This window comes from Peromyscus californicus, unplaced genomic scaffold, assembly GCF_007827085.1.
Source record: "Peromyscus californicus insignis strain IS unplaced genomic scaffold, ASM782708v3 Scaffold_18__1_contigs__length_77618521, whole genome shotgun sequence".
Taxonomy (NCBI): Eukaryota; Metazoa; Chordata; class Mammalia; order Rodentia; family Cricetidae; genus Peromyscus; species Peromyscus californicus.
Genome location: NW_026294480.1, coordinates 29,678,730 through 29,801,977, shown reverse-complemented (window position 1 = coordinate 29,801,977; position 123,248 = coordinate 29,678,730). Strand labels below are relative to the sequence as shown.

Sequence of the window (123,248 nt, the reverse complement as noted above, 5' to 3'; positions counted from 1 at the left end):
AGAATTCAACATCTTGATCCACAGGCAGCAGGAGGAGACTGTGAGCTAAGCCTGGCTTGAGATTCTGAGACCTCAAAACCCCAAATGACACACCTCCTCCAAGAAAGTCCCACCTACTCCAACAAGGCCACACCTCCTAATAATGCCACTCCCTATGGGCCTATGGGTCCATTTTCATTCAAACTATCACAGCCCCCACAGGATCATGTATTTGAATACTTAGTCACCAGGGAGTGGAACTGTTTGAAAGGATTAGAAGGATCAGGAGGTGTGGCCTTGTTGGAGGAAGTGTGTATCTGGGGGTGGGTTCTGAGGTTATGAAAGCCTATGGCAGGTCTAGGTTCTCCCTCTGCTTGTGAATCAGGATGCAGCTCTCAGGTACTTCTCTCGCACCACAGCCAGAGTCTTCATCAAATAAATGCTGCTGGGAAAACAGGATCCTCACTGCAGATCAACCACCATCTTAAACAGTAACTCAAGGCCTGGGAAAGAGGACCTAGCAGGCAAAGGTACTTGCTGCCAAGCTTGGTGACCTGAGTTGAACCGGAACCAGCATGGTGGAAGGAGAGAACCTCCTGCTGGGCAGTTGCCTCTGACCTCCATATCTGCACCTCTACACAAATAAATACGTGTGAAAACAACAACAACAAAACTTAAAATGAGCCAAAGATGTTAATATAAGACCCCAAACTCTAACATGATTACAAGAAAACATACGGGCAATATTTAAAAGAGTATAATGCTATAGTTAATGTTTTTTTTTTTTTTCTGGGTAGGACTCCAAATGCACAGGAAGCAAAAATTTAAAAATGGCAAATTTTTGCATATCAAAACTAAGTTTTTGCATATCAGAGGAGACAGAAGTGAGATAATTCACAGGATGGGAGAGAATATTTGCCAGCTGTTTATAATAGAGGACTAATATCTAGAATCTATAAAGAGCTAAAAAGAAAAAAAAGGCAAGAAAAACAAACAAGTAATTTATTTGAAGATTGGGCAAATGAGCTAAATAGACGTGTCTCAAGAGAAGAAATAAAATCTGTACAAATGAAAAAAAAATGCTCCATAGTTTCCCATCAGGAAATATTTATTTCTTCAGTATTCTCGTTTATGCATGGCAGTCAATGCCTTTCTTTTAGGTCTATGGAGGGTTTCTCTAGGGGAGAATTAGGTTTGGTTTTGTTTTGAACTTGTTATTTTATTATTTGTATGTGCACCACCTGTGTGCCTGGTGCCCACGGAAGCCAGAAGAGGGTGTCAGTTCCCCTGGAACTGGATTCACCCAGGGTTATGAGTCTCCTGTAGGTGATGGGGAATTGAACTCGGGTCCTGTACAAAAGCATCAAGTGCTCTTGACAGCCCAATCCGGTAGGTGTAGCTAGTGTTGGTTCTTTTCTTGCAAAGCTCCACATGATGCCCGGGAACTCAAAAGACCAGCACGTGAGGAGGCGATGGATGGAGAAGGGACTACTGAGCTGATGAGAGGGCGGGAGCCTGGCGGGGAGAAGGACTCTTGAGAGGGAGGGCCCGACGAACTAGGCGGACCGAAAGAATGACCATCTCCCAGGACTGGGGCGCGGAGCGGGGTGGGCCACGGAGGCGGGGCCTGGGGAGCCTCGGGGTGCCCGCCCACTGGGCGGCACGGAGCATGCGCGCTGGGGCGCTCCCGCCACCCCCGCGTCTCTAGGACACGGTTCCGGTGCGGCGGGCGCGGCCTCCTCGCCTCCGCGCAGGCTCCGCGCAGGCTCCCCGCAGGCTCCCCGCAGGCTCCGCCGACCTCAGCGGGAGGTAACGGCCTCGGACTCCTCCCCAGGCGGTGCGTCCCCGCGGGTCCCGCCTGGCCGTCGGGACCCCCGCTTTCCTCGCGGCCCGCCAGCCCGCCCTCTGGCTCCCGGTCTTCCCCGGCCTCTCAGGCGCCGCCCTCCCCGCCAGGGTCCCCCGCACCTCCACCCGGGACCTTCGGGCGACCCTTGGGCCACAGTGTCACGAGGAAATTTATGGGTTGACCCTAGCCGACGGCCGAGCAGCGAGGGATGGACGCGGTGTCCTAGCATCCTCCGTGGCAGAAACCCCCAGAACTTCAAGGATTTTCTTGAAATGGCACTCTCGGATTTGTTTGAAATAAAGGTACCCTTTCCCGCGTCCCCGTAGGCTTGACAGGTTACGCCTGTTGTGTATTCTGCGTGATTGAGCGGATTTTTGCCCCCCCCCTCGGTTCTTCCTGTTGTGCGGGCGCCAGGTCTCTATCGGTAGCATCAGTGTTTTGAGAGGCTTTGCAATAAGCGTCAGAAATGATGTTTGCTGCGTCCCAGGAGGTGACTTTTAGAATTCTAAATGATGGAAGGTTATATGTAGGGCTCTCTCCCGAAATCTTGAAGTGGTTTGCTGCCTTTTTATCCTTTACGTTTTACTGCAAAACTATGTCTACATATTTCCAAACAAATCTTTGGCGTGAATACTTAAGTGTTTATCTTTCATATCTAGAAGTAAGGACTCATTAAACAAAACTATAATATAATTATCCCACAAAACCAAAACTATTTGTTGTCTCTAGTATAGTCTACTAGAATAGTCACCAATAGTTGCCTTTTAATGATTTTGCATTTATATAAAAGTTGCAAAAATAATTAAATATGTGCTTTTATTCAGATTATCCAATTTATGTTTTGCCGTACTTTATCTTTCTGTTTATACGTGTGCATACACATAGTATTTAGGAGCTACTATCTAGAAATAACTTTCTAAATGTTTTGAGGATGTTGCATGTATTGTACAGTTTTATTCACTTTTCATATTCAGTACAGTGCATATCTCTAGTAATGCTTTTTTATGTAAGCAAGTAGTCATCAAATTTGGGAAACAGCACTATGCTGTTTATAGCAATTTTTTGTTTTCTGATGCAGGATAAAATACTGCATTTGGTTGACATGTGCACTTAAATCGTCTTTAATTTGGAGCACCTGACGTTTTGTTTCCTCATGACACTGGTTAGCTAGTTTTATGTCAGTTTAACACAAACTAGAATCATTTGGGAAGAAAGAACCTTAATTTGGAAAAAATGCTGCCCCTTCCCATCACTGGAACTGTGGCCAAGCCTGTGGGTCATTTTCTTGATTGATGTGAGAGGGCTCAGCTCACTGTGGATAGATACCACCCTTGGGCTGGCGGTCTTGGGTGTGTAAGACAGCAGGCTGAGCAAGCCATGAGGAACAAGCCGGTAAGCAGCACTCTTGAGGGGTCTCTGCTTCAGCTCCTGCCTCCAGTTCCTGTCTCGAGCTTCTCCCCTGACTTCCCTGGATGAGGGACTACAAGCTATGAGATGAAATAAACCCTTCCTTCCCGAAGTTGTTTTAGTCAAGGTGTTTTACCGCGGCAATAGAAACCTTAACTCGGAAATTGCTACCAGGTCATGTTCCGCTGTGACAGACATGACCATGTGTCTTGGGGAAGGATTGTGGTGGCATTTGTATTTTGAGTGCTCAGAGCTCAGTGGACCATTTTGTCGGGAGAAGTGCAGGTGATGGAGGCCTGGCTTGTGAACACAGAGGGAAGCAGAAGTCTTACGGGGTCATTCAAGTGAGATTTTGAATTAAGAGCCGCTAAGGTGAAATTTTTGCTTTGCTGGGACAATTGATACTGGTCATCCGGAGCTGAAGGAGCAGCTGTGGTTAAGAAGAGACCAGCATCATTGACGGCAAATCTTCAAATCTTTCCTCAGGGTCAACACACTGAAGTTATTATATAAGACATTATCCCCCTCCTCCCAACCGTATTACAGGAGGGTTAAAAATTCAAGGTAATCTTGGTTTATAAGGAGTTTGAGGCTGACTTGGACAAGAGAGCTCACTTGTCGAGTGCTTGCCTAGCATACATAATGCCCAGGTCTCCATACCACAAAAACCAGGTACGGTCGTGCAGGCAGGCCTAAAATCCCAGATGTCTGGAGGTAGAGATGTCTGAGTTTGAACTCCAGGACACACTTAGAAAGCTGGGCATGGCTGAATGTGCCTGTACGCCCAGAGGCAGAAACAGCTAGATTCCAGGAGCTCTGTGGCTAGTCACCCTGGCCAAAATGGCCAGTAGCAAACTGTCACTTCACTGAGAAATCCTATCTTGAAGTATAAGACAAAAAGCAAGAGAGGAAGACATACAGTGCCCTTCTCTGGCCTCTGCATGAGTATACAAACGTGCTTGCAACATGCGAAGCAAGCACAACAGCAAACATTAAAACCAAGATCAGTAAATAAACATAACAAGAAAATTAATTTATTACAACCGTTTAATGCTTGTTTTCTGGATTTTCCAATTGTTTTTTTTTTAAATATAATATTATGATGAAGCCTATAATTACTTGGTGTATTTAGTTGCCTGGTCTGTTCATCCTTTAGCTGCTCACCTTTCATGACCTGGACTCTGCTGAAGGTTACAGATTAGTTCTTTGGTAAATGTCCCTCATTTTGGGTTTATCTGATGCTTCTTTATGATTATGTTATACATTGTTATCAGTTTATGCATCTTCAAAACAGATGTTACCATTGAGACACCGATGAGATCTTCTCATTTTGCCTATTAGGTAGCATGTGACTTCCATTTGTCACATTTCTGATAGTGTTCATTTTTGTCACTGGATTAAATAGATTCTGCCTGACACCATGTCAATCTCACCACTTTTTATCAAATGCTCTATTCATAGTAAGGATTCAGTATCCTGCTTTGATTCATAGATTTTAATCCATTAGTATAATTTATTTTAATGTGCATGGTGTTCTTAATTTGGTCAGTGAGATTCCCTTTCAGAGTGATTTCTGTGCCCTCTGCTTGGGTTCCAGTATACTCTCAGCTGGACTGTCCAGCAGAGTGATCATCCTCCCACAGTTTTTCCAGTAACAGGCTATTCTGCCAAGATTATGCTTTCCCTCCACGTTGACTGAGTTCTGACTCTGTACTCACAACTAGACTGTTCTTGGTCTCTGCCACAGGTGTCCCCACAACTAGTGTGGGGACTTGCCACGCACCTCTTGTTTTGTGCTGTCTTGTAGGCTGTTTATTCATTTGTGGTGCTGGACATTGAACTGGGAGCCCCTCACATGCCAAACAAGTGCTCTAGCTCTGAACTGTGTCCCAGCGCTCTTTTTCCTTCTCATTTTGAGACAGGGTCTCACTCCCTTGCTCAAGCTGGCCTTGAATTCACTCTGTGGCACAGCCTCAGCCTCTGGAGTACCTGGACTTCATATATATGCCAACAGGCCTGACTAGGCTTTCGTTTTAAATGAACTAGACAGTTTGCTTACCTGGTGGTAGGAATTTTGTAAATAATTACTCCAGAGATTATTTTCTCACCTTTTGTGATTTAGCCTTGAAAATCCATAACATCACTTCCCTTGTACTTTGTTGGCTAAAGTGACCCCACAATCTACCTTAATGTCACAGGAAGAGGCAGAGCAATAATAGCAAAGTCAGAATATGAGCACATTTGACCTTCTTTACTAAAATACAGTCAGCTACACTGAGAAATGCAAATCATACAGAAACGTGATCATCAGTATCCTACCTACTTTATGAGTCATTGTCTGAGAAGTAATGTGTTAAGAAAGCAAATGCGGGGTTGGAGGGATGGCTCAGAGGTTAAGAACACTGGCTGCTCTTCCAGAGGTCCTGAGTTCAATTCACAGCAACCACATGGTGGTTCACAACCATCTGTAATGAAATCTTGTGCCCTCTTCCAACCTGCAGGGATACATGCAGGCAGAACACTGTATGTATAATAAATAAATCTTTACAAAAAAAAAAGAAAGCAAATGCGTTTGCTTTTCTTCAAAATGTGGATGCAATATAGTATGAAATGTCTTATCTGAAAAAGAGAATTATTATGAGCTATTGAAAAAAATACAAAATTCTTGAAGTTCTAAATTAAATGTTCAGTGTTACCATTTGGATTTCAAATGTCTCCTACAGACTCCTTTCTTGACTACTTTGTCCCCAGCTTGTGATGCTATTTTGGAAAGTTCTGGAAACTTCAGGACTTTGGTCTAGTTAAAGGACATAGGTCTTTGGGGGTGTAGCTTTGGAGGTTGTATCTGTTCCACTGTCCCTACTCCCTCTGAGGCTTTCACCCCTATATTTGGCTCTGTATTTTTTATCTATTAAGACCATTTAGAAATTTGTCTGCATCCTCCTGTGTGGGGAAGACTCTCCTCTTCCCTGTGGTCCTGTAGCCGTGGTATTGTGCCTGATGAATGTGGCCAACCAGCTGGAGTTGGCTTTCTGAAACTGAGCCACAGCAGATCTTTCCTCCCTTCCTTAGGTGGTTTCCATCCAGTATTTTGTCACAGTGTCGAGAAAAGTAACTAACAGTCTCTGTACATATTATGGGCTATTTATTATTACTGTTATTATTCACAGGATCTTGTGACTGGCTGTGCTTAATTGGTCATTGGTATCTCAACAAGCATGGAGATAAGATTAGAAGTTTTGACATCAACAAGTATCAAGCAGAAAAAACCCTGGCCCAGAGTTTCCTGGTTGGGTCAAGTGAGTTTATTTATTTATTTATATAACTAATGGTTTTGCATATGTTAAATGTGTGTTTTTCCTGTAAGATGTAGGAATATTCTGTGGCCTTAACCCTCCTCCCCAGAAAATGCCCCCAAAATAACACATCATATTCAGAAGATCACCTATCCCCTGAAAAGGGGTGTGTGTGGGTGTGGGTGTGGGTGTGTGAAATTATAACGTACAAGTTAGCATTTACAGAAAATTGAGTCATCTGTCTAGGTAAAAGCTTTTGCTTTCAATTTTTTCCTTCATATCATATTTAAAGGGAGTATTGAATTTCCTACACTTGTTCTACCAAAACAGTGGAGTGTTTCCTCATACTGTGTCTTTAAAGTATCCTCAGAGCTGGAACAGGAGAGGTGGGCCATAAGGCATTACTAATCCAGGAATGTCATTCATAATATATGATATAGCATTCACACCTTAGAGTGGGCAAACCTACATAAGCCCCCTTTAATTTATAATGATTGTTGACATAAAGACTCAAATTTTCAGTGAGAAATTCTGCCATTAACTTCTCTGTAACAGGAGTTCTCTACTGTTTTTGTTTTGTTTTTTTTTCCAATATTTTATCTTCTGTGTATGAATGTTTTCCTTTCATGTATGTAAGTACACTATATGCATGGCCAGAAGAGGGTGTCATATCCCCTGGAACTGGAATTTCATAGATTTGTGAGCTGCCACATGGGTGCTGGAAATTGAACCCAGGTCTCCTGGAAGAGTAGCAAGTACTCTTAACCACTGAGCCATCCTCCAGCCCAGGAGTTTTCAACTTTTGCACTCGTCAGAATCATCTGGACAGGTGCAATTTATTCAACCGTAATGAAAAATTTTGAAGGATAATGTGTGGAACTAGAGGTCATTCTGTTAAACAAAAGAAGCCTGACACAGGAGGACAGACACTGCATGCTTTTTCTCAAACTAAAAAGTCTGCATTTAAAAATAAGTATGTATAGGATGTGAAAGTAGAAAGGGCCTGTGTGGGAGGGGGAAGGGGTCCAGTGGGAGGTGGACAGGACAGAACCAGGCAATGGGAAGAGGGGGAAGACAGATATGGTGTGTTTTCTCATGTTCCAGCTAGACTGTATATGTATGTGTATACATGAATAATACAGAAAGGGGAGTTCTTGGAGGTAGGAAAGCGACAAGGGAGGCTAAGGGCCAATATGAGCAGAATACATGTGATAAGTATGTTTGAAAATATCATAATGAAACCCATACATTGTACACTAACTAAAATAATAATAAACAAATTGCTGAGTCCCATAGCACTTCAGGCTCATTAAGTCTTGGCTGGGCAATTTACATTTTTTTTTTTTTTTTTTTTTTTAGGGTTTAGAATGTTTCAAAACATTGCTTATATATTTTATGTATATGAGTGTTTTGCTTGCATACATGTCTGCCTGTATAACAAAAGAGGGTATCAGATTCCATGAAAATTCCATGAGGCCACAGTTACAGACAGTTGTGAGCCACCGTGTGGGTGCTGCAGATTGAATCAGGACCTCAGGAAGAGCAGCCAGTGCTTTTAAGTACTGAGCCATCTCTCCAGCCTTGGTAGTTGGTATTTTTAGCAGGTTCTGAGGTGTCGTTGCCACTGCTGGCTCCACAAACTTCATCTAAAATATATTAATTTTTCTAGACCAAAAAAAGAAAAAGAAAAGTGATCTGTCTGGGTCATGAGCTTATGGATTTCCAAAGCCATATTCATTTTAATCTAATCAAACAGTGTAAAAACTTGTCAGCCAGGCCGGTAGTGGTGCACGACTTAATCTCAGAACTTGTGAGACAGAAGCAGGCAGATATCTGAGTTTGAGGTCAGCCTGGTCTACAGAGCGAGTTCCAGGACAGCCAGGGCAACACAGAGAAACCCTGTCTTGAAAAACCCAAACCAAACAAAAATCTTGTCCATACAGATGCTCACATGCATAGGATTAAATAATTTTGACTTGCTGAATTGGCAGATGACCCTAGAGTTGTTAGCCTTTAAAGAGCTTTAAATGCAGCCATTAGATCATCTTACTCTGTAACTTGAACAAGGGGCATTTTATTATTATTTCCTGTTTTCATAGTGCTAGATGTGGAATATATAGATACAGAATCAGGACCTCATTGCTAGACAAGCATTCTATTCCTGAGCCCGAGTGTTATTTAAAACAGATTAAAAGTGTTTAGGTTATGGGTTTAATGTTAACTTTAGATTTGTGGTATGAATTATTCTTTTTTTTCTTTATTTATTTTGCAATACAGTTCAGTTCTACATATCACGGATTCCCTTGTTCTGCCCGTGAATTATTCTTATTCTTAATGTTATTTTGTTTTCCTTTCTAGACAATTTGTGTAGACAAGATTAATTAACTTTTGGAACCACCTAAGTCCTTCACATGTGTTTTTCTCCTAGGAGAATGAAGCTGTTTTTCTTTTGGATGAGAAATGCATCAATGAGATTAATTTGCTGTCAGGAAGAACAAAGAAGAAAATTCCTAGTCTGCAGCCTTTATTGAAGGATGTCTATTTTCTGGCAACATCCAGTAATGGTTAAGTACTGCTGATACGTTCAAAAGGCTCGCTTGCTATGATTTCTCAAGAACAAAAAGTTGGTGAGAGTGTGTTAAAATTTGCATTTCACTTTTGGACAGATGTGTGGCTGTCTGGGGTCCTCACTACAGGAGAGCTTTTCCTGTGGAACAAAGATCAAGATTGTTTGAAAACGATACAAGTGACTGAAAAGCCTAAAGAAGTTATTAAAGCGACAGTGGGTAGGGATGTTTTAAATTTTGTTTGACTGGAAAAAGACTGAAATGTTTTCATGTTACTATTTTGATAATGTATCTCCGTGTGTGTATGCATATTGTTTCTGTCTATATAATATTTATTCTGGAAATTGGTTGGTGCTTTTTTGCACTTCATTTAACTTGAAGGAGAAAACCTGGCATGCCTGTCATTGCTGTGACAACAGGTTCCTAATGTTACAATAACAGTTTAGGTTTTGTGGTGCCAGTCTGTAATCCAAACAGTGCAGGAGACAGAGGCAGGAGGACCGGAAGTATTGTTTGGGCTGCAGATTGAGCTGAAGGTCAGCTTGAGCGGCTTAGTGAGACCCTGTCTCAAAGTAAAAAGTAAAAAGGATGCCAGGAGTGAGTCTCAGTGTTAGAGCACTTGCCTAGCCTGGACAGTGCACTTGGTTCAGTCCCTTTATTAATCATTATTAATGCTGGGCATGGTGGCCCACACCTTTAATCCCAGCACTCAGGCAAGCATTTGGGGTACTGAAGTAGGAGGATCCCAATGAGTTCAAAGCCAGCCTGAGCTACAGAATGAGACCTTATTTCATAAAAGCCAAAAAGGAAAAGAAAATTAGGTACTTTCATGAAAAATTCAGATTTTGGAAGTCTCATTTTTCTCTTTTGTTCTGTGTTAATTAGCAAGCTCTTCAAGACTGTACTTGTATGTAGCTGAAAATGGGAAAAGAATTCTCCTTATTACATCTTCTGACTGCATACTTCTGTGGGAATGTTTGGAACTGAAGAATATCCTATCTTCTAAAAGCCTCCCATTGGTGGGTCAGTGGTCCCAAATCATACCCGAAGAAGCAGTTTTATTGCCTTCCACTAAAGACAAAGAAGCTGTAGTGGATGCTGTTTTTGTCAAAAATGAGGTAAAATCCAAATGAGACACAGTGGAGTAGGACTCTTAGGCTTTAAGGCCTGTCCCTATCTGAAAGCTATTTAGTCAGGGGTATAATTGCAAACCTGGTTGTCACTAGTCGGGGCAGTTCTGAAACTGCTGTTTGGAAAAGATGATTTTAAAAATGCTTTCAAATTAAAACCAACTTTCCCTTAGTATAATGTGACTTGTAGTGAGCATGGTGGTGGACCGTGGTAGTACATACCTGCCTCCAAGCATTTGGGAGGCAGCTGTGCAAGGACTAACCAGAGTTCAAGGCCAGCCTGGGTTGCATAATGAGCTCCAGGCTGTCTTGGCTACATAGCAAGGCCTTGTCTTAAACTACCAAGTTAAAATAAAATGTGTGCATGTTCTATAAGTTAAGAACTGGTGGCTTTCCATAAGTCAGTCATTCTCAAAATTAATAGAGTCATTGTTTAAATAAAAATTTTAAATAGCTTCATATAGCTCTGTGTATGAATTTTCATCTGTTACCCAATCCACTTTTGTTAGAAATTGTATTTTGAATTTAGGCTTGATGGTATATGCCAATTTCAGCACTATGGAAATAGAGGCAAGATGATCAGTTCAGACAAACAAACAAACAAACAAAAGGCCCTTTAGTCCCAGCACTTGGGATGCAGAGTCAGGTGGATCTCTGTGAGTTCAAGGCAAGCCTAGTCTACAAAGCGAGTTCTAGGACAGCCAGAGCTGTTACACAGAGAAACCCTATCTCGAAACTGCCCCCCAAAATGGCATTTTGAAATTTTATTGGTCCCTCCCAGTAAGGTGATACTCTAATATAAATAATATAAAACTACAAAAGAAGAGAATAATTTTACAGGAACCTTCCCAGCAACAGTAAATGGCAGTATATTTTTTAAACTAATATTCGAACATATTTATGAGATGGCATATAGTACTTCTATATATTTATATATTATAGTCAAACTGGAGTAATAAGCATTTCTATATCCTCAGATATTAAATACATGTTGGGAATTTTATTCTTTTTGAATCACTTTGATAATACTTTTATTATCTTATATATTTTTTCAAAGATTTATTTATTTTATGTATACGAGTGTTCTATCTGCCTGTATGACTTTAAGCCAGAAGAGGACATCAGATCAAACTACAGAGGGATTTGAGCCACCATGTGGGTGCTGGGAATTGAACTCAGGACTTCTGGAAGAGCAGCCAGTGCTCTTAACTGCTGAGCCGTCTCTGCAGCCCCTTTTGTGCTAGATTATCAGTTATAGTATTGGTAGTATGGCCAGCAGTTACCCTGCGGCGCTGCAGGAACACCAGGGCAGACTCCCCTGCTTTGGTGCCCTTGCTGGACTCGAGTGTAAACAAGATGCTCAGGCCCTGGGTTTTCTCTCCAGCCCCAAAAGACCTCTTCTGTGTCCTTAGGCTGATTTTCCATTTGGGCCTTGTATCTGGCAAAGAAAAAAGTTGCTTGGCCTTTAACTTACTATTAAGAATGAAATAGAAGCCGGGTCCCAATATTTTTTGTTCATATGAGACATATTTTCATATATCAGTTTATTTTCAGATTAATTTTATACTAAACTATTAAATTTATCTGCAGTTATTTGGTGACTGCTGCCTGTGTTCTTTCACTTTTTATTCTGGAGAATGCTTGAAGTTAACATTTCTGGCCCTTCAGTGGTATGAGAATGTGTTTACATCTGTAAGGTGAGGTAAATATTTCCTTCTTTTATTTTCTCCTTTCAAACAAGCATTGCCATTTTGTCATTGACCAGCATGGATTTAAGATCTTTAGGTCTTCGTTTCAGTTTGTAAAGCTTTGTAGATCGTTCCTTCCACCTTTTAAATATTTAATCTAGAAAGTTTCTCTTGTTTTTATTTCTTTTCCTAGAAGGGAGAACATGTGAGAGATAGCATAGTTTGTGGTATATTTGTCTTGATGCTGTAACAGTAATTACTTTGAAATGAATTGAATTTTAAAGGGGGCAAAAATATTTGGATTTACTGTTGTACCTTCAAAATGCTCAACTGTTTTGTTTTGTGTTTTTGGACAAGGTCTCACTATGTAGCTCTGGCTATCCTGGAACTCTGTGATCATGCTAGTCTTGGACTCAAGAGATCCTCTTGTCTCTGCATCCCAATTGCAGGAGCCACCAGGCCTATCCTCAAATGTTTTTTCGTTTGTTGGTTTCTTTAATAGTAAAATAGTTTGTATTCTAAGCTCCATAAAATAGAGCAAAATATATTAAAAGATTATAATGCCTAAGTAAGATTTAGGAAAGTAATGTGACTTTATGAATTCTTTATGTTAACAATACTTTGTTATTTACATAAAGTAAAATGAGTAAAACGCAAGTTTATAAGAAGGTTGATAAATATATACGCCTATTTAATTGTCCCTCAGAACAAATGTAGGAAATTGGCATAACCTAAAGAGTTCTGTTTCCCCAACTTTTTTTCTCAGTTTTTTTATTAATATACATTAATTGCATAAAAATAAAATTTTATTTATGACATTTTATTTGATCATATTCATATCCCTATTGTCTTCACTCTTTCCCCTCCCCTGTGTTTATGATTCCAGTAATAAGTTTGCTGTCGTGTAAAAATGTTTAAATATTTAGTTGAAACACGCATATTTATGTTTGATTAGGGAACATAGCTCTTCTTAGAAAACTCCAATACTGATCTAGATTTACTGACAGTTACTGAACTGTCACTTATCGTATGTAATGTACATCTACTGAAGTTTAGGTAGACCCTTTTGTTTTTGGTTATTAACTACATATCAACTTCAAACTTACTATATGAACTTGGCATGCTCATGTGTGCCTGTAGTCTTCGTTACTTAGGAGGCTCAGAAAGAGGCTCACTTGAGTTCAGGAGTTCAAGGACAGTCTAAGTCATATATTGAGACCTCGTCTCAAAAACAGATACACATACATCAGAAATAAATAAGTAAATAAAATCATTAAACCTTGCTGGGCAGTCGTGGCTCACTCCTTTAATCGTAGCACTCAGGAGGCAGAGGCAGGCAGATCTCTTGAGTTTGAGGCCAGCCTGGTCTAGAGAGTGAGATCCAGGACAGCCAGGGCTCCACAGAGAAACCCTGTGGAATCTTGCTTTCCTTAATTTCATTGCTTTCCTAGGTCATTGCCGTTCCGTGTTCACTGGGCACAAGAGGAATGTTTCCTGAGTAGTCTGACTCCTAAGTGTGAGTCAGTGAAGTCCAGAGGAGCTCTGCTCTCTGCCTTCTCAAGAGATGGCCTCGCCCTGGCAGTAACTCTTAATCAGAAAGACCCAAAGGTCAGTAACTAGCATCTGTCCTTACTACTTTCTGTTCTTTAAAGTGATGTTTTCAGTCCATTGTGGTTTGGTAAAGTTATATAAATCAGCTGTCATAATTTTCAAAAGTTGTTCTGAAGAACTGTAAAATTAAAAGGCTTATCTTGGTGGCAAATGCCTGTAATCCCAGCACTCTGCAGACTGGGGCAGGAGGATTTGAGTTCAAGGCCAGCCTGGGCTACATAGCAAAAGCCTTACTCAAACACAAGAAAACGAAGTAAAAAGTGGAAGAATAGAAGAAAAGGAGGATATCGCAGCTGTTGGCAGGGCTGGGGCAGGAGGATTCCAAGTGTAAGGCTGCTCTGAGCAGCTCAAAGGAAGGGCTGCCAGGACTGCCTGGCGTAGAAAGACTACTTACTTTGCTAGTGTAATAACAGCTCTCTCAGCCTCCAGTAAGTAATACACATGGAAGATAATGCCATATTTTCCCCCTTCTAGGCAACTCAGGTATTGTTTATAAACACACTGAATTTCGTTACTCTCTGTGGTGGCCTTAAAGGATGTAGTAATAAGAATCCTGTGGTCCCAGCTACACTTACCAGGTAAGAACACATGTGCTTATTTCTTGGAGGGTTTTTGAAGTTGGAAGCTCTACTAATTCCATAAATATCATTTAGATAAAGAATGTAACTTATCTTTGTACTTTTTAAATTTTAAAAGTTGCTTTGTATAAAGAAAGCATCAAATACTTTTAAAGGAAGGGTAGAGTAGAGAATATACAACTGTATTTTCTTTTTCATTGTTTTTCCTATCTTCTTAGGAATGGAATTGTGAGCAGGTAGAGCAGTACGAGGCTTCGTTAGGGAGGGTAAGATGAAAAGTCGAGGGAAGATCATTATTCATTCAGGAAGGCTGGGGTATTCACAGATTTTTAAACATGACATTCATAGTGGGTTTTGGATAACACATCAACTGTAAGACGTATACAAGTTAGGTGTGGTGGCGCATACCTTTAATCCAAGCACTCCAGAGGCAGAGGCAGGGGAACCTCTGGCACTTTTGAACAAAGCAAGTTCCAGGACAGCCAGGGTTGTATTTAGAGAGATCCTGTCTCCAAAAAATAAAAAGAAAAGATCTGTACAAGATTGGAGTACAAAGTTTTTCTCTTGTGCTCCTAACCTTTGTTTCTGAACACTTTCTGTGCCTTTCTCTGAATTTCCAGAGTGGTCAGGTCATCTAGCTACTTCTCTTCATTCTTTCCTAGAGCAGCGCTGGTCTCAGCTCAGTGGTCCCTTTGACTTATGTGTCCCATTGGCAGATGGGAGGGGAGCTGCTTTTTGTTCTGGTGATAACATTGATGCTGCCAGGGAGCAGTAGTAGGAAGGAGTAAGGAACAGCTTTGGGAAGAGGCGGTGTGCTGATGAGTGGGACTTCTAATGAGCTGCTGAGTAGACAGGCACGTCGGAGAACCTGTCGTCAGCCTTGGTTATAGGCTCCAGAGATTACAGTTCATTCTGATCAAAAGATGAGTGAAGCTGGGTGTAATCCCAGCACTTGGAAGGCCATCAGGCTGATCTCTGAATTCAAGGCCAGCCTGGTCTACAAAGCAAGTTCCAGGACAGCCAGGGATACACAGAGAAACCCTGTCTCGGGGGGGGGGGGGGGGGGGGGGGGGGGGAAGAAAAGGTGACTGACTAATTGACTCAACTTTGAGGAATATTTTCATTTCTGAATTGCTTATAATTTCTAATTAGAATATTGTTGGAGTAGATATATGCCTTTTTTTCTACAAAGTAAAATTAATAAAATTTATGTGACAGCGTACTATTCAGTCCTTTCTAAAACTATCATTTGCTCTTTCTAGGTCATACTGGGTAGGTGACATCAGCTGGACACATGACAGTCTTTTTCTGGCTTGTGTATTAAAACGTGGCTCCCTGGTTTTATTGACCTGTCTAGGTGAATTGCTAACATTAATTACAGTTGGTTGCTCTATAGAATTTGGGCCAGCTGAATTTATTCCTCTTCATCCACTAATAACATATAGGTGAGACATTTGAATTGTTTTGTTTACATAACTTATTTTCTTTGTGATTAATTTTATTATGTATTTTTACAAAAACAATTTCATCCCCAAATTTGTTTTTTTTTTCTTTCTGTGAGTCTATCATGTCAATATCTGTTTCTTATCTGTTCCTAATTATTTATAGTTTTCTTCCTATTTCTTTTTGTGGCTTAATCCTGGTGAAAATTTGACATTGTGATTACGTAAGTATAAAGTTATTTAAATATTTAATAGTACTGAAAATTTAGCTTTACTATAAAAGATAATAAAACATGACACATTATTTTAAAAGTGTAGCACTGAGATAGCTTAGTAACTCAAAATTAACATATTAAAGAACAAAAACTGTTAGTAATAGACTGAAGAGTTTAGCCATATTTGGATTTTAGTTGTGAAAGAAGGTAGCAATTGGATCCTGTAGTCAGACAAATCAAGTTTCAAGTACTAGTTTTCCTATTTCCTAGTTGTGTACATGAATAAATTGTTCTTTAAGCCTCAGTTTCTTTCTTGTGAAATGAGCATGATAGTAATTGTTTTATAGGATTGAGGGAGTGAAGTAAAAAGCTGGTGGTTGTGACTGAGGACATGTTGCTGGGAACCAAACTCTAGTCTTCTGGTAGAGCAGTAAAAGTTCTTAACTGCTGAGTCGTCTCTCCAGCCCTAAGAGCTATTTTTTAATAGAAAAACTGGAGATGACTTTTGAAATTTATCAGTCTATAGAAAGTAAACTGACATGGATACATCCTTGATTATGTTTAGCCAAAAAAGGAATGCTTAATTTTTAGTGACAGATTAATGCTAGGAGAAAACTACCAATTCCTGCAGTGAAAGTTGTAGGTTTGGTTTTTTTAACCTTTACTTTTTATTTTATGTGCATGGGTATTTTGCCTGCATTATGTCTGAACTTTGTACATTCAGTGCCCAAGGAGGTCAGATGAGGGTGTTAGATCCTCTGGAACTGGAATTACACACAGAGTCGTGAACCTCCATGTGGGTGCTGAGGCTGCAACTTGGGTCCTTAATTTGTATTTACTGGAATTTCCTCACATTGTCCTTTAAAGTTACTGTTTAAAGGCTTTTCAAATTGATGGCTTTTTTCTAGTAGATATTCATTATTTGAAAAAATAAAATTTTAAAATCACGACACATTATTAAATAGTATAAACATGATTCTTACAATCCTTATACTCAGAGATAACAATTAACATCTTAGGGTATTGTCTTCTAAATATTAAAGATACTCATATTGCATTTATAATAATAGTAATATGTTATTTTCTTTCAACATATGATAAATTACATGAAATGTGTTGTTTATTTTTTTAGCTGTATTTTTTTAATTTTAATTTTATTTTAATATTTCGTGTATAGGTATGTGTGTGGTTATGATATGTATGTGGGCACAGGTATGCCACAGTGTACATGTGGAAGCAATTCTCTCCTTCCACCTTAACATGTCAGGCTTGTGTGGCAAGTGCTTTTACTCACTGAGTTCAGTGGACAGCCCTCATCTGGCCTCCATGGGCATCTCATACACTGACATTCATACAGGCAAAACTCCATACACATAAAATTAAAGAAATTAACCTTTAGGCCAAAAAGAGTAAAAGAAAATACTTTTACTGCAGGAAATGACAGTTTTCTAATAGCATTTGTCTGTCACTAAAAGTTAGGCATTGTTAGTTTGATAACATAATCAAGGCCATCCCAGCATCAGTTTCCTTTCAGTATCTTTTAGACATCACTGTTTTAATGCTTCCGTACATTTCTCTAATTAATCTATTAGAGTGGGATTTAGCTAATGAAAATAATCTGTATTTGAGATCTTAGGCATCCTAACTTGTTTTTGTACAGTACAAGAGCTCAAACTCAGGGCCTTGCACACAGTAGGCAAGGGCTTTATCACTAGGTCTCCCAACCTGCATTTTAATAGTTCTCTAGTCTAAAAAATTATCATATATTAATATCTCCTTTATATTTATAAAACATTAAATGTAATAAGCAGCTATATTGTATAATCAGAGTCCATTATAGAATTATAACAGATACATATATTTATGTGAGAGACTCATCTAATTTTAAACTCATAAAATGTCACACACCAGTATATTCTCCAAATGGCCTATTTCATTTTTTTTCCTCCTTAATAACAATTGTACTAATTGTAATTCTTGTAATTCTGTTCCTATATTTACATATTTTAGAAGGAAAGCCAGCTACTTAACCCTTTAATAATAATAGTAAGATGCCATAATTCTTAAATAGGTTGCATATAGTTAAAAAACAAGAGCTAATTGCCACAAAATTAAGGAAAACATTTGGAAACATGTAAAGACGTGTATTTTGGTCACTGTTATATTTCCTAGAAGTCAAATATACAAATTTAATATTTTCATGTGTTTCATCTGCTTGCTGTCTCATTGTTCTATGTGATTTTTTTTGCCTTTTATTTTGAATAATATGATTGCTTCCTTTAAGATCCTTCTCTTGCTGATTCTTGGCTCTTCGTGTTTGTTTGCTAGACCACAGCAGTTTACATGTCAAGATCCAAATAATTCTGTAGATTCATCAGCTTCTGACAGTGACCCTCTGAGACAGAGGTTTTCTATAAAAGCACACTCACGGCTACCTTACCTTATTATTTCTGATGGATATATGGTTACAACCCTTCGGTTTCTTGATAACCAGTCTCCAACAGCGCTCATGAGGTCGTTGCTACTTGATTCAACCCAGAGGCTTGAGAAAGCATATCAAAGTATGATGCTATGCAAGGTACAGTGCCTTTTGGTATCTGTGGTAAAAAGTGCCTTCCTGTTCCTTTCAAAGTTAAAACTATATCGACAGTAATAGTAGTCTTTTTGACACTGGAAGTTTTAATTGCCTTAGAATTACAGATAAACTTTTGCTCTTGGAAATCGTCTGTGTTTTTTTCTGTAGCCAAAGGACAAAGGGCTGAACTTGCGATCACTGGATTCCTTACGGTCCAGCCTGTTAAAGCGTCAAGGAAAGGAGGGGTCAGGACATGGCTCTGTCCCCAGATTTCTGCAGGTAGAAGAAACAGTGAAGTTAAATGAAACTACAGATTTCCAGGTACTTATTACACACTGACTTTAGTCTAAGAAATTCATGGATTTTTGTTGTTGTTTGTTGTTGAAGGAAATAGAACTTTGAGAACAACACAGTGATCCTATGCATAAGGCTTCAATGGTATTAAATATAATTTTCCCCCTTGTATTTAGGATTTCGAAGGAGAAGAAGCTAATGAACAATTTTCAAACAACTCACTTCCTTTTTGTAACCAAAGAAAAGATCTACTGTTTGGCACTGTCAGGGAAGGAAGATTAGAATTTGCATCGATGTTTGATACAGTTCATGCAGAGGATGATTCCAGGGAGACAGACAGAACCACTGCAGAACTGCACTGTATCCAGAAAAAACTTCTTGCAGCTTGGACTATAGGAATTTCAAAAAATGTAACAGAAAAAAACTTAATGTTAAATTACACAGTGCTTTGCATCATTCACTTTTTCTATATTCTTCAGTTTACGAAATGTCCTTTGCCTAAGTATGACCTGTGTTTAAATAAGAGTCTGAAGCATAATGCATGGGTACTTTGTATCTTTCAACTTTTCCATCAGTGTTTATCAGTCCACTATTGGGATATGAGATACGGACAAGATATGGGCCATTTGATAAAGCTGACCTCAAATACTGTGAAGCTTTTACTGACTCAGCAACAAAAAAGTGGATTCTTCTCAGAGATGCTGGTAGCCTGCCTTTCTTTACTCCGAATGGTCGCTGACTATTTAAATGGCATCTGCAGTCTTCAGCCTGAGACTGTTTCAGCATCAGCTGATGAAAACAGAACAGCTGAGCTGGACTCATTGATGGTACCTATTTTTCAAGCTGCTAAGGAAAGTTGGTCCTGGGACTCGTCTTTAAATATTTATCCTCAAGTTACAAATCTTGTTCAAAAGCCAAGTCACAGGTATGAATACTAATTTTATTATTAAAACACCACTGAATTTCTTATGCTGTAGTAAGAAGTGTATAATTTGGTAGTTTTTAGTATATTTATACAGTTTTAAACTGTTAGTACTAATCTCAGAATAGTTTTTCATTCCACAAGGAAACTTTGTAACCATTGGATCCCAGCATTAAAATATGTTACTTTAAAAATACTTAAGTACCTGTTTCAGAATATCAGATTATTCCTTGTGTATCTTTAGGATTTTTAAACATTTTTTTTTGTTTTAATTATGTGTATGTATGTGTGTATGTGTTTTTCTTTATTTCTTTTTTTTGGTTTTTCAAGACAGGGTTTCTCTGTGTAGCTTTGGAGCCTGTCCTGGAACTCACTCTGTAGACCAGGCTGGCCTTGAACTCACAGAGATCCACCTAGCTCTGCCTCCTGAGTGCTGGGATTAAAGGCATGAGCTACCACTGCCTGGCATATGTGTGTGTGTATGTGGGTGCCCATGGAAGCCAGAAGAGGGCATTGGATCCTCTGGAGCTGAAGTTGCATGCAGTTGTGAGCTGCCCAGTGTGGGTGCTGAGACGTAAACTCAGGTTCTCTGGAAGAGCAACAAGTGCTCTTAACCCCCGAGGCATCTCTCCAGCATCTCTATATAAATTTTGTCAATCAAAAAATTGTTTCAGTTTTTTTCCCCAAAGATTAAAAAGCACACACTTTTTTTTTTGTCTTGGGCAGCCATAATGATCTTGAAAGTATACAATATAAGTTAAGTATATAATGAAAAATGTATACAGGTTCATAAAACATTTGTAAAAATCTTGTGGTTCTTATTGTATGTATTTGCCACTGGACTATGATCATTACCTTGGTCAGTATGTTCTATTGCATCTGTGAAGAAATGAAGCAAAGCATTGCCTATGAAAGGAGCTAAACTTGTTCTCGTTACTCATGAAATTTGGTTTTGACAATTGTCTAATTTTGTGTACAGATTGATTGCTCTTTGGAGACTATTATACAGAAAAACTTTATGGTACCAAGCACAATTAAGCCGAAGAATTCCTGACAGTGACAGACAGTTACCTGAAAATACAACACATGAAATATCTTTTGTCAAGAATCTGTTATGTCATCTACAGACTAACCTGCAGATGGCTGGGGGTAGCTTGCATCAAGCCTTAGAACTTAAACCTACCAATGGTCAGTATCTCACAGACAGTTTCTAACTCCTTAGATATGTGAAATGATTAACTTTGTTTTTTCAAAATGAGTTGCACTTACTTGATTTTCAGAATAATCTCAGGCTGGAGATGTATCTGCTGATTTTTAAAATAAAGTAAACATCTAAAAGTTATGTAATCAACTGTAACTAATTGTTGGATAAAATCATCCTTAGGTGAAGAGTGTTTTCTGTTAGGCTCATATGAAAAATCAGTCCGTCTGTGGAAGAAGGCTCTGCAGGAAACCCAAGAGAAAGGTAAGGGACGTTTAAAAAAAAGTAATACTGTATTGGTAAGAACATAAATTAGGTCAGGCAGTGGTGGCTCACGCCTTTAATCCCAGCACTTGGGAGGCAGAGGCAGGCAGATCTCCATGAATTCGAGGCCAGCCTGGGCTACAGAGTGAGAGCCAGGAAAGGCACAAAGCTACACAGGGAAACCCTGTCTCGAAAAACAAACAAACAAAAAAAGTTCAGAGTAGTCACACTATCTTACTATTCAAGTAAGATACAGATTGTAGGGAACTTGACTTCCAGAAATACTGTACTGTCTTTTAAATTGTTCTTGATTTTTAAAATCTTTTCAGTGCTCTCTAGTTAAGTTTCCTGCCTACCCCACCCCCACCGTGTGTAATGATAAAACCTGCAGTTGAATGTTAATGGATAAGAAATGAAATTTGCCGGGCGGTGGTGGCGCACGCCTTTAATCCCAGCACTCGGGAGGCAGAGCCAGGCGGATCTCTGTGAGTTCGAGGCCAGCCTGGTCTCCAAAGCGAGTTCCAGGAAAGGCGCAAAGCTACACAGAGAAACCCTGTCTCGAAAAACCAAAAAAAAAAAAAAAAAAAAAAAAAAAGAAATGAAATTTATGTCCTAAACATGTTTTTCCCTTTTAAAGGACCACAGATATCTAAATGGGAAATTGTACATCAAATGTTCTGCCACTTTACTACAGACATTGAGTGAACCATGGACATTAAGAGAACCAGGTTATGCTTCCTGGCCTTTAAGAGATTAGAGAGTTTCAGGTTGAACAGATAATTGGAGTTAAGTTGGCATGGGTTTGTAATGACACAGGACTGATAATGTCTTTGACGATATAAGGACTGAAGGTGTGGCGGAGATGATAAAGTTCCCACCTGGCAGCTCCAGGCCTGCCTGAGTGTAGTTACTGCCCGGTCAGAGCGCCAGGCTTGATGTTTCTTTTCTGACTTGTTAGCTTTGCACACTTCCCTCTTTCATCTCCTTAGTGTTCTCTCAGTGCTTGCTATCCCCCAACTCTGCACCAGGCACTAGAGATACCAAAAGGTTACCTTTTGTTACAGTCACTTGTTTGGGCTGGGGAACACAAGAAGAGCACTCCCATAGTCTAAGCCTGAAGGATCGGACCAGCTCCAGGGAACCCTGGAGAGGCTGATGTGTAAAGTTGACTTGAAATTCGACAGTGAAACCAGCAGTACAGAGCTGGGTGGTAGTGGTGCACGCCTTTGATCCCAGCACTTGGGAGGCAGAGGCAGGCGGATCTCTGTGAGTTCAAGGCCAGCCTGTTCTACACAGCCAGAGCTACACAGAGAAACACTCTGTATTGAAAAACAAGCAAACAAAGCTGGTAGGACAGTTTAACAGAGGATGGACATTCTTCATGAATTTAGATCCTAAGTACGTTCTGTCAGCTGAGTCACACCTTTATCCCTGCATCAAAAGGTGTCACAAGTTTCTGGGGTCTAGAGAAACCAAAAGCCTGAGAAAGTGTAAGAATTTGGCAAAGTGCAAATTTGTGATTTACATATGCAGTATTATTGGTAGGCCAGTAATGGTGACAGGGAACAGTAGTGAAGGAAGGTCTTGTATGGAGTGACGAGAAGAAGAAGAATCAGGTAAGATTCTTTTAAAAAACCTGGTCTCACTTTTAGCTCTGGCTGGCCTGGAACTTACTATGTAGACCAGGCTGGCCTTGAACTCAGAGATGTGCCCACCTCTGCCTCCTGAGTGCTGGGATTATAGCCAGTTTTTAAAATTACATTTGTTTATTTGTGTGGAGGGGTACACATTTGCTACAGCATACCTGTGGAGGTCAGAGAATGACCTGTAGGAGTCAGTCCTCTCCCTCCACCATGTGGGAGGGAACTGGGGCTCAAACTCAGGTGGTCAGGCTTGGTGGCAAGCAGCTTTGCCCATAGAGCTGTCTTACTGTCCCAAGACACATTTTGTAAGGAAAAGACTGTTCAAATAAATACAGAAGGTCCTTGATTTACGATAGTTTAGCTTGAACTTTTAAACTTTGTGATAGAATGAAAGCCATGTGTATTCAATTTTTTTCCTGAGCTAGAAGTTATGCTATGTGAAGTATGTGTCTTAGTTGGGGTTTTATTGCTGTGAAGGGAAACCATGACCATGGCAACTCTTATAAAGGAAGACATTTAATTGGGGCTGGCTTACAGTTCAGAGGTTTAGTCCATGATCATTGTGGTGGGACATGATGGCTTGCAGGCGAACATGGTACTGGAGAAGGAGCTGAGAGTTCTTGATCCTCAGGTAGCAGGAGACTGTGTACCACACTGGCCATAACCTGAGCATATGAGACCTCTAAGCCTGCCCTCACAGTGACACACTTCCTCCAACAAGGCCACACTTACTCCAGTAAGGCCACACCTCTTAATAATGCCACTCTCTATGGGCCAAGCATTCAAACACATGAGTCTGGGGGCCATACCTATTCAAACCACCACAGTATGCAATCCTGAAGAGCAGCAGTGAGTATCAGCTTCTAGTCTTCTGTATGAGCACAAGGGTAACAACTGATACTCCACTCCATGGTATCCTGTGGTGTTTGGTAGGTTAGGTTTATAATTGCCTTTTTAAAAGATTTATTTAGTTTTATTTTATGTGTATGAGTCTTTTGCATGTATGCTGTGTACCATGTATGTGCCTGATACTTATGGAGGTCAGAAGAAGGTGTTAGATCCCCTGGAACTGGAGTTACAGAGGGTTGTGAGCCTCCATGTGGGTGATAGGAACCCATCCAAGGTCCTTTGCGAGAGCAGCAACTGCTCTTTATTGCTGATCTATCTTTCTAGCTTACATAAATGCTTTTTTGATTTATGATTGTTTCTATTTATGATGGGTGTACTGGGAAATAACCCTGTTATACACCAGGAGTACCTTTATAGTTCATTTAGGAAGGTCACTTTGATACACGTGTGGTTGGAGGGGTGTGAGTTGTACACAGGAGCAAGATCATTACTCAGATGGAGAGACTGAACCAGTTCCACATCAGTGGCACTGGAATGTAGTTCATCTTTAACAGATACATAGCAAGTTTGCGCAATGGAAATTGTGATTCTGTAGGTTTGGGAGAAAAGTTTAATGTAATTCTCTATTTTGAGACCTGGTTAACTGGATAAAGGCAAGGAATTCAGTGAATTAGGAAGTTTTAGATGAAAACTGTTTCCTTAATGAGCCCACTGTGGGCTTGGATGTGGCTTCTAGTAATGGACACTCATAGTAGCAGTAGCTTCAAAGCAAGTGCCGTAGGAGTGGACTAGAGGTCGGCAGACTCAGCTGAGGGGTGTTTCTGTGCACACCTATGAGGACTCAGGCTCCTTTAGCTTTTCTGCTCTATTAATATTCAGGCTATTTTGTGGGCCTGTGTTCTAGCCATCACATTTATGTGACTGGCCCATGATGGGGGAAAGGGGAGAAGAATAGGGAAAGGTGCACTGCCTAGCTGAGGTAACTCCTGCAAGCAGGCATTCTGTAATATTTGCACAATATTATGTCTTGGTTCACATGAGGACATATTGTAGTAATCCCAAATGAAATGGAATTCTTTCACTTAGAAACATGAGATAGAAATGAGCAGAAAACCTCTGTGCTCTGATGGTGAGAATTCGATTTCTTTAGGAAACAGCTATCATCTTAGGGCCTCTCGAAAGAAAACAAGAGAACTTAGAATGGAAGAACCTAGTATTGTTGACTTGTTTTCATTTATTATTATTATTATTATTATTATTATTATTATTATTATTATTATTGAGATCTGATCTCACTTTGTTGCCCTGTCTAGCCTAGAACTCTCTCTGTAGACAAGGTGGCCTCAAACTGAGAAATCCTTCTGAATCTGCCTCTCAGTACTAGAATTAAAGGCATGCACCACCATGCCCAATTGCTGCCCTGTTTTTTAAGTAAATCTTTTACTGAAGTATAAAACAGATGCAAAAAGTTACATGTCGTGATTTCCTAACAGTGAATTTTCACAGTTTCCGTGCTTCTGTTCCCGTGGTACTAGCCACAGAGCGGTCCCTTGGTGCCCTGCTTGTCAGTTTAACTGTTTCTGTTTAGGAGGAAGAAGGACATGCTTTCTTCAGTCACGGTACTATCTCTCTCTCCTGTACTGCCACCTCTACCACTACAATTTGAACGATGCCCAAGGATTATGTGATCACCTAGTAAGAGAGATACTCAGCTGGTCCCAGTTACCTGTGAAAGAACGTAAAGATCGCTCAGGTAGACTTTTTAAAATTCAGTATACTCTCTCACTCTTTGTCTGTCTGTCTGTCTATCTAATCATTCTATCTATCCATCCATCCATCCTTCCATCCATCCTTCTATTGTGGTTTTCCAAGGCAGGATTTGTTAGTGTAACAGCCCTGACTGTCCTGGACTGGCCTCAAACTCACAAAGATCCTCCTGCCTCTGGCTCCCAAGTGCTGGGATTAAAGATGTGTGCCACCACCACCTGGCTTCTTTCTTTGTTTTGAAACAGGGTCTTGCCGTGTTTCTCTCTGATTTCCTTGGTACACCATGAGCCTCATGAGTGCTGGGATTATAGGCATGTGCCATCCCACTGGCTTAATAGTGTTAATTTTTACTTATGGGTATAGAAAAAATAGTTTATACATAAAAATTGCCCTGCCTTTGCAGTGACTGTTATTCTATGTGGATTTTGGACCGTCAGCTTCTCAATGGAGTAGAGCACAGCTGTTCTTTGAGATTTATCCAAGAACTCATTCAGGTGACTTCCCGAGAGGAGTCAGTGTATGTCCACTGGCTCCCTAACTCCTTGCAGAGGTTGTCCCCCGCTTTGTGGGCCTCTTCCTCACTCCCTTGATGGTTTCCTTTGCTGTGCAGAAGCTTCTCGGTTTTATGGGATCCTACTTACCAGTTGTTTGCTTTAATTCCAGAGAGAGTGGAACTGTCTTCAGAGAGTCCTTCCCTGCACCTGTATCCTGTCGAGTACTGCCTGTGTTTTCTTCTAGCAGTTTCAGGTTTTACATTGAGGTCTTTTAGCCAGTTGAGCTGGTTGTTGAGCAGGGTGATAGACAGGGGTTTAATTTCACTTTTCTCCATGTGAACATCCAGTTTCCCAGCATCATTGTCTTAGTTTGCTTCCATAACTATGATAAAACACTCACCAAAACCCCAGCACTCTGGAGCCAGAGGCAGGCGGATCTCTGAGTTCAAGGCCAGCCTGGTCTACAGCGTGAGTTCCCGGACAGCCAAGAGACCCTGTCTCAAACTAATTAAAAAGTAATAACCCCACAAACACACCAACTTCCAAAACACTGGCCAAAAGAAACTTGTGGAGGAAAGGGTTTATTTCACTTTACATACAGCTTGCACTCCACCATGAAGGGAAAAGAGGGCAGAAACTAAAGGCAGAAACTGAAGCAGAGACCCTAGAGGAGTGCTTCTTACTGGCTTGCTCAGTGTCCTTTCTTTTACCACCCAGGACTTCCTTCCTTCTATAGTTGGCCTGGGTCCTCCTCCATCAAACATCAGCCTTGAAAATGTCCCTACAGAGATGCCCACAGGCAGTCTGATGGATGCATTTTCTTAACTGAGGTTCCTCTTCCTAGATAACTCTAACTTGTGTTAAGACAGCCAAAAACGAGCAGGACACACCACTTACTGCAGCTGATGTCCTTCTTCAAGTTGTGTGTTTGCCATCTCTGTCAAATATTGGATGGTTCTAATAGTATGAACTTAGGTTTGGGTCTTCGATCCTGCTCTGTTGATCTACTTATCTTCTTTGTGTTGTTTTTATTACTATAATTCTGTAATACAGCTTGAAATCTGACATGGTAATCCCTCCAGCATTGTTTTTGCTCAGGATTTCTTGGCTATCTGAGGTCTTTTGTGTGTTTATATGAATTTTAGTGCTTTTTTTTCTTATTTCTGTAAAGAACATTATGAATATTTTGATTGGGATTGTCTTGAGTCTGTAAATTGATTTTGACAGGGTTGTCATTTTTACAGTAGTCTACTCATCCATGAACATGGGAGATCTTTCCATCTTCTAGTGCCTGTCTCGGTTCCTTTACCTCCTTGGTTAGGTTTATTCCTATATATTTGTTGATTTTTTTTTTGAGGTTATTGTGAGCGCGAGTGTATCCATGACTGCTATATTGTAATCAGTGTATAAAAGGCCACTGCTTTTTATAAGTTGATTTTGTGTGTGTGTTTTCTGCCACTTGGCTGTACATATTGTTTGTTTCTAGAAGTTTCCTGGTGAATTTTTTGGTATTTTTTATATATATTATCATATTACCTTCTACAAATAGGGATAATTTGGCTCCTTTTCTTATCAGTGCCCCTTTAATTTCCTTCTCTTGTCTTAATGCTCTAGCTACGGCTTCAAGCACTGTATTGAAAGGCGGCTGTGCTCTATGCCAGTCTACCTCCAGCACTGTATTGAAAGGCGGCTGTGCTCTGTGCCAGTCTACCTCCAGCACTGTATTGAAAAGGAGTGGGATGGTGCACAGCAGCTCCGGCTGGGGAACGCACTAGGATGTGACAGTGGACGGGCCTAGCATGTGGGACAGTGCTGAGGGGGGCGGGGAAAACTGGTTGGTTTGCGCTCCATGTGGCACTGGATGGGCCTGAGAGTGGGGGTTGTCTCAAGTAATTTTACTTTTTTATGGTTTGTTGAGACTCTCCTGGTCGTCTGCTCCGTTCCTTAGATTCTGAGAAGTCTCATTTTGAGTTTGCAGTGACTGGAAATGTGCATCCTGAGGCAGCGGTCAGAGTTGTCCAGTGCATGGCCCGTTTCATGGCTGCCTATTTCACCAATGAACCGCTCTGCATCCTCCCACCTCACAGTGTGAATGTTCTTCCGCCACTTCATATTAAAACAGGTAATATGGTAAACAAATACTTTTCCACCGTGCCTTTACACATGCTATCGAAAGTCAGTATCTTATGGAAACTGCACTGTTTTAAGCTTTACTCAAGCTTGCCTCTGTTGCCGAATATTGTTACTTGTTTTAACCTCTCGACTAGCTGAGATTATAGGTGTGAGCTGCTACTCACAGCTCACATTAACTTACCTATCTTCCTTTCATCTTTCGTTCCTAGTTTCTTTAATTCTGACAGTAGGAGGTGTTGAAGCCAGCGCCTCATGCATGCTTGGCAAATGCTCTATCAACCCCTTTTCTCTTCTTGCTTTTTGAGACAAGCATTCATGTGCCGTGTAGGCCTTAAGCTCACTGTGTAGCCAAGCATGGCCTTGGATACCTTTAGATCCTCCTGCCTCTGCTTCCCAAGTACTGTGAGTGACATGTGCGTACCTGGCTGTCAGCCCTCTAGTGTGTGTATGTGTGTGCGCGCAGGCGTGAGCACATTCATGTATGTGCAGAGGCCAGAGAAGGCCTCGGGTGTCATTCCTCAGGCACTAGCTGCCCATTTTTTTTCTTTTCTTTTTTTTTTTGGTTTTTTGAGACAGGGTTTCTCTGTGTAGCTTTGGAGCTTGTCCTGGAACTCACTTGGTAGTCCAGGCTGGCCTCAAACTCACAGAGATCCGCCTGCCTCTGCCTCCCGAGTGCTGGGATTAAAGGCATGTGCCACCACCGCCTGGCTTTACCCATTGTTTTCTTTTGTTTGTTTTTGAGTTGGGACAGGGTCTCTCACCAAATAGACTGGATTGGTGGCCCCACAACTCGGGTTCATTGTATCTGTGCTGTCTCAGTCCAGAGATTACAAGCACACACAAGCATGCCTGCCTTTTTAAAAATTTATTTATTTATTTTTTTGGGTTTTTGAGACAGAGTTTCTCTGTGTAGCCCTGGCTGTCCTGGAACTCACTTTGTAGACCAGGCTGGCCTCAAACTCACAGAGACCCACCTGCCCCTGCCTCACGAGTGCGGGATTAAAGGCGTGCGCCACCACTTCCGGCACCCTGCCTTCTTTTAATGTGGGTTCTGGAGATCAAACTGAGGTCTTCATGTCTGTAAGGCAAGCACTTTATTGACTGAACACTCTCCCCAGACCCCAGTCCTTTTTTCTTTCTTTCTTTTTTTAGATGAAAACTAATATGTTTTGAATATTTTCTGAAATTAAAAAATTTTTTGGCTCTATGGATAATGTAAAATGAGATAAATCTGTCTTTCAGATTTCATAATCTGCTATGAAAAATAGGAACATATATTTCTGAATAGTTCTGAATACATTTTTTAAAGAAGTATTTTATTTTTAATTATGTACATGTGTATATTTGTGTGTGGTATGTGGGTGTGAGCACAGTGTCCAGGGAGGTCAGACGAGGACGTTAGGTCCCTTGGAACTGGAGTTACAGATGATTGTGGGCTGCTGGCCATGGTGCTGGTCATGAACCCTGATCTGGTAGAGTAGCCTGTGCGCTTAAGCACTGAGCCATCTCTGAAGCCCCTGATCTGGTACATACGTATGTACATTTTATCTAACTCACAGTATTCCCCTTTATTTTGTGTAATGCACTTATTCTATTTCTGTTGTGTTTCTTCATTTTTTAAGAATGTTTGTATTTTATCCATAACACATTTAAGGAAGCACATATTTTAGTCTTAACAAAACTGTTCTAGAGGGTATTTTATTTCATTCTGTATGTTTCTTTATTGTTGTGTTGGAAGATATTAACTAAAGAAATTTAATTAGGTAAGGAGGCATGAGTTGGAGTATATGTATGTAATTGTGATATCATTTTCTCTAATTCACTCACAGAGCATTCCCTACGACTTATTCCTCTACAACACTCTAAGGTGGCCAGTTTTGTTAGAGATCAGAATCTCTCAAATGTATGGACAGTTGAATATGCTCTTGAATTGTTATTTATTGGTGGCCTGATTCCAGAGGCTGTGTGGTTGGCACATAAACTTGGAGACTGGAAGACATCTGTTTCCATTGGTGTGGCCTTCCAAGTTTTCAGTAAACATAATCGCAATTTTGTGAGGTATGAATTCTTAAAGTTTACTTACTTACTAATTTATGTGCGTGCTTTTGGGTGCATACATATCATAGTGCCTATGTGGCGGTCAGAGGACAAGTTGTGGGAGTCATTTCTCTCCTTCTACCATATGTGTTCCAGGGATTGAAGTCAGGTCATCAGACTTGGCAGCAGGTGCTTTTACCTGCTAAGCTATCCCACCAGCCCAAGGTATGGATTTCTGGACAAGCTTCAAGTATTGCACAATCATAGCATCTTAGTATTTTACATTTTCTTCTTGTTGATATTTACATATGTGGAATCCTTCCTTCTGCATTGTCTGATAGGACTTCTTTCTAATGTTTTTGTCCCTGCTGCATAGTGTGGTAGTCCCTAGCTACAGTAACTGTTGAAGTTTGAAAATGTGGCTGGTGACACCAGGGAGTTGAATTCTCACTCTAAAGTAAAAGCAAACACTCTTTCTGATTACTGTGCTGGCCAATGCTCAGCGGCTTCCTGATTTTAGCTGACGCACTTACCTAGCATATTTAGGCTAGTAATAGCCTGAAAAGGTAATTAGAAATTCGGGGAGTCTATCCCACGTGGGATTTGGACGTTGTGTTTCCTTCCCCTTCCTGCCCGTTCTTTTACTTTCTTGTCTCCCCTTACACTTCCCTGTCTCTCCACTCCTGCATTGCAATTTCCCACCCCTCCTTTCTGGACAGGATCCTGCTGCGTCGTGTAGGCTGGTCCCAGACTCACTGTCTTCTGCTTCCGCCTCTGAGCACTGGGATTGTGGGCCTGCAGGACCTCGGTGGGTGGGGGTTTGAGTTTAGGCTAAGTAAACTAATCTCTCATTTTTTGTTATTTGTTTCTTGGTTTTCGAGACAGGGTTTCTTTTGTTATGTCACTGTGGACAGTCTTTTATGTAGTTTCAATCAGTGATCCAACATGTATTTATTAAGTAACTGATCAGCACAATGCTTTGTGACAGGCATTTTAATGGATGTAAACTTTTTAAGGTGCTTAGACTTTATCATAAATAGGAAAAAATGTTATAAATTTTGCAGTGTGTGAGACCGCTTCCAGTATCATAATGGAGAGACTGGTGACAGCAGACAGGGAAGGCCAGAAACCTTCCCTGTGGGAGGTGTGCTTTCGGACGCACGCTGAAGGATAGGTAGCACTTTGAGTGAGAACGTCCTAAGTGTGAGCAGAAGCATCTGGCAAAGAACTTGTGGGTTATTTTGGGTAGAGTACTTATGAAGGGTGGCAGTGAGAATGGAGAGATACTGTATCCTCTGAAAACCCTTAACATGGGGTTTACTTTCTGTAAGTAGGGTGTCCAAAGCAAGTGACTCCATCTTTTCTTAAATACATTTACTTCTTGATGTAAAGTCTTTTCTTTTCCCCAAAATTTTATTTCTCTTAATTTGATGTCATTTCAGGTCCAAGAAAAAGGGTATGGACCTACCCTTAAATATGATACCAGCACAGATTTTTCAGGAAAAACTGCAGTGTTTTTTAGGTCAGCCAGTCCCTTTGGAAGCAAAAAATGAAAAGAGCTCAAAATATAAGCAATTTACAGGTGTGTTACCTACATGTGTTCTAAGTGTATCAGGCTCATATAAACCTGTGCTATTACAGAAACTTACGAATATTTAGAAATATGAACACCTTGACAAAATTATCAAATATTTGAGAGTATTTATATGTACTCATGGGAGTACCTAAAACTGATGCCAGATGAGCTGGAGTGGTAGCTCAGTGGCAGAGCACTTGCCTGGTGTGTGCTTTGTTTGGGGTCTGATCCTGAGCACCACACGAAGGAGGAAAACTGATATTGGGTGAAAACAGATTGTGGGAAAGGGATACCACTCAGTAGTAGAACACTTGCTATCACGTAAGAGGCCCTAGAGTCAATCTTCAGCATTACCAAAACCGAAGCAAAGCAGCCACACTGGAGTTGCATTCTGTGTGTTTTGTGCACACATTTATAGTTACTGTTATCTTGGAGATGGGGTCATGTTGTTACCCCAGTGTGACCTTGAACACTGATCCCTTCCTCCTGCCTTGGGCTCCTTCTGAGTGCTAGGACCACAGTCATGAGCTCACACCTGGCTAACGTTACCTTGATCATGTTTGATAGATCCCATTGAAGAAGAAGATGCTAATGTGCTGTTTGGGTCTGTGCAAGAAGTGCTGAAAGCGTCAGTCATGGCTGACGCAGACATTGTTTCGGAGACGCTGCAGCTATTGGTGGACTCTGCCAAGGACTTCAGTCGGAAGCTGTGGGGCTTAGTGCCCGTCGACTTGTATCTTCCAGCACCTCCCTTGTATTGCCCCCAGCCAGCTGTTCTTAGTGAAGTAAGCACAGTGCGGCCTTCTCTTAGTTAACGTTGAATTTGTCTACTTTTTTTTTTTTTTTTTTTGGTTTTTCGAGACAGGGTTTCTCTGTGTAGCTTTGCGCCTTTCCTGGAACTCACTTGGTAGACCAGGCTGGCCTCGAACTCACAGAGATCCGCCTGGCTCTGCCTCCCGAGTGCTGGGATTAAAGGCGTGCGCCACCACCGCCCGGCGAATTTGTCTACTTTAAAATAACCTGATAATAGTGATCTCGTAACAAATGCCAGTTAGCTTCTGGTTTCCAGCAAAGTATGGTCTTAGGTAATAGGCCAAACAGCTGTGTAAGTAATAGATAACTGTTCTGTTGTCCTCAGGAACACGGTGACAATCTTCTTTTAAAGGCTGAAAAAGATAATCGCCAAAAGCTGTCTGGAATCCTGCAGCGAGTTCTCCTGCTCTTCCGGGCAGCTCGATGCTCCTTTTCTGTAGCGCAGTGGTACATCTTGCAGCTGAGGTGGGCAAGAAAAGTCATGCAGAAGGTATGGACTGACTTGGTCCCTCAAGTGCTGTGTAAGGCCTCTGCACTGTGCTCACATTCACTCCAAGTGCTTTCCTAAGGAGTCCTGCTCTGTGAGACTACAAATCTTGGGCTTATTTACAATAAACAACTCAGGCCAGGTTTTTCTGGCTGAGAGATGCCACTGTGAAGTAAGTCTCTGGGTTAGCTTGCTCTTATGAAAATAGAAGGTGTCACTATCTAGTAAATTCTTCCAGACTCTTCCTACTCTTTCCACCCCTGAATCATGGAAGATTTTTTCTGTTTAGGACTCCTACTCCCCCACTTGTTCCAGAGGTAAAATCTGTGTTTTGTGGCAACCTCAGGGGTTCCAAGCATGGAAAACTAAGAGTGAATCCTGGGCTGTTTACTACCAGGAGTCTTTTTCACTGGTTAGGACTGCCTTTGCTGTCTTCTGAGATGTGCAGTTTGATTCTGGGCCTTCCATGCCCTTTCAGCCTGACGTTTGCTGACTCACCTGTGCTCAGGCTGAGTAGGTATTGGATCTGTTTCATTATCCAGTTGCAAGTCCTTAGTTTTGAAAATTGGTGGGTTTTGTTTGTTTTTGTTTTTGTTTTTGTTTTCACAGATGGGCAAAAATCTCATTGTATAGCCCAGGCTAGCCTTAAATCAGGCATCTGAGTACTAGCTAGTATTCAACTCAGCAGGCATGTGCCACCATGCTTTTAAAAAACTTAAAACAGACAAAAAGCGGTGCTGGCACACGCCTTTAACCCCAGCACTCGGGAGGCAGAGGTGGGTGGATCTCTGTGAGTTCCAGGCCAGCCTGGTCTACAGAGCAAGTTCCAGGACAGGCTCCAAAAGCTACACAGAGAAACCCTGTCTCAAAAAACCAAAACCAAAACCACAAAACCAAAACCCAACTTTATGTATGTATTACATATATGTCTGCATGTGTTTTATATGTGTGAAAGCTGGTGTGTGCATGCCACCACGTGCATAAGAGGGTCCAAGGACACCTCAGGTGTCAGTCCTCATCTGCCTCCTTATTTGTGACAATTTGCTACTGCATATGCCAGGCTAACTGGCTCTCAAGAGTCCAGCAATGCTCCTGTCTCCACCTGCCATCTTGGCCTAAGAGCACTGGGATTACAAGCTCATGCTGTGACCTGCCTAGTGTGGATCCTGGAGCTCTGAACTCAGGTCCTGACTCTTCCATGGCAAACACTCTATCAACTGAGCCGTTTCCTTAGCCTCCAATTAGCTTTTGTTGGTTTTGAGATGTTTCACATGCAGTCCTGGCTGACCTGTACTTCCTGTGTAGACCAGACTAGCCTCCAACTCCTAGAGATCCACATGCTTCTGCTTCCTGAGCATTGAGATTTAAAGGTGTTCACCATGATGCCTGGCCTGTATAGGCTTTTTAAAGAGAAAAATGAGGATTAAAAAATAGGTTAAACTGTGTTCATTGTCATTACAATGAAGACAAAAAGTCAACAGTGGTTTCCAAGGTCTGGAAAAGGGGAAATAGAAAGTGAGGACTCAAGAGGGAGAGGGAGGGAGAGGTGCTGATGAAAAAGTGGTTGAATTAGTTATTATTTATGGTTGACTAATTGAATATCACAAAACAAGCTAGGTAGCCATCACTTATAAAGATAAGCTGTATAAAGATCTTTAAATTTTAATTCCAATTTAAAAAATGTTACCAAATTAAATGTCTGTACCATATTAGTTTTCTATTTCATTCTAACAAATTGCCAACATTTTGGGACTTAAAACAACGCCCACTCACTTCACTGTTTCTGTGCATCAGAAGTCCTGTGAGCTAAGCTGGTTCTACGCAACGCCACTTAAGGGTAACAGCAGAGCTGTGCTCCTGTCTAGTGTCCTGATGGGAGAACCCATTTCCAGATTCGTTCAGGTTGTTGCCAGTTCATTTCATGGGGCCATAGGACTGAAGTTCCCATTTCCTTGCTCGGTCAACCTCTTAGTACCATCCTTCTAGTAAAGAGTTTGATGGAGGGGCTGCCATTAGCACGCTTAAAGAGCATTTGGTTAGATCACATCTTTCTTGAAGTGACAGGTGGAAGGAGACTGTAAACTTACTGCTCATCTTTTCTCTTGATGTCTATAACAGCATCCCTCCCTAAAAAGAAAAAGCCCTTGATATGTTAGAGGAGCAGAGTGATTGTTCTGTACCGTACTCTGCATTTGTGATCCTTTCTTCACATTTCTTCATTTAATGCCATTAAACTTGTTCATTCCATTGATTTCCTGGAAACTCGTTGATATCTACCCACCGAACTACACAAGTTTTGAGTATATTCGGGCTCAGATCTTCTTGGAAAGAATCCTTTGTAACTATTATGTACTTCGCTGTGGCCCCACAGTTTTAAAAGTGAAATAGCTTCAGGAATTTGGGTTGTGTCAGACCTTGCATCAAGTTCTCCGTCAACCCATCAGCTTCGTTTCTAGTTTGACATTTTGTCGATAGTCCTTTCCTAGAGTCATTGCTTTTTAGGACTTGCCAATTGATGACTTTCCATTTCTCTCATTTATAGATTCACTTTTTAAAAGTTATATATGTAAGTAAGATTTTTTGTGTTTGTTTTTTGAGACAGAGTTTCTCTTTGTAGCCCTGACTGTCCTGGAACTCACTTTTTGTAGACCAGAATGATCTCGAACTCACAGAGATCCACCTGCCTCTGCTTCCCAAGTGCTGGGATCAAAGGTGTGCGCCACCACCACCCAGTTAGGAAGGTTTTTTGTTTGTTTGTTTGTTTTAGGTACTGCACAGTTAATTTCAGATGAGATTTAAATATTTTCTTGCTCATGACTGTAGGGAAAGACAGATGAATATAGGAGAGCTGAGTGACAAGACCATGCAAATGGTTTAGCGCCTTTTTCTTTTCAGATAGAATGTAGTGAATGAATGCGGAGTTAGATCTGTGAACTGAGTCTCTGAGTACAGTTCACTGCAGTCTGCTGTTGCTGTAGCCCAGGACCAGTGCTGTTTATATTCTGTGTGGGTTTTCTTGTCTACCCTGCCTGGTAGTTTCCTGTAAAGCTTGTTTACTGCTGATGATTAACATATTCTCTCGTTCTTTTCAGATTCGATCGAAAGGATCTCTGCCTTCACTTAGTTCTTTCCCCGAGTCCTTACTTAATTACTGTAAAGGAGGGATAGCATTCTTCAGACCTGGAGCAGCTGGAGACCACAGGCTTGATGAAGTTTCCATCAAAGCACTAGGTTTGTCAGAAATGAGCTATTCGCTTAGAGCTCAGCTGCATAGGAGCTGTAATGTGCTTTTCACTTGGACTGGGAACGTTTCCAAGCTCTTGACTCTAGTTTGCTCTTTGGTACTCTACTTAGGGTTTATACTTAGACACTCCGACATGTATGTCTGTAGATGCTGTATATGTATGGTAGTAAATTAAAATTTTATTATATAAAACAAATTGTGACGATTGTTGCTTCCTTGTTTAAATTTGGAATTTGAGCACTCAAGAATGCCTTTCTTACAGTCATTCTTTTCCAGTGAAGATACACTTACTACCACACTGTTAAGTGGGCAGGCTTTGAACCTGTCTGTATGGATGAACCAACTTTGTTCCTGACTTAACCTATTCTGTGTAGGCTTTTCCCATGCTGTATACGTTAGTATGAATTATCTTTTATGGCTTTTATTAGCAGACATTAAGTTGCCCCTGGCATATCAATTCTGTTTGTATTTTAAAATGTTTCCTTAGAGTCTCAAGTGTACTTTCTGAGTTAATGAATTTAGTCATCTCTTATCTCTTGAAATAATATGCTAAATTATTATTATATGGTAAACAGCCAAAAAACCTGTCAGCTGTATGTTAATAAACCCTTGTTTTTGAAGTAACATCTCCCTCAGATAGTCTTGTTTTGATATGTCTTTATTTGATTTTGTGTTTTGAGATAGACTCTCATCCCTGTATCCCAGGATAGCCTTGAGCTCATGATCCTCTTATCATAGTCTTCTGAAAGCTGGTGTTACACAGGTGTACCACCAGCCCAGGCAAATCAAGATGTTTTTCTTACGACTAAGTATGCTATCCATTTAGTTCTTTATTTGCATTTTCTTTTGTAAATTAATTTCTAGTTCACAATTTGTGTTCAGTTATATGTTTGACAGGCCTAAAGGGTTAGTAAAACTTTGGAAGATGGAAAGAGAGAGAGAGGGGAAGAGAGAAAGTGTGTGTGTGTGTGTGTGTGTGTGTGTGTGTGTGTGTGTGTGTGTTGTAGCATTAGGAGTAAAACTCAGGGCGAAGGCTGAGCACTGCCATGCCCACAGGCCTATGACCTTTTTAATAAATTAGTATTCTGGGCCTGTGTAATGGCTCCTCAGGTTAAGGTGCTTGCAGCCTCATCTGACAACCTAAGTTCAATCCCTGGAACCCACATGGTAGAAAGAGAACTGACTCTTGCATGATATCCACATGAAAGCCTGTGGGACATGCACAACCATACAAAATAAGAAATTTGCCTGCCAGGTATGAGGCCCTGGGTTCAATTCTTAGTGCTATAAAAATAAGTGATACTCTGACTAATATACAATATAGAGTTTGTGTTAGAATTGAAAAATATCTACAATATACTATGAATTTATAAGGCAAGTAAATCAGAAATAAATAGATTAAATCATTTACTCTGTAAATTTGTTTTCATATCATTATGCAACTGATATTTATAAAATATTCTAGAATAATATATATTAAAATTCTAGAAGGCTCTCCATGACTTTTATATAAAGATGTTTCCAATGGACACACTTTTGTTTTTGTTGTTTTGGCATGTGAATGTGTATATTCATTTACGTGTTTGTATGTGCATGCATGCAAGCATGTGTATGTGTGTGGAAGCCAGAGGTTGACATCAGGTATCTTTCTGGATCACTCTCCACCTGACACATTGAGGTGCCTCAATTGATTCCAAAGCTCCTTGATTTGCTTAGTCTAGCTAGCCACCTTCCATCCCACCTCTTTTTGTTGTTGTTTTTTGAGACAGGGTTTCTCTATGTAGTCCTTACTGTCCTGGAACTCTCTCTGTAGACCAGGCTGGCCTTGAACTCTCAGAGCTCTGCCTGCCTCTGCCTCCCAAGTGCTGGGATTAAAGGTGTGTGCCTCGACTGCCCATCCCATCCCCACCTCTTAAGTGCTAGGGTTACAGTGTGCTGCCACACCTGCCCAGCATTGGCATGGGTGCCCTGGGCCTGAACTCCGATCCCCACACTTGCAGAGCAGTAAGCACTGTACTCATTGAGCTATCTACCCAGCCCCTGTAGTTTTCTTGGATAATCATCAGAATAAAGGCATTTATTTTGAAAACAAATAACCTGTAGCTGTAACACATACTTTTCTTTTCCGTTTGTGTTTTTAGGGTGCTTCAGAGAGCTTTGTGCTTTGTGCTGGATGTTGCATATCCGGGATAAATTATCATACAGTTGCAGGCAGTATCAGAAGGCAAGAGAAAATGTGAAGGTAGAAAAGGTACTTATCAGCTCAAGGATAGAAATAAACATTACTTGGAAAATGATTGCTTAACAGAAGAGATTACCCTTTGTAGTACAGTATTCTTTTGAACTCATTCTGATCTGTCCTTGTAAACTGAAAAAACAATCTTCTCCATATCCACATAGGACCTCGAAGTGGAATTTGATTCTTGTGTGGTTGAGCACTGTTTTCATGCACTGGAATGGGCCTATAGAATGCTGCCATTCTCTCGGTTTTTTAATGTGGAAGAACTTATTCAGGATATAATTTTGAGCCTTATTGGAGAACTGCCACCAATCAGGAAGGTAATGTGTTGGTAAAAATAAACTAAATCTGAATCATAGACCTAAGGGATTTCTGTTTTAGTTAGGGATAGTGTTGCCTTTTCCTGTCTGACTGATGGCCCTTTGCATAATATCCTCCAGGTTCAGAAAGACAAGTATGATCTCACAGGTGGACTAAAGCTCATGGAAGCAGAGAGCAGAAGAGTAGACCCAGGGCTAGGGGTGTGTGGAAGTAGGGGTGTTGGAAGTACGGTAAAGAGGGGTCATGTCATCCCTCTCTAAGTCATCGTCCTTCTCTTCTCCAGTCCCCAATACCTTCTCTTTTCTTGGAACAGCGTTTCCATAGCTAATGGACTGATCCCTCTCAGGTCCATTTCAATGTATTTTTTTCCACAGTAGATATTTTTTTATGTTGGTTCTAAGTGCATAGAGAAAAATAAACTATTTCTTGTTTTGTTTTGGTTTTTTTTTTTTTTTTTTTGGTTTTTCGAGACAGGGTTTCTCTGTGTAGCTTTGCGCCTTTCCTGGAACTCACTTGGTAGCCCAGGCCGGCCTCGAACTCACAGAGATCCGCCTGGCTCTGCCTCCCGAGTGCTGGGATTAAAGGCGTGTGCCACCACCGCCCGGCTTGTTTTGTTTTTTTTTAAAGTGGAGGTGATGAGGAGATGTTGACTTAAGGATCCAAATTTGCATTTCTAAGATAAATTAGTTCTAGGAGCTAGTGTACAGCGTGGAAACTTTAGTTAATGATATGCTATGATTTGCCTGAAATTTGATAAAGGAAATCTTAAGTGTTCTTAGAGTGTATGTGCACACATACGATGATTACTATGTTTGGTGATTGACATGCTAATTTGGCTAAGATACTCAACGTGAATTATATATTAGATCATCACATCCTATACCTTGAATATACATAATTTTGTCAAATGCTTTAAAATATAATAAAAGAGGCAGAAAGAAAACCCATGCTGATTTCTGGTGGTTTTGTTGAGCATCAAAAGATTATTAAGTAGACATTTATGTTTTAATTTAAACTGTTTGAAGGATTAAAAAGAAAAAGACTGATGTTGCTCAGAAAACATTATTTTTTTTTTCTGAAGGTAGCTGAAATTTTTGTGAAAGCATTTCCCAATCCTGAGGCCATAAGGGTTCCTTTAAGAGAAAAATACCACTCTCTTCAACAGAGACTCAGACATGGTGTTGTAAAAGGTATTTGCTATTTCTCATGTTTAATGGATACATTGTTGCAGATGCTCCTTTTTTTTAAGGATTTATTTTTATTTATGTGTGTATGCCATGTGTGTGCAAGTGCCTTTGGAGACCTCAGTTCCCCTAGAGTTGGAGTTACAGGAAACTGTGAATTGCCTGAATTTCATGCAGGGAACTGAACCTAGTCCTCTGGAAGAGCAGCAGATGCTCTTTACTACTGAGCTGTCTCTTCAGCTCCACGATGCTCTTGTTTTGAAGTATCTGTCGCCTGCCCCCTAGGTACCTGAATTTTTGCCTCTCCCTAATGGCGGAGAATGAGAACGTGGATGCATTACCCCACTGCAGAGCTAATGTTGGTCTGTTGCTAGATGGAGCTGACTTCATGTTATAGCTCTGTTGGTAATTATGTCTTAGGCACATTGTTCAGTCTCTCTAGGCCTCATTTCCTTATTTAGAAGCAAAAAGGTTATTCTGTTACCTACTTGATCAATATGTATTGAGAGAGGATTAAACAAGGAAAGAGACAGATATAAAATGAGCAGATAGTCTAGGATGCCCTTTGGGGAGTCCATGCTTTCAAAACCACCCTGATCGACACAGCAGAATTTTACCTGAAAAATGAAATGAAATAGAGCATATGGTCTTTGCATACTCCATGTGTTTATTGAAAACTCATGTTTCTTCTCTTTGCTTCAAGTTATTTATGTTTCTCATTTTATCCTGTACATTCAAGATGTCCTCGTAGTTTTTTTTTTTTTTTTATTGTGGCAAAATGTATAGAACATAAAAACCTACCATTTCACCTTTCTCCTCCTCCTTTCCTTCTGTTTGCCATGATGGAGAACAGACCCAGAGCCTCTTGGCTTCTTGCTCGTGCTCCGCCACCAAAGTACAGCAGTCATGAAATCTTAAATGTCTTCTTCCTTCTCCTTTCCAGGAGTACAGCCTGCTGTGTACTTTGAGTTGTGCCCTGTACAATTGTACTTACGGATTTCTTGATACTTCTGTCTTCTAAAATATGCTCTGTGTATTAATAATGCTTAACTTTTTAATAGACAATCTTGGAAACCTTAACCTTGCTATTATTTCTCATTACATGTAATAAGAAAGCCTTAATTCCTGCTAAAGAAATACTCTTTCTTTCTTTTTTTCCCTTTCATTAGGAATAGAAAATATTCTTTGTCATTATTTATTCATAATTTTATCTCTTTTTTAAGAAAATGAGGCTGCTTTTTATTATATTTTATTTTTTTTTAAGATTTATTTATTATGGCCGGGCGGTGGTGGCGCACGCCTTTAATCCCAGCACTCGGGAGGCAGAGCCAGGCGGATCTCTGTGAGTTCGAGGCCAGCCTGGTCTCCAAAGCAAGTTCCAGGAAAGGCGCAAAGCTACACAGAGAAACCCTGTCTCCAAAAACCAAAAAAAAAAAAAAAAAAAAGATTTATTTATTATGTATACAAGTGTTGTACCTGCATGTATGCAGGCAGGCCAGAAGAGGTCACCAGATCTAACTACAGATGGTTATGAGCCACCATATGGTTACTGGGAATTGAACTCAGGACCTCTGGAAGAGCAGCCACTGCTCTTAACCTCTGAGCCATCTCTCCAGTCCCTATTTGCTCATTTCTTGCATTGAGGTACTTTACAATGATATCATATCTGAGGTTTTTTGCGGTAGTCCTTATCTGCTACACAACTGCAACCAGTCGTTTTACTGGGCTCTTCCTCTAAACCAGTTTTGCAGAGACTTGCCTATCCCTTAATTTCTCTTTGTCATCGACCTTACGTAGGCTGATTGGGTGTTCTGTACCAAGAGCCTCGGCTGTCTTCATATAGTAGCTTCTCACGGAGGGATGCAAGCACACAAAGATGGGATTGGTGCCTGTCTGTGCCTTGGACAGCTTGTGAGTCAGGCCGTCAGGGTGAAGGAGTTCTTCAGAAGCTTTCAGAGAGTCATACTAACATCCATTACACCTGCTTTGGAAGTACCTTCTTCAGCTGTGCTGGGGTTTGGTTGGTTGGTTGGTTGGATGGTTGGTTTCTAGTCTGACTTGTAATCCTCCTGCCTAGCCTCCTGAGTTGGTATGAGATGCACAGGTGCACATTTCCACACTTGACTTACCCAAAAGTTCTTTTCCCTGAGGATCCACTTTTTAAAAAGGGGAGAGGGGAAATCTCAGTTCTTTCCCTTTTCTTATTCCTTAATGGACCTTATTCAGCTTCTGCAGTCCTGTTTTTTGTTTGTGTTTTTTAATGGTCCATAGCTTTCCAACAAATACTAAAAAACATAATCTGTAAGAATGTGGAAATAAGCCTTAGTAGTTTATTTCTATGTCCCCTGACAGAATTAGATCCTTCTCTTCCTCCCTCTCTTCCCCCTCCCTTCCATCACCCTTCTTCCATCCCTCCCTCCCTCCCTCCCTCCCTCCCTCCCTCACTCCCTCCCTCTCTCCCTCTCTCCATTCCTTTGATACAGCTTTGCTATGTAGCTGTGGATGGTCTGGAACTTATTGTGTAGACAAGGCTGGCCAGAACCTGTTCTGATCCTCCTGACTCCGCCCCCTGGGTGCTGGGATTACAGGCATGTACTGCTACTGTGCCTGGCCTTAAATCGTGAGTTGAAACATTTTGATGACCCCTAAGGAAATTTGGTTCTTTTTTCCCTAGGTCCTCAGACTGAGGAACTGATGTCTGTGGTCATGCGTTCTGTCCATAAAGTGAGGGTGAAAGCCCTGAAACGTGTGCAGAGGAACATAGGTGCTGCTGAGATGAACATCTGGGAACCAGAGGAAGAGGAGAAGCCAGATGCTGCTCCAGCTTCTGACAGGTTCTCCCTGGGGACTAGTTGGAGCAGAAGTACACTCACAGAACTGGGCAGCTCCCTGGTGCACAGTGATGCAGATACATTCTCTGAAACCATGTCTTTTGAAGAAAAAACTTGGATACACTTTTATCAAAGGTATACCTGGGAGCCCCAATACAATTGCCCACTTCTCCTGGAAAAGAGTACAAGTGAGGAGCTGATTTCCAATCCAGAAACCTCAGCAATATAAAAAGTAGATAAGTGCCAACCTCTGTCCTCACAGGGGCATTACAGGTTTATAAACTTAAGAATTCATTGTAAATATTACTGAGATTATAGAATGATTTTGTCATCTAAGATATTAATCAAATGGATAGACAGTTCAATTGAGAACTTTGAGTTCTTTATTTTTTTTTAATAATCTTTAGATTTATTTAGTTTTGTGTGTGTGTGTGTGTGTGTGTGTGTGTGTGTGTGTGTGTATTTTGAGACAGGATCTTATTATGTAGCCCTAGCAGGCCTCGAACTCAGAGATCTGCCTGCCTCTGCATCATTTGTGCTGGGATTAAAGGCCTGACCACCATGCCCAGCTTAATCTTTAGATTTAAATACAAGTTGAACATACTTAATTTAAAAGCCTAAAATATGAAATTCAGCTTAAAAATCCAGTATAATAGTGAAAGTTGAAAATTCATGCTCATGACAGGTCAAGGTAAAAATGGAGGCACACTAAGAATACTATATAGACTTTCCTTTAGGCCACTAGGTGTAAGAATTATGGGGTTATTTGAAATTTAAATGAAGATTGCATTTGTTTTGTTTTTAGTGCTGGAGCTAGAATCCAGGCCCTTGAACATTACAGATAATTGTTACATCACTACCATTCTTGTGACTTAGCCCCCAGACATCTCATTATGTATTTGTCAACATCATTCCCCGCCCCCCAAAAAAAACCCACTCATACTCAAAATACTTTTGGTCTCAAGATTTTCAGATGAGGGATACTCACCTGTAGTTGGATGTAATTGGGTTAGCCATGTTATGTTTGAGGACTCACAGGAGGGAACTTGCACACTTACCTTTAGAACTTGTTCATAAATTCTTGCTTGTTGTACAAGCCTGTGAGTTAAGGCATTGGGTTTTGTTTTGATTAAAACAAAAATTTTAGCTGGTAACTACAGTGCAATATGTCCTCTTGTGACTTAAAAACTATATCATCAATAATAATGTTCATCTGGAGTTAAATTATCATATCTACTCCAAACATACTTGAACCTAATGACATTTTAATAGTGTGCTTACACACACACAGGTGTACTTTGCAGGCTGCTTGGTGTATTATAGGTAAGCAGACATGCATTCACCTGGGCCCAGGTACCTCACAGCTTTTCTCTTACTGAGATCTGAGAATCTAGCAACTGCACTGAAGAGTCACTTGACAGTTGTGAACAGGTTTCATAGCAGCCCTGTGTTTTCACTGTTGTTTGAAAAGACTCTAAGCACTTATGTAGTGGAACTTAAGAAATTATACTACTTGTTTACACTGTAGGTGGGTGGGCTGGAAAGAGGCAGTGGAAAGAGAAGCATGGAACTCTAGATGCATATTGGTGCCTTGTGATTTTTGTTGACTTTGATTTTCTGAATTTTTTGTTAGAGGACCATTTTCACCTTCTGAATGAACATTCATGATTTTTATATTTATATTTATTTGTGTGTGCATGTGTGTGAGTGTGTGTGTATTTCTGGTGTATGGGGGATAAGCACATGTCATGACATTCCTGTGGAGGTCGAGGACAAGTTGAGAGAATCAGCTCTCTCCTTCCCTGTGTGGATTTCAGGGATCAAACTCAGGACATGAGGTTTGGCAGCAAGTGCCTTTACCCACTGAGCCATCTTCCCAGCCCTCCTGTTCTTTCTCTCTAGTGAACTTTTTATGTGAATACACTTTAATTTCTTTTAATGCCTAGTTTCCCTTTGCATAATGTACTTTTAAAAATAGTTATTTTTACTTCATGTGTGTGTATGTGTACAAGGCGTGTGCCTGGTTCCTATGGAGATAAGAAGAAAGCATTTGATCTCCTGAAACTGAAGTTACAAAGAGTTTTGAGTTGCCCGACATGGGTGGCAGGAGCCACACCCGGGTCCTCTGGAAGAGCAGCCAGTGCTCTTAACTGCGGGGCCATCTCTCCAGCCCCGGTCCTTTTGACCTTATAGAATTGTCTGCTCCTTAGAGAGCATGTTAGTTTATCATGCTTCATTTGCAAGATAGGGAATTGAAACACAAAAAAAGATACATGACTTGGTCAATACAATTAAATACAAAATGTTTTTAAAACCTTTTAAGATCAATTTTAATAAACAATGGTTAAGTTTATCTTTTTTTGTTAACCATAGACATGCCCCAAGTCATATGGAATTGACATTGGCTGGTAAGCCCAGTGATAAAAAGAAAACATGTAATCAGAAAGAAGGCTCCCAAAGGAAAGAAGATCATGAAATGTTAGGGAAAAAAGCACTTCCTACAGTCGGTGTTTGGGAATTTGAGCGTGATGATGATGAATATATTAACTTCCTTGAGCTCTTCCTGAGTTATGTTCTTGAAAGAGACCTTTGTTCCAGTGGTCCTGGCATTCCATTTTTGACAAGTTTTTCTGGGCACCTAAGAGAACACGAACTTAACTCTTTACTTTTTGATGTGCACACAACATTAAAACGACGCCAGAGCAAAACCAGAAGTGAGAATGTGTTTAGAGCTGGGTCTTGCTTCGCTGTCGTTCCTGAGTCACAGGAATGTGAAAAACTGTTCTCTCTAAACAGCGTGCGTGCCCCAAATTTAGAAAGCCAGGCACTTTCAGCTCCAGGACCAGGTGACCAGTCAGCGAGCACTTCAGAGAACCCTCCACCTGAAGTCCCGAAAAGTGAAAGAAAGGCGGGATTGTTTGGCTTAAAACAGAAGCCACTTTATAGAATTCAGGATGACAAAGGAGAGAAGCCTGTAAGGCTGAGACCATCAAGACACTCCTTTTGGATTCCCAAGTCCGTTGAAACTGGGGGATACGGTTTCCAAGCAGTTGAGTGCAGTGTGGCCAACCCCCAGGACGGCCTCCCTCCGGCACTTGAGAACATGTTCGGCCCTGTCGGGAGACTGGTGGAGTGGATGGTGCGGTGGTCTGACCGAAGACTCCTCTGTGACTCTGGAGTCACTCGGTCGTCCTGCAGACACAGTCCAGTAATCCGTGTCAAAACCTCTGCAGCTGCCATTCTGACCTCATTCTGGCTTCTGGAGCAGCCCTACCGTGCCGCACATAGGACAGAAAACAGCGTCACTAAGGTAATTACATCAGCCACTTGCTACCAATGGAGCAAGTACCCTTCTAGTTGAAAACTGTTGTTTGTACTTTAAAAAAATCTATTAAAGAAAATTAATGACAATGTTGATTATACTCTGTATACTCTTTTCTTAAAGAGATTCCTTTCGTTCTTTAATAAAATGACAGTGGCCTGGTCAGTGGTGGCACACACCTTTAATCCTAGCACCAGGGAGGCAGAGGCAGGTGGATCTGAGTCCCAGGCCAGCCTGGTCTACAGCAAGAGTTCCAGGACAGCCAGGGATATGCAGAGAAACCCTGTCTCGAAAAAACAAACAAGAAACATCAAAACAACAAAGGAAAATTACAATGAAAGTTCCTTTAGGGAGGCCGTGAAGGTTCTAGGGAAGAACATGATTTGGTGACAATATAAATGCTATTGCTGAGCCGGGCAGTGGTGGCACACGCCTTTAATCCCACACTCGGGAGGCAGAGGCAGGCAAATCTCTGTGAGTTCGAGGCCAGCCTGGTCTACAGAGTGAGATCCAGGACAGGCACCAAAACTACACAGAGAAACCCTGTCTCAGAACAACTGCCCCCACCCCATCAGATAAATGCTATTGCTGAAGGAGACACCCAAAGAGTGTGAGCTCCCTCCCAGACCCTGGATTAGGCACAAACCACACCCAAACTTCACCTGTTTTCACAGAGAGCTCCTTTATTAATCGAGAAAGAATAGTTTAAGTGTCTGCTTTCTGACTCAGGCAGAAAACAGCAGCAAATGACCTTGTAGGTGTGATTTTTAAGAGAAGAAGGGGAGGTCTGGGTTAGAATGGGCTAGAGTGTGGTGGTACAGAAGATAGGGGAAGAGGGAGAAGAGGAAGGGGGCAGGGGTGTTTGTCCTGGAGGGGACGAAGGACTGACTCTGGATAGAGAGGAGACAGACATGGCCCATAGGCAAATGGAAGTTTATAAAGGTAAAGGGGGAACCCCGGGTTAGGATGAAGTGTTTAATCTTAATTGGGCATGTTAATTAGGTGAACCAAAGGGGGCTCTGATTGCTGGACTTTGGTAGTCAGCCTCAGGAGGAAGTGGCCAAAGAAGGAAACACACCTTGGTGGCTAGCTTTAGGAATGTGGTCTTTAGCAGGCAGAGGGAATGGGGGAGAAGGGCAAGGCCTGCTGGAGTCATGCTGGCCACACTCAAGCTGGCCAGTGTCCCTTCAATTACATTTGTTTTTATTCTCTTTGAAGTTTCATGTGTTAGTTGATATAAGGGGCCAGGTTACCAGGCATTTGTTACTGAAGTTTTCATCAAATGTACTAGGGGATGTTTTTACTTACATTCTTGAGACAGAAAAGGTTGTGTGGCCAAAGGCATCCCACCTAGTCCTGCAGCTGCTTATAAAATAATCGCTCACTTTTTGAGCTTACTATTGATTATAATTGTGCTTTTAACACATCTCTCTAGCCCCAGCACTTGTATTTTTAGGTGCATGTGTTTTGGTTTTTTTTTGGTTTTTCAAGACAGGGTTTCTCTGTGTAGCTTTGCAAGGTGCATGTGTTTTTAACACTGTGTAATTATGAAATACCTTTTAGTCTGTGTTTATGCGTGCAGACACGCACAGAGGCCTGAGGTCAACCTCAGATGTCATTTCTCAAGTGCTGTCCACCTAGTTTTTTCAGACAGTGTCTCTCACTTGCCTGGAACTTGCTGGGAAGATTGGCTGGCTGACCAGGGAACTCGGGGATTCCCTCCGCCTGCCCACAGCAGGGATTACATCACACCTGGCTTTGTTACTTGAGTTCTGGGGATCATCACACTTGGGTCCTTTGTTACTTGAGTTCTGGGGATCATCACACTTGGGTCCTTTGCTTACACGGCAAGGGCCTGAGGACAGAGCTGCCGCCCCAGCTCCCACATGTCATTAATGGCAGGCAGGGAAATGAGTTTTCACTACTGTTGTTTTATGGCCCCGAAACAGAGTTGTTAAAACTTACATATGTGGAAGAATAGGGTTTTTTTGTTTGTTTTTTGAGACAGGGTTTTTCTGTGGAGCCCTGGCTGTCCTGTAACTCATTGTAGGCCAGGCTGGCCTCGAACTCAGAGATCCACTTGCTTATGCCTCCCGAGTGCTATGATTTCTGTGCTTTATTTAGGAAGTCAGATTTACTTATTCCAGGTAGACTAAAGAATTGACCATTGCTTCTAGAAACAAATAATTGGCTGTACAAATGTAGTAAATACTTAATGAACGTATGAAAGAATCAATCAGTTCTATAAACATAGGAATGATTTAAAAGTCTGCTTTTAAAAAGTGGTTCAGTACTCCATACAGAATTCTGTAAGTGGTTTTCTTCAGGTGCTGGAGAATCATTCCATTGACTGTCAAGTGGCGCCCGAGGAGAGCGACGCTAACGACGACTCCCCAGCTGCAGTAGCAGCTCAGGCTGGAACTGAGGGGAGAAACGACCGGAATGGACGCTGTCAGAGCGTCTGGAGGTAAGTTGCTGTGTGTACCCTCCTTTTCAATAAAGTCTGCTGGCTTAAGAGGAGGACTTGAGCTCTTCCAAATGAAAGGGATGAGCTTTTCTTTGAACTAGAGGAACAGAAAGTAAGCCTCCTGAAGTTCTTTGACAGTTCCTTGTTAACTAGGTCTCTTCTACATTGATCTAGAATGTATCTCCCGAGGGAGGTGTCCTCCTAAAGACCCCTTCACTGTGAGGCAACAGTAAGAGCAGTAGTAGTATTTTTGGACAGTTAGTTTTCTGTCACTATAGTGATATACTTGAGGTAGCCAGCCTACAGAGCAAGGGTTTGTTCTGGCCCACTGTGTTAGGGGTTCCACCCATGGTTGGTGGCCTTACTGCTTTAGGTCTGTGGCACATCATGATGGAAGGGCATGGTAGGGAGAATCCACCCACTTCCTGGTCAGGACACAAAACAGAAAGAGGAAGGGACCAGGTCTCAAAACCCTCTTCAAAGGCACATATTCAGTGATCTGTGACCTTTCCCAGGAGTCCAGCGTCTCAGGGCTTTTCTACCTCCCAGCAGTGCCGCTCTGCTAGCCTAGCCTTGGACAGTAGCCTGGGAGGGACAGTGACCTGCATATGATGACGATGAGTACCATAGCAAAACCTAACCTGAAGACTCCTTTGTGAGGACACTAATGTTAGCTAAGCTGAACTTACTCTAGAGTTTGGAGTAAATGAAAACTAGGACCTTCCATGTCAGAAATGTAAGACACGTTTTAAAAAAAAGACTTAGAAAAAATGAAAATGAAGTTTGTTCATTGCTGAAAAGAACAAATTAAATGAAAAGAAGCTGTTTGTCTTCCAGAACGGTTCTAATTTTCATTGCTACATTTTTGTTAGCAGAATGCCAGCTGAAGCAGAAAATCCTGAAGTGAACGAAATTGATGAGATTACTCCCGTCACTCGTAAGACTGAGGGAGAATTTGTAGATGTTGACAAGAATCATTCAGAAATAGAAACATTTACACAGGATGAAATGGATATGCACATCTCTGATTGTGAAGGTCAGTTCATGTAAACCATAATTGGCGTTACTAATTTATAAAATTGATAATATCAAAAATAACTCTTTTGTTCTTAAATATGTTTACCATTGTCTAGAACTAAAAAAAAAAAGTTGTTTTTTTTTTTTTTTTTTTTTGAGACAAGGTTTCTCTGTGTAGCCCTGGCTGTCCTGGAACTGGCTCTATAGACCAGGCTGGCCTTGAACTCACAGTTTGCCTGCTTCTGCCTCCCTAATGCTGAGATTAAAGGCATGTACCACCTTGCCTGGCTAGAACTAAAATTTCAGTGGTATTTTTTGAAATACTGAGCATATTAACTTGTACCTTGGTTTTCAGAATGTGCAAGACACTTTTATGTTAGTAGCTTTCTGAGCTGAGTCTCTTGCCGTGTCCAGTAATGACTTACCTCTTGATTCCTGTGAACCAACTGAGCCTCTCCCCAGCTGTGAGCCTCTGCACAGCTGAGAGCCTCTCCCCAGCTGTGAGCCTCTCCCCAGCTGAGAGCCTCTCCCCAGCTGAGAGCCTCTCCCCAGCTGTGAGCCTCTGCACAGCTGAGAGCCTCTCCCCAGCTGTGAGCCTCTCCCCAGCTGTGAGCCTCTCCCCAGCTGAGAGCCTCTCCCCAGCTGTGAGCCTCTGCACAGCTGTGAGCCTCTCTCCAGCTGTGAGCCTCTCTTGGAAAGAACCCTGGGGGCGGGCATAGCTTGGACTTACACAAACTGATACAAGGTCTCTCGGGGCTCTCCTGGGATTTATTGATGAAGAGGAAGTAGTCGTTAGATGTTTTTTGAAATGTCTTTGTATGGGGGTTAGAAAATATTTCTGAAAAAGTGAAAAGGTTATCTTTAAAGGCCGGCACTCCCTTCGTTTCTGATCCTTCTAGAAGGACCTGTTGGGAGTCTCCGAGACCCCAGCGTTGTCATCTGCATGCCGGTGCCACAGCTCTCACTGCAGGTAAGCCAGTGAACAGCACACACGACCCTGCGGGTCGTGCTGAAATTGCACCTGAGTGTGCTTACCCCACTCCACAGTGTGTCAAGGCAAAGCTGCCGTCTGCCATGTGCTGACTTGTAGACTGTATCTGAATTTTTTTCTCTGAGATCATATTACATGTTCAGTGCTTTCAGACACGGAAATTTCCATGTCCTGAAGTACTTCAAGTTAGTCAAGAGTGGTGAACGTGACCTTGGTTATGAAGTATGATTTGGTGTAATTTGCAGTTTCTATGTATTGTTTATTTTCTCAAAACCAAATTTCCATGTGGAACATAGGTCTTTCCTGTTACTTTAACATTTGTTTCAAAAAGCATTAGTTTTCCCTCATTTTGTAGTGGTCTACCCAGGTTAATTGACATGTAATTTATAAAACCTTAGTCTCTAGGCAACACCTCATCTTCTACTTGAACAGACTCAGTTGCTCATATTGATGGGCTGAAGGCAATTCCCATGTATAAGGACCTGGTCAGAACAGGACTGAACCTTTGAAGGTTTATTTTGTCACTTGAGTTTTAGACAGATAATTAATGTGAGATTCAAAATACTCAACAGTCATGCCTATGTGTCTCACCTCTTTTCGTTGTGGGTATGGACATTATTGATTTTATAGCATTCTACAGAAGAGGCTGAATGTCCCAGGAAAGAACCATTGGAGACGAATGTGGATACACAATTGACAGAACAGAAAGGGTAAGGAAAAGAAAGTGTGATATGTGTCCTAGTCATTGTCCTATTGCTGTGAAGAGATGTCAAGACCAAGGCAACTCTTATTAAAAACAAAAACATTTATTTATTTGTTTGTTTATTTATTTATTTTTTGGTTTTTTTGAGACAGGGTTTCTCTGTGTAGTTTTGGTGCCTGTCCTGGATCTTGCTCTGTAGACCAGGCTGGCCTCTAACTCACACAGATCCGCCTGGCTCTGCCTCCCGAGTGCTGGGATTAAAGGTGTGCGCCACAATCGCCCGGCTATAAACAAAAACATTTAATTGGATGTTTGCTTATAGTTTCAGAGTCCATGATTGTCATGGCACCGGAGCAGTAGCTTTAGAGTTTTATGTTCTGATCTATAGGCAGCAGGCAGAGAGAGAGAGGCACTGGGCCTGGTGTGGGCTTCTGAACCCTCAAAGCATGCACCCAGTGACATACCACCTCCAACAAGACCACACCTCCTTACAATCCACTAACTGGAGACAAAGCATTTAAACATAGGAGCCTGTGGGGACCATTCTCATTCAAACCACAACATGATTATTGCCTTTTTTTAAAAATCTTAGTGAAGGTTTCAGATGTTTTTCATAATTTATAATAAATATTTTATGTTGGTATTATAATTTATAATAGCAGTGAGTTGTTTTTGGTAAATGTTACATTTCTCATAGAAGTAATCATTTCTTTTTTTGCCTTTATCCTCTTATCAATGTCAGCCTTACCAAAATAAATTGTACCTATAAATAGGTCAGAGTTTGTTCATCTACTAATTAGGGAACTGTCTGTCCACATTGATTACATTTTTATTGAATTAAATACAAAAGCATTGTGCATCATAATACATACGACCTTCACTGTTGTGTTTTAGTCACTGTATTCTGTCCATTAGGGCTCTGATGTGCATAGTTTACTGTTTGAAGCATTATTCCAATTAATCTTATAGATAAAAAAAATCAGGAGTCAAATATTGGGGTAAGAACCTGAAAAATCAGCAAGCCAGTTGTTTCCTACCTTTTCCAAAATTCCATCCAAAAGGACTGAGGTCCTCTTTCAGCCCTGCCTTACCACTTCCTGTTTCCTCTCTCTACAGTCCTCCAAACCTCTATGGTCGGCTAGTGGCTGGCTCCGCCCTCTGACTCCAAGCAAGCTTTATTTGTCAGAGCACAATCAAAGTGCCACACAACAGCTGCTGGCGTGTTACTGCTTCAGAGGGAGATGAGAGCAATAGCAATTTCACAGGGTGCAGCTTGAACATGACTTACAAATGTAGGGGCTTGAGGGATAGTTCAGCCAGTAAACTGCTGGTCATATAAGCACAGGGCCTGAATTTCATCTCTAGTGCCCATGTGCAAAAGCAGGGTGTGGTGGTGCTCACTTACAATCCTGGTGCTAGATAAATAGGCAGATTCCTAGGACTACTGGCCAACTGGCCTAACCTAACTGCTGAGATCTTGTCCCTAAAAACAGAAGGGACACCTCCTGAGGAATGACACCCAGGTTGACTTTTGGCCTCCATTCATACCCATGCTCACACATGCCATGCTGTACAAACTACACACTCACAAAGAAATTTAGGATTGCCTTAATGTCTCTGTCTCTGTGTGTCTCTCTGTCTCTGTCAACTTTACACAAGCCATAGTTATCTGGGAAGAGCAACCTCAGTTGAGAAAACTCCTATCAGATTGCTTGTGGAGAGGTGTGTAGGGCATTTTATTGATAATGTTTGATGTGGAAGGCCTAGAGTACTGGGCGGGGCACACCACCCCTAAGCATTGGCCCTGAGTTATACAAGAAAGCCAACTGGGCAAGCCAGGCTGAGCAAGCCAGTGAGCAGTTTGACTCCGTAACTCTGCTTCAGTTCCTGCCTCGAGGTTCCTGCCCTGGCTGTCTTCTCTGATGAACTGAAACCCTGTGAGGTGAAACAAACCTTTTCCTTGCCAAGTTGGTTTGGTCAGTTTTTATTACAGCAGTAGAAACCTCACTAACTAAGACACTTGGTGAGAGGGGAAACATTAGGCTCTTTTTTTCCCCTCAGATCACAGATTTTATTTCTATTTTGAATAGTTAATACAAATTTTTCTGCTCTTGAGATAGGGCCTCACTATGTAGACCTGGCTGTCCTAGAACTTGGTTGTATAGTCCATGCTAGTCTCAAATTCTGCCTCTCAAGTGCCGGGAGTAAAGGCGTGTGCCACACACTCAGCTGAAACATTTTCCTCTTGGGGTGCTGTAGGTTGTTTCTAGGGCCTCTCACATGCTGGACACTTTACAAATGAGCTGTATCTCCTGTCTACTAAAGAATAAATTTAATGCCCTGTTATGCCATTGTAAGTATTAGAGATATTTGTTTTCTTAAACATTTCTCTTTATAGTTTGATGTATATCAATAGATTCTTTGTACCACTTATTCTGTCGGACTGTGGGTCATAGCTAACCTCATGTTCCCTAGGTTTAGATTGTATTTTCATTGCTGAGCAATCAATGCTACTCAAGTTGTGTATTAACTCATGCAGTCTTTGCTGTTGTTTGAATTTGTGACTAATTGCTATGGAGACCAATGTAAACAGACTGTGATTATGAGCTAAGCATAGCAGCGCTATTAGAGGATTGGATTCTTAGGTGGTGGAGCAGTAGTTCACATGCACCTTAGAAACGTGAAGAGTATCTTGCTCCTAATCACTTGTTTTTATTTGTAGTATGATTGAAGCCTTGTCAAATTCTGAACATACCATTCCTCATTCACTTCATATAGATGCAAATTCAGAAACTTCTAGGTAAGAAGTTTTATTTACTATACCATTTTGAAATCATGTTTTAAAAATTAGAGAATGAGTTGGTACCTCCTGTGCCAGTCTGAAATAATTGCTAAGTGTTTGTACTATAAACCAAGGAAATAAGCAAAGAGCGGCATAGGCACCCAGTTTTGACATCTCAGTTATTTACAGATTTTCCTACCATCTGTGTTTTAAAGACATTCGGAACTATGTTGAGACAATCATTTCAGGGACCAAAGAATCAGCAGTAGATATGTTATTGAAACGCTGTTGTTCCTGTTCATCTTCTGACCCGTATAGCATAAGGAATGCGTTTAGCTCATTTTAGTATTCTTCCCTTTCCTTTGCACCAGTGGGTGGGTGTTTCACCCGGAGCCTCCAGCAGGCTAGATCAGCCGTCTACCAGGGAGCTTTGTCCGGAGCCCAGTACTGTCCTGGCCCAACCCAGATGAGCTCCTGAGATCAGATCAGAGACCAGGCTGTGGTTGGTGGCTGAAGATTTAATTCTCTTTAGGTTTATCCAGTTTGTCTTTTTAATTCTTCTGCAAAGATTAAACTGAATGCTTAGAAATTTGACTGAATTAGAACGAAAATTCAGTATAATTTTGTTATGGAAAAAAATTCACATAATTAGAATTGATCTCCTTGCTAGTTGTTGAAAGTAAATTCCAGTGAAGTTGTATTAAAATCGTCACATCAGTTGTGATATCTGTTTTCATAGATTTACCGTATAAATGCAGTTTTGTTTTTAAGCATGCTCATTGCACAACAAAGGGAAAATACTAGGGCTGAAAGGGAACGAATATAAGTTCAAATCTACATGCAATTTTGTATGTTTCTTTCTGTTTGGAAACAATGACTAATTTATTTGAATATTATACTTACATATTCCCTTATTTAGCTTAGAAAATTTATTTGCTTAGAAGATACTGTTGGAAGGCCGGGTGTGGTGGCGCAAGCTTTTAATCCTAGCACTTGGGATGCAGAGGCGGGCAAAGCTCTGGGAGTTTGAGACCAGGATAGTCTTCCTTAGTGAGTTCCAGGTCAGCCAGGCCTACATAGAGAGGCCTTATAGAAAGAAAGGAGAAAGATGAGGGGGAGAAAAGGAGAGAGAGAGGGAGAGAAGGAGGGAAACAGAGCGAAAGAGAATAAAATAAAATACTAGAGACTTATGGTTAAGGAATCATTTCTCAATAATTGTTTTGTCCAAAAAAGACCAAAGAAGTTGCTTTGGTCTTTAATTTTTAGTTTTAATTAAGTATTTTGTTATAGTTTATTATAAATGAAAACTCTGGTTTGTTTGGAAATGAAATGTTGACAGTTCTGTGGTTTCATACTTAATAATGATCATTAGTCATTTGTGCTGATAATCTTAGAATTAGATGTTTTATCTTTTTTTGTTTTCTTAACTCTATTTTCAATCATTAATTTTAGTCAGTATTTTATTCCTAAGTCTGTATGGTTAATAAGGATAATTGTGCAGGCCAGTGGCTCAGATGCCTTCAGGGGCCAGAGTGGGCTGTTCTGGGATGTAACATCACTGCTGGAAAGGACACATGCAGGTATTCAGATGATGGGCGGAGAGCCAGAATAACCTGAATAACCTTCACATCCAAAGAAAAATCGTGTCTAAATATTTAGATCATAGGTATCTAATTGTTTGGGGATTTTTGTTGTTGATTAATTAATTAATTATGTGTTTTTGATTTGAATGGTTTCCCACAGTACACAGATTTCTGAACTGAAAGAGCAATCTTCCTCAGTTCCACCTCTCATGTCAAGTGGAGACCCTGTCACTTCACAAACACCTGTTGCAGCACCTCAGAAGACTCAGAGAAATGAGCACAGGGTTCAGCTACCAGATTCTTCTGATTCTGTTAGGCAGATGCTCCAAGAAGAGATGTTTAAATTAGTTCAGGTGAGCACATGGCTACGTAAGTAAATCTACACAGGATGCATAGTTTAAAAGTAGACAACTAGTAGGAATGGACTAGTCAGCATGGAATTCCACTCATTTCTGTGCTCTTATGAATCATCATACGTCCTTCGAAAGTTCCTGCCCTGGACCTGTAGTCTAGATACATCTACGTACAGTTCAGTGACTTATTTTTCTGGGCATTTTGGGTGAGGTGTTGGGTAGATCCAATCAGATCTGTAAAAAATCCCAAATGTATTTTCTTTTGTTGTTGTTGTTTTGTTTGTTTGTTTATTTGGTTTTGGTTTTGGTTTTTCCAGACAAGGTTTCTCTGTGCAACAGCCCTAGCTATCTTGCAACTAGCTCTGTAGCCCAGGCTGGCCTCAAACTCACAGAGATCCACCTGCCTCTGCCTCGAGTGCTGGGATTAAAGGCGTGCGCCACCACCGCCCGCCCCTGTATTTTCTATATGAGCGTTCAGACCAAATTCTGTCTTGGGCTGAACGTGTCTGTGGCATGTCACATGACTGTGCATCTTGACTTCCGCTGTCTCTTCCCACCTGCGCACATTGTGTTCTTTCAACCAGCAGTTTAAATTATTTGTCTTTATTGGGTTTTTTTTTGGTTTTTTGGTTTTAAATTTTGCTTTTTCGAGACAGGGTTTCTCTGTGTAGCTTTGCATTGTTTTTTTAATTTTGGTTATCTTTATTGGTTTTTAAAGGCATGTTATTTTATTTTTAATTACGTGTAAGTGTGTGCATGTGAGTGTAGTTGCCTGTGGAGGCCAGAGGTGATTGCCAGATCCCTTAGAGCTGGGGTCATAGGTCAGCTGTGAGTTGCCAGACATGAGTGCTGGGAGCCAACTCGGCTCCTCTGCAAGAGCAGCATATGCTCTTAACCACTGAGCCACCTCTCCAGCCCCTCTTTCTTCCTCTTGAAACATTAATTTCCCTCATACCTAATCCTCTACACTTGTGTATGTTCGCTTAGGTATCTTTACATCTTGTATGCCGTTTTATGTTAGTGATTCTTGGCCCTAATTTCTCAGTGAACCTAGGAGTCCTGGTGGAATACTCTTTCAAAGCATGTCCACAGTCCCATGAAACCGACTTTGTCCTTATTCTCCCCAGCTCCTTCCTACCCCTCTGTTTAGAAATGCTACCTGCTCTAGCACCTTGAGTATGAAAGGTACTCTCAAACTGTTCTGTGAGTGACTGGGGTTCTGCCTGCTCAGGCTCTCTATTTAGCAAGTTCTCCATGTTTTAATTGCTGGATTCCTCACTCGGTCTCATCATGTCCTTTTGCTGCCATCTCCCTGCCCTAGTTTTTCTGTTGTTTTTGTTCTTGTTTAGACAAGATCTTCACTGTGTTCACTGTGTCCTCCTGATTATTTGTCCCCACGTATTGTACGTGACTGTTATAGGCGGAGTTTTTTGTCGAGACCACTGGCTCCCCAATAACCACACAGACTTAATAATTATAAATGCTGAGTTGATAGCTTAGTCTTTTTACTGACTAGCTCTTACAGTTAAGTTAACTCATATTTCTTATCTATGCTCCACCACTTGGCGGTACATTTTTCAGCACTGCATGTTCATATTGCTTCTCTCCGCATCTCCTGGTGACTTCACCCTCTTCTGCCTCCTCTTCCACCTCATGCTCTCTTTTTGTCTACAAATCTTGCCTAACCTTTTCCTGCCTAGCTATTGGCCAGTCAGCTCTTTATTAACCAGTGAGAGTAATACATATTCACAGTGTACAAAGATGGTTCCACAACAGACTGTAGTCTCATGATTTCTGTGTCTCTGGCCAACCTTAGAGTCTTAGGATTTCATACTTCCATTGTCTTATATGTGTGTGTATGTGTTTTGTAGGACATTTTTCTGATATAATTCTGGTTTCACTTTAAAATCTTCACTAAATTTCACTTACAAATTTTACAGATATTGTATGCTGTTAGTCTTGAAAGAAAGTGGCCTGCAGAGATGGTTCAGTGGGTAAAGTTCTTCTGCATGAGCATGAGGACCCAAGTTTAGATCTCTAGCACACATGTGAAAGTCAGGCCAGGTGTGGCAGCACACATCTGTAACCCCAGTGCTCAGGGAGGCATAGACTGTCAGACCCCAGGGGCTCACTGACCAGTTGGTCTACCTGAAACTGCAAGCTCCAGGTTCAGTGAAAGAACCTGTCTCAAAACAGATGGAGAGAGCCGGGCGGTGGTGGCGCATGCCTTTGATCCCAGCACTTGGGAGGCAGAGCCAGGCAGACCTCTGTGAGTTCGAGGCCAGCTTGGTCTACAGAGTGAGATCCAGGACAGCCAGGGCTACACAGAGAAACCCTATCTTGAAAGACCAAAAAAAAAAAAAAAAAAAGGTGGAGAGAGATCAAGGGAGATACGGGTGTTAACCTTTGGCCTTCACGCATGCACACAGGGCCAGGTCTACCTGCATTTGCACACACATGCATACACCACATACAACACATTCATGGACATGGATGGATGGATAAATAGATAGCTCACTTAATATGGAGACAGATTGAAAAGACATACACAATAAGGTTAATGCTGTTATCTTTGGAGGCCAGAGTATAAATGCTATTTTCTATTAGTTTTTAAGTGACCATCCCAAGTAATGTATTTCATCAGATATTTTCTTTTTAGACTTACTTATTTTTCTTGTAATTTGTTCTTCTTTGTTTCTCTTTTAAACTTTATATTTGTGTGTGTTCATGTGTGTGTGCATGTGTGTGCATATCACTGCATGCATGTGGAGTTCAGAGGACAACTTGCAGGGGTTGGTTACCCCCTCCACCATGTGGGTCCCTTTGGTGGTTTGAAGGAAGATGGCCCCCATAGGGGAGTGGCACTATTAGGAGGTGTGGCTTTGCTGGAGTAGGTGTGGCCTTGTTGGAGGAAGTGTGTCACTGTGGCGGCGGGCTTTGAGGTTTCTTTTGCTCAAGCCATGTCCAGTGTCTCAGACCACTTCCTGTTGCCTGAAAGTCAAGATGTAGGACTCTGAGCTACTTTTCCAGCACCATGTCTGCCTGCACGCTCCCCACCATGTGCACCGTGATGATCATGGACTAAACCTCGGAACTGTAAGCCGGCCCCAATTAAATGTTTTTCCTTTATAAGAGTTGGTCATGGTGTCTCTTCACAGCAAAAGAAACCCTAACTAAGACAGTCCCAAAGTTGTCAGACTTGGCAACAAGCACCTCCACCTGCCTGCCTGCTTGCTCTTTCTTCCTCCTCCTTCCTCTTTTCCCTCTTCCTCCTCTTCTTCTTCCTCCTCCTCCCCCCTCTTCATTGGGGATCAAACTCAGGGCTTTGTGGATGCCAGGTGAGTGTTCTGCCCCTGAATTTCATCCACCGCTGTGTATTTCTTTATAATTGGATGAAAAGTATAATTTTGAAAACGTGCCATGCTGTCCTGTTGCTTTGTTTCATCAAGTAGGCATTCTTCTGCTGGTCTAGAAAACCCCACCACCAACCATTATCTTCAATACTTTTCCACTATACTCTTGCAAGTCCAGTGTTTTTCAGAGTTGATTCCTGGACTCATAACACAAACACCACTTAGATCTTAGGAATAAAAATTCTAGGGGTGGAAGAAATGATTCAGTAGTTAAGACCACTTGCTGCTCTTTTAAAAGACCCAGGTTTGATTCCCAAAACCATGTGGTAGCTCAGAAACATCCCTGACTCCAGTTCCAGGGGATATGATGCCCTCTTCTGCCCTCTGAGGGTACCAAACACACATGGTGCTCAGACATACATACAGGCAAAACACCCATACACATACAAATAAAAATGAAAGAAATCCTAAAAGAAAGAAAGAGGCTTCCACCCAGAAACCGTGGAGGATGAGCTGAGCAAAGGGTGGTTTGATTGGCAGCTCCTCAAGGGCATACGTGCTTCAGGTTGACAGTTGTAGCCTGCCTCTCAGCAAACCTGGTGTCTGCCTTTTGTCCCGCTGAGCTGATATCAGTGCTAGTTCCTGTCAAGCTTTTCTGCACGTAGACAACTTAACACATTTCAATGCATACTGATCCTAGCTCTGATCTTCAGACTTCTGGTACTGGTATGAGATGTGATGTGGTCTTTGGGAATTCTTACTGCCACTGAGTGATTGTTGTATTCAGCAAATTTGGAACCCCTGGGGCCTGCCTTTACCTTTCATCTAGTCCGTCAGTCTTCTCTTGTGTTGCTCTGCTCTTTCCTTTTTTGAAAACTTGTTCAGAACATACTTATTCTGAAGCATCATCTCATTCCAGTAGGTTACCCCTGAATATCTTATGTAAGTTAATTGTGCAAATAGTCCCCTCTCTTTCTTTCCCAAGTCAGAATTCATGTCTCAAGATGACAGGAAGTTATACTTGTATCTCTCCTCTCTAAAAAAGCCTTCCTGCTTTGGTTTTCCACTCAACGGTGGAGAATGTGGCTCTTGCTGATACCTTAACTTCTTTCCATTGTTTTGTTGTTGTTGTTGTTGTTGTTCTTGGTTTGGTTTTGGGTTTTGGTTTCTCAAGACAGGGCTTCTCTGTGTAGCCCTGACTGTCCTGGAACTCACTGTGTTCTGGAACTCACTACTCACTGTGTAGACCAGGCTGGCCTGGAACTCAGAATTCAGCCTGCCTCTGCCTCCCACGTGCTGGGATTAAAGGCTTGTGCCACCATCACCTGGCCTTTTCATTGTTTTTAAAGTATTGTTTTGTTTTATTCCAGCTGCAACAGATCAATTTCCTGAGCCTAATGCAAATAGTAGGACCGTCTGTCGCTAATCTCCCAGACATGCATCAGCTTCTTCCGCAGGTTCAGCCTGTGTGTGTTGGGGAAAGTCAAGCATCAAAGCCCACGAGGAGTGGTTGTACTGAAGCCAAGGGCAGACAGAGATTTTGTGCTAAAGCAGAGTCCGTGAGAGAGTGCACCAGGGAGCCTGGCATGAACAGCCCACCAGACCACGAAGGAATCAGCCAGCCTGATCAAGAGAGTAATGGAAACACACAGGTAATTCATACAAAGATATCATTAGAACTGAGAAAACAGCTAAGTTGGCAAAATGCTTGAAGGCTTGAGTTCATTCCCCAGAACCAGTGTTAAAAAAAAGTCAGGCATGGTAGTGCACACTTACAATCCCAGGAGGTAGTGGCAGATCCCTGGGCTCACCGGCAGGCTAGCCTAACCTGCTTGGTGAGTTCTTGGCCGAAGAAAGACCCTGTTTTAGAACAATAAAAAACAAAACAGCCGGGAGGTGGTGGCGCACGCCTTTAATCCCAGCACTTGGGAGGCAGAGCCAGGCGGATCTCTGTGAGTTCGAGGCCAGCCTGGTCTACAGAGCGAGATCCAGGAAAGGCGCAAAGCTACACAGAGAAACCCTGTCTCGAAAAACCAAAAAAAAAAAAAACAAAAAAAACAAAAAAAACGAAACAGTGGATGGCACCTGAAGAGTGACGACCAAGGTGGTCCCGTGTCTCTACCTGCACGTGGGCTCTCAAGCATTCTGTTCTGGTTTTCTTCTGTTCCTGTCATAAAATAACCTGACAGAAAGCAACTTGGAGGGGAAAGGGTTTATTTCACCTTGCAATTCCAGGCTGTGGTTTATTATTCAGGTTCAAGTAGAAGGAACTTGAGGTATCTAGTCATATCACATCCACAGGCAAGAGCAGAAAGAAATGAATACATGCTTGACTTGGTTGCTTATGCAAAGCACCATTTCTCCCTTTACACAGCCGGGGACCCCTGTGACTAGGGAATGGTGCCACACACTGTGGGCGGGGCCTTCCCATGTGTGTTAACGTAGACAATGTCACTGAAACTGTTTTCCCCCATGATTCTAGTTTCTGTCAAGTTAACAATTAAAGCTAGCCGGGTGGGGTGGCACACGCCTTTAATCCCATCACTCAAGAGGCAGAGGATCTCTGTGAGTTCAAGGCCACCCTGGTGTTCCAGGACAGCTAGGGTTACACAGAGAAACCCTGTCTCAAAAAACAAAAACAAAAAACAGTTAGAGCTAATCACACACACACACACACACACACACACACACACACACACACACACACGGTAGCACACACACGGTAGCATTTTTGTCCTTGGTCAATCATTGGCCTTTTGTTATTTGAATAAGTTTTTTTTTTTTTTTACAATATTTCTAACATGCTGTCTGTTCACATATTGAATATCATTTACAAAAAAATTAGTAATATATTCTAAATTTATATATTATTTTTCTTTCAGGATATTCCACATGGGAGTATTCCTTTGTGTCAGTTAGATGGCCAGCCTAAGCTGAGAGGACAAAGTGGAGCACCTCAGAGCTTTGAACCCACTTCCTTTTCTCCCGCTGCTGCCGGAGATCCTGGCCTCCAGCTTCTGTTCACACCTGCTGCTGTGCAGAAGGCCCCTCAGCTGGTCCCACCTGCCCCGACAGTCACTCCTGGGAGTGCTTTTCCTTTGCTTCACTTTCAGCCCAAGCATGAATTCAAGCCCCTTTCCTTACCTCTAGGAAGAATTCCAGAAGTTCCTTTCAGACCTCAGGCCCAACCAAAAAAGGCCTGGGAATTATCTGATTCTTACCAGCCTCCTCTGTCTCAGAGAATAGTGCACAGCACTTCCCCATGCCATTCAAATTCAAGCCACTATAACGCTGTACTCAGAGACATCCCTAAGCATGTGAACTTGGATCAATATGTTGGACAACAATACTTGACACCTCAGCAGGATTCTTCAGTATTTATAAAGCCAGAAAGTGTGTTTGATGTTAAACCAGGGCCCCCTGAGACAGTTCCTCAGAATTCTTTTGGACTTCCTTTATTACACCTGCAATTTAAGCCTCCTTATATATTCCCATCACCATCAAGAGCTTCAAGTAGATTGCCCTCAGTCCCTACCAGATCTGACACAGAAGGAAAACAGTATCCACAGCTATCATTACTTCATTCATGTTTGCCCCTGGAGAACACGGTAATGACTTGTTGTATGATGAATGAAAAGCTGTTGCATTTTCCCATGCTGTAAACACTGTGTGTTCTATGAGAGCTCAAGAACATGTTTTAACTTGGATTTATTTTGGATATGGGTATATGTCTTAGTTAGGGCTACTGTTGCTGGGATGAAACACCATGACCAAAAGCAACTCAGGGAGAAAAGGGTTTATTTGGCTTACACTTTCACATCACTAAAAATTCACCATTGAAGTAAGTTAGGACAGGAACTCAAACAGGGCAGGAGCCTGGAGGCAGGAGCTGATGCAGAGGCCAGGGAAGGGTGCTGCTCACTGGCTTGCTCCTCATGGCTTTCTCAACCAGCTTTCTTATAGAACCGAGGACCACCAACCAAAGAATGGCACACCCACAATTGCTGGACCCTCTCCCCATCAATCACTAATTAGGAAAATGCCCTAAAGGCTTGCCTACAGCCCAATCTTATGGAGGCATTTTCTCAATTGAGGTTCTCTCCTCTCGGGGGATTTTATATTGGGTCAAGGTGACATAAGACTCTCCAGCACAGTGTGCATACATGCGCACGCCATGAGCACAGGGTTGAATGTTAGGGGACAGCTGGTGGAGGCTAGTTCACTCTTACCCTGTGGGTTCTGGGGATCATAGTCAAATCACCGGCTTGGCAGCAAGTACTTGACCTGCTGAACCGTTTGTCAGCCTGTGTCTTAAGGTAAATCTTCTGTTACAAACAATAGCATAAAATGATTTTACATTTTAAGTATTCAAGATATTTTGTATAAATACTAGAATTTACACTCTTTCATACTTATTTTTTTCATACATAAGATATAAGTAAAATAAATTTACCAGGGTGGGTGTGTGTGTGTGTGTGTGTGTGTGTGTGTGTGTGTGTGTGTGTGTGTGTGGCAAGTGCATATAGTGTTTGAAGTTTCTAGCAATTGTGATATGGTCATCTTCAGATCTGTTTCAGATAAAATTTTAAGCACATGCCAGTTTGTCAGTAGCTTCCCGTGTAGTGAGATGGTAGCCTTATAAATACACCAAATCCTCTTCCAAGATGCTACCTTAGATTTATGAAATTCAGACTGTTTAGCCTCTGACTTGTAAGTTTGTAGTAATCGAGTGACCTGTTCTCTGGTGTGCTTTACTACTCACGGGTGCTACTTTGGAGAGAAATGGTTGTTCATTAGAAGTATTAACCATGCCTCCTTTTTGGAACATACTATAGACAGAAGAGGGGATTAAGGATGTGGAAATTTTAGCGTTTTGAGAATAGTTTTTAAAGTTTTTTTTATTGGAATAATATTCTGAGCCCCAGGTTCTCCTGACTCTGGGATTATCAGCATATGCTGACATGCTCACTTCATCTGTAGTCTTTAAACCACTATATCCTGCCTCTTGTATTTATATTTAGTTAAATGCCAGGCATGTATTTCCCTCACAGGGAGGAGGATTTTTTATGGACTGCAGTTTAGAAGATGGGGACTTTATTTCGGAAACAAGACAACTCAGCTGCGGACAAAGGGTGCGGCTGAGTGGTCAAGTACTGACTTAGCATGCTCAGGGCCTGAGTCAGTCTCCGGGGGAGAAAGTAAAAACACCTATATGAAACGTTAATGGCCCTCTCTGATTGTCTAAAATATGGATAGTCCTTCTTCCTGTCCTGTCCAAGTCAATTTGTTGAGTTTGATATGTTCTGTCTCTTATATGTCTTAGTTTAATTTAAACAAATACTTCTTTGTTTTTTCAACATAATTATGCGTTTGACTTGTTATGCGTTCTCTCTGTAGTACAAGAAGCCCCAACTTATCCCACTTGAAAACCTCATGGCATTTAAAAGAAGCCAGCAAAAACTAGCACATAATGTATTTGCACAAGGTGATTCTGGTCATGTTCAGCTTCTAAAGGTCAACATGGAACCATCTAACATAACACCAAGGAAGAAGAGGCAAGTTCTGAAAGAAATGTTGTCTGATAATGTTGTATACCAAGGTCGTAAAGATGTTTCGCTTCAGTTCCTTCACAGCAACATAGTTAGTAGTTTCCTTGTCTGCTACCATGTATTTAAGCTGATCTCATAGTGACAAAAGATGTCTCCTGTTGTGAGAAATGTTATCTTTTTTCTCCCTCTCCATTTCTCTTAAGGTTTTCTCTCTTACCTTTCATGGGCTGGAGCATTTTTCTCCATGTTCCTGTGACAGAATAAACAGTTATGTTCTGTAGCACTAATCTTTGGGATCAGGTAAAATTCCATGAACAGTTCGACACTTTAAACCAGTATTTATTTTTACCTGCTTTACCATATATCCTTCAGACTGTTACAAGGCAGCAGAGAGTAGGTGATGGTATGAAGTGTTTCAGGCACTAAGAAATGTGCATGTAGAAGTGAGGCTGCCCAAGACTAACTGGAGAGCCTTTGACTGTTGGTTAGTATGCTGTGTGCATAGAACACGTGTTTGAATTTACCGTCGCTGCCCTTTCCGATGATGAGCTCTCCTTGCTGAGGTTTTAGTTAGCCTCCTCAAGGAGCTTAGTGGAGGTTCCATAGGATTTCTAGTACAAGCTTCTAATATGCAACACAGAGTTTGAAAACTGCTTAAAAGGTATACATCTATTCCCACATTCTAGTGACCAAATCAGAATTCAGTGTCACCTGTAATTGTATTCTAGCAGAATATCTTGTTTGTTTAATTAAATCTAGTGAGATGGATTTTCAGCACTTGTTTTTAAGTACCAAGTCTCAAATGAGAACCTAAAGGTACTATAAGGGAAACCCTGTTCTATACTGTTGTCTTCTGCAGGCAAAGCAGACGAGCTGAAAGAGAGCTACAAGAAGAAAGAGCTCAGAAGCCAAGAAGAAAGCCAAGTGTTAGTTTCCGACCAGAGGATTCCCTCATTAGTAATGGGTCAGAGGTCATCATGGAACCCAAGGTACAGAACAGCTTCAGTAGATTCTTCCCTAACTTGCGTGGAACCCTTCGGTATTTCTTGGTGGCTGTGTAGCCTGGCTCCTGGAAGTTGTATGCTGTGGTTTGAGGGTCTGGCCATCATAATACACAGAGCTCTGCTGATTCCCTCCATAAACAGACACACTCAGTGTGGATGGGAAAAACAGCTGGATGGCAAACTGAAAAGTGCAGCTCAGAGCATCTGGCTGGTGACTGTTGTGTATGAAGTCACTCTGGGCTTTTCTTTGCCTTACTGCACGTGGTGTATGATGATGTCATTTCCTGTCGGAGGCTGAGATGTCTCCAGGGTTATCCAGGTAGATTTGCTATATAACCTATATTGTAAATCAAATCTCTTTAAGTATTCATTCTGAATTTGGAAAAAATTAAAGAGATAATTAATTTCATTCATGTATGTTTTAAAGCCTTGCTTTTTCATTTAGTCCTCATGGGCCTGTCTAGAGGTACTAAATGTTTTTGAGTCCATTAAAGACTTTAGGAGGATAGGGTACAGTTTGAGTGTCAAGTTTGCTCTGCTACAGAGACTTGTACGTAGTAATTAGTACTTGGTATTAAATTGGTAATACTATTTTTTATTGCTTGACTTGTGGATTTCATGAACTCTTGTACAGTTGCTTTGACAGAGTAAACAGGCCTAAAATGATGGAATTGAACCTGTCACTAAGAATTCAATCTTCATAGCTATTAGTTGAATTTTTTTCAAAAATAATAAATGCCTTTGAGTTATTAATAGGTTGATTGTTTGGCTCCATTTAGGAACAACTAGGACATTGTGATTCTCAGCCTTTGGAAAAATTTGAAATTCCTTTTGGTATGTATACACATGATTAATATAATGTCTAAGTTTAATGTTAAGTCAGCTTTTTAGAAATAAATATAAGGCTGGGCGGTGATGATACACACCTTTAATCCCAGCACTCAGGAGACAGAGGCAAGTGAATCTCTGAGTTCAAGGCCAGACTAGACTATAAATCAAGATCTAAGACAACCAGGGCTACACAGAGGGACTCTGTCTTGGGGTGGACGAGAGAAGAAATAGTAAAAAATAAATGTAAAACTGAGACTAAATTAGTGTCTTAGTCAGTGTTCTCTTGTTGTGAAGAGACTCCTTGACCACAGGACTTTTTTTGGTTTTTTGAGGCGGGGCTATCCTGGAACTGGCTCTGTAGACAAGTCTGGCCTCGAAATGAGAAATTTGCCTGCCTCTGCCTTCTGAGTGCTGGGATTATAGGCATGCACCCCTAATGCCCTGGCAAAGCAACCCTTATAAGAGAAAGCATTTAATTGGGGGGCTTGCTTACAGTTTCATCATGGCAGGGAGCATGGTGGCACACATGGCTCTGAAACAGTAGCTGAGAGCTTCATCCTGATCCAAGGAGAGAGAGAGAGACACCGACCGAGACCAGGCATGGCATGGGCTCTTGAAACCTCAAAACCTACCCCAACTGACACACTTCCTCCTACAAGGCCACACCTCCCAGTCCTGCTAATGCTTTCAAACCATTCCACTCCCTGATGACTAACCATTCAAATATATGAGCCTGTGGGGGCCATTCTTATCCAAACCTCCACAGCTACTTTCCTATTCTGTTTGACAAGGTGGAGGAGGGTCTTTGTACTTTGTTTCTCATCTAGTGGAGTAGTGGTTGACATAGGCCTGATTGAGACCATGCCTGCTCTTATGAACAGTTTTATTGTAACATAACCTCTCAAGGCTTTCAGACCACAACAAAGTAAAGGAGTTGTTACAAAGACTTACATACGCCTACATGGCACTGTACAGAGAAAGTTTGCCAAGCTCTGCAGTAGAGTGATGTAGTTAATCAGAATGTCAAAGGCCTAAATAAGGGAGTTATGGGTGACTATGCCTAGCATTGAATTTGTCATAGAAAATATATGTGTGTTAGAAATGCGAGTGTCAGTTCCGAACAGTGTCATTCGTATGATTCCATTTTTAATGAATGTGTAGTATACCAGTGGATGTGTATTGTGTCATAACAAACAACACTTCTGTGATTCCCTGTATACTTAATTAAATCATTTATTGAAATCAGTCTTCAGTGTCTTCACCTCCCCACAGGTGGGGGTACAGTAGGTACTAACCCTTTAACAATGTAGTTGGCTCCTCCCATGACCAGCCTTGACTCTGAAGCTGTTTAGGGATCTTCCAGGAGTTACCTCATTAGCATCAACTCTGGTCACTGTGAATAAAAAGCTCACTCTTATTTAAGAGCTTCTAAAGGTGTAGAAAACTGCCTGAAACTAAGAACAAAGACCAAATATGTGTTTATTACGCCCGATTGTTTTATGTCTGTCATTATACCTAATTTATTATGTGTAATTGTTAATCTCTTATTTCATCTGGTCTTCCTAGGCCATCTTCCTATAAAATCTCACTCTAACTCAGACTGCCATAATCTATTTAGGACTTTGACTCTGCTCCCGCAGAGCTTCTCTGCTTGGGGAAAGACCACTTGTAACTCATGAAGTCGGAATTCATTGTCTTTCCTCTCCCAACTGTTTTTCCCTTTTGTGTTCTCTATCTCCATTTATATTAATATCAACCCAAAAACAACCCCCAAATGCTGCCTTTTAGTTTGCCTTCTTGCCCAGTTTCTCGCCCCAGCCTTTCTTACCTCCTTTGTTAAACTGCTACAGAACCTTATCTGATGGTCTTCAGTTTGATTCATTCAGTGCTGCTTTCCACAGGTGGGTTAGTTTTCTACAGGAGCGGTCTGGTCACATTGCTTCCATTGGACCTTCAGTAGCTAGAGGAGAAGGCTCTAGGTTTCTGGGCCTGACAAACGGTGTCCTCTACGAGTGTTCGTTTGATTCACTGTGTCTTTAAGATGTAGTTTATACAGCACCTCATGTAGAAAATGCATTCTGATAACATCCCAACACACACCTTTAGTTACTGGACTTCCAATAACATGTTGGCTTCTCAGTGATTGCTGTCCATATTTTGTTGTATTTAAGAAATGTTAGAAGATGATATTAATACTTCAGCTGGACTGCATTTCCTGGCCTCTGTACGAAAGAAAGCTGTGGGAAGTCAGGATGCAAGTACAAACACAGACCCAGGTAAATACTTGAAAAGTGAAAAAGTTCGTATTACAGCTGGAGACATAGCTCAGTGGTTAGAGCACTTGCTGTCTTCCAGAGGACCGAGTTCAGTTTCTAGCATCCATGTTGAGTAGTTCACAAGTGACTGTAATTCCAGCAGCAGGGGATCTGATGCAGTCTTCTGGCCTTTGTGGGTATCTGTACTTAGGCAGCATATATACTAACACATACACATAATTAAAAAGTAACATCTTTTAAAGCTTTGATAAGGTATTTATTCTCTCTCTCTCTCTCTCTCTCTCTCTCTCTCTCTCTCTTTGATTTTTCGAGACAGGGTTTCTCTGTGTAGCTTTGGAGCCTGTCCTGGAACTCGTTGTATAGACCAGGCTGGCCTCGAACTCAGAGATCCACCTGCCTTTGCCTCCTGAGTTCTGGGATTAAAGGTGTGCACCACCAACGCCCAGCCATACTTTTTCTTTCAGATAGTGATTTAAAGGGAATTTTAAATTATGTGATATTAATTACTTATCCCAAGTTATTCTCCTTAATTTCCTAGGAAAAATTACAAATAGCATTTATGATAACCTGAAATAGCATTTATGATAAACTGAATGTATAATTTAAGTAAAACATCAAATAGAGATTTTCACTGCTAGCGTGTTAAAGATCTCAAGTGAGTCTAAAGAATGTTGTGAATTAGACTCCCTAGCCATGAGCTTCCTTCACTGGAAATGCAGCCCTAGAGTGAGAGGCTTGGGGTTCTGGCTAGTGAAGTTGGCGTGGGAAGAAGACTAGATTGTGGTTAGTCTGAGAGGGCAAGTGACTGTCTATGAGCAGAAGTGTACGAACTTTCCCAGAATTCTCCTCTGATTTTGTCTTCTTATAAATGCTTAAGTACTCACTGATATAATATAGCAAGCAAGCAGTGATAAGTATGAAATTATACATTCACAAAGCCAGGTACAGAGCATAGGAAAAGTGTCCTTTCAGACTATCTGAACTGCTGGTCCCTGGTTATTCCCATATTTCTCATTTTACCGTGAGAATTTAACTGTCATGTCCCAATGTTGGTTGTTTCCTGTTACCTTTAGACACTCTCGTAATGTATCTTAACATGCAATTTCTTTATACTATATTGACATCACAGTATGTTTGCAGCAGTGTTGAAGGTGATACATATGTGTATTCAATATTATTGCATAGTTCATGCATACTAATAAATGCTAATTAAGTGGTGTTTAAAATACTTGATATTATGTAATAATCCTTAATACGTTGTTAATTAGTTGTTTAAGTCTGAGAAAATTGGATGGCATGGAACACCTTTTTTTGTCATGTAAAATAATGTTGTAGTCGCCTCACATCTGAAAATTACCAATTAGCCTATTTTCAGGGAGGCTTTGGGCTTGTGTCCTTTTCATTTCCTTTGATTTCTACTTACATTAAACATCCCCTTCTGTTGCCAAGAGTATTCTGTAAGCATGTTCCTTTGGTGGTTGCGCCATCAAATATTTAACCAGTTTCTGATTGTTGAGCGCATTGATGTGTAGACAATTTTTAGAGTTGTTTTCTTTCTTCTCTCTTCTTCTCTTTGGGTTGAGGGGAATTGAGCCAGGATCTCATTATGTGGCCCTGGCTGGCCCATAACTGGCTATGTAGATCCAGATGACCTCGAACTCACAGAGATCCTCCTGCCTCTGCCTCCTGAGTGCTGGGATTAAAGGCGTGCACCACCACTCCTGACCTTTCTTTGCTTTTTTTAAGGATTAGGATCTTAGCTGGCATGGTAGTTCATGCTTTTAAACCCAGAGCTCAGGAGGCAGAGGCAAGGGATCTCTGAATTTGAGGCCAGCCTGATCACCATAATGAGTTCCAGGTCAGCTCGGGCTATGTAGTAAGACCGTGTCTCAAAGTTAAATAAAGTAAAGTAAAATCTACACTCAGATTTAAAAATTAAAAATTAAGCTGGCAATCTATTTTCCCACCACCTTTTACATACACTAATTATCTGTATTTATATATTTAATTTCCTTGTGTTTGTGAAATTATTTTTCTATTTTTTCTTTTTCCCTCATATATTTGAATTTACTTCAAGATAAGGAAGTTACTTCCCAAGAAGTTGATTCTGAAAGTGGTAAAAATCAACAAGTCATTTCAGCCACCTCAGGTGTGAATTCTTTGTTTTCTGAGATTAAGTTTGACTTATTAAAGTTATGTCAGCTACAAAACAGTTTAACCAAGCAAGTGGCTTCATAGAGATAGGATGACATTTTAAATGTTTTTATTTTTTCTCAGATTTTAAAGCTAACCTGTGATTTAAGTTCAAAGCTTCATTAGCAATTTTTCAGTAAAGTCAATATGACATGAATTGTATTTTACATATGAACTTTAAAGTAGTATTTTATTAAAAACAAAATGCTAGAAAAGTAGATTTGAGTCCTAGAACAAAAGCAGAGTTTCACTGTCTGCTTACCTCTATACAGGAAAGCCTTTTTATTTACTATTGAATAAGAGGCAAGTAACTGGTGAAATTCAGATGTCAAAACATCTTATTTATTTATTTTTATCTTTAAGAAATGATTTATTTATTCCTATTTTATGTGCATTGGTGTTTTTGTCTGCATGTATGTCTGTATGAGGGTGTCAGATCCCTTGGAAATGAAGTTACAGATGGTTGTGAACTGCCATGTGGGTGCTGGGAATTGAATCCTCTGGAAGAACAGCCAGGGCTAACTGCTGAGCCATCTCTCCAGCCCCTAACATTTTAAGCTGTAAAAGTTTGCAGTGAGCCCTGTGATTATCCTAAATCCATTATTAAGAGTATGAATTATATCTCAGTGAAACTTAACTATTGAAAAGTTTTTAAAGTGTAGCTAATATGTGTGTTTTTCTTAAGTAAAATAATTTAATATATTTAAAATAGAAATAGGAAATTGTAATTTTTTTTTACAAAATTTAGATACCTTATTTATCCATGTATGTTATTCATAAGGGTAGTCCTTTGTCTTTGATTATGAATTTCTTTATAGAAAAATCGCCCTTAGACTAGAATTGGTTTAATTTTATTTAATATATTTATACCTAGGAAGCTTCTATTTAGATCTTTAAGAAATACACATTTTATATTGTTTTGTTACAGATTTGTTGTTAGAAAATTAATGACTACAGACATGTTTAACATTTCTGATTTTCTTAATTTCCAGGTCATGAACCTTTGAATGTTCCTCAGCTCTTGATTCCAGATATATATCTAAATGTCAAACTTCCCACTGGAATATCAGAGAAACCTTTGTCTCCTTCCCCACCTCATTTGGTAATAGCCTTGGTTTGTCCATTGAATTTTAATAATAATCTTGTGTCAAACTTATTATGGTCATACATATAGTACCCCATTTTATGGGTGAAATTAGTATAAAAATGTGCATGGCTTTGTAAGAAAGGACAAAAGTTACTTAAGTGTTATGCCCTATAGTGCTGTAAACTAGAAAGCTCTGACATATCGCTGCTTTCTTCAAGTTAGGCATGCAGATGCTTGCTTGTTGGTAATAAGGATGACAAATTAACACCACCACCCCTTTTGTAGTCATCTAAAATTTAAAAAATGATTACTATGTGTTTAACTCAGGCTAGACACACTTACATAGATGTGATTGACATTGAAGCTGATGATCTGTTGGAGTTACCTGCTAATGAAGAACCTTCAGATGATAATGTTATCAAGCCACAGAGCCATCCCCCAGAAGTCCCGTCGTCTGCAGAGTTGCACTGTATGGCAGCTTCAGTTGTTAATGCTGTTCCCCCTCATACTTTTGAGGGTCAAGGTAATATTTTTTCCCACGTTAAAATAAATTAAACACACTAAGATGTATTTAGCACTGTTATCCTTACCCAAAATCTCCTAGATCTCTAGATACATGCTCATGTTGACATTTAGAAGTGTTCTATTAACCTCTCAGTTGCCTGGCTTAGACATTTACAATCAGTGTTTGTATATCTTTTATGTTCTTGATAGAATCTGCAAGTTCTACTCTGGGTTTAATTTCTGAGCCTGCAAAAATGACTCTATCCTGTCTGGATGAGAAAAGCTGTAGAGCAAGTGTTATGGAAGTCAAGGAGCCTGGGATCTTCTCAGTGATGCCATCAGACAGGCAACAGGACAGAGGTAAATAGCCAGGATGTGCTGCATGGCCCACCCTCCCTAGATTCCTGTTATGTAAGAAAGAAGTATTGCTACTTGATCATTCCAAAAGCACTTGAAAGAGAAATGGGTAAAGTATATAAATGAAGTTCAGCCATGGCTCCAAGCCTGGAACCCACAGTAGTCTGCAAGAAGACTTCAGGTCTACTTATACACATCTTTCCCCAGCTAATAAGGCTGAAAATAAACATCTTGTCAGAGTCCTTTAGTATTTTGATGTTTAAAAGGAATTCTCATCTTTGAAAAGGAGGAAAATTCAGGGCCAGTAAAAGCACTCTTGCTCTTAAACCTGATAGCCCAAGTTCAATCCCAGCTCCCTAACATTGTCCTCTGACCTCCACACATATATGGTGGCACACACACTGTCTGCCCTACCATCACATACACACACATACAAATGATAAAATGTATGTGTAGGAAGTTCTGTAATAGCACATAATAAATACATGGACATGGTAGCCAACTGGTAACTCAGGGTTTTTGTTTGTTTTATTTTTGAGATTATAATATGATTATATAATTTTTCTTCCTATCTCTTTTCTCCTTCCAAATACTCCCATAACCCTCTTTGCTTTCTTTCAAATTTATGACCTCTTTTTAAATTAATTGTTCATGTCTGTGTGTATATGTTTAAGCGTATATATTCCTAAACACAACCTGATCCTTCCCTTATGTGCCAAGGCCATTCTGGGTTTCTACTGTAAATCTCCTTTAAATCTATCTGCATCAGATCTTTCCTGAGGGCGATTAAAGGCATTCCAGGCTGTAGAGAGCCCATTGGCTGAATCACTTTATTTATGGCTCTCAGATCTGTAGGCATTTTCCATTTTCCAGATTTCTTTTTAATAACAAATATGGGAGAGTTCCATAGGCTGGTTGATTCTTCAATATGTTGAGCATTTAGCTGCTCCTGAACCAGCTGTTCTAAGGCCTGTAGTTTCTCTGATGTCATAGGCCACTATCTAACCCAGACAGGTTTGTCAGTTAACCATTTTAACTGGTACCTCTGATAGTTCAACAGCTGTTGTGCTCTGTTTTTGTACAGCCTGAATGGTCAGTGACTGTTTTTTTATAGTGTCTTATAATATTATTCCTGGAAACATGAATTGTTTATGGTTTGTTTCTGAGATTGGAGGAATGTTAATCTGGGTACTCCATTGCTGTAACAGATCACAACCCCATAGATTCACAGCTACATTAGCCACATATGGCCTCAACCTTCCCCTCTGTCCTTCTGGCCCTATGCATTCAACCCATCTTGTGCTTTGTCTTATCTGAGATTGGGTTCTAGTCCCTAGGAACTGAACATCTACCTTCTGAAGAAGCCAATTCAAATGCCATGATTCTGGTGTAATTATAGTCACATCTGCTCCTGTGTCCAATAAACCTTCAATTGTAATGTTATTTATTAGTGCCCTTGTCTTTGGTCACTTATGGAAGTCTGCCAAAGTATTCATTTTATGGTTTTTCTTGGAATTTTTGATTCATCTTTCAAAGCTATTCTATCATCCAGAGCAGTATGGTTTTATACATTAGGCATTGGATCCTCTAACTGTTCTGTGGAGGCATTTACTCCACAGTGACTGGGAATGACTGGACCATGTTTGACTTGGAGGCCTGCAAGAGGCCCCCCAAGGCATTTCCCAATGGTAAAGGGTCACCTTACTTGTCTCTTGGTTGACCTGCATTCATTGGTCCAATGTTGGCTTTTGCCACATCTTCTGCATAATCCAGAAGGTTAGGGACTTCTGTTTGGGTTATTCCTAGAAGAAACATTGTTTCTATGAGTGCCCTATATACAGTTTCTTCTTATATGGCCTGGTTTACCACAATTAAATGTTGGCACTTTGATGTCTCTTCAGACCTTTGGGAGTCACCTTTCCTATCCAAGCCTCATCATTATAGTTATGAGACTCAATATTGACTGTGTGTTGGATTCATTCTTCTATGGGTACTGATCTGACCTTCAAAGGCACAATTATCATTTTGCATTCTAAATTAGCATTTTTCAAAAGCCTAAGATTGAACTAGTACTTGTCTAGCTTTTTCATCTGATATCGCTCTATTTACAGCTTTAGTCAATCTTTGCAAAAAGTCAGTAAAGGGTTCTTTTGAGCTTTGTATGACTTTAGTAAATGGCTCAATTCTTGTCCCTGATTGATGAATCTTATACCAAGCATTTAAGGCTGCCATATGGCATATGGACAAAGTGTGTTCATCAAAGGTAGTCTGCTTATTTACATCACTTCAGGCTGCTGATAAATGGGACCAATAGTCAGATAATAAAGAAATATGAGCTAAGCTGAAATGGGAGTAAGACAATATCAACACTGACAATATCTTCTCCTGGGAAGGCTGACCAGGACCAGAAACTATCAAACAACTCATGTTTCAGAGCACTTCCTTACATAACTTGGCCTTCATAAAACTTCTGTGAGCTAAGTACAGAGGGCAAAATAATCTGTTTTTGATGGATTTCTCTTTCTGTAACCATTTAGGGACCCATACTAGGAGTGAAAAAGTAATAGCAGGTTGTCAGCCTGTGGGCAGTGACTGGGGAAAGGAAGACAGATGAGTAAAGGGATTATTAGGATACATCGTGTAAGTGCTGCGAGGGCTGATGATGACTGAGCAACACAGCATCTAATCTACTCCAGAGGACAGGCCATTTTAAGGAGCAATACCAACAGTGATTGTTAAAGGGGATGTAAACGGGAGTTTCCTGTCCCAACCACCCGGTCCCAAATAACCAACTCAGAAGCTGAATGTGAATTATAAATACTTGACCAATAGTTCAGGCTTATTACTAAGTAGCTCTTACAACTTAAATTAACCCATTCCTGTTCATCTACGTATTGCCACGTGACATGTGACTTTACTTGTCCTCTAGCATGTCCTGCTTCCTTGGCTCTGCCCTCCTTCCCATCATCCTCAGGTTGGCTTTCCCGCCTAGCTTCCTGTCCAGCTGCCGGCCTGTTGTCAGCTTTTTGTTAACCAGTGAGAGTGATATATATTCATAGTGTAGAAAAGGATTGTTCCTCAGCAAGGGGACTTGGATGAAGGGAGAAAGTGCACTCAGACTGAGAGGAATGACCACAACAGTGCAGTTTTGTGGCACCTGCTGGGTTTGGGAAGTTCAGATTTGTTGAAGGCAGTAGCAAGAGCTGAAGTTTTGGAGGTGGAGGGAAGACTGCCATTGTTAGACATACTGAGACATTTAGACCTTTAAGGTGAAGGCATTAGAGGCACATGGAAAGGTTTTGGGGAAAAAGTAACAATCAAATTTGTGTTTCTAATTGGTCCTGTTAGGCATTGTGGGTGACAGATTACACAGGAGGAAAGTGGGGTTTTATTTGAGGTCTGCATTCTGAATCACCACGAAGCAGTATAGGATGGAGACATGGAGGAGGCTGAATCACCAGTACTTGATGTTACTTGGAATAGGAAGGATAGCAACCCTCGCTTACTCTCAGGCCTCTGGCGTGGGAAACATGGTGAAGAGTAGAGCTGTTCCCCAGCTGGGGACCAGGAAAGAGGCAGCCAGCTAGAAGAGAAGCAAGGCGTTGTCTTCCGATGTTTTCTGCTTGGAGTCCATAGTAGCCAACGCTGAGTCTAGCTTTTACTGTGTAATGTTGGTTTTCAGAAGCTGCTTTTTGATGCAGTAGCAGTTTGTAAGAAGGGATAAAGGTGACATTCAAATTGCTGTGTGTGTAGAGCTTTGTGGTACTACATTGTTCAGATGTTTAATTTACTACAGAGATAAACTTCAGCAGTCTAGAAACTGAAATGAATTTGTAAGTTTCTTAACTAGTAATGAAATTTGGAAACTAATGGCATATTGGCTTAAAATGAGATTGTCCTTATCTTAAGTATAATTAATGCTGATTTTTCTCTGATTAATGTTTAGATCTGCTAGAACCAAACTTCCAGTTCAAGGAACAGAGCACAAAATTGGACTCTGGGGAACAATCTCTGCTTTGGACCCTGCTTCAGGATGTCCCTGCTGTTTGTCCCACACCAAGCCCTGCTGCTTGCCCCACTCCAAGGCCTGTTCGCCCTACTCCCAGCCCTGCTGTTCACCCCACTCTGAGGCCTGCTGCTCGCCCCACTCTGAGGCCTGCTGCTGGAAAGTTAGAACGTCTTACTGCCAAACTCCAGGAGATGGATGAACAGCTGTTAACAGTGCAGACCATTGCGGAGAACATAGAGCAGGACTTCCCTGCACCAGAAGTGCTGAATCTACACTGGGAAAAGGTATCTGTTTATTTTCTAGTGCTTTGGGGGTGTGTGTGTGCGTGTGCAGCCTGTGGTGATGGCTGCAAGTCTTTAAATATATAGTATGATTAATATGATATAATTTTAGATATCTGACTTTATTAAATAATGGGGGGAAATTTAAGCTAGAATTTTTTTAAACATAGCATTTTTGACAGGATACATTAGCAGTTCTCAACCTGTGGGTCATGAACTTTTGGGATCAAATGACCCTTTCACAGGGTTCTCCTAAGACCATTGGAAAACAGATATTTACATTATGATTCATAACAGTAGCAAAATTAGTTACAAAGTAGCAACGAAAATTTTATGGTTGGGGACAGCACAACACAAAGAACTGTATTAAAGGTGGCAGCATTAGGAAGGTTGAGAACACGGAGCTAGATAATTACTTGTTTTTCTTTCTTCTGTGGTTCTGGGGTCATTCACATCTAGGCAGGTGCTCTCCCAGTGAGCCGCACTCCCTCCTGGCTCCAGGTAAATCTCTATCTTCCCATCTCACTAGGTGCCCATAGCAAACCCAAGTAATAACAATCAGCCATTGTTTCCCTAACCTTGTCAAATGGCACTCAGATTGCCCCCAGCTGAGAACAGCTGCCATAGCTGCAGGAAAAAAATGTGTGAGCTACTAACCAGAATGTGATTTGAAAACACTGTGTTCAATGTCATTCTCCTCTCAAAGATTTTTCTTTTCTTTTTTCTTTGTTTTGTTTTGTTTTTCAAGACAGGGTTTCTTGCATATAGTCCTGGTTGTCATGGAACTTGTTCTGTAGACAGGACTGGCCTTGAACTCAGAGATCTGCATGCTTCTGCCTCCTGAGTGCTGGGATTAAATGCGTGCATCACCAACCTTCCAGTTTATGTGGTAGTCATTTTATGGTTTTTTTTTTTTTTTTTTAAACCACAAACTTGGATATGGCCAAATGAATCCTGAGCATCAGAAGTCCTTGATGACCTTTTCTTCAAAGACCCTCTTTTGAAATGGTCTTCTGAACTAGTAGTAAAAGCATATTTAAATCCAGACACATATATATGTATATGCACACACATGTATATTATATATATTCTTAAGTAAGCTTATAAAATGTTTCCCTAGGACTTTTTCAAATATCCATAATGTCATCTCCCCTTCCTCATTCCCCACATGTATTACCCTTCCTCCTTCATCTCCAGTTTCCAGCACTTTGATTTGCCAAGTTTAACAGACCAGTTTGCAGACCTGGAGAGACGGGGCACTCCCAGGACACCGTGAACAAGTACTAACTTGGAAGCTTAAGAGCTTGAGTTGAAATCCATGACCTGTCACTGTGGAAATCGCTCACCCCTGGGCCTTGTTTCCTCGTCAGGATGTAGAAGGCTGTCATGATGGTAGCTAACCTTCTCCCCCACGCGGGACCATGCGAAGTCATTCCTAACCCTTGTACAGATAGTACACACGTCCTCTTCACGATCCCGACAGTTCGTCACACTAGATTTTATCCTGTTTCTCTCATTTTGTTGTAGTGTTTTAAATGCTTGAGATATACATAAAATTATGATATTTGGACGTTATCAAAAGGTGTAACATTTACAGCAGCTGTTTTCCTGTGTTTGTTTTCTTCCACAGGCTGGACTGGCAGATCACGCTGAATTGTCTTCTGGCCCTAAAGTTGAAAAACCGTTAGCTTCAAAAGCCGCTAGCATTTCTGAAGAAGGTTTGTGTTGCGTACCTGGGCTGGTACTGAGGCCTGGCTTCAAAAAAGCACTAGAAATACTTTTTTCATGTGCGCTGAAGCCAGTCCTCCCTGCCCTATTCCCAATCTTTTATTTTTTTATTTTTATGTTATGTTATATGGGTATTCTCCTACATGTATATGTATATACCACCTGCGTGCATCCTGTATCTGTTTTTTCAAAGATTCCACCCCCCCTTTCCATTATTAGTTCTTTCCAAGTCTGTGAGTGATACATTATCCTTGTCTTTGAAAACAGCTTAGCTTTACTGCGATTTTTAGGTCATAGAATAGAGCTGACTGCAGACTTCTCAGGTGTTCTCTAATTCTAGAGTTTCCCTTGTCATTTGAGAGACGTTATCCCAGTGTGTGTTGAGCATACACTGCCTATATGCTTTTAGTCTACTTGCTGTCTTAATATCTCTGGTTGCTTTAAAATTTACTTTTTACTCATTTTTCTTTTTTGACACAATGTCTAGGTGTGAATTTCTATCTTACACCTAAGTAGATTGATTCTCCAGTTCAAAGGGTTAATGTTCGGAAGTTTGAGTGGTGTCCATCACCCTTTTTTCTCCCTCTGTTCTAAAAATGCCTGTTAAGTGTGTTTGGACCTTGTCAATTTAATGTTTTAAACTTACACGTTTGTTTATTTGCTTTGGGGTGGGGGTGCATGCCTGTAAGGCACCGGACATCTTGAGAGAGTTGGTTCTCTCCTACTTCGTGGAGTCCTGTAGGTCAAACTGAGGTGGTCAGCCTTGGCAGCAAAAATATTACCTGCTGCACCATCTCTCCAGTCCCGGTTGTGTCTTTCGTGTGTGCATGTGTGTTTAATGTTTCATGATTTCTTCATCTTTAGGGCTCAGTGGTGTATTCACTAGTATTCCTTTAAATCTGTCTTCTAAAATCTGCTTCCTGTCATTTCTTGTTCCACCTACTCACTGTTACTCTAGTTTTGATGACTATTTTCAATATCTAAAACTGTTTTCAAATCTGACTGTTCTGCTGTGGTTTCCTATCTTTTCTTTCACTGTACTGTAGAAAGCTTTCAGAATGTACTGTAGGCATCTCATACATGAGTGTGTCATGTGGAATGTACCGTAGGCGTCTCATACATGAGTGTGTCATGTGGAATGTACTGCAGGCATCTCATACATGAGTGTGTCATGTGGAATGTACCGTAGGCGTCTCATACATGAGTGTGTCATGTGGAATGTACTGTAGGCATCTCATGTGATTGTGTCATGTGGAATGTACTGTAGGCATCTCATGTGAGTGTGTCATGTGGAATGTACTGTAGGCATCTCATGTGAGTGTGTCATGTGGAATGTACTGTAGGCGTCTCATACATGAGTGTGTCATGTGGAAGCAGTTGCTACACTTTCCCTTCGTGTTTTCTTTTAATTGTATGTATGCCTTGGATTAGTGTCTTTCCAGACTCATGGGGACGTGGAAGATCAAAATGATACAGAGAAAACTTCAGAGACAGAATTTTCAGTAACAGAAAATCACCCTAGCCAGAAAACCTACGTATGCCCTTCTGCGGGGTCGGCCGTCTGCTCTTCCGTGGACTGGAGTGTCACTTCTCCTGGTACCGTTCTTCTCTCCTTAGGTTTACATGCCCTTGTGTGGATTAGTGTTACTGATACCTGGGAGGGGTACAGCTATGAAGGTGTGGGAAGTAAATACACTTCAACCACATATTACACCTCAACCACATATTACACCTCTATAACATTTTAGCATTAAATCTATAGTAATTAGAATTATATTTGATTTTTATAGAAATTGAGAAATTCAAAATGCTAATTATTAGAATTTTACATTTAATCTGTAACAGTACTACTATTGGTTATTTGTTGAGCCCCTGCTGCGTCCATTGCTGTATTTCATGCATGGGCCCTTTTTAAGGTTGACTGAGGTAGAACTTCATTATTCTAGAGTCGAGACTGAGGTTTAGAAAGGGTTAGTGCCACTGTTTGTTTGATTTCATTTGGAGACACGTTGTCATTACAAGTGCTGTTCTTGGGTCCTGAAGGGACATTTAGTCATATGAACAACAGGCACAACATTTCTTGTGTTAACCCATGTAAATGGATAAAATGAAATGTTTTCCTCTAGTATTTAATGTATGATTTGTATGCTTGAAAAGAAATTCTGTTGTTTTTTTTTTTTAAATAAGAATTTTGATGCCGTAAGTAGGAATCTCCTTCCAGGCTGGCTTCTTGGAAAGGCACAGTGCCATTACCTCACTTTTGCAGTCAGATTAACTTGGAGTTTTCTCCTCTACAACTTCCACTTCTTTTAAAAAATGTTACTGGCAAATAATTGATTGACTGAGGTTAGATTTTAATTTTGGAAACAGCCATAGGCTTCCCAGAGACCCTGCTTGTGTGGGAAGATGCCAAGCTGAGTGTGACTGTTTCACATTGTGAATGGAGAATTATACCGACTAACTCTGCTGACTGCCTCTGCAGGCATTCCAATGGACGAGTTCCAAAAATAGGGTTAGAGTAACAACTTTAAAGTCTTCTTTATGGGGCTGGAGAGATGGCTGAGCAGTTACGAACACTGGCTGTTCTTCCAGAGGACCTGGGTTCAATTCCCAGCACCCACGTGGCAGCTCACAACTGTAGCTCCAGTTCCAGGGGATTTGGAACCCTCACACAGACAGATATATATGCAGGCATTTCTAAATCTCTGATTAATAATGGAAGTTTGAAAACAATTGACCAGCTGGGCGGTGGTGGTGCACACCTTTATTCCCAGCACTTACGAAGCAGAGGCAGGTAGATCTCTGTGAGTTTGACGCCAGCCTGGTCTATAGAGTGAGATCTAGGACAGCTACGGCTGTTACAAAGAAACCCTGTTTCAAAAACCCAAAAGAAAAAATAAAAAAGAATCGACCATGGGGCTGGGGAAATGGCTCAGTTGGTGGAGGGCTTGCTGTGCAGGTATGCTAGTTTGGGTCTGTGGTAGCCACATAAAAAGCTGGGCTCAGCTGTGCTGGAGAGAGAGATGAGAGGGTCCCTGGGGCTTCCTCGTTCTCTGAAGTCCAATCAGCCAGCTTCAGTGTGAGACCTTGTTTCAAAAAGGAAGGTGGGGAGTAATAGAAGGCACTTGCTGTCAACCTCTACACATGCACACACATAGGAACACACACAAAAATACCTAAAAGTTTTAAAATTGAACAATTTTTCATGCAGTATATTCTGATCATTGAACTAAATCTTTTCATTAACAATGTTTGTTTTTTTAAGGTGTGAATATCAGCAATGAATTACTTGAAAGGTAAATCTTTTAAGAGTTCATGATTTTAAATTTGTGTGTTAAAATGTATATGTTAATATGTGTTATGGAAATTTTACTGCTCCTATGAATGTGAACTTTTATATTACACTTTTTTTTTCAAGAAAGAATTTTTCTGTGTAGCCTTGGCTGTTCTGGAACTCACTCTGTAGACCAGGCTGGTCTTGAATTTACAGAGTTCCACATACCTCTGCCTTCTTAGTGCTGGGATTAAAGGCATGTGCCAGCACCGCCTGGCTGTATTACACTTTTTGTAGTTTAAAGAAATCTTACAAATTTCCATTGCCAATAAGTATTTTAAGAAACTGGGGAGTGTTACGTTACATATATATGTGTTGTTTTAGAATTATGTAATTAGAATGTAATAGACTGTATTGCTGCATTCTCTTACAATATGAGTTAAGCTATAGCATTTAAGACCTATAAGACTCCTTGTAATGAAAGATAGCCATACCATGTGCCTCTATATGAGCATAGCATTTCTATTGTGACATTCTTGCCAAAACATGGCATGATTTTGACCATGAGCAGAATGGAGGCATGTCAAAGAATATTTTATAAAATGACCAGCTAAGATTTCTCAAAAGCATCAAGGTCATGAAAAATACCAAGATGGAAACTGTTTTTTTTTTTTTTTTTTTGGTTTTTGGAGACAGGGTTTCTCTGTGTAGCTTTGCGCCTTTCCTGGAACTCACTTGGCAGTCCAGGCTGGCCTCGAACTCACAGAGATCCACCTGCCTCTGCCTCCCGAGTGCTGGGATTAAAGGCGTGAGCCACCACCGCCCGGCGATAGAAACTGTTTTAGGTCAGAGAAGACATGTCATGACAACTAAGTATACAAGTGGATTCTGGGCAGAAAACGGACACTAGTGAACAATTAGGGAAATGTGATACAGTCTATAAATTAGTTAGCAATAGGTCAGTCCCCCAATTTTGATATATGACGAAGATTATGTCAGAAGATCACATTTGAGAAAGCCGAGTAAGGGTATGTTGGAGTTTTACTACTTAAAAAATTTTAATTATAAGTGTTTTGCTTGCATGTGTATCTATGTACCCGTTGTGTGCCAGGTGCCCAAAGAAGGCATCAGATCTGTGAAACTGGAGTTACAGATAGTTGTGAGCCACCATGTGGATGCTGGGACTTGAACCCAGGTCCTCTAGAAGAGCAGCTAGTGCTCTTAATTGCTGAGGCATCTTTCCAACCCAAGTTTTGTTTTGATATGTGTCTGTGGGTGTGTGCAGATGCCCACTGAGGCAGAGGCATTGGATCCCTGGGCACTGCCGTTGTTACTGTGAGCCACTTGATATTTGGAGCAGTGAGTGCCCTTAACCACTGACCCATCTCTCCAGCCCATTTTGCTGCTTTCTTAAAGTCTGGAACTATTTCAGATGAACTGTTAAAAATTTTTTGCCTGGGCTTAGAGCTCGTTTTCTGAGAGCATCTATGACGTCATTGATAACTAGGCTTTTCTGCTGAGTGATCCCAGAATTTAGAAATAGAAGACTAGGTGTCTCTCATTTATGTTCTAAAAGTATTACTCATTTCTGCTTAATGTGATTAAGTCATAGATACAAACTTATATTCCTGAAATTTTATTTGCAAGTGTTTCAGAAGATGAGCTCCAGGTGACTGGATTGACTGACATTGCTGACATCATTGATGATCTTATAACTAAGAGTGGAGTTTCCAGTAAAGAGCTTGGCTTAACAGAAAAACAAGCTAGAAGTATATCCAGGTAATCACTGAAAGTATGTGCGTGCTAGGCATGGGACCTTGTGTGTGTTTGAGACAAGATCTCAGGGCCTTGCTGGTACTAAGTACACACTCTACCATTGGATTATATCCAGACTCGGAAGAATCTAATCCATTTAAAATAATGCAGGTTCAAGAATATTTAAAATTTGCCAGATTTTAATTTAGTTTTATTAAACAGATTTGAAGCTCAGAATAGATGTTTTCCTCATAAATGCTCATGTGTATGTGTCACTCTTCTCTGTTACAGTTAACTCAGTGCATCTGTGCTCTGGGAGCTTCCCTGGACTCACTGTGCTAAACATGTATGAGTTCTGTGTCCTAACAGAAGGCATTAATGATTAAGTCATGGTGCTTTATCCTAACTGCTAACCCTTAGAAGTATAGTAGCACTTCTGTGGAACATTGAAGTGTATTTTCCTCTCAGTCTTTCGTACATGGAATCAAGGCTGACTACCCCATTCATGTTTCCCTTAACTATATATACATCTAGGCTTGTTATATAAACTAGGCAAGCCTGTCAGGCATGGTGGCATATAATACCAGGGAGGTGGAGACAGGAGGATGTCAGGTCTGAGGCCAATCTGGGCTACAGAGAGAGACTGTCACAAAGTAGAGTTTAACTGAATTTTCTAGTTCAATCAAATTCCATTATTAACTTACTAAAAATGTAATGCATTAAAATCAAACTCAAAAAGGTAGTTCCAGAAAATAGAGCACAAAAGAGACTTTAAATTTTTACAATGATGTGTATGGATGTGTGTCAGGGATAGGGTATGTACACATGTGCATGAAGGTGCCCAAGGAGGCCAGAGCCTTTGGGTCCCCCTGGAACTAGAGTTACAGGTGGTTGTGAGCCACCCAGCCCAGGTGCTCCAAGCGAAACTCGGGTCCTCTGCATGCACAGTATGTGCTCTTAAACTCGGAGTCATTTCTCCAGCCCCTGTGGGGTGGTTTGAAAGAAAATGACCCCCAAAGGGATGGCACTATTAGGAGGTGTGGCCTTGTTGGAGTAAGTGTGTCACTCTGGGGGTGGGCTACGAGGTCTCCTATGCTTAAGCTACCCTCAGTGTCACAGTTCACTTCCTGTTGCCTTCTGATCAAGATGTAGCCAGCATTGTGTCTGCCTGCTCGCTGCCATGCTCCCCACCATGATGATAATGGACTGAACCTCTGAACTGCAAGCCAGCCATCCCAGTCAAGTGTTTTCCTTGGAAGAGTTGCTGTGGTCATGTATCTCTTCACAGCAATAGAAACCTGAACTAAGACACCCTACAAAGACTTACTCAGTAGAATTTATATATATATGTGTATGTGTGTGTGTATGTATGTATTTATATGTATATATACACATGTATGTATATGTATATATGTGTGTTATATATTATATACAATGTGTGTTATACATATTAAACTATATTTTATATATATGTATGTGTATGTATGTATATATATATTTATGTATATATAACCCTCTTAAAAGAGAATAAACCCCAACTTAATTGCCTTCAGTTGTTCTTTTATCCTCTGAACTTAATGAGTATGTTATGAACATCTCATCAGTGGTCTGTTAAATGTTCAGAACTAAATTTAAATTTGATTTCTAGTCTTGAATGGTGAAATTATACTACCGAGTTGTGTCATTGTGCTGGGGGAGCTCAAGGGAGGAAAGACAGTTTATTAAGGCGGCTTGAGCAGGTCCAGACCTGATCTGTACTTCAGAGGGCTAATGGGGTGTCTCCACAGAACAGTGACTTAAGACAGAAATTACAGGTACGTTAACTTTCAGTCCTCTGAAAAGCACATGCCAAGATGGGATTTAGATGGAAAAGAGTTTGATTGGGAGAAATGCCTGGGACGGAGGAGTAAAAGGTGGGGACCAGTTGTCAGACCATAGTGCTGATGTGGGGCACACGGATCAGACTCCTGGAGTTCCTAGTGTGGCTCCCGGGTGCATATTTGCTAAGAGCACTCTCATAATTTTATTTTTTCTTTCGAGACAAGGTCTGACTACATAGCTTTGGCTGTCCTGGAATTCATTATGTAAACCAGGCTGGCCTTCAACTTACAGAAATCCACCTGCCTCTGCTTCCCAAATGCTGATACTAAAGGCAGATGTCACTATACTCCACTGTTGTTGACCTTTCTGAGAGCAGATCAGAGAAGGCTGACTGAGGGCATGAGTAGTTAGTGCCCTTCAAAATGGTACAGTGTTCTCCTTTCTGAACAACAGTGTTTGATATTTGTCTTCTGCAAAGCATATGGAAAAGCCAGAGATCCTTGCTTATTTTCCAGGATTCAGCATCCTTCTGGCAGATGCCCCCAAAGAACTGAAAAGGAGAGAAGAGAGATTAAAATCTGGATGAAAAGAAAGCGAAAAGAGAGAATGGCAGAGTACTTAAATCAGCTGGCAGAGAAGAGGGGACAGGAACGTGATCCTTTCTGCCCCAGAAACAGTCCAGTAAGTCTGTAACCTGGGAATGGAGTTCTCACTGGATACGTACAGGCTTTTCCTGACAGGTAGTCAAGAAAAAGATTAATGTAATTTGGATGCCTTTTTTATTGAGCAAATGTTAATCAGTTATCTGAACAGAATGTGTTAGGATATTGTATAAACTATTTAATGAATTCTATTTAATGAATTTAAATATCTTTTTCTCTATTAGGCTAATTAAGGCTCTGTCATTTTAAACAAACAAGGAGGTTGAAGGGGTGGCTAGTTGGAATTGTTTCTTCATTTTCAGTGAGACTCATTGATAGCTGAACCAGCCATGTGCATATTAAAGACATTTTTAAAACTTAGTTTTGAGGGCTGGAGAAATGGCTTGGTGATTAATGTAGGCACTGCTCTTGCAGAGAACTCAAGTCTGATTGTCAACACACATATCAGGCAGATCACAGTTCCCTGTAATACAGCACCAGGAGAGCCAACACCCTCTTCTGGACTCCTTGGGCACCTGCACTCCTATGTGCCCACTCAAACAAATATACATAATAAATATTTTTTAAACTTGATTATATACATATTATCTACAAAGAATTTTTTTTTGAGCCATGGTCCCTAACTGGCCTAGAACTCTGTATTTAGACCAGGCTGGCCTCAAACTCACAGAGATCCACCTGCCTCTGTCTCCCAAGTGTTGAGACTAAGTGTGTGTACTTTTAGTATACCCACTACATCCAGCTCTACAAAGAATTTTCTAAAATTAGAACAGTGGGGTGTGTGGGGGCGGTTCTGCTGCCCTTTTGATGGTGTTAGTTTACAGAACCTAGAGTACTTGATAGTTCTCGTGGCTAGATTCAGGAGAATTTTTTATTTCAAGGATGAATGGGCTCAACCCCTAATACTTCACCAAAACAAATTAGAGCTTCAAAGGTGAAACAAAATCATCATATCACCATAAAAGCGACATGTGGATTTAGAGTATAGAGTATAGTCCATTTTGAGTATTAGATTTAGAGTATTAGAGTGTGTAGTCTATTCCTTTGTAATTTCACATAAAATATATTTTAAAAGGGTCATTATAAAAGCATCATCAGAGTAAATTGTGTAAGTCAATTTTTAAGATAAGGTTGTCTTCTTTAATCTGCATGGTGCAAAAGTGAGACTCTCATCTAAAATTTGTAATTTGGATCAGCAACATGAAAAAAGTATTTGCTGACACCTTGAATTTGCTCCCAAAAACCTACATGGTGGACAGAGAGAACTGATTCCCACAGGGTGTCTTCTGACCTCCATACATATACCGTGATGTGCACATATCCACACACAGATCCTTACAAATGAATAAACAGTGTGTGCTTTACGTACCTTACTCTGCGTCAAAACCTGCTGCTGTTAATGTAATACTTTCTTTTTTATATTATTGTTTACCTGTGTGACCACTTTGCCTGCATGTATGTCTGTGCATCATGTGCATGCCCGGTGCCCACTGAGGAGGCCAGAAGAGGGCTTCGGGTCCTCTAGACCTGGAATTATTGGTAGAAAGCTGCCATGTGGGTGCTGGGAATAACCATTCCTGGATTTTCTGGAAGACCAGCCAACGCTTTTAATCACGGAGACATCTCCAACCTACTAACACTTTCTTAATGAACTTTGCAGGCACAATTGGAGCTTTCAATTCTATTGAAGTACATAACCAGAATCTCGACGTGTATATAGGGATGTATGTGTGCATGTGTGTGTTCTCTCTCCCACGAAGGATGGGCTCTAACATTACCTTCACTGTCAGTCAGATATAAAAACCAAACAGATTTATGTACATTTCGAGTAAACTAGCTGTGAAGGTATAAGAACCACTTTTGGGAGTCAGTTTTCTCTTCCATCCTAGGGTCCCAGGAGTCAGACTTGGGTCTTGAGATTTGGGAGGAGGTGCCTGTCCTTTCTCTGCCGTCTCGCTGGTCCTAATGCGTGAAGTTTGAAAACTAGGTTTTTGGAGACAAGGTCTCTCCACTAGTCCTGGCTAACATAAAATTCATGGTCCTCTTGCCTCAGCCACCTAAGTGCTAAGTTCATGGTGTTTCAATCTAAGATGACATTTTACACTAAGAGAAAACTTTCTCAAATATGACAGTGTCTTGTGCCTTGTAAATGCCAGCAGAATGTGTAGTGCTTTAGTTGTTTGGACTGAACAATAATGAACTAACTGACATTTCCTGTGCAGTTTTATATGACTTCAAGGCAGATCAGGCAAAGACAGAAGATGAAACATGAAAAAGATAGGTAAGTCTGGAAGCTGTACCCTCAACATGCTCTAGCTCACTTGTGCCTTGGGAATTACATAATAGTTTCCTGTCAGTAAACAGACTGTTATGGGAAATAGCATTTTAAGAAAAGCTGCTTAGGAATTTGCTTTCAAATATTACTTGTGCCATTCAATTTTTATGACTCTTATTTCTGCTGCCCTCCTATACCCAATCTGGATTCATCTGTATGTGTCTGAAATACCTCAAAAGCCAAAAGTACAGGCACCTTTATTTTGTTATCATTATCATGTTGGTTCTTTGAGCCAGGATGTCAATGTGTACCTACCTCAAAGTAGCCATCTCCCTACATCAGTCTCCCAAATGCAGAGACTGTAAAGTGTGTGCCACAGTAGTGCCCCGCCTCTACAAGGACATAGCCATGCACTGTGCTCTCCAAGGATTTTGAGAGTGAGGCAGAAGATTTGGGGTTTTTTGTTTGTTTGTTTGTGTTTTGAGACAGGGTTTCTCTGTGTAGTTTTGGTGCCTGTCCTAGAACTCACTCTGTAGACCAGGCTGGCCTGGAACTCACAGAGATCCGCCTGGCTCTGCCTCCCAGGTGCTGGGGTTAAAGGTGTGCGCCACCACCGCCTGAGGCAGAAGGATTTGTAAAGCACGTGCTCCCTCTCGAAATGAGCAGGAAAATGACATTGCTTTCCTGTCCACAGATTGCTGTTGTCCAAACACTACAGCCAGCGAATCTCGCAGGCATACTCTCTGATGAATGAGCTGCTGTGTGACTCGGTACAGCTAGCAGCACCTGCAGATAAACCCTTACCTAAAAGATCCCTCACCGATCAGCAGTGCACACAGCAACATTGCTCTTCTCCAAGGAGGTAAGACAATTTGGCCTGTTACATAGCATTGAGGTTGGTTGGTTTTCAGACAGGGTCTCCTGTATTCCAGGTTGGCCTTGAACGTGCTGTGGTCAGTGATGACCTGAAGGTCCGATCCTCCAGCCTCTACCTCCTGATGACATCTCAGACTACAGGCATGCACTATACACCCTGCTTCTGCAGTGCTGGGTTAAACCCAGAGCCTTATGCACGGTAGACACTCGCTCTGCCCACATCCCCGGCCCCAGATGTAGCACTTGTGTGTCTTCATCTATACTACCTCGAGTTACAATAAAGTGAAGAAAAAATAGCACCATAATTATGCGCTCATATAAATTTATAGAATAACCAAGGAGAAGGCAAAAATTGTGTTAAATTTCTAACTAAGATACGACAAAGCATTTTGGAATACATGAAATAGGGTGTTTGGTAACCTTCAGTCTTCTCCTTTAGTTCTATGAAGAATTGCTTCTGGAATTTGCCTTTCATTCCTCTCCTCCCCCCCCCCCCCCCCCCTGCCGTTTTCATTCAGGCAGGAGCAGCCAGCCCTCCCCCACCATCTGCACATCTCTCTCTGTTACCCGCCCATCCAGCTGCAGCTACTGCAGAGCTCTCCATAGATTACCACCTGCACTGGGTTAGATATGGTTCCAATAGGTCAAGTTTATTAAGTAGAGCATGCTGCTAATGCCCCAGGAGTAAGTTTTCTTACAAGTGGCCAACAAACATACAGATGTATTAGTGATTTATATAGTTTTTATTCAGACTGTCAAAGGCACCCAGGAATTGTCTTCAATAAAATAGATTAAGTACATAAAGAAGTTGTTACGTATAAAGAGAATTTGAAGTGGGTAGATATTACTAAAATTTTGCTTGTCAAAATTCAAAATTTTCAAAGAATAATGTGTTTTATGTCTGAGGTAACACTGTGGCACAGCATAAGCAGTGTTGAGTTATTATTTGGAGGTTTTAAAATAAAGTTTTTAATTATCATGTGATTTCTACTTTAGAGAGAATCCACATGGACAGACTTTCCTAATAAATCGGCCTGGACGAGGCAGGCGTATTTCCAGACCAAGTCATCTACAAAAGGAGAAACCCTTGGGGCAGCCCCAAGGCTCATCTCGGCAGCGAGGTAAGACTTGACGCCCCCTTGTCTTTTGTGATTTGACTGTGTTCTTGGAGTCTCCAAAGTTATTTTATTAGTAAAAAGAAACTCCAATTCCAACAGAGCATGGTATTGAGAAACTCTTAGCTATCCCAGGATTTTGTTCTATTGCTTTGAAATGGTAGTTCTACTTTTCTGTCCCAAGGGCTAAGATTCCTAGCCTGAGCCACCACTCCTGCCTCATGGCTTCTTGATGTCTGAGGAGGAAGCCTTGGAGTCCATGGAAATGCTGTCTTTGTATATTTGTCCCATTGTAAGCTTTCACTGGCTGTCACCCTGGTGTCGTTTGGTCTGTTTCACCTGGCTCCCGCAGCAGCTCACACATCCATCAGAGACTTCAGGCCCTCTCCACAGCCCCACACCACCTTCCACAGCTCCCTTGCTTTTTTAACAGCTGGTTTCCCATCCATAGAGCAGGCTTTTTGTACTCTGTCCCTTAGTTGAAACCCTCCCTTACACCTTGAGTGTCATTGAAGACATCCTTATGCTCTTAAGATTGGGTCTTGCTGTATAGCCCAGAGTGGCCTTAAATTCAGTCTTCTACATCAGCCTTTAAATAGCATTATAGATGGGTGCCATTGCATGTGGCTTAGGCAGCCCTAATCTTAATCCTTTAGTATTCTAATGTGATATGTTCAGTTTTAAATTTATATCCTCATTATGGATGGAAGTTAATACTTGCACAGTTGCTGGGAAGAGGCTGTAGTTAGTCTAATATAGACCATGAAAAGCCCACAACTAACTCTTGGCTTTCTTCCTCATCTTTGTATTGCCCCTACATGGAACAAAGAAAGTACTTGAATAACTAGCTAAGTACGTTCAACATGGCTGTTGAACTTTTTTATTTTGCCTAAAAATATATAAACAGATTTTTTACTTTTAACAATATTAACAGAAAGTATTGTAGTGTGCACACACGCACACACACACACACACACACACACACACACACACACACACACACACACACACACCAACACCAACCCTGTCAGATACTACTACCAAATGCCAGGCCAATGACTTTGTTTCAAACAGTCTAGGTTTTAGAATCCTCTAACTCTGCTACCTACTTTAGGCCTTCAGGTCTATTATTAAAAACCTAACTCTCGCTGGGTGGTGGTGGCGCACGCCTTTAATCCCAGCACTCGGGAGGCAGAGCCAGGCAGATCTCTGTGAGTTCAAGGCCAGCCTGGGCTACCTAAGTGAGTTCCAGGAAAGGCGCAAAGCTACACAGAGAAACCCTGTCTCGAAAAAAAACCAAAAAAAAAAAAACCTAACTCTCACACCTTGTGTGGAGGCATGCACTCAGAGTCCCAGCACTTGGAGATAAACTCTGGATCCTTTCAAGTTTCTAAGGCCATCCTTGATTACACAGTGTGCTTCAGGCCAGGCTGGACTACTTGAGACCCTATCTCAAACATATAAATAAAGCCACAGTAAAGCTCTCCTGGTGACGCACACATGGAAGTCCTACCTACTTGGGAGGTTAAGGCAAGAGGATCACTTGAGCCCAGGAGTTCATGACCAGCCCAGGCAACATACTGAGAGCCTGTCTTCCAATAAACAGGTCAATTATTTTAAAACCATCTGCTGGCAAGATGGCTCAGCAGGTAAAAATGGCTCCTGCCAAGCCTAGTGACTTAAGTTCAATCCCTGGAACCTGTGTAAATGAGGAAGAAGAGAACCAATCCTGCAAGTTGCCCTATGTGGTGGTACTGTGTCCCCAATATATTGTGCATCCTAATAAACTTATCTGGGGTCAGAGGACAGAACAGCCACCAGACAGACATAGAGGCCAGAAAACGGTGGCACACGTACTTTTAATCCTATCACTTGGGAGGCAGAGATCCATCCGGATCTCTGTGAGTTCAAGGCCACACTGGAAACCACCAGGCATGGTGACTCACCCCTTTAATCCCAGGAAGTGATGGCAGAAAGCAGAAAGGTATATAAGGCGTGGGGACTGGGAACTAGGCTTTTTAAGCTTTTATGCTTTTAGCAGCAGTTCGTCTGAGATTCATTCAGGTGAGGACTCAGATGCTTCCAGTTTGAGGAAACAAGATCAGCTGAGGAATTGATGAGGTAAGGTTGGATGTGGCTTGTCCTATTTCTCTGATTTTCCAACGTTCACCCCAATATCTGGCTCCAGGTTTGTCTTTATTAATAAGACCTGTTAAGATTCGTGCCACAGTCCTATGACGTGCTATGGCAGGAGCTCATCCACACACCTAAACACACACATCATAATATTGCTGAGGAATTTAAGTACAGCATAAAGCAAATGGTGGTTATTAATTTTTGTGCTTACAAAACCCTAAACCTTGTCTTGATAAAATTTAACTTGCTGTTTTAGCTAGGACTTTACCGGGCTACTATATACCTGGCTCTCCAGCTGCTAAGGGTGTTGTCTTCTAAGGAAGGACACCAAGTTTATTAAAAAGTAGTTTTCCTTCTTCCTTTAAAGGCCTGCTTTCTTGGTTCTGTTAGGATCCTGGAGAAGTCCCACAAAAGACCACCATCCATGTATGCAATCAACAAAAGCATTTATTATTCCAGCATGTTGGGGCCTGCCATCCTACACAAAGGCAAGATGGTAAAGACCCCAAGAGGGACCTGTGAGCTTCTTTTAAGCATAGCCAAGAGGAGATACTAGAGCAGTTAGGTCATTTTAGAAATGATTGGCTTAAGCAAGTGGCAATCATATTAGTATGTTCTAATTGGCCAGGGCTAGTCAGGGTATAGTTTTCCATTTTGGAGCAGGCCTGGACAAGTCCGAGGCTTTGTTCTTAAGCTGTTGGGGGTACTGGCTGGCCTAGTACGCACTGACTGGGGGGCGCCAGCTCACTCAGTGGCCCAGGCTTGGTGCTTCCTACCTCTCTTGTCCCTGTGGTCAGGGGCATCAGTGATTATCCTTTGTTTTAGGCTCTCACAGAAACTGTTTATTCAGTCTCAGGAAACTGAAATGGAGGCCTGATCTCTGAGAGAAGACTGAGCAGCCTGTCATGTGTCTGCTTGGTCCTCTCAGTTCAAATCAGCCACCAATTATTGGGTGATTTTAGAGCTTATCAAGCTGACTGCACTTGTGAGGATGTAGGCAGGCAGCCCAACTTAGGCAAATTTTATTAGGGTACAACAGAATATCACCATATTAGTTTGTCTGCTAAACTAAACTGTTCCTGATTGGCACAAGCAGGACAAATGACAGAGAGGTTTTTTTTTTTTTTTTAGGGGACTTGGAGGTAATGGTGTAGTTCAGGTTCATCATGCTAGATTGCATACATTGTTTGGCAGTCTGTGTCGTATGAGTACTGAGAATCACTTACTATCCTTAAAGTACAGAAGACTCCCAACTCAATATGTAGGTGAGATTTCTTTTTTTAACTTTTATTTTATTATTTTATGTGTATGGGTGTTTTGCCTGCATGTATGTCTATGTACCATATGAGGTCAGAAGAGGGCATTGTATCTCTTGTGTCCTTTGGAAAAGCAGCAAGTATTCTTAACTATTGAGCTGTAACACAAAAATCTAATAGGTCTTATAATAAAAAACCCGAAGCCAGATATTGGGGTAAATGCTGAAAGATCAGAGAGACAAAGGAACAAGCCACAGCTACTTCTCACCTCACCAACTCCAAGAATCCTCTGATTGAATGTCTCTGAGTCCTCAGCTGAAAAGGCTTCAGCCAAAAAGCCTCCAGCTGAAGAGGCCTTAGTTCCTGTCTCCTCATGCCTTATATACCTTTCTCCGCCCAGCCATATTGCTTCCTTCCTAGTGCTGGGATTAAAGGTGTGTTCCCCCACTGCCCGGCTCTGTTTCTTTCCTAGACTGAATCAATCTCATGCAATCCAGGGTGGCTTTGAACTCACAGAGATCCAGACAGATCTCTGCCTCCTGAGTACTAGGATTAAAGGTGTGTGCCATCACTGTCTGAACTCTATGTTTAATCTAGTGGCTGGCTCTGTCCTCTGATCCTCAGGCAAGCTTTATTTGATACAAAATCTATCACTACACTGAGCCATCTCTATAGCCCCATGGTGGGGACTTGTTGACTTGTCACTTGCCCTTCACACTCATTGACACACAGACAAAGTGTCAGGATGGAAAGAGATCCTCCAAGCAGGTGGTAACCATAGGACGGAAAGTGCTGTGTTTCTATCAGATAAAATAGACTTCAAGCCAGAAATGGTGTATGAAACCAAGAAGGTCATCACTGAATGATAACGGGCTCAGCTCGTCGGGATGGCAGAGCACATGTAAGTACCTGTGTTGTTGAGTCGAATACATAAAGCAGACACTCCGGGGCACAGAGGGAGAAGCGGTGCCCAGACGAAGTGACGGCACTCCGAGGAGTTGCTTAGGTTTGTCGTTGTGCTGCTCCGTGTTTTCTGTGTTTGTGTGTGGTGCTGGGGATTCGACATGGGGCTTCACAGGTGCTACAGCAGCGCTCTACCCACATCTCCAGGTCTTAGCAAGTATTTTTTAACCACAATAAAAGCTAAAAGTAAACAATTTTTAGGAAAATTGAAGTATGTGGAAATTAAACAGTATGTTCTTCAACAATTAGTAGATCAAAGAGACCGAAAGGAAAATTAAGCACTTTTGAGAAAAAGGGCAATGGAAAAACAATACACCAAGACCGATAGGACTATGTGAAATACATAACCCTAAAAATACAAATTTATCACCAAGGGAAGAAATAACATCACAGAAATTTGAAAAAAATAAACAGAATTGACAAACCCTTAGCCAGGCTAATGGAAAAGACCCAAATGTTTAAAGGGGGTCTCAGGGGAATGTTAGGACAGTTACATGCCAACAAATTTGATGATTGAGACAAAATGGAGAAATGTGTAGAAAAACACAACCTACCAAGTTGAATCAATGAGAAACATGTGCAGGCTGCACCAGAGTCAGCATAAAGGAAGACCTGTTGGTCTTGCCATTTGCTATACTGTGTCTGCACTGGAGTACATTGTGCTAAGGAAAATAAACACAGAACAAAAATGATCACAGGATCTCCTTTATGCGTGGGTTCTCAGTCATCTGAGGAAAGAACAGGAAATGTGGACTACAGGACAGAGGACACAAAGTAACATATGGCAGATACCCCCAAAGAGTTGTTATACAGCCCTAGGGCCATTAATAGTATATTGTGTTCAGGAGTTTTGCTGAATGGGTAATAAAGAATGGGTAACTATCACCTAGTGAAAATGTTAATTACACCATAGTACCCATTTTACCGTGTGTGTGTATTTCCAGAATCAATGTAAAATTTATCATAAAAAATTAAAGCTTTGTCTACACTGGAGGTAGGAAAACCCTACTTTGAAAATTTTTTAGAGTTACACAGAAATGCATGTGCTGCCTCTCTCTCAATCAATCTGTTAAATATAGGAAATTTTTCTGTCTGAGTGGTATTAAAAAAGAAAGGAAAGGCCAGGTAGTAGTGGTGCATGCCTTTAATCCCAGCACTCGGGAGGCAGAGATAGGCATATCTCTGTGAGTTTGAGTCCAGCCTGATCTGCAGAGTGAGATCCAGGACAGGCACCAAAACTACAGAGAAACCCTGTCTTGAAAAACCAACCAACCAAACAAATAAAAGAAAGGAAGGAAACACATACATTCTGATGGTAATTTTCCCTTTTACTTCATCTTAAAAAGTCTTCTCAAAATCTGTCTCCACACTCCTACATATCTCTTTCTCCACACAGCTCTGTCTACAGCACACATCTCTCCTCAGCAGCTACATCTCTTTTCTACATCACTCACCTCACTACTCACTGAACAAACTCTGGACAATACATGAATTACATTTTGAGGGTCACATAACATTTTTTCTGTCAACATTTCTTGAAGCACATAGGCTGAGCACCCAGCATTTTCCAGTGGAGAGTGACATTGAAATTCAGGACCTAAACAATAAACAATTAGTTGGCTAAACCTTGAGTGGTTAGGAGTTTGTGCAGAAAGTCAATTGCTACAGGAAGTTATGTCTACTGAAATTGCTTCATTCCTGACCTTTGTTAAACAGACACCTGGGATTCTGTCCTTGTACATTCATTAGCAGGGGCAACTAGTCTGCTTTGAATTTGCTCTGAGGTCTAAAAATCAACTAATTGTGTAAAAAGCTTCTCTTTGTAACTGAGAATATTATTTTCCTATGCCAGTCTAATCTAGGAAAAATATCCCAGTATTGCTGTTCATCAAAATTGTACAGTTTAAGAAGAAATCATCTTTCTGACCATCTCCAGATACATGTGCCCCAAAAGTACAAAACACACCACCAATGGGCTGTGGAAAGAACCCTACAGCTGTTCTTTTTATGGGGGAATTGTGGCACATGAGAATAATTACAGACAGAAGCAACCAGTATCCATAGTAGCCAGTAACTCCATCGTCTTTGCCTATTGGGGCTCCCCATCAGAGAGTTATTCATCTGGTAGGTCAACACCTGAATTATTAGTTGCCATCTGTTGTATTTATGTCATGGCCTGTGACAGTAGGCCAAATAAGTCCAAGAGAAAGTCATGATCCAAAGAGAAGGAAACTATAGGGTCATCAGGGTCAAAGACAGCTGGCGTCTCAAGTCGGTAGAGACACCATTTAGATCATCTTTCTAGATGTCAATAGTTATGTTTATTTCATCAAACAAGACATTTTATGTCTAAATAAGAGTTAGTTGTAGTAGAGGTGGGCATGGGATTGGTCGATGTTTACAGTAGCCTGTGCTGAGCTCTGACTGTATCCTGAGCACTTGAAGGAATGGCTTGGCCTCCCACCTTCCTTTGTTTCTATCTTGGAAGCAACCTTATGGTTGTGATGTTGACTCTTCACTCAGTGCCTGCCTTCCTTTCTTTTTTCTTCTGTTGTTTTGAGACAGGGTCTCCTCACTAGGCGTTCTTGCTCTAGAGATGAAATCATTACTTTCAAATCAAAATTGGTGTCCATGTCACATATTGTTGCAAGTCTGCCGGCAGCCATGTCCAGACCTTGTGGATTGAATATTAGGTAACAGATGCCTGCCTTGGCCTTAACAGTAAGGTCACAGTCACTACATGAATGAATGAATTGATCAGTTCCTGTGTGTGTTTCATTTTCCCTTTAAAGGTTCTAATAGTCCGTGTCAGAGTCTGAAGCATACGAAAAGCCATGGGGCTTTTGGGGCGGCTCCTCCAGTGAAGCAGGTGTGCACAGAGTATGAGAGAGAAGAGATGGTGGTGAGTCCCTGGACTCTGCCTTCAGAAATCCACAGGATTCTGCACGGCAGGCCCAGGGCCCTTCTACAGGTGAGTGCTGCCCGGAGTTCTGCAGTGTTCCTTACTTTTCCTAAGATTTGAAGAAAATGATTACTTTGGCCATTTTGAGATTGTCTAATTTTTCTTTCTTTGTGTGTATGTTTTGTTTGAAATGGGATCTCCTGTAGCTTCTATTGGTTTGAGTTTTGTTTTGTTTTTTCATTTTCTTTGAACCCAGTGATAAATTTGCAGCATTTTTTAGTGCCTTCCCCCTCTCTAAAGTAAGTATCTTGGTCCCTCTGTTGCTTTCTTCTCTGGATCTTTTGTATATCATTTGCCTCTGATTTCATCACCGTTTCAGGGAGTCATTTAAGTTTTCTCCTATGTTGGATATCTCCTTTTGTTTCTTCATTATTGTTGTTGGTGGTGTGTGTGTGTGTGTGTGTGTGCGTGTGCATATGTCGTGTACATGCACAGGCCACTACCCCATTCCCTTGAGACAGTTTCTGCTGTATTGGCAGGCTAGCAAGTCCCCTTAATTATCCTTTCTCTGCTGGGGTTAAAAGTCCAGACTTGGTTCAAACTTGATGTAAAGTTGAAGCTGTCCTTGAACCCCTGATCCTCCACTTCGGGAGCGCGAGAATTGTAGGCATGTCCCCTTTGCCCAGCTCCTAGGGTTGCAAACACTGTCCTCCCATTTAGAACAGTGTAAAAGAACAGACTGCCGTACTGCAGGTATCAGAACCCACCTTGACTGTCGGTCAGATCTGAGGCCCACATCTGTGTCAGCGCCTTGTCGTGCAGACCTGCTGGACCCCCCGCCCTCAGATTCCTACATCCCTTTACTTCTTTAGCGGGTCATAACCATCTTTCCAATTCCCCAGGACATGTCATCACCTGAAGAGGAAGAACCTGAGCCCTCTTTTGTGGTAGCTGGCATGGACAGCGTGTCTGAGAGCACTGGCAGCATTCTCAGCAAACTTGACTGGAGAGCCATTGAAGACATGGTGGCCAGCGTGGAGGAGGAGAACCCATCTGTCCGCTGGGCCTCAGACCTGTAGGGCCTGGAGAGCACTCTCTTTCCAGGCCCTGGCCAGCATCTCACTGAGAACTTTGTGGATCTAAGGCTACAAATAATGGGAATTTACAACCTGCAGCCCCAGGGTTCCCTGGGTTAACCATTGCAGGAGGGAAAATAAACATGTCAATAATATTGCCTTTATGGGGAGAGGTGGTTGAACTAGAGAAAAGCATTATGTTTCATGTGATTCATCTTTAGGTATCATTTCAACAATATACACATGTCAAGGCAGGTTTTCACAATATTTAAATTAATTTGAATAAAAAAAAAAATCTTGTATCTGCTTCTTCCTTTACTACCCGCTATGTTTCCAGAAACTACAAATGTGGCAGACTTGACAGGAACCTCCTGTCGCTGGGAGAAAATCACTCTCTGCTTTAAAGCTCAGTCTTAACCTGTAGTTCAGCTGAGCAGGCCACTCCATACGGACATTTGTCTTGTGTTCTGTGGCTTGACGGGGGGAGGTGGGGGTAGGGGGTTGCAAGGATGAGTGCTTTAGATGGAGAGGAGAATGGACATCCTTGCTGTGCAACACTGGTCTTGTGTGTGTGCATGTGTGGAGGTCACGGGCTGTACAACACTGGTCTTGTATTTATTGTGTGTGTGCATGTGTGGAGGTCACGAGCCATACAACACTGGTCTTGTATTTATTGTGTGTGTGCATGTGTGGAGGTCACGGGCTGTACAACACTGGTCTTGTATTTATTGTGTGTGTGCATGTGTGGAGGTCACAGAACAGCGTGCAGGTCCCAGGGCGGGAATTGGAGTCTTCAGGCTTGGCAGCAGGCACCTGTTGTCTGCTGAACCACTCTCGGGCCTACGATGCTCATCTTAGCCTTGTAAGAATCACAAGGCAGAGGACTGATAGTTTTGGAGATTGAACACTCAATATAATTTTGGAGATCGTTTTTTTAGAGAAATGACTAAATCCCAAGAACCCCCAACTCCTGTCATTTTGGTGCCCTGTCAAAGGATCCTACTATCTGAAAAGGCTGAAGTAGCCCAGGGCCCTAACTTTGTGATGTCAGATGGTCTCCATGTTCTTCAACCAAACTATCATTTAATGTTGGAGAGAGATGTAGAATCATCAGATCATTTTATTCTCACAATTTCTTAGGGGTGCATTTGAGTAGTTTTTATAATTCTGTAGGCCTGAGGATGTACTGCAGAAATGGTGTCTGCCTACTGTGTGCAAGGCCCTGGCTGTGATTCCCAGCACCACAGAACAAAATTGTGAACTACCACTAAATTTTTTTTCTGTCCCCCTCTCCCTTCGGTTGTGGGGATTCATCCCAGGTCATGCTAGAGGGATCTGAGGCTTCACCTCTGCACAGCTGGGTGAGGGGGTCACTTCACCTCTGCACAGCTGGGTGAGCAGGTCACTTCATTAGAGTTTTGTTCTTTTACTTAACTCCACTCTGGCACATTGTCTCATGATGGCTCCGCTTTTGTGTATTGCTCAGTTAGGTCTTGGGTTGTTTTTTTCTACACCTAGTTCCACTTCTCAATCACATCTCATATAAAACCCTTCTGACATCTTTACTTTTTTCTTTCATCCCTGTTTCTTTTTCCCTTCTTAATTAAAGCCTTCCATAGCTTTAACAATCTCTAAAATCTATGGCCCTAACAGTGCCCCAACTTTCACCTTTTAGCTATTTTACCCACCTCAATACTTAACCAGTCTACTCATTCATCTTACTCTCTCCCACCTTTAACCCTGTTAACTAAAATCTGTACAGAGATACATATATGCGTACAAATAGAGAATACTGTATCGACATAAAACACATGCAATTAGACATATAGCCAGAGATCAACCTTATTACAGTACTAGTGAGTGATTTTGGCACTCCACTCGCACCAACTGACAGGGCTTCCCAACAATAATAAAATACAGGTAAATATGTTAAGTGACACCATAGATGAAATAGACTTGGCAGTCATCTACAGGACACTCCATCCAAACACATTAATAGCAGCCCATGGAACTTTCTCCAAAATAGACCACATATTAGGACACAAGGCAAGTCTCAACAAATATAGGAAAATGGAAATAATTCTTTGTATCTTATCTAATTGAAATATAATAAGACTACAAATAAATACCAAGAGAAACCCTTTAAAAAAGCACAAACTCATGGAGGTGAAACAATACACTTTTGAATAGTGAATGAGTCCTTAAAGAAATTAAGAAAGAAACAATTTGTAGACTCTGAAAATGAAAACACATCCTTAAACCTGTGGGATCCACTGAAAGTACTCCTAGAAGGTAAATTTATAGTTCCAAGTGCTTACATTAGGAAATTCGGGCTCAAATAAATAATACATGTTAGAGCTCTGGAAAAAAGAGTAAGCCAAGCCTTGAGCCAGTACACAGAAATCATTAAGATCAGGGCAGAGGGCTGGAGAGATGGCTCAGAGGTTAAGAGCACTGACTGCTCTTCCAGAGGTCCTGAGTTCAATTCCCAGCAACCACATGGTGGCTCACAACCATCCATAATGAGATCTGGTGCCCTCTTCTGGCCTGCAGGGACACATGCTGCATATGTAATAAATAAATCTTTTCTAAAAAAAAAAAAAAAAAAAAAAAAAAATCAGGGCAGAAATTAATGAAAGGGAAAAGAAAAATGTAAAGAATCGATTAAACAATTGGTTCTTTGAGAACATAAATATTGACAAACGTTTAGCCATACTAACCAAAAGAAAAAGACCACCCAAGTTAAAAAAAATTAGAATGAAAAGCTGTTAAAAACAGATACCAATTTAGTTCAGATTTACCTTGAAAACATTCCACTAAATTGGAAAAATCTAAAAGAAGTCCATGAATTTCTAAATGCATATGACCTACCAAAATTAAACCCAAAATGAGATAATTTAAAGTATAACAAGCAGAGATTGAATCAGTAAATGCACTCTCCCAACTGAAAAAGACCAGACCTGGATGGATTCACTGGTGAATTTTACCAGACCTTTGAAGAGCTAACACCAGGGTTTCTCAAATTTCTCCATGGGATAGAAAAGGAAGGAACATTACCAATCTCTTTTCAGGAAGCTAGATAAAGACAATAGGAAAATTATAAGCCAATCTTGCTGTTGAATATAGATGCAAAATTTCTCAACAAAATACTTCCAAATCGAATTAGCGCATACAACAAAGATCATTATGATCAAGTCAGACTTATTCCACAGGCGCCAACGTGGTTTGATATATGGAACAAACCCAGTCAGAGATGTGAAAGACCTCTATAATGAAACACTGAACACCAGAAAAAAAATTGAGGACGACACTAGATAATGGGAAGACCTCAAATGGATTGAAAGAATTCTGTGAAAAGGGCTTTCTGACCAGAAGCAGTTTATAGATTTCATTGTAATACTGATCAAAATTCCAGTGGTTTTCCTCAGAAATAGAAACAACAATATTCATACGGAATTAGAAGTAACCCTCGACAGTCAAAGCAATCCTAAGTAAAACAAAATGTTGCTGGAGGTATCACCATATCTGATTTCAAGTTATATTACAGAGCCATAGTAATAAAAACAAGCCGGGCGGTGGTGGCACACGCCTTTAATCCCAGCACTTGGGAGGCAGAGCCAGGCGGATCTTTGTGAGTTCGGATCTTTGTGAGTTCGAGGCCAGCCTGGTCTACAGAGTAAGTTCCAGGAAAGGCGCAAAGCTACACAGAGAAACCCTGTGTCGAAAAACCAAAATACAAAAAAAACCCAGCACGGTACTGGCACAAAAACAGACATGTAGATCAATGTAAAAACACAGACTCAAGTCCATTCAACTAACCCCCCTGTCAATTTTAATAAAGAGACACATTGGAGAAAAGTTATTATCTTCAACAAATGGCGCTGGGAAAACTGTTATCTACATGTAGAAGAAGGAAACTAAATTCTTCTATCTCACTCTGCACAAAAATTAACTCCTTGAGGTTGGAGAGATGGCTATTGTTCTTATAGAACACCTGGGTAGCTGTTCCAGCTTTGACCTGGAAGTACTACTCACATTGGGGCTTCCAGTAACTGTCAGGCCTACCTATGGTCTGCCCCTGAGGCGGGGCAGAGCCCTTAAGACCCGGGGTCTGAATGGGCCACTCTCTTGGTTCCTGGTGATCCTGGATGTTGGATGGTAGACCGAGCAGAGTTCTCCAGAGAAGACTGCACCTCACCTCTCCTGGGTCCTGTAGCCTATCCCTTTACTTGCTTAAGTAAAACCCCCAAATAAACATCCCTTTTCACTACATGGAGTTGCCTTAATATTTCTACCAGTACACCCACACAGTGGTTCACAACTATCCAATACTCCAGTTCCTGAGTATCTATCATCACCTGCTGGCTTTCAGGGGCACCAGGCCCACATGTAGAGCACATACAACCAAGTAGTCAAAACATTCAAATCTTTAAAAACAAACACCCACACACACACAATGGATCAAAGAAAAAGTCCAGAATGGATAATGAAAATCTGGTGTATAAATATACAATTTATTCAGTTTTTAAGAAAAACCGAGCTGAGTGTGGTAGCACACGCCTTTCATCCCAGCACTCAGGAGGCAGAGGCAGATGGATCTCTGTGAGTTCAAGGCCAACCTGGTCTACAGAGTGAATTCCAGGAGAGCCAGAGCTGTTATACAGAGAAACTCTGTCTCAAAGATGAAAAGAATAAAAAAAAAATGAAATCCACAGGTTAAATGAACAGATCTGGGAAAAATTATCCTGAGTGAGATAATACAGGCTCAGGAAGATAAATACCACATTTTTTCTCATTTGTGGCTGTTAACTCTGAATCTTCAGTTATGTATGTTTCATTTGGAACACCCATAGCAGTTAGAAGTAGTAAGAGGCCGTGTGGGGGTGCCTCTAAGGGAGAGGAGAGGCAATGGTATAAAGGCTTACAGTGGATTAATAGAACAAAGTTAAACTGGGGGGAGAGGTAGGAGAGCAGTGTAGAGGAGGGAATATGGAGGGATAAATAACACTAAAAACAAGTTACATGGAACCTACCCACTACTATAGAAGCTACCCAATAAAATGAAAAGAACACACACACACACATGCACACACACACACACGCACACACACACACATATGTATATATATACATATATGTATATACGTGTGTATACTCATGTGTATACACACACACACACACACACACACACACACACACACACGTAAGTGAAAATGGAATTCACTTTGTAATAGGACCACAATGCCCGACTAGACATCACAGGCTAAAAAATAAAAACCCAGTTACTGTACAGAACTAGACAATACAGACTTACCACCAAAGTCACTACATGCTTAAGTCATAAAACATGGAAATAACAAGGTGGTACTTACCTCAAAGCATCATACCTACTGGTTTAGCTTTCATAGTGCTGGACGGTACTCTGCATGCTACTGGAGGAAAGTAATCATCATTCTATGACTGCTGGAAGCTACAATGACTGGTCTGGAAAAACATGCCCTGTTGCAAAAGTGGCAGGAGTAGACAACCATGACATGAAACCCATACCAGGCATCAGTGTCAGGCCAAGAGCCTGTGGCCAAATGGGTCATAGGCTCTAGTGGAGAACCTGTTCTTATTCTGCTAGGTGGACATAGTATTAAATCAGATCCTAATGATTTGTGTATGGTCATACACATAGACCGATGCATCTCTCAACCCCCATCAGAAAAGCTTCTATTTGTAGTAGGCAGTGATTAACACAGGTCACACAAGGCCAGTAAGACATGTTGGAGTGCTCAGCTCTAGATGGGACATCTATATCACATATACCCCAGGGCTCAGGGGTCATGGTAGAAGGGTTGAAAGACAGAGTCAGGGGCAGTGGAAGGATGCAAGTGAATGGTGTCTTCTGGACACAGCAGAGCAACAATAAGAATAAGAACTCGCAACAATTTTGACAGCATATATAAGGCCAACACAAGCTCAATGCCGTCAAATCTCAGCACAGAGAGGGGCGGTAGGCAGGATGTCCCACCCCCAGCTAAAGAGCTATTGGAATTGATAGCTCAATACAGACAAATCTCAGCACAGAGAGGGGCGGTAGGCAGGATGTTGCACCCTCAACTAAGGCGCTATTGGCAACTGATAGCTGCAGGAGTGGAGGGGTTGGTTTTCTTTAAGAGTGTTCTTAAGAGGTTTACCATATTCCAGTGGAAGGCCACTCATCCAAAAAATAAATGGGCAGCACAAAGTGTATTTAATTGGTGAAAAAAGCATATCAAGTTGGGTGGGTAGGGAAGGGGATGGCAGGAATGGGAGGTATGATTAAAATACATTGTACACAATTCTCAAAGAAATAATGCAAAAAAAAAAAGTGTATCACAACCCTCCCCCACTCCAAACCCCACAAAACACAAGAAGAAAAAGAAAAGAAAAAATTGACTCAGGACAGGCAACCTGAGCATTTTTCTCGGCTGGCCTGAAGTATATATCTAATTATTCTTTATCAATAAAAACTCAGGAGTCAGATATCAGGGTAAGAACCTGAATGATCAGAGAAGCAGCGGAGAAGTAACCAGTGACCTCCTATCTCTTTCATTCCGGAATATATCTAAAAGGGCTGACACCCTCTCTAAGCCCCGCCCTACTACTTCCTGTGCCTATCTGTCCTCAGTCTTCAAAAACTTCTATGGTTAATTTTGGTCAGCTAGGAGCTAGCTCTGCCCTCTGATTCAAAACGAACTTTATTGTCAATTTTAGGAGGATCAGAATGCAATCAAAATATCACACAACAGTGGCCTCTTGGCTCCTCATACAAGTATTATGGCAAATCCTTTTATTTCTCTTACATTTTCATTATTTATGTGTGGGTGGTGCATACATGCCGTGGTGTTCATGCGGTGATCAGAGATTAACTTCTGGGAGACAGTTCTCTCCTTCCACCACAATATATAAAGGAGGCTGGAGAGATGGCTCAGTGGTTAAGAGCACTGACTGCTCTTCCAGAGGACCCTGGTTCAATTCCCAGCACCCACGTGGCAGCTCACAACTGTCTGTAACTCCAAGATCTGACACTCCTCACACAGACATACATGCAGGCAAAACACCAATGAACATAAAAAAATAAAAATAAATAAATTAAAAAAAAAAAAAAAAAAAGAGTTTGGGGGCTGGAGAGATGGCTCAGAGGTTAAGAGCACTGCTTGTTTTTCCAAAGGTCCTGAGTTCAATTCCCAGCAACCACATGGTGGCTCACAACCATCTGAAATGAGATCTGGTGCCCTCTTCTGGCCTGCAGGGATATGTGCAGGCAGAACACTGTATACATAATAAATAAATCTTTAAAAAAAAAAAAAAAACAAAAAAAACAATATATAAAGGAGATGCAACAATTCACCTCTAAGTCTAGTGCAAAGAATGACTCGGGGCTTCGCCACAGGCGAGAGTCCAGCTTCCCATCTGCCGCATTAACAGAGTCTGCAGTGGTTCCTTGGCCAGATCTGACCTGCTTCATGTTGTTGCTCTTACAAATACTGTTTTCTTGGAATGTACCTCTCCATTGCTTGTATGTGACCCAGTGTTGTGAGGTTACAACATAGGCCATAGACATGCCAAGCCTAAAGAACTTTCTAACTCCACAGAAAAGTGTTTTCTAACCATGGGCCTTCAGTGTGAACTCCATAGAGAAGCTGCATGCTTCAGTTTAGTGCCTTGCTCTAATGCTTACATGGATAGACAGACGTCAGAATTATCAGAGGGGACTCCACATCATGAATGGGAGAATCCAAATCCCACGGGTGAGGGCTTACAGCTCAGTGGTACAGGGCCTGCCTAGTACACAGGAAGAAAAAGAAATGATTTTAAAAATCTAAAACACAGCCGGGCGGTGGTGGCGCACGCCTTTAATCCCAGCACTCGGGAGGCAGAGCCAGGCGGATCTCTGTGAGTTCGAGGCCAGCCTGGTCTCCAAAGCGAGTTCCAGGAAAGGCGCAAAGCTACACAGAGAAACCCTGTCTCGAAAAACCAAAAAAAAAAAAAAAAAATCTAAAACACGATGGGTTAGAAGCTGCAACACAGGGGAGGGGACAATGTGACAAAGAATAGACTCCATTCCAACTATATAACTTAATGGTGCATTTCAATATCTTAGAAAAACAAGCCAAATGCAAAGGTAGTACATGGAAGAAACAAAGATCATGATATAAATGAATGAAATGGAGACTAAAAAGAACAATGCAAAAATATCAATGGAACAAAGAGTTGGCTACTGGGCAGAGAAATGATCACTAAACTCCTAGTCAAACTAACCAAAAGAAAATGAGAGAAGGGTCGAAATAAATTTAAATTATAGATGATAAATGGAGACATTACGACAGATACAAACGAAATACAGAACTTTGTGAGGGGATATTATAAAGCTTATATTTTAAAAGATGGAAAATCTAGAAGAAATGGACAAATTCCTAGACACATATGATATACCTCTATTAAAACAAGACATAAAACCTTAACTAGGGGTTGGAGAGATGGCTCTGTGGTTAAGAGCACTGGCTGCTCTTCTAGAGGACGTAGGTTTATTTCCCAGACCCCACATGGCAGCTCACAACTGTCTGTAACTCCAGTTCCAGGGGATCTGACAGCCTCACACAGACATACATGCAGACATAACACCAATACACATAAAATAAAAACAAATAAAATATTTTTAAAAACTTAACTAAATCTGTCATGATATGAGGATGAAAGAGAAAAAAATTATTCTGAGTGAGGAAAAGCCAAGAATAAAAGGATTCACAACTAAAATCTTCCAGATATGCAAAAGCAGAACACTAACATCCTCATTTACCCAGACTCACTCCATGGAGCCAGTATCACCCTGGTGTTAAAACCCCATAAGACAGCAACCATCCCATAAGGTGGACTGGAGGGATAACTCAGTGGTTAAGAGCAATTGCTCTTCTTGTAGAGGACCCAGGCTTTGTTCTAAGCACCCACAGAGTGATTCACAATCTTCCATAATTCCAGTTCCAGGGGATCTGATTCATTCCTCTGACCCTCACAGACAATACGCATGCAGGCAGAACACCCACACGCAGCAAATAAAACTGAGTTTAACAACAGTAGAAGCTATGGCCCAATTTCCCTGATGAACATAGGTGCAATACAATATTTGCAAGCTGAATTCAATAGCACATTAAAAAGGTTATAACCATCACCAAGTTGGTTTCACTCCAGGCATGCAAGGATGCTTCAACATATGCAAATTAAAAATGTAATACAGTGAATCATTCGACTCAGGTGCAGAAATTCTATAGTCATCCCAAAGTTACAGAGAAGGCCCTGAACAAAGATCAGCATCTCTTCATGTTGAAAGAGGCAGAGCAGAGCTGTCTGGATGGCTCAGGGGCCAGGAGGTTGGCCACCAAACCTGATAGCCTGAGTTTGATCCCCAGGACCTGAAGAGTGGAATGAGAACTGACTCCTACAAATTGTCCTCTGGCTTTCACATGTGCTCGTGTGCACGCACACACACATTTTAAAATACAATTAAAATGTTTTTAAAGCCATGAAGAAACCAGAACGTAACTCAAAATAATAAGGCTGTGTATGACAAAATTATTGCCAACAATTATATTCAAAAGGAAAAACAAAACATTTGCTGTTTGAAGGCTCCACTACAGCAATAAAGGCAACAAAAGAAATAAAGAGGCCACAAGGAGGAAAGGGTCAACTTAACCTGTTTGTAAATGACACGATCCTCTACTTCAAAGACCCTCAAGACTCCACCAGCAAACTTAAGCTCAGATAAAGGCTCTCAGCAGAGTTTCGGGAAATACAATCGTCAGTGTCTCTCCCGTTCTAGTTAGGTTTCTGCTGTGACGAAAACACTGACCAAAAGCAAGCTGGGGAGGAAAGGGTTTGTTTCACCTCATAACTTAGAGTCCATCAGAAAGGAAGGCAGGGCAGGAACTCAAGGCAGGAAGTTGGAGGCAGGAACTAAAGCGAGACCAGGGAGGAAGGCTGTTTACTAGCTTGCTCCCTATGACTTCCCAGGACCACCTGCCTAGGGGTGGCGCCACCCACAGCAGGCTGGGCTCTCCCACATCAAGCACCAATCAAGAAAATGCTGCACACGTTTTCCCACAGGCCGACTTGATGGAGACAATTCCTCAATCAGGAGTCCCCTTCCCAGATGCGTCTAGGTTTGTCGTAAGTTGATAAAAACCAACCAACACACTTTCCTTCCTCCTCCTTTCTTTTCTTTACTTGGTCTTTTGAGACAGGCTATCTTTTTTTTTTTTTTCTTCCCTGGCTGTCCTGGGCTTGCTATGTAGACCATGCTGGCTTTAAACTCGCAGAAACCCTCCTCGCTCTGCCTCCTGAGCGCTGGGATTAAAGACATGGTCCACATGACCACCCTGAGATAGGCTGTCATCCAGCCAAGGCAGGCTTTAAACTCATTTTGTAGCCAAGAGGCCAAGGTTGGCCTTGGACTCTCATCTTGTGCCTTCACCTCCCAAGTGCTAAGACTCCAGGCATCAATACCATACATAGCAAAAATAAATAAAATAAAATAAAGTAAGTGTGTTTTCCTAAGTATCTATAATGAACTTCATGATGAAGAAATTGGGGGAAAAAATCACATTTATAACAGCTTAAAATATACCTAGGAATAAACCTAAACAACAAAGTGAAAGGCTCTTATAATGAAAACTTTAAAACACTGAAGAATTTGAAGAAGATACTAGTAGATGGAAAGGCCTCTCATTGACAAAATTGACAGAATATTCTGGAAATGGCCATACTATATACATTTGTTTTAGACAGAGTTTTCTAGAGGAACAGACCAACGGGAAGAATACACACACACACACACGCACGCACACGCACACTCATGCACGCCTGTGTGAATTAGGTCAGATTTAAAATAGTAACAGCTAAATCATACCTGAGATGCTGAGAACCTAAGAGTGGGTCCTTGCGGCTGAACGCCTCAGCAGTCAGCAGTTCCACAATGCTATTTCTTAGAGGGTGAGGTGAGGAGATAAACAGTAGTGACTCAGTCCACAAGGCAAGATGTCTTCTGGCTCCAGGAGCCCCAAAATCTCCTGAGAGCCACTAGTCCACTGTCCCGATGAAAAGCCTGGAAATGCTGGTTGTGCTGTCAGTGAAAGAGCAGCAGCAGGGTCAATTAACCCCAGACAAGAGGGAGGCCAAGCCAGCAGAAGGGGAGAGGATCTGCCTTCAGCACAGGCCTTTTATCTGGGCTGCTAGTGGAAGGTGCCGCCCACAATCCAGGTGGGCTGCTAGTGGAAGGTGCCGCCCACAATCCAGGTGGGTCTTCCCACACCCATCAGGACAGTCAGGACACTTCTTCAGGTGGGGCTTCCAACTCAGGTTATTCTCATTTGTGACAAGCTGACATTAAAATCAACTATAATATTGCTGAAAGTGGCCCAGAAATTCAATGCAATCCTCATTAAAATTCTAATGACATTCTTCACAAGAATAGAAAAAATAATAATAAAATCTCATTTGCAAGCATAAAAGACTCCAAATAACCAAAGCAGTCCTGAACAGAAAGAGAAAGAGGGATCATTACTATGGTCCATTCGTTACAGAGCCATAAAAAAGCTAGCATGCTACTGTCACAGAAATTGACACACACACACACACACACACACACACACACACACACACACACACGCCAGTGGGATAAAATAAAAGGACAAGTCCCATTCAGCCACAGCCACCTGAGTTTTGACAAAGGTTTAAAGAACATGCATGGCCAGGTGGGGGTGGCACATACCTTTAATCCTAGAACTTGGGAGGCAGAGGCAGGCAGATCTCTGGGTTTGAGGCCAGCCTGGTCTACAGAGTGAGTTCCAGGACAGCCAGGACTATACAGAGAATCCCTGTCTTGAAAAAAAGAAAACAAAACAAACAGATTAATAACAACAACAACAACAACAATAATAATAGTAAAAGCATACATTGGCAGAAAAAAACAGCCTTGTTAATCAGTGGTACCAACCCCCTGAATATCCACATGTCAAAGAATGAAATTATAGCCCTGAAGGGAAATCCAATCAAAACGAATCAATGATATTAATGTAGGGTTCCAAACTTTGAAACTGCTAGAGGACAACATGGGCAGAACACTAAGACATGGCACAGGCAAGGACTTCCTCACAGGACTCTGGAATTGGCAGTTGATGGCTCCGTGGTTAAGAGCACTGGTTGCTCTTCCAGAGAACCTGGGTTCGATTCTCAGCACCCATATGGCAGCTTGTAACTGTCTGTAACTCCACTTCCAGGGGATCTTTCATTCGCCTCTGGTTTCCATGAGTGGCACCAGTGGCATGTAAGTGGTGGACAGACAAACATGTAGAAAAAATACTCATCTGGGGTTCTGTGAAATGAAATGAATGGAATGTCGTGAAGAGGCAGCCTACAGAATGGAAGAAAATGTTTGCCAACTGTACATCTAGCACGGTCTCTAAAGAACTCAAAAATTAAACACAAAAACAAACACCCACTCCGTGTCTAATAAATAAACAAAGTTTGTAAGGGAAGAAATACAAATGACCAATAAATACATAAAAAAGTTCAACATCCCTAGACATCAAGAAATGCAAATAAAAAAACAACTGATAGCAAATTCTGGCAGGATATGGAAAAAGAGAACCTTTATGCACTGCTGGTGGGAATCCAGCTGTGTATAATACACTGCTGTGGGATTCCATGTGGAGGTTTCTCACCAGTCTGAAAACAGAATTAGCATATGACCCAGTTGTGCAACTCCTATGCACAAACCAAAGGGTTCTATGTTAGTATAGCATAGGAAGTTCCACATACGTGTTTACTGCAGTATTAGTCACACTAGTCAAGATATGGGACCAGTTTAGATGTCCATAAACAGGTGCATACATAGTGTTCAGCCATCCAAGAAAATGGAAGGAACTGGTAATCATGTTGAATAAAGTAAGCCAGATTCAGAAAAAGAAATACACACACACACACACACACACACACACACACACACACACACACACACACAGGTACAAGAAAACACTTCTCTTTCTTTCTTTTTTTTTTTTTTTTTTGAGACAGGGTTTCTCTGTGTAGCTTTGCGCCTTTCCTGGAACTCACTTAGGTAGCCCAGGCTGGCCTTGAACTCACAGAGATCCGCCTGCCTCTGCCTCCCGAGTGCTGGGATTAAAGGCGTGCGCCACCACCGCCCGGCACACTTCTCTTTCTTGAGTGTGCCTTACTTTGCTCAACATGATTTCCAGGTCTGCACAAATACAAATGTGTGTATAGATATGGACATTAAAACCAATGAATAAAAGTAGGGTAAGGATATGTGGAAAGTGCAATCAATGACACGTACACATGAAAATGTCACAACAAAACCCATTCTTATGCAAGACAACCCCCAAACTACTTCACAATGTTAAAAATGAAAACAAATCAATATGCTTAGGAAATGACAAAAGAAACCTCTTCTTCCATTTCTATCAGGTTGTTTATGTTGTAATAAACATTTTTAGTTCTGACTGGTTAACCAAGAGTTGAACATGAACTGTTTCCCAATCTCCCGAGGGAGTGCAACCCACATGTCACAGGGAAGCCAATCTGAGCCCATTCTCTGTGACCTGGCTCTTGACACTGACCATGGGGCAGCGATTTTTCTTGCTAAGCTGAGTAGCTGAGCATTTGCCAAGGGAAGACTCTTCAACAGGTGCGCACCGAACACTGATTTGAGGAAGTTGGCAGACAGCTTGGTCGGCTCAGATCTGGGCTACAATATGTTGCCCTTTTTTTCTTCCTTTCTTCCTTCCTTCCTTTCCTCCCTCCTTCCTTCCTTCCTTTCTTCCTTCCTTCCTTCCTTCCTTCCTTCCTTCCTTCCTTCCTTCCTTTCTTTCTTTCTTTCTTTCTTTCTTTCTTTCTTTCTTTCTTTCTTTCTTTCTTTCTTTCTTTCTTTTTTTGAGACAGGGTTTCTTTGTGTAGTTTTGGTGCCTGTCCTGGATCTCGCTCTGTAGACCAGGCTGGCCTTGAACTCACAGAGATCTGCCTGGCTCTGCCTCCCGAGTGCTGGGATTAAAGGCATGTGCCACAGCCACCCAGCCAGTCTTGCTTTCTTGACAATAAAGCTGTTTGACTACAGTTTATAATTCTAACCACAATTCCAAGGAATAAAGACTGTGATTGTTCTCCTAGTTAAACCTGAACACATGATGTGTTAGTTGTGACTTGGCCTCAGTGTGACAAATGAGAAATCTTTCTGTCAGATATGAGGTGCTGCCTTCATAAATGACTGTCTATAAGGAGCAACCAGAGAATGAGAAAAATACTTCAAAATGTAAAATATAGCTGAAATGTAAATCAATAGATCATACAATTATTTCAATAAATTAAGTCCAGGATTTATACATTATAAGTTTATTTCTTAGAAATACAGATGACTCAGTAGGTAAAGGTATTTGCCGCCCAGCCCAATGACCCACGTTCAAGCCCTACGGTCTACATGGTGGAAGGAGGGAACTGACTCATACACACATGCATGCACACACAAGCACACACATGCGCACACATAAAGGTAAAAAATGAAAAATAAACAAGGGATAGACATGATGACTCTAATAAAGAGGAGAATCCAGATTAGTTGCCTCTATAGAGAAAAATTAGATGGGAGGAAAATTAGAAAATTAGATGGGGAAGAAAGACATGGTAAGCAGTACATTTGTTGTTTTTGTTTTTGTTTTTGAGACAGGGTTCCTCTGTGTAGTTTTGGTGCCTCTCCTGGATCTCACTCTGTAAACCAGGCTGGCCTCAAACTCACAGAGATATGCCTATCTCTACCTCCCAAGTGCTGAAATTAAAGGCGTGTGCCACCATTGCCCAGCTATCAGTACGGTTTTTTTAGTGGAAAAATCAAAGTATTAACAATGTAAGGTTATGGCTGAATTAAAAGCATGTCTTTATAATTACTATATTGAAATCACTGAGTATTACAGAGGGCAGAATCTTAAAGGGTACAATTGACTATTTTAAGGCATATAGAAATCACAACTTTCCTTCTTCTGGGTAATGTCATCTTTTGATTCATTTTCTTTAAATAATGGTTATTATCCACAGCTATTCTCTAGGCAAATCAAGGACTAGGTCATCTTATCTCTAGGGGATCCACACTGTTTTAGTTAGGGTTTCTATTTCTGTGAAGAGACACCATGACCACCGTAACTCTTATAAAGGAGAAATATTTAATTGGAGTGGCTTACAGGTTTAGTCCATTATCATCATGGTATGGTGACATTCAGGCAGACACAGTGCTAGAGAAGGAGCTGAGAGTTCTACATCTTGACCAGCAGGCAACAGGAAGTGGTCTAAGTGTCATACTGCCCGAATCTTGAGCAAAGGAGACCTCAAAGCCTACCCCCACAGTGACACACTTCCTCCAACAAGGCCAAACCTATTCCAACAAAGCCACACTTCCTAATAATGCCATTCCTTATGAGCTTATGGGAGTCGATTATATTCATACTACCACACACACCCAGGAAGACTTGTCTTAATCTTACCAATGAAATTAACATTACCATCTCCCAGCAGTACTATAAACTGATGGCCAAGCCTTCAACACAGAAGACTTTGGAGGATGTTTAAGACAGAGGTCATGGGGCTGGAGTGACGGCTCACTGGTATGAATGTTTCTTGCAGAGTTCCTGAGTTTGACTCAGGAACCACATTGTGAGGTGTCTCACCATCACCTGTGATACCAGCTCCAGGGCATCTAATGCTCTCATTTGGCCACTGTGGACACTGCAATAAAGTGCTCATAGCCATACCCACATGCCCATAATAAGAGTTAAAAAAAATTAATGAAGTATAGCACAAATCCTAATTGCTCTTAATAAAAACCTGGAGCCAAATATCGGGGTAAATGCTGAAAGATCAGAGAAGCAGGGCAAGGCACAGCCACCACCTCTTACCTCACCAACTCCTCAGCCCAAAAGAGACTGAACTCCTTTCTCCTCCTTATACTCCTTTCTCTGCCCAGCCATATCACTTCCTGTCTCAACCTCCCTAGTGCTGGAATTAAAGGCATGTGTGCCTCCCAAATACTGGGAGCAAAGGCATGAGCTCCCAAGTGATGGGATTAAAGGTGTGTGCCACCACTGCCTGACCTCTGTGGCTAACTAGTGGCTGGCTTTACCCTCTGATCTTCAGGCGTCCTTTATTTGTTAGAGCATACACAAAGTATCACCACATTTCCCCTTTTTGTCTAAAATAACAAAAGATTATAACTAGTATAAGAAAAACTATATACAATAAGTACAATAACTATATACAATATATACATGCAATAATTACATCAATAATGTCTAGTCCATTAACACTTGGCAAATTCAGAGAAAATACTCCATTATTTATCCTATTTTGGTGAGTCCAAAGTGTTGTACCTAATTCACTTTCTATACTAACTTGTATTACCAACCGAAAACTATCTTTTGATGTCTTTCAAATTTATATACTTTATACATCTTTAGTGAGTTTCTTTTCTGAATTTGTTAACAAGGAAAACTATAACTATCTAGTCTTCAACTCCATCAGAGACTCAAGAAGGAAATAATATTAACTGAGTAAGCAGGAAGTGCAGGCAAGCAACTTCCAAACATTGTGAGAAATGACAGAAACAGCTGGCTTCCTGGACAGTTATCCAAGGTTCCTCTGCAATGTTGGGGCATCCATCTTTGGCCTACCAGCCTAGACTATCTGACAGACTTATCTGTGAAGTAGGATTTTTGAAGGCCTGTCCCACCTTGTCTTGGCAAAATTCAGCAGTCCTTTATTATGTATCCTGCTTATTCATTTGGACAGCATACTGTCAGCAGTCGAGGCAAGGGTACTTTCTTGCCCAGCGGCTAACTTTTGCCATAGAGAAAGTAAACTCCATATGGAGTTTCTTCAATGTCCATCATTTTCTCTGAAGTATATTGGTGCTGCCAGGAGTCGACATGTTTCATTGTCATAAAAAAAAAGAACTTGCATTATTAAAACATCTTAAATGCCATATTCTGTAAATCTCTGAAGTGTTTGAAGATGACCTATCTGAAATATATCTCTGTTTGACTTTGAAAACATACCTAACATAACTACAAGTTTGATTGTAACAGGTGACTAACTGCATTTCCTTGTTATCCTATATAGTTTGTAATAATAACTTTCAAGGACTAGCAATTTGCATTACATTGTTAAATGAGATGTATAGGTACAATACCTTGAAGAAGATTAGAAATGTACGTATAGCATGTTCTAACAAAAATAATCTCAACTTTGTATCAGTATACAAAGATCCATATCAGTGTAAAATATTTAAAACAAGTAATTGCTTGTTAAAAGTAGATTTAATAATCTACCCTTTTATCCTATCATATCTGTATCGCCTCCTTTTTTTCAAAACAAGAACCCTGAATCTAATCTCCTTTGTTCAGCGTTTTTCCTGACTAATACCAATAACAACTTGCAACCAACCACCCTAAATGATGACAAATATCCATAACTCATTGAATGACCAAAAACCATCCACCCTACCTCTGGGAATGTGGGTATTGTGATCTTAAATTTACTTCCTCCTGTCTGGGGGTGACAGCATCTTTAGGGGATCCTGAAAAGAAAATTTTTGGATTAATTCTCAAGTCCTGGGAGAGGTAGCTTGTATCATTTGTTATCCATTCTCTGCATGATGGGAAAGTGAAGGGCTTGTCTCAAGTCCTGGCTAGAGCAGTCTGTAAGGCTGGATCATCTCAGTTAGCCACCTCGAGATTTTCCTGAGCAGTTTGTAGTCCAAAGTTGATGTTTGGGTGGTGTTTGTCAGCTTAATGGTGTTATCATAGTCCTGATGAAATCATCATTGTAGGATCACATCGTATTTTCAAAGACTTCAAAGGTTGGTCGCTATTAAGCATGGTCATGGTTTACTGCAGAAAATCTTTTTCATGGGACATTTTTTCTGGATGATTTGTCCTTTTTCTTCAGATGTCTCATTTGTCCAGTGTTTTTCAGATTCCTTAGCCTTCATTCTCCTGAAAGACAAAAACAAAACCCTTCCCCAACCCTAACTTTGGGGAGTTTCTCTTTTCTAATCTTTATCAATTTTGATTTATGGTTTCTCCTTAAATTTTTGTTTTATTTTCTAAAGCTCTTCTATCATCCAGAGAAGTATGGTTTCTTATCATAGGCATTAGGTTCTTTAATTGCTCTGAGAAGGAGTTTCCTCCATGATGGCAGGAAATGACTGAACCAAATTTGACATGAAGGTCTGCAAGAGGCTCCTCAGGGCATTTCCTGACAGCAAAGGCAAGGGATTACCTTGTCTGTCCTTTGTTGATCTACATTTGTTAGTCCGGTGTCTGCCTTTGCCACACCGTCAGCATAATCCAGAAGGGAGGGGTGATCTGTTGGGATTATTCCTTGAAAAAAAATTGTTTCTAGGAATGCCCTGTTTACAGCCCCTTTTTAGGTGACCTTGTTTACTGCAATTGAAACATTTGACGTTACTATTTTTCTTCAAACCTCTGGAAATCACCTCTCCTATACAAGCATCATCATGGTCATGAGATTCAATATTGACTGTATCTTGGATCCTTTCCTCCAAGGGCTCTGATCTTGCCTTTAATGGCCTAATTACCCCTTCACATTGTGCATTAGCATTTTCAAAAGCCAGAGATTCAATATCATTTACCTCGCTTCTGAATTTGGTATCATTCTATTTTACTGCTGAAGTCAATTTTTGTAAGAAATCAGTGAAAGTTTCTTTTGGGCCCTATATAACTTTAGTAAATGACTCAATTTTCTTTTCTACTTCTTCAATTCTGTCCCATGCATTCAAGGCTGCCATGTGACATAAAGTTAGGGTGTGGTCATCATATAAAGATTGTCTTTGTATATTGGCATAATTGCCCTCTCCAAAAAGTTGATCTTGGGAAATTTCCACACCTCTAGCCCTACTTCATTGTTCAGTGATCTTAGCCTCATCCTTCCACCAGGTACTCCATTGTAACTGGGGACCAGTCTCTAAAACTGCTGTAATCAAATCTCTCCAGTCTTGAGGGATGATTTTATTACAAGTTGACCATGAGTTTAACATCTGCTTCATAAAAGATGAGTGGATGTCATATGAAACTATTGTTTCTTTGAATCTCCTTAAATTTAACATTTGTACAGGAGTCCAATTAGCTTGTACACAGTCTTCAGGATATCTATTATCATTTGACAGTTCCTGTAAGGTTACTGGATAAATTAAGTTTGGCTGTTTGAAAGCATTAGGCTGTTTCTCTCTAACCTTATAATACAGTGCTGAGATTGGTTCTCCTTTAAATTCCTCTGTCTGGGTCTGAATATCTCTATGATCTGTTTTAACAAGTTTTTCTAAAACTTTTATATTGGTATTCACATTAACCAGCTTTTAAAATGATAAAACAGAAATGATCAAACAAATAATATTTATAATTGGCCTTACATAAATCCCATCTACATTAATTATCCTCTCATTTAATTGTTCCATTTTCATGTCAATTGTATTATCAGAGATCAAACTCCTTCCATTGTAAAAATGTTTCCCCTTTTTTAATGTGAGAAAAAACTGTTTCTTTCTTTCTTTTTTTTTTTTTTTAGCTAATTCTCCCTGTTAAGTTATCACAATTGACTCACCAAATCTGCTGACAGTGACGATACAGATGACACTGTGGCAGCAGCCCGAGGAGGGGGCCCAGAGAAAGCCAAAAGGAAGAAACTAAAGAGCCAGCTGTCTGCACAGATGAGTGTGCAAAAACATTCTAATTACAGTGTGTTTGGAGCCTGAGCCTGGGCCTAGGCCTGAGCCTGAGCCAGTGGCTGCAAAGTCACAGACAAGAAGCTTTTTTGTGAATTCGTGCCCCAAAGGTTGGACACCAGATTTTGCATGAAAGTTAAATGGTCTTTTAATAAAAACCCAGAACCAGTCATTGGGGTAAATGGTGAAAGATCAGAAAAAACAAAGGAACAAGCCACTAGAGAAACTTCTCACCACTACCAAATCTTCAGGATGAATGGAAGGTGAGATCCTATTTCCCGAATCCTCTGACTGAATGCCTCTGAGTCCTCAGCCAAAAAGCTTTAGTTCCTGTCTCCTCACGCCTTATATACCTTTCTCTACCCACCATATCATTCCCTTCCTAGTGCTGGGATTAATGGTTTGTGTGCTTCCCAAATACTGGTAGCAAAGGCATGAGATCTCAAGCACTGGGATTAAAGGTGTGTGTCACCACTGTCTGGCCTCTATGTTTAATCTAGCAGCTGGCTCTGTCCTCTGACCTTCAGGCAAGCTTTCTTTGATATACAATCTATCACCATAAACCATTAATACCTAAGGAAAGAGTACAGCAAGGTTTTAGTTTAGGACAATGCTGAGTGTAGTTTCTCACTCCCTGACTTCTACAATGTCCAACTCTTCTCTGTGCTCACTGCCACTGTCACACTCTAAGCCTTGTACACCGAACTCATGCCTAGAAACTGTCCATCGTCACACTCTATGCCTTGCACCCCGAACTCACACCTAGAAACCATCCATTGTCACACTCTATGCCTTGCACCCCAAACTCATGCCTAGAAACTGTATAACCATCTCTCTGATACATCATCCCATAATTCCACTTCTGCTAGCTAGTCTCATTACACATGCTCTTCCAGTTCAGAGACCTGTGAACCTTGGTCTTCCAATTTCCTCTCACTTTAGTTCTCATTAAGTCCTGTCTCCATGACAAAGCACACTTGGGAGGGCAGCTGAGCACTACTGGAGAAAGTAAACACAGCCCTATAGTCAGGCTTTACAGACAGCGTTGACCTGCGACCCTGTGCACACCACACTTACTCAAACTCTTCCTAGAGTTCTGATTGGGGCACGCCAGGCCATTTCCTGCTCCCTTCCCAGCTTCTCGGAATTTCAGTTCTCCTCCCCTGCTACTCTTCCAACGATTTCCATTCATTCCCTAATTCCAACTCACATGCAATCCGGATTTTGCTCTCATCGCCTTCAAAATCACTCTCCTTGCAGGGCGGTGGTGGCGCACGCCTTTAATCCCAGCACTCGGGAGGCAGAGCCAGGCGGATCTCTGTGAGTTCGAGGCCAGCCTGGACTACCAAGTGAGTTCCAGGAAAGGCGCAAAGCTACACAGAGAAACCCTGTCTTGAAAAACAAAACAAACAAAAAAAAAAAATCACTCTCCTTAAGGTTAAAATTTACAACAGGAATGGAAGACCTACCATTCTTCCATCTTGGTTTCTGAATTCTCCCAACACTGACTCTTTTTCCTCCACAAAGTTCATTTTCTTCCATCATACCTTAAATGCTGGCAGCCTGCGAGGTCCCTCCTCGGCTCCATGCTACTTGTCCTCTGTAGCACGAGTGCTGATGACTCACAAACAGCCCGGCCCAGGCCCCCCATCTCAGAGCGTCATACATATGTGTAGCCTATCTTCTGACATCATCTGAATGTCCCATGGGTACAAACTTTGAACATGTTGAAAATTGAGCACTGTCGTCTGAACTAGAGAAACTTGCTAGTTATCCTTCACACTTGTTTTAATTTGCCCCATTCAGACAACTGTCAAATTATTTTTACTTTCTAAGCATATTTGTAACTCTGCCAATCTTTTCATTGACTCCACTCCACCCCGGGTCAGTGGCCATCTTTGAGACTTGAATGTTCTCATCTTGGCACCCTTAAAATCTGTATGTAGCAAAGTGAGCTTTGATTTGCCCCGATTCCAGGCAAGGGCTCGCTCTATCCCTTTAAATGGCTTTACATATAAATGGTCAAATTGTATTATTATTGAATTTGTTTAAATGGTCACAGTGCACAGCCTGTTTGTGAGAGACACTCTCACCCTGAGTCTTGATGGTCCCCACCCTAGCCAGGTTTTCCTTATTTTCTTAGCTTCATCTTTTGATATTGAAATCTATGCACACCCATTTCTCAATATGCTGTTTCCACTCAAAGCGAATTCACTCTTCCATCTCTCCACCTAAAGCAAACACTAAAGGTCCCCTGTATAAAGCACACAAAAGCATTAGGGATTTAAGCTCTCACATAATATGCTAGGTGATTTGTATTTATGGAGCTTCATTGTATACTGTTTGAGAAACACATAGTTTCAAACTATGTCTTCTGACCTCAAATATAACACTTAAAAAAAATCAATCCCAGTTTTAATCCTCTATATCTAAGTTAAAAAAATAGAATACAGTAAAAGTAATTTTTTTCATTCTCCATATATCTAATAGTATGGCAGCTACTATAAAAATCTGGGGAAAGTAGGTCTTTCTGGAAAAAAGCAATAGTGAAGTTTAGTCATTAAGTAGCCTACCTTTCTAGCTTTATCAGGCTGAATAAAGACCTTCCAAGATGAAGCCTCCTTGTATTGATCTTGGAGGGAGGAGCCTCCCGCTGCTCTTTAGAACTACGCTGGTGTACATGTGGGTGCCACCTCACCTCGCCTCCATCGCCAGAGGAATGCTTTTGTTATAGCACTCTCTAAAATGGCACTTTTGGAACTCGGGTGGGGTGACTGTGAATGTCTTGAAATTATGTGTGCGATATTGAGTATGGATTAATTCCATCTTCTAAAGGACTTTCCAAACTTATCAGATGCCGAAAAGGCAAATTGTGAATGGAGAATGCTTAAGGTAATCAAGAATAAGTGATTTCTCAGATGCCTCCCTCAGAGTCATATATATTTTAAAACTATGAAGATTCAGTATTTTGTTTAGATTTTATGATAATGTTCTTTTTTTAAAGATTTATTTATTTATTATGTATACAGCATGTATGACTGCAGGCCAGAAGAGGGCACCAGATCTCATTATAGATGGTTGTGAGCCACCATGTGGTTGCTGGGAATTGAACTCAGGACCTCTGAGCCTCTTAACCTCCGAGCCATCTCTCCAGCCCGATAATGTTTTTTTTTTTTTTTTTTTTTTTTTTTTTTTTTTTTTTTTTTTTCTGTTTGTTGTGCTACAAGATCTAAATCTGAGAAAACTTAAATTGATAAACTTATGCTGTCACTAGTGGAAGAAAGTAAAAGTCCAGCTGGATAGACAGAAAATAACTGTTTCCAATGTCGTGACCAATTAAACAGTTGCTGAGAAAAGTCACAAGTGAAAGTCTTGAAGTCTCACTCACCAGGAAGCACAGCACACGTGCAAATACATGTAAACCACAGCCCCCAAGTCCACTTACTCTATGCAGCAATGAACAAACTAGATATCCACCTGCCTCTGGCTGCAAGTGCTGGGATCCAGTCGCAAGCTTGGTATTTGCAGCTCGGATGCAAAGGAACAAATAACATGGCTATTTCCTGAAAACTGGACCTTGCTCACATGCCGATCTCTAGGGTACCTCCGGTCTTGTTATACAAGCTCAAGCATTAGTGAACTTGGAGATCTCTCAAACCTACAGTTCAGTTAAGAAACAGATAAAAACCAGAAAATAACTGTAGTCCTCCATTTGAAATGAACTATTTTCTTAAGAACCCAAGAAAAAACTTTATGAACACATTTTGCAAATAAAACAAGAGAGACAGATGAAGAACCCCAAATGTGAGGTTGGATTTTCTTTTTGGGTGAGGATTTACTGTTCTTAACACTTGTCTTGAACTGGGCTCAAATGATCCTCCTGCTTCAACCTCCTGAGAATTGGGACTGCAGCTGCTTATCACTATAACCAGCTAGACAGTGGGGGACTGAACACTTAGTGGGCACTTGCTAGCAAGTATTAGATTTAAAGATAATATGGTTATAAACAACGTGCCTAGAATTTGCTCAAATGCCTGTGTCAGGGGATGCATGGCGTGTTTAAAATTAAAATTGGTCTGAAATTCAGTGTTTGAGATGGAGCACTGGATATGTGTAGTTTCCTCTAACCATTTTTTTTAAATTAAGATTTCAATGAGAGAAATAAAAAGGCACAACACCCCACGTTCAGCAGGTAAGCCATGTATTATTGATATTTTCAAAAGGAAAGGGGGTTTGATGGTAGTCATCCATTGTCAGGGACTGAACCTACGACCTCAGAAGACAGTTCACCAGTT

The 123,248-nt window shown here is 41.2% G+C and overlaps 1 protein-coding gene across 15 annotated transcripts; it reads left to right on the top strand.

The window, feature by feature from the left end:
- The first annotated feature begins 1,685 nt into the window (after positions 1-1,685).
- Cplane1 (ciliogenesis and planar polarity effector complex subunit 1) lies at positions 1,686-99,434 on the top strand. 15 transcript variants are annotated; one of them, XM_052743164.1, is made up of 56 exons: positions 1,687-2,127; positions 6,403-6,531; positions 8,957-9,092; positions 9,195-9,314; positions 9,981-10,213; positions 11,816-11,922; positions 13,365-13,521; positions 13,999-14,102; positions 15,365-15,547; positions 18,088-18,337; positions 18,503-18,655; positions 18,805-19,553; positions 20,530-20,738; positions 20,935-21,015; positions 25,096-25,260; positions 27,717-27,890; positions 29,731-29,959; positions 31,381-31,520; positions 32,082-32,299; positions 32,653-32,817; positions 35,907-36,045; positions 38,200-38,309; positions 38,459-38,617; positions 39,700-39,808; positions 42,477-42,768; positions 45,007-45,943; positions 48,283-48,422; positions 49,298-49,458; positions 50,339-50,409; positions 51,061-51,140; positions 53,856-53,933; positions 55,659-55,851; positions 60,575-60,856; positions 62,087-62,812; positions 64,602-64,759; positions 65,613-65,742; positions 66,537-66,591; positions 68,760-68,864; positions 70,942-71,013; positions 72,050-72,159; positions 72,472-72,667; positions 72,859-73,008; positions 76,952-77,298; positions 77,755-77,796; positions 78,926-79,013; positions 80,455-80,619; positions 82,289-82,319; positions 83,945-84,076; positions 86,389-86,554; positions 88,758-88,816; positions 89,505-89,672; positions 90,683-90,807; positions 93,328-93,433; positions 94,069-94,202; positions 97,949-98,127; positions 98,961-99,434. In XM_052743164.1, the coding sequence occupies exons 2-56, from the start codon at positions 6,451-6,453 to the stop codon at positions 99,135-99,137; spliced, it is 10,026 nt and encodes a 3,341-aa protein (XP_052599124.1). In that variant the 5' UTR covers positions 1,687-2,127; positions 6,403-6,450; the 3' UTR covers positions 99,138-99,434. The 15 variants fall into 15 exon arrangements, 13 of the variants coding, with proteins under 13 accessions (XP_052599132.1, XP_052599133.1, XP_052599134.1 ...); XM_052743163.1 differs by having other exon boundaries at positions 49,295-49,458; XM_052743166.1 differs by lacking the exon at positions 70,942-71,013 and having other exon boundaries at positions 49,295-49,458.
- The last annotated feature ends 23,814 nt before the right edge of the window (positions 99,435-123,248 follow it).

Bases quoted from the DNA above. Each gene is read 5' to 3' on its own strand.
- Cplane1 (XM_052743163.1), top strand. From the start codon at position 6,451: ATGGAGATAAGATTAGAAGTTTTGACATCAACAAGTATCAAGCAGAAA. The intron at 38,310-38,458 runs GTACTTATCAGC...ATATCCACATAG, and splicing joins AAAATGTGAAGGTAGAAAAG to GACCTCGAAGTGGAATTTGA. The intron at 66,592-68,759 runs GTATGTATACAC...GTTGTATTTAAG, and splicing joins AAAATTTGAAATTCCTTTTG to AAATGTTAGAAGATGATATT.